We start from the raw sequence: 144,179 nt of genomic DNA, 5'->3' as shown, positions 1-144,179 counted from the left end.
GACAGAAATCAACCTGATCAAATACGATCAGGTTGATTGACATCCCCTGCTAGCGGCCAATTGGCTGCGAATCTGCAGGGGGCGGTATTGCACCAGCAGTTCACAAGAACTGCTGATGCAATGATAAATGCTGAGAGCATATGCTGTCAGCATTTATAAATGTGCAGCGGACGTGATCCGCAATATCCGATCATGTCCGCTCGCACCATCATAAATAGGCCCCTTAAATGTTTGTCCTATTTAATTTGTTTCTTGTTTTCATTAAAGGACTAATTGTTTATCTTTCTCAAACTAAAACAACAAATATGAGAAATTCATCTGAATGCAAATACATCTGTACAGCACTGTATATTTAACCCCCACAAAGGTGAAACAGACAGTAGAAATACTGCTCAGGACTTGCAGAGCATTGCTGATCCCGAGAGGAAAAAGTCACTGATCCAATCAGCATAGCTAGTTTTAAGAGTTTTATCGCTACTGATTGTATCAGTAGTGTTTTCTACAACCGTACCACTCAACTCTCATCATCACTCAGTTTTCCCACCAGTTCTCTGTACAGGATTCCCCCAGCTTTGCCTGGCATGCTCATGGGCCGACCTGCCCCACCCACAAACAGTCTAACACTGCTCTTCCTGTCATGAAGCACCGTGCAAAACACTGATATTCCTCTGGGAAGTGCCCCCAATAATTAAGTCCTGGAGATGGACATTATCATTAGATGAGGTAAGGGTTACTACTGTAAGGGTATGCCTATGAAATGCATAAGACTATCCTGAGAATTAATAAGGCAGACACTTCAGAAGATAATGGGGCAGATTAGAAGGATTATCTGGTTCTTATCTGCTATCAAAATCTATGTTTAAATGGAACAACCCATCTATTGTATTTAAAATTAAATGCTCCTTAAAGATGAACAAAAAAATTGTGTAAATGCTGTAAATAGGCCTAATTTCCATTGCTGCTGTAAACTGTGTAAACTGGTAGGAACATCAAACAACTCCATAGATTTGATAGAGATACTTGTTGTTACCACCAGTTTACACAGTATACAGCAGCAATGGAAAATAAGTTCTATAATGTTAAGAACATCAGAGTATTTATTAAATAATTTTATCGATAGTAAATTGTAATTTGTAATTCCATTTTGTTTCTTCATCACTTCACTTATCTTTTCCAGCATTTTGTTTGTGGGCGTTCTTGCCATTAATATCTATAGTTATATGAGGCATCCAACAAATGATATCTCACACCACATCAAATGAGAGAGCCACTTGCAACATGGAAACAGGCAAAGCAGTTTATGTAAATGTTTCTGATAGTAAAATATTTGCATATTGTAAAGCAGACTTGCTGGGTTGATTCTCGGACATCTGGAGTTGGCTTTGGATGTTCCTGAGGTTCTTGAGGATATCAAGCCTGCCGAAAAAGATCCCCCCATCACTCCGATTGCCTAGCCAGTAGTTTTCTTATCCCTGTGTCAGGTAAAATTTTAGGTAGGAAATGCCACAGCAAGGAATAACACAAAGACCCAGTTAAGGAGATTGCAAACTAACAAGGCCAAAGGAAAAGAAAGGCATACAGGTGATACAGAATATAGGGATAAGCCAAACTCACCAGCAGGTACAAGCAAGGGTCAGCAGCAGGAAGGCAGAATATCACAGTAGCAAGGGAATAAACAAAGCCTATGGCTGCACTAATAGGATAATTAGTCCATGGACTCTGTGAAAAATAGTCGGATTAGCATGGTCCCCACCTGCGTTAAAGTAAAAGGTCCTTTAATGCAGGCTCTGCATGCCCCATATGAGACCTCAATTCTCCACAAGGGGTACACTGTACTATTGTATACTCATTAGATTAAAAAAAAAAAAAAGTAATTATGTATTTTCTCATAAGTAGAGTGGCATAAACTTTATTGATCTGAAGAAAATTACTGGGGCAACATGAGAATACCCTGAGGGCCACATGTATCCCATTACTTCATTTATCAGCCCCTGTTTAGGTGTTTGCCTACTTTTAGAGCCCAGACAGGACAGGTGTATTTGTGTCCACACATTCAGCACCTTTGGTGCTTATGCCTGTTTTTTTTTTTTAAATTAAATTCTAGTTACTATACAGGATATCAACATTTTCAACATTGTAGTTGTATATATAGAGGCTGGTTTATTATATTATAAGTGCCATAAAACAGGTTGAGATCTGTGCAAATCCTAAAATGGATAATTAATTTAGAATAGTTTGCATAAAAAAATCTGTTTAAAAATTACTGGCAAGTACGGTATTTAAAAATAAGCAACAATCATTACATAGCTAAGCTGCCTGGAGCAGCTAACTCCACCCCTCTTATCAGTGTTTAGACACATACATTGTATTTCAGCTGAGTTCACATCTTCTAGGCATGCTCCAGCAGATAATCCCTATTCACTTTGCATTCTACCAAAAGAACAATAAACATAGATATAGCCATAAAAGGAATTGTGTGTGTGGAGGGGGGGTTAAAGCTTTACAATTCAGAAACTAAAAAGAAAGGGTTAATGGCGAGGCACTGCAGTATACATTTGCAGGTAAAGTAATTTAAGTACATATTATATAATTTTGTCTCTATCCCAACTTGTTCTATGTCCCTTTAAGCATATTTGCTTGAAGTATTAAATTTAAAATTCCCACCATTGCATACAAAGAGCTCACCAACACCGCTCCCCTCTACCTATCCTCTCTAATCAACAAGTATACTTCAGCCCGCCCACTAAGATCCAACGATGACCTTCTCCTTGCATCTGTGACTATCACCTCTTCTCATGCTAGACTGCAGGACTTCTGTCGTGCAGCACATACCCTCTGGATCACTCTCCCTCGTGCTGTCAGGCATTGCCTTAATCTTTCTTCCTTTAAATACTCCCTGAAGACTTTTCTGTTCAGAGAAGCCTACCACCCAACTCAATAATATTTATCTTACCTAACAACATTTCCCTCATCTAACTCTGCCTTAACATCTTTTTCAATTCTGCAGTCCTCACCTCCTATTTCTCAACCTCCTACCCTTCTAGATAGTAACACCTAAATTTAGAGTTTTGCGTTAGAAGGGGTGCGTTAGCTACGCGTGTTCCCCCTCCCCCGCACATTTTAAACAACGCTGGTATTTAGAGTTCTCTGAAGGGCTGCGTTAGGCTCCAAAAAGGGAGCGTAGAGCATAATTTACCGCCACTGCAACTCTAAATAACAGCGTTGCTTACGGACGTGGCCAGCTTCAAAAACATGCTCGTGCACGATATCCCCATAGGAAACAATGGGGCAGTTTGAGCTGAAAAAAAACCTAACACCTGCAAAAAAGCAGCGTTCAGCTCCTAACGCAGCCCCATTGTTTCCTATGGGGAAACACTTCCAAAGTCTGCACCTAACACCCTAACATGAACCCCGAGTCTAAACACCCCTAACGTTACACTTATTAACCCCTAATCTGCCGCCCCCCACTATCGCTGACCCCTGCATATTATTATTAACCCCTAATCTGCCGCTCCGTACACCGCCGCAACCTACATTATAGCTATGTACCCCTAATCTGCTGCCCCTGACATCGCCGACCCCTATATTATATTTATTAACCCCTAATCTGCCCCCCCCAACGTCGCCGCTACCTTACCTACACTTATTAACCCCTAATCTGCCGACCGGATCTCGCCGCTACTCTAATAAATGTATTAACCCCTAAAGCTAAGTCTAACCCTAACACAAACACCACCCTAAGTTAAATTTAATTTAAATCTAACAAAATAAAATAAATCTTATTAAATAAATTAATCCTATTTAAAGCTAAATACTTACCTGTAAAATAAACCTTAATATATCTACAATATAAATAATAATTATATTGTAGCTATTTTAGCATTAATATTTATTTTACAGGCAACTTTGTATTTATTTTAACTAGGTACAATAGCTATTAAATAGTTAATAACTATTTAATAGCTACCTAGTTAAAATAATTATAAAATTACTTGTAAAATAAATCCTAACCTAAGTTACAATTAAACCTAACACTACACTATCAATAAATTAATTAACTAAACTATCTACAATTATCTACAATTAAATCAACTAAACTAAATTACAAAAAAAAAAAAAACACTAAATTACAAAAAATAAAAAAAGATTACAAGAATTTTAAACTAATTACACCTACTCTAAGCCCCCTAAAAAAATAACAAAGCCCCCCAAAATAAAAAAATGCCCTACTCTATTCTAAAATAAAAAGTTAACAGCTCTTTTACCTTACCAGCCCTTAAAAGGGCCTTTTGCGAGGCATGCCCCAAAGAAAACAGCTCTTTTGCATTTAAAAAAAACATACAATACCCCCCCAACATTACAACCCACCACTTACATACCCCTAATCTAACCCAAACACCCCTTAAAAAACCTAACACTAAGCCCCTGAAGATCTTCCTACCTTATGTTCACCACGCCGGGTATCACCGATCCGTCCAGAAGAGGGTCCGAAGTCTTCATCCTATCCGGCAAGAAGAGGTCCAGAAGAGGGTCCAAAGTCTTCATCCTATCCGGCAAGAAGAGGACATCCAGACCGGTAGACATGTTCATCCAGGCGGCGTCTTCTATCTTCATCCATCCGGCGCGGAGCGGGACCATCTTGAAGCAGCCAACACGGATCCATCCTCTTCTTCCGGCGACTCCCGACGAATGAAGGTTCCTTTAAGTGACGTTATCCAAGATGGCGTACCTCGAATTCTGATTGGCTGATAGGATTCTATCAGCCAATCGGAATTAAGGTAGGAAAAATCTGATTGGCTGATTGAATCAGCCAATCAGATTCAAGTTCAATCCGATTGGCTGATCCAATCAGCCAATCAGATTGAGCTCGCATTCTACTGGCTGTTCCGATCAGCCAATAGAATGCGAGCTCAATCTGATTGGTTGATCCAATCACCCAATCGGATTGAACTTGAATCTGTTTGGCTGTTTCAATCAGCCAATCAGATTTTTCCTACCTTAATTCCGATTGGCTGATAGAATCCTATCAGCCAATCGGAATTTGAGGGACGCCATCTTGGATGACGTTACTTAAAGGAACCTTCATTCGTCAGGAGTCGCCGGAAGAAGAGGATGGATCCGCGTCGGCTGCTTCAAGATGGTCCCGCTCCGCGCCGGATGGATGAAGATAGAAGACGCCGCCTGGATGAACATGTCTACCGGTCCGGATGTCCTCTTCTTGCCTGATAGGATGAAGACTTTGGACCCTCTTCTGGACCTCTTCTTGCCGGATAGGATGAAGACTTCAGGCCCTCTTCTGGACCTCTTCTTTCCAGATAGGATGAAGACTTCGGACCCTCTTCTGGAAGGATCGGTGATACCCGGCATGGTGAAGATAAGGTAGGGAGATCTTCAGGGGCTTAGTGTTAGGTTTTTTTAAGGGGTGTTTGGGTTAGATTAGGGGTATGTGGGTGGTGGGTTGTAATGTTGGGGGGGGTATTGTATGTTTTTTTTAAATGCAAAAGAGCTGTTTTCTTTGGGGCATGCCCCGCAAAAGGCCCCTTTAAGGGCTGGTAAGGTAAAAGAGATGTTAACTTTTTATTTTAGAATAGGGTAGGGCATTTTTTTATTTTGGGGGGCTTTGTTATTTTTTAGGGGGCTTAGAGTAGGTGTAATTAGTTAAAATTCTTGTAATCTTTTTTTATTTTTTGTAATTTAGTGTTTGTTTTTTTTGTAATTTAGTTTAGTTGATTTAATTGTAAATAATTGTAGGTAGTTTAGTTAATTAATTTATTGATAGTGTAGTGTTAGGTTTAATTGTAACTTAGGTTAGGCTTTATTTTCCAGGTAATTTTGTACTTATTTTAACTAGGTAGCTATTAAATAGTTATTAACTATTTAATAGCTATTGTACCGAGTTAAAATAAATACAAAGTTGCCTGTAAAATAAAAATAAATCCTAAAATAGCTACAATATAATTATTCGTTATATTGTAGCTATATTAGGGTTTATTTTACAGGTAAGCATTTAGCTTTAAATAGAATTAATTTATTTAATAAGAGTTAATTTATTTTGTTAGATTTAAATTATATTTAACTTAGGGGGGTGTTAGTGTTAGGGTTAGACTTAGCTTTAGGGGTTAATACATTTATTAGAGTAGCGGCGAGGTCCGGTCGGCAGATTAGGGGTTAATAAGTGTAGGTAAGGTAGCAGCGACGTTGGGGGGGCAGATTATGGGTTAATAAATATTATGTAGGTGTCGGCGATGTTAGGGGCAGCAGATTAGGGGTACATAGGGATAATGTAGGTTGCGGCGGTGTGCGGTCGGCAGATTAGGGGTTAAAAAATTTTAGTAGAGTGGCGGCGATGTGGGGGGACCTCGGTTTAGGGGTACATAGGTAGTTTATGGGTGTTAGTGTACTTTAGAGCACAGTAGTTAAGAGCTTTATGAACCGGCGTTAGCCCAGAAAGCTCTTAACTCCTGACTTTTTTCTGCGGCTGGAGGCAACTTTGTATTTATTTTAACTAGGTACAATAGCTATTAAATAGTTAATAACTATTTAATAGCTACCTAGTTAAAATAATTACAAAATTACCTGTAAAATAAATCCTAACCTAAATTACAAATACACCTAACACTACACTATCAATAAATTAATTAAATAAATTACTTACAATTAGCTAAACTAAAATACAATTAAATAAACTAAATTATAATACAAAAACAAACAAACACTAAATTACAGAAAATAAAAAAATGTTACAAGAAGTTTAAACTAATTACAACTAATCTAAGTCCCCTAATAAAAAAGCCCCCCAAAATAATAAAATGCCCTACCCTATTCTAAATTACAAAGTAATCAGCTCTTTTACCAGCCCTTAAAAGGGCCTTTTGCGGTGCATTGCCCCAAAGTAATCAGCTCTTTTATCTGTAAAAAAAAATACAACCCCCCCAACATTAAACCCACCACCCACATACCCCAACTCTAACCCACCCAAACCCCCCTTAAATAAACCTAACACTAACCCCCTGAAGATCTCCTTACCTTAAATCGTCTTCACCCAGCCGAGCCGAATTCTTCATCCAAGCGGAGCAAGAAGAGGTCCTCCATCGGGTAGAAGTCTTCATCCAAGCGGGGCAAGAAGAGGTCCTCCATCCGGTAGAAGTCTTTATCCAAACGGGGTCTTCTATCTTCATCCATCTGGAGCGGAGCAGAGCCATCTTCCATACAGCCGACTCGGAGCCATCCTCTTCAACCGACGGACTAACGACGAATGACGGTTCCTTTAAGGGATGTCATCCAAGATGGCGTCCCTCGAATTCTGATTGGCTGATAGGATTCTATCAGCCAATCGGAATTAAGGTAAGGAAAATCTGATTGGCTGATTCAATCAGCCAATAAGATTGAAGTTCAATCCGATTGGCTGATCCAATCAGCCAATCGGATTGACCTCGCATTCTATTGGCTGATCGGAACAGCCAATAGAATGCGAGGTCAATCCGATTGGCTGATTGGATCAGCAAATCGTATTGAACTTCAATCTTATTGGCTGATTGAATCAGCCAATCAGATTTTTCTTACCTTAATTCCGATTGGCTGATAGAATCCTATCAGCCAATTGGAATTTGAGGGACGCCATCTTGGATGACGTCCCTTAAAGGAACCATCATTCGTCGTTAGTCCGTCGGTTGAAGAGGATGGCTCCGCGTCGGCTGTATGGAAGATGGCTCCGCTCCGCTCCAGATGGATGAAGATAGAAGACCCCGCTTGGATGAAGACTTCTACCGGATGGAGGACCTCTTCTTGCCCCACTTGAATGAAGACTTCTACCGGATGGAGGACCTCTTCTTGCCCCGCTTGGATGAAGACTTCTACCGGATGGAGGACCTCTTCTTGCCCCGCTTGGATGAAGACTTCTACCGGATGGAGGACCTCTTGTTGCTCCGCTTGGCTGAAGAATTTGGCTCGGCCGGGTGAAGACGACTCAAGGTAGGGAGATCTTCAGGGGGTTAGTGTTAGGTTTATTTAAGTGGGGTTTGGGTGGGTTAGAGTAGGGGTATGTGGGTGGTGGGTTTTAATGTTGGGGGGGTTGTATTTTTTTTTTACAGGTCAAAGAGCTGATTACTTTGGGGCAATGCCCCGCAAAAGGCCCTTTTAAGGGCTGGTAAAAGAGCTGATTACTTTGTAATTTAGAATAGGGTAGGGCATTTTATTATTTGGGGGGCCTTTTTATTTTATTAGGGGGCTTAGATTAGGTGTAATTAGTTTAAACTTCTTGTATAACATTTTTTTATTTTCTGTAATTTAGTGGTTTTTTTTTATATTATAGTTTAGTTTATTTAATTGTATTTTAGTTTAGCTAATTGTAGGTAATTTATTTAATTAATTAATTTATTGATAGTGTAGTGTTAGGTGTATTTGTAACTTAAGTTAGGAATTATTTTACAGGTAATTTTGTAATTATTTTAACTAGGTAGCTATTAAATAGTTATTAACTATTTAATAGCTATTGTACCTAGTTAAAATAAATACAAAGTTGCCTGTAAAATAAATATAAATCCTAAAATAGCTACAATGTAACTATTAGTTATATTTTAGCTATATTAGGGTTTATTTTATAGGTAAGTATTTAGTTTTAAATAGGAATAATTTATTTAATTATAGTAAATTTATTTAGATTAATTTAAATTATATTTAAGTTAGGGGGGTGTTAGGGTTAGGGTTAGACTTAGGTTTAGAGGTTAATAACTTTATTATAGTAGCGGCGACGTTGGGGGCAGCAGATTAGGGGTTAATATTTGTAGGTAGGTGGCGGCGATGTTAGGGAGGGCAGATTAGGGGTTAATACAATTTATTATAGTGTTTGCGAGGCGGGAGTGCGGCGGTTTAGGGGTTAATACATTTATTATATCGGAGGCGAGGTCCGGTTGACAGATTAGGGGTTAATAAGTGTAGGTAGGTGGCGGCGACGTTGGGGGGGGGCAGATTAGGGGGTAATAAATATAATGTAGGTGTCGGCGATGTTAGGGGCAGCAGATTAGGGGTTCATAGCTATAATGTAGGTTGCGGCGGTGTCCGGAATCGGCAGATTAGGAGTTAATAGTATAATGTAGGTGTCAGCGATAGCGGGGGCGGCAGATTAGGGATTAATAAGTGTAAGGTTAGGGGTGTTTAGACTCGGGGTTCATGTTAGGGTGTTAGGTGTAGACTTAGAGAGTGTTTCCCCATAGGAAACAATGGGGCTGCGTTAGGTGCTGAACGCTGCTTTTTTTTTTTTTTCAGCCAGCTCAGCCCCATTGTTTCCTATGGGGATATCGTGCACGAGCACGTTTTCCAGCTTACTGCTACCGTAGGCAACGCTGGTATTGAGGGTTGAAGTGGAGCTAAATTATGCTCAACGCTACCTTTTCTGAGGCTAACGCAGCCATTCAGACAACTCTAAATACCTGCGTTGTCTTAAGGGTGCGCTGGAAAAAAAAGCAGCGTTAGCACAGCGGGTCTTTACCGACAAAACTCTAAATCTAGGCGAAAGTTATTAAAGTCAGGATTCTAGTAAACCCTCCAAGGCTTCTTTTAGATATAGAGGTTAGTGTGTTAACCATGATTGGAATATTCTGTTTAAAAAGAGGGTTTTGAAGTTTTCCGAAATGTTGCTCTAGAATTATAAGTTTAATGTAAACTGCTTTATGGGTACTGATATTTTCTATTGATATTAAATAATTTCTGTTGTGCCAGTACAAGACCTGTTGAGAGTATTATAATTTCTAAGAAAATCTCTCTTCAAAGTAACCATCAGTGAATTGTCTGCAGCAGCACATATGCTGGATACAGTAGACCTTCAAGCTTCTGCTAACTGCTCAGTAATGCGAACATTGACTGGGAGTGTCACTAAACATCTTGTTATTTAAAAACATTTATGTTGTCTTGCTAAAGAATGTAGCCAAGTTTAAATATTTAAAAAAACAAAATAACTTGTTTGCTGCAATTGTTTTTTAATAGCCATACTTCACCCACCATATGATTTATTTGGAGGACCGAACCGGACTTGTCACTAAAGTAGACAAGACTAGCCACTGCCATCATTTTAGCAAAACATTTTTATTGTGTTGCAGTTTATTTGCTGAGGTGAATTAGGGACAGATATGTAGCAGGGTTAACCTTAACAAGTATGCATTGTGAATTTCCAGTTCTGAGAATTACAGAACTTACAATTTTTAGAGATACATTACATGACAAGGGGAAGAACAAGTGATGAAATTATATAGCAAAACTGTTTTACTACACATCAGTATTTTATTTTACAAGCTTTTATTGTCCCTTTCATAGTTTCCTCTTGTTTAACCCCTTAATAAACACTGTTCATTAACGGTCCCCATTCAAAGACCAGCGATGTGCAGGGTATTTTGCTGGTCATTAAGGGGTTAACTTTTTATTTTAAAGATGCAAATTTAATAAACAATTACACATGAAATTTAACTTTTTAATATATGTTCAAAGAAGCAGATCCTTTATCCACAAACATGATAATTATACTCCATGACACTTATATAGATCACATAAATGTGTTTCTGCTGTTCTCTGTCTTCAGTCCCTCAAACTATCCTACAATCACAGTATGTTTGTTCAGTACTATTTATTTAGGATACAACAATGTATCAGTTGTTGATGATACCCTATCCCATTGGTTGTTTTTATTTTCTCCAAAAAAACCTGCAAACACCAACCATTTATACATTTTTTTTAACAGATATCCACCTTATTGCTGATGTCTGTCCAACAACTTGCATTCACAGTGATTGGAATATGGTTATTAGTAATGTAAAAAATCTGCTGAGTAGGGTATTCCTAGACTGCAAATACAGAAAGATTGGAACATACTCCTGCAAAATATCTGTCTTTTGATAACTTACAGTACTTTCTGTTGTGTTTTAATCTTAGAACAGGACTATGTACAAAATGGATGAAGAAATAAAAATACGCCTCTGAGTGTAGCGATACACTGAACTATATTATATATATATATATATATATATATATATATATATATATATATATATATCACAGAAAAGAACAATAGTAAAATAGGGGTCTTTAAAAAATGTGTTTCTCTTTTAAATTAATATATACTGTATATGGATATGTATATTGATATATAAAAGCAATTTTATATACGGGCTTCAGAGAGGGTATGGAAAATTAAATATTATAATAGAATAAAAAATGGACCAACATGTTATACAGCATTTATATATTTTAACAATGATAATTGTTATAAAAATCAACTTTTTAATTAGGTGATGTGTTTCATGCTTGAATTCTTATTTTTTCATGATCATTTGTTATTAGACAAAAATCATGGATGTTATTGAACCTTGAATGTGCTCGCCCAGCTGGATTAATTAATACCTACTGGTCATTGACCTTTAAGTGTGAATATGGACAGCCGTGACTACAAGACTGATGATCCTTTCTGAAACATTATGCAGCATAGGTGATGTGCTGCAGTCCCCAGTGAGAAAAACACAGATAGAATAAGTAGAGAGTTTATGTGATCAAAAATGCTTTTTAAATACACACAAAACCTCCTTCCAATGCAACATAAACTTCAATTTATACTACAAAAGAGAGTTAAAGTCATATTGTCAGCACATATTTGTTTGTTGCCATCAAAGAGAACATTTCAGTTTACACTTTCTAGAGCATTCCATTATTTTGTCCCTTTAAACAAACACATTAATTAGACTTAAACCCCTTATTATGGATTGACATTCTGGGAGCTATATTTTTTAAATTTATTTTAAAATACTAGATGTGAGATTGTAATTATGGTACCTGGATTAAAGTTCGCAAAACAATTCACATCCCAGAAAAAAGTATTGTTTGTATGCAGTGGTAGGAGTTCTGAAGTCCCAAAACCTCAGTAGAGATGGAGATTTCCGGGACTCAAGGCACTTTTTATGTAAAATAACCCCCAAAAGCATAATAATATCATTTATTGTAAGAATGGTGACTTATAGGGAGCAAAATCACCCCCATGACCACTATTTCATAATTAATCAATTAATTAATGCATTAGCACAAAAAAAAAGAAAAAAAAGAAAGAAAGAAAGAAAGAAAAGAAAATGAAAGATGCCTTTAAGGATCAACTCAGTGTTAGGTTCCAATTAGTAAATTCCTTTATTGTTTCAGAAGTTGTAATTTGCAACTCCAGGAAAATAACTCTGGATATCTTTTAGTCTGGCCTGCTAAAATATAATGCATTGCCTGCTGGGAGAGCATGCGTCTCTACCTAGTCGCATCCATTAAAGACCATCTGTTTTTGTACTTGACCAGAGGATGTTAATAATGTCTCTCTAGTAGTGTCTAGCAGAATAGGGTTAATAACCACTGTCAATATGTATAATAACACACCAGATAATGTAAATATTTTAGCAGATTTCATTATTTTTCTTCGGAGTAGATAAACAACTGTGTTACGGTACCAATAGTGTACCAAGGGTTAATACCAGATGAACAATGTCCTGCATAGGGAATCAGCAATTCACAACCCAGCCAGTTTCAGGTTTAAAACAGAATGACATTTATTAAAAGGCTATGCCTAGTATTTATGCAGGTCTGACCCCCCCCCAGATGGGGGTTGAAAGGCTGTTGTACATTACATGGAGGGAACAAACCCTTTGACATGATACAATAGAATTATATTACTTAAACACTTCAACCACAAGACACTCTTGGCCCTTCTTATCACTTAGGCGTTTTCTCTCTGGAGGTGATCAAACAATAGAATGCTTAGCACTAATTAGCACTGGAGCCAGCAACTCTGTCTTTTAGAAATTAGTTTCTTAGCTAAACACAATTAACTCCTTCAGTCCTGACAGAAGGGTCTGTCACATATCTCCCCCCTTGTGGAACACTCCGGCAGACCCGGCTTGACCCTTTGGCGGGTCAACCTGGGGATGACCGGACTAGGAGGTGGTAGGCATGTCAGTTTGCCAGGACAATCCATCTGTATTCCCGTTATGAGAGAGAATTCCTGTCCATACAAAGAAGGGTTCAACTTCCTCAGTGCCCAGACTAGGGCTAAACAGTCCTTCAAAATCCCATCAGCTTCTTTACGAGTTTTCTGTACCTGCTCTTTATAGGTATCCACAATCCCTTCATACTGACATAGGGTGCCCTTGAGTTGCTGCACCTCACTATGAGCCAGCGTCAGCTTCTCCTCAAGTGTCGCTAAGTTTGTCTTTAATGTTTCATGTCCCACTCTCAAGCTGGTGTTTTCTGCAGTCTGTCGGTGCAGCTTGTCTAGCAGAGATTCACGTTCTAAACGTGCTTTTTCCTCTGCGCTCCTCTTCTCCTTCATCAGCGCATTGTAACGGGACTTCCACGTATCAATAGCGGATAGAGATTTACTGAGCTCAGCGTCCTGCGGCTTAGCAGCAGGGGGGTCAGTCTCTGCTGCACGGATCTGAGCACGGGTAGTCACAGGGTTAACATCAGCGGGACCCATGGGAGCATAGGCAGAAACAAGGGGAGCCAAGTCATTTCCAAGAAGAACATCAGCAGGTAAGTCCTTCTTGACCCCCACATTCACAGGTCTAGCGCCCACTCCCCAATCCAAATGTACCCTGGCAACAGGTAGGCTGAACACATCGCCCCCTGCTACCCTCACAGCCACAGTGTCTCCAGTGTACTGTTTCTCAGACACCAAGTTCTTTTGAAGCAAGGTCATGGTAGCACCAGTATCCCGTAGACCACTGACCATCTTCCCATTCACTTTAACCAGTTGCCAGTTATTCCGGTGGGCAGCTTGCACAAGGTCTGCCTCATGTAGGATGCTCCAGCATTCTTGCGCCTCTACGCAGCGGGCCGCAGGCTGAGGGTTACGTGTGATTCCGCCAGCAGGTCTTCTCCAGGACTGTGCTTGGTTCGCTGCATTTAGGGGACACTCTGGTCTTTTGTGCCCTAATTGCTTACATCCAAAGCATCGAATCGGTTGTGAGTAGCCCCGCGAATTGAACCGGGCTCTCTGAAGGTAGTTCGTGGCCAGATGCCGTGTGGTATAGCGGTGCGCCGGGGGTTGGTAACTGGCAGCTGCTGGGGTGACTGGGGGTCTATACTCCACTCTAGCAGGGGGCTTAGTGGTAGCAGTGTCCAGTTTGTGGGCATCCGTATACTCATCTGCCAAGCGAGCCGCTTCATGCAGGGTGGAGGGTTTACGGTCCCGAACCCACTCTCGAACTCCTGCGGGTAACTTGTCGAAGCAATGTTCCAACAGGAATAGCTGCAGCACCTCTTCCCCAGATACGGCTTGGCACCCCGCTATCCAGTGAGCTGCTGTGCGGTGCACCTTACAAGCCCACTCAAGGTAGGAATCACCAGCTAATTTAACAGTGTCTCTGAACCGCCTCCGGTATGCCTCCGGTGTAACCGCATACCTGGAGAGCAGAGCCTCTTTTACAGTATTATAATCCCCGACTTCCTCATCTGGAATGGCCCGAAAAGCCTCACTGGCCCGGCCGGATAATTTTCCGGATAATATCGTGACCCAGTCCTCTGCGGGTACCTTGTGTAGTGCACATTGCCTCTCAAAATCAGCAAGGTACCCATCAATCTCTCCTGTTTCCAGGAAGTTTTTAAAAGCTGCAAAATTTACTTTTCTCTTTTCCACTGGGTTTGCTGCAGCGCCGCTTTGGCGAAGTAGGTTGGCCTCCACAGCTGCTATGACCCGGTCGATAATTTCCGCAGATGGGTTGGGGCCATAATATGCCAGTCTTATTTTAACCGCCCGATCAAAGCTTGCTTCTTCAGGGGTTCTGTCTGCTATGCTGGGCCAATTGGTTCCTTCTGTTCCTGGTACTCTTTCCATCTTAGTCAGTATTGTAATAATCCCCCTCTTCCTGAGGTTACTGGCTTGTGTAGTTGCTCTTCTGGGCGATAAGGTTCATTCCGTCGCTTGCCACCAATGTTACGGTACCAACAGTGTACCAAGGGTTAATACCAGATGAACAATGTCCTGCATAGGGAATCACCAATTCACAACCCAGCCAGTTTCAGGTTTAAAACAGAATGACATTTATTAAAAGGCTATGCCTAGTATTTATGCAGGTCTGACCCCCCCCAGATGGGGGTTGAAAGGCTGTTGTACATTACATGGAGGGAACAAACCCTTTGACATGATACAATAGAATTATATTACTTAAACACTTCAACCACAAGACACTCTTGGCCCTTCTTATCACTTAGGCGTTTTCTCTCTGGAGGTGATCAAACAATAGAATGCTTAGCACTTATTAGCACTGGAGCCAGCAACTCTGTCTTTAGAAATTAGTTTCTTAGCTAAACACAATTAACTCCTTCAGTCCTGACAGAAGGGTCTGTCACAAACTGAAATCCAAAAAACATAATTTATGTAAGAACTTACCTGATAAATTCATTTCTTTCATATTGGCAAGAGTCCATGAGCTAGTGACGTACGGGATATACAATCCTACCAGGAAGGGCAAAGTTTCCCAAACCTCAAAATGCCTATAAATACACCCCTCACCACACCCACAATTCATTTTAATGAATAGCCAAGTAGTGGGGTGATAAAGAAAGGAGTAAAAAGCATCAACAAAGGAATTTGGAAATAATTGTGCTTTATACAAAAAATCATAACCACCATAAAAAGGGTGGGCCTCATGGACTCTTGCCAATATGAAAGAAATTAATTTATCAGGTAAGTTCTTACATAAATTATGTTTTATTTCATCTAATTGGCAAGAGTCCATGAGCTAGTGACATATGGGATATCAATACCCAAGATGTGGAACTCCACGCAAGAGCCACTAGAGAGGGAGGGATAAAATAAAAAACAGCCATTTTCCACTGAAAAAATAATCCATCACCCAAAATATAAGTTTATTCTTTTAATGACAAGAAAAAACTTAAAACATCAGCAGAAGAATCAAACTGAAACAGCTGCCTGAAGAACTTTTCTACCAAAAACTGCTTCTGAAGAAGCAAATACATCAAAATGGTAGAATTTAGTAAATGTATGCAAAGAGGACCAAGTTGCTGCTTTGCAAATCTGATCAACTGAAGCTTCATTCTTAAAAGCCCACAAAGTGGAGACTGATCTAGTAGAATGAGCTGTAATTCTCTGAGGCGGGGTCTTACCCGACTCCAAATAAGCTGAATGAATCAAAAGCTTTAACCAAGAAGCCAAGGAAATAGCAGAAGCCTTCTGACCTTTCCTAGGAACCGAAAATATAACAAATAGACTAGAAGTCTTCCTGAAATCTTTAGTAACTTCAACATAATATTTCAAAGCTCTTACTACATCCAAAGAATGTAAGGATCTTTCCAAAGAATTCTTAGGATTAGGACACAAGGAAGGGACAACAATTTCTCTACTAATGTTGTTAGAATTCACAACCTTAGGTAAAAATTGAAATGAAGTCCGCAAAACCGCCTTATCCTGATGAAAAATCAGAAAAGGAGATTCACAAGAAAGAGCAGAAAGCTCAGAAACTCTTCTAGCAGAAGAGATAGCCAAAAGGAACAACACTTTCCAAGAAAGTAGTTTAATGTCCAAAGAATGCATAGGCTCAAATGGAGGAGCCTGTAACGCCTTCAAAACCAAATTAAGACTCCAAGGAGGAGAAATTGATTTAATGACAGGCTTAATATGAACTAAAGCCTGTACAAAACAGTGAATATCAGGAAATTTAGCAATCTTTCTGTGAAATAAAACAGAAAGAGCAGAGATTTGTCCCTTCAAGGAACTTGCTGACAAATCTTTATCCAAACAATCCTGAAGAAACTGTAAAATTCTAGGAATTCTAAAAGAATGCCAAGAGAATTTATGAGAAGAACACCATGAATTGTAAGTCTTCAAAACTTGATAATAAATCTTTCTAGAGACAGATTTACGAGCTTGTAACATAGTATTAATCACCAAGTCAGAGAAACCTCTATGACTTAGCACTAAGCGTTCAATTTCCATACCTTCAAATTTGATGATTTGAGATTCTGATGGAAAAATGGACCTTGAGACAGTAGGTCCGGCCTTAACGGAAGTGGCCAAGGTTGGCAACTGGATATCCGAACAAGATCCACATACCAAAACCTGTGTGGCCATGTTGGAGCCACCAGCAACACAAACGATTGTTCCATGATGACTTTGGAGATCACTCTTGGAAGAAGAACTAGAGGAGGAAAAATGTAAGCAGGTTGATAACACCATGGAAGTGTCAGCGCATCCACTGCTTCTGCCTGAACATCCCTGGACCTGGACAGGTATCTGGGAAGTTTCTTGTTTAGATGAGAGGCCATCAAATCTATCTCTGGAAGACCCCACATCTGAACAATCTGATAAAACACATCTGGATGGAGAGACCACTCCCCTGGATGTAAAGTCTGACGGCTGAGATAATCCGCCTCCCAATTGTCTTCACCACCTGGGATATGCACCGCAGAGATTAGACAGGAGCCGGATTCTGCCCAAGCAAGTATCCAAGATACTTCTTTCATGGCTTGGGGACTGTGAGTCCCACCCTAATGATTGACATATGCCACAGTTGTGATATTGTCTGTCTGAAAGCAAATGAATGGTTCTCTCTTCAACAGAGGCCAAAACTAAAGAGCTCTGAGAATTGCACAAAGTTCTAAAATATTGATTGGTAATCTCGCCTCTTGAGATTTCCAAACCCCTTGTGCTGTCAGAGATCCCCAAACAGCTCCCCAACCTGAAAGACTTGCATCTATAGTTATCACAGTCCAGGTTGGACGAACAAAAGAAGTCCCTTGAACTAAACGCTGGTAATTTAACCACCACGTCAGAGAGTGTCGAACATTGGGATTTAAGGATATTAATTGTGATATCTTTGTATAATCCCTGCACCATTGATTCAGCATACAAGCTGGAGAGGACTCATGTGAAAACGAGCAAAAGGAATCGCGTCCGATGCTGCAGTCATGAGGCCTAAAACTTCCATGCACATAGCCACTAAAGGGAATGACTGAGACTGATGGTGCCGACAGGCTGCAACCAATTTCAAACGTCTCTTGTCTGTTAGAGACAGAGTCATGGACACTGAATCTATCTGGAAACCTAAAAAGGTGACCCTTGTCTGAGGAATCAAGAAACTTTTTGGTAAATTGATCCTCCAACCATGTTTTCAAAGAAACAACACGAGTTGATTTGTGTGAGATTCTGCAGAACGTAAAGACTGAGCTAGTACCAAGATATCAACCAAATAAGGAAACACCACAATACCCTGTTCTCTGATTACAGAGAGTAGGGCACCTAGAACCTTTGAAAAGATTCTTGGAGCTGTTGCTAGGCCAAATGGAAGAGCAACACATTGGTAATGCTTGTCTAGAAAAGAGATTCTCAGGAACTGATAATGTTCTGGATGAATCGGAATATGAAGGTATGCATCCTGCAAGTCTATTGTGGACATATAATGTTCTCGCTGAACAAAAGGCAGAATAGTCCTTATAGTCACCATCTTGAAAGTTGGTACTCTTACATAACAATTCAGAATTTTCAGATTCAAAACTGGTCTGAATGAATTTTCCTTCTTTGGGACAATGAATAGATTTGAATGAAACCCCATACCTTGTTCCTGAAAAGGAACTGGCATGATTACCCCTGAAAACTCCAGGTCTGAAACACACTTCAGGAAAGCCTGAGCTTTTACTGGATTTGCTGGGATGCTTGAGAGAAAAAATCTTCTCACAGGAGGTCTTACTCTGAATCCTATTTGATACTCTTGAGAGACAATGCTCTGAATCCATTGATTTTGGACAGAATTTATCCAAATATTTTTGAAAAACCTTAATCTGCCCCCTACCGGCTGAGCTGGAATGAGGGTCGCACCTTCATGCGGATTTAGGGGCTGACTTTTATTTTTGAAATGGCTTGGATTTATTCCAATTTGAGGAAGGCTTCCAATTGGAAACAGATTCCTTGGGGGAAGGATTAGATTTTTGTTCCTTATTTTGATGAAAGGAACGAAAACAGTTAGAAGCCTTAGATTTACCCTTAGGTTTTTTATCCTGAGGCAGAAAAACTCCCTTTCCCCCAGTAACAGTTGAAATAATAGAATCCAACTGAAAACCAAATAAATTATTACCTTGGAAAGAAAGAGATAGTAATCTAGACTTAGATGTCATATCAGCATTCCAAGATTTAAGCCACAAAGCTCTTCTAGCTAAAATAGCTAAAGACATGGATTCAACATCAATTTTGATAATATCAAAAATGGCATCACAAATAAAATGATTAGCATGTTGCAGTAAGCGAACAATGCTAGATGTGTCAGAATCCAATTCTTGTTGCGCTAAATTTTCCAACCAAAAAGTTGATGCAGCCACAACATCAGACAAAGAAATTGCAGGTCTGAGAAGATAAACTGAATATAAATAGGCTTTCCTTAGATAAGATTCAAGCTTCCTAGCTAAAGGATCCTTAAAGGAATTACTATCTTCCATAGGAATAGTGGTACATTTAGCAAGAGTAGAAATAGCCCCATCAACTTTGGGGACTTTTTCCCAAAACTCTATAGAAATTGCTCGTAAAGGATACAATTTTTTAAACCTTGAAGAAGGAATAAAAGAAGTACTTGGCTTATTCCATTCCTTAGAAATCATCAGGAATAGGAAAAACCTCTGGAGTAACCACAGGAGGTTTAAAAACAGCATTTAAATGTTTACTAGACTTAACATCAAGTGGACTGGTTTCCTCAGTATCCAAAGTAATTAACACTTCTTTTAATAAAGAACGAATATACTCCATTTTAAATAAATAAGTAGATTTGTCAGTGTCAATATCTGAGGAAGGATCTTCTGTATCAGATAGATCCTCATCAGAGAAGGATAAATGATTATGTTGTCATTTGAAATTTCATCAACTGCATGAGAAGTTTTTAAAGACCTTTTACGTATGTTAGAAGGTGGAAATGCAGACAACGCCTTCCGAATAGAATCAGTAACAAATTCTTTAAAATTCATAGGTATATCATGTACATTAGAAGTTGAAGGAACTGCAACTGGCAATGTATTATTACTGATGGACACATTATCTGCATGTAAAAGTTTATCATGACAACTATTACAAATGACATTCGGAGATATAATTTCCACAATTTTACAACAAATGCACTTAGCTTTGGTAGAACTGATGTCAGGCAGCAAAGTTCCAACAGATACTTCTGAGGCAGGATCAGATTGAGACATCTTGCAAAATGTAAAAGAAAAAACAACATATAAAGCAAAATTATCAATTTCCTTATATGACAGTTTCAGGAATGGGAAAAAATGCAAATAGCATAGCCCTCTGACATAGAAAAAGGCAAGAGGCAAACAGCAATGGGGTAATAAATTAATGAAAAATTTGACGCGTATGACGCACAACGTAACTGAAATTTTTTTGGCGCCAACAATATTCGGAAACGACACACTTGCGTCACTAACAACGCAACCGTGTGTAAGGCTTTGGCGTCAACTACGACGCCGGAAATGACGAACTTGCGTCAACGGACGTACTTTTCGCGCCAAAAAATTCTCATGCCAAAAATGACGCAATAAATTCTAGCATTTAGCGCACCCGCGGGCCTAGTACTGCCCGCAATTTTCAAGAAAAAATGAAGTCAATTTGAAAAAAGACTAAACCCCAGGTAAGAAAAAATATTTCTTAATATGTTTATTTTCCCTAAATATGAAACTGACAGTCTGCACAAGGAAATACATGAACCTGACTCATGGCAAATATAAGTACAATACATATATTTACAACTTTATATAAATGCATAAAGTGCCAAAACATAGCTGGGGTGTCTTAAGTAATAAAAAACATACTTACCGAAAGACACCCATCCACATATAGCAGATAGCCAAACCAGTCCTGAAACAGTTATCAGTAGAGGTAATGGTATATGAGAGTATATTGTCGATCTGAAAAGGGAGGTAGGAGATGAATCCTAACAGAGAACCTATGAAATAGATCTTCCGGCCGTAAGGAAAACCATTGCATTCAATAGGTGATACTCCCTTCACATCCCTCTGACATTCGCTGTACTCTGAGAGAAATCAGGCTTCAAAATGCTGAGAATCGCATGTCAACGTAGAAATCTTAGCACAAACTTTACTTCACCACCTCCATAGGAGGCAAAGTTTGTAAAACTGAATTGTGGGTGTGGTGAGGGGTATATTTATAGGCAAAAGAACTGAGAATTTGCATATCTAATTTGCATATCTTACCCACAATTCTCTTGTGCATTGGTAACATTGTATATTAAGAATTTCTGGGGGAAAGCAAGCGGGGATACTTGCCTAGATGTGCTAATTTCCTATGCAAATATTTAAATTGATTTAATTTTGAGACATGGAGCATTTTAATTTCAGTTTTTTATCTCCCCCCATAATTTTAATAAATATTTCTGCATATATCTGATGGTATTTTGGTACAATAAATATCTTTATCTTTATATATACATGATTATATTTAGGTATATATATATAACAACAATTAAAATTATGGGGAGGCGAAAAGTGAGTTTAAAATCCTCCACTAAATACAAAATATAGAGAAAATAACTCATTGTGTAAACCATTTACAAATCTAAAGAAGTCAGAAGACTTGCTTTAAACCCAGAAACTCTCTGACTACACTGTTTCCAATGCAGCAAAGGAATCTGGGTAAGATATGCAAATGAGGTTCACAATGACTCACCTTTTTACTTTTAGCCTGCTTTTTAAGACAGACTTCCCTTTATGCCATAGCACTGCTGCATTACACAGCTTTGATGCTTAGCTAGGGTTAGTACAGTGATTTTTGCATATCTTACCCAGATTCCTTTGCTGCATTGGAAACAGTGTAGTCAGAGAGTTTCTGGGTTTAAAGCAAGTCTTCTGACTTGTTTAGATGTGTAAATGTTTTACACAATGAGTTATTTTCTCTATATATTATATATCTATATATATTTATTTTTTTTACATATATATAAACTGTATATATATTTTTAAATATATATATATACACACACACACACACACATATATATATATATATATATATATATATATATATATATATATATATATGTGTGTGTGTGTGTGTGTGTGTGTGTGTGTGTAGAAAGAGAAAATCACAACTAGGGAGAAGGTGCACAGCAATATATGTATAAGCAGTATTGAGATTATACTCTGGAAGGTACAATAAAAATGCAATGTTCAAAAAATGATCGTTCAATTGTTTCTTTATAGAAGATTCCTGGTATGTGGTAAGTATATTGTGCTTACCGGAGGAAACCTCAATCCTATGAGGTAAGTGATCAGCGGAGAGGTAGAGATGATCCCTTGGCTCATTTATTGTAATGATGCCTTGGAGGTCTCCTGTAGTCCGTTTGTCTGTAAATGGAAATCCTGGACTCTCTCACATAAACAAGGATGATCCCTTGGCTCCCTCTGTGATGATGTCTGGATATTTTTCTTGAAGGATCTTTATAACAATGGCGATCCTGGACTCTCTAGGTGTATTTTCTTAAAAAAAGACAAGAACATAGTGTAATACTGTAAGATAGAAAGCAATTTATTGTAGACAATTAAAATGCGCTTACATTTATAACCCTCAATCTGTTATGAGGTAAGTAAGTAGCATGTATAAAATTCAGCCAAGCTCCACTCGTAGTTCAGTTGTATGCTTGTATTAGTAAGAGCAATGTGCATATAATGGTTGATAACTGAAATGTTCACAGATCCCTGAGATAGGTATTGGATGCTGTACATGGAACACTAACAGCGTGTTAGTATACAGTGAGCAGCAGAAAAACTGCCTTAAAATGTCTTGCGTTGAGAAAATAAAGCAGCAAGTAATAAAGTTCCGTTTGCAGTGACAAGCGTTTTTTTTAAAAAAAACAACACACGTTCTAAATGGAAATAAAATAAAATACAGTACCAATGGAAATATGAGTATAAAATTGCCGATTCTAACAGGGCCTGTCAGCCCACTTTGTTAAAAGTCCTTACGCGTTTCGAAGTACTAGCGTTACTTCTTCTTCAGAGGATTGTAATGCTGCTATAGGGGTGCTTATACAGGCTGAATACATTGGAAACATTCTCGATAAGTGGTTTATCAGGATGATCATAAATGGACTGGAATAGGCTTGAATTGGAGTGGAGGTCTAACAGTTGTGTGTGAGCAATATCAGGTTTATTGCGGGTGTTTACACACATCAGAAGTAGTGCACATATTACAAGTTGAATAATAATGCTAAGTAATAAAAAATATTCAAAAAAATATTGCAAGGAAAAGTTAAAAGAACTCAAAGATATGAGGTCTCAGGTGTTAAAAAAAGGTGCAAAGGGCTTTAACATAGAGATACATACATATACATGTCTTAATATGTATCTGTATGTGTATATATATATATATATATATATATATATATATATATATATTATATATATATTGTCACTGACCAGCGGCCCATACCAGCCAAGACGGTTGATCCGGTGGTCTAACTCTGGGCAGGCTGTGCTGCCGGTCCTTCCTTTCCCTCTCTGCTCTGCCATCAAGGGTCGGGATGATTATGGATACCAGGCTGCAAGGACAATCGATTTACCAGTTGGAATAAAATGTTTTCCACCCAGTCCCCTTGTTTCTCTCTTTGTTGCAGTGATTGAACTTTGCACTGAATTAACTCATCGTTACCACACATTACCCCCTTTCCGCCTGGCCAGGTCCCAGCCGGGATAGTATGGAACTATTCGCCGGCTGGGTTCCCCAGAGATACCTGCTGGACTTTACCCTAAGTTGCTCTGAAAGCCCTTTGCCCCAGAGCTCCGTTCTTTTGGGGACTTAACATACAGTTGATGGGCATGGGGTGGGGTGAAAAACTAAAAGGGAGCTCCCTCAGGAACCTGGGTTTTTTTACACCTCCCCACCTTGGACTGTTCCTGATCACCTTTACCAGACTGCCGCTCTGGCCCCCAGTAACAGATAATGGGGACCAGGAGCTCTCCAATGACACCCTGAAGCACTTGAGTATGGGATCCAGGTAAGCTGCTCTGACTCCCCTGTTTCCTGGGCTTCCCCCTCTGACTTTTCCCAGGAAACCTTAATTGACCATAAGTTGGGCCCATACCAAGCACAGACAGGGTCCGACTTTCTCTGTGTGTTGTATTAATTTGTTTTGTAATTTCCCTATGTTTCTTGCACCCAGACCTGTCTGGGGTTAACTGCCTGTGACTCTGGGGACAGCACAGATTCCTGTGAGTGCCATTGAGCACCCAGAGCTGAGCATGTTGCAGGGTCATGGGATGTGTACCCAGTTCAGTCTTAGAGTGTAGTCCCCTTCCGTGTTTTGTATATATACAGTATATATATATATATATATTCAGTGTGTATGTATATATATATATATATATATATATATATATATATATATATATATATACGTGTATGTGTGTGTCTATTTATGAATAAATAGAACATATTCTTTGATGTGAACAACATCGGAATATGAAATATTTAATGTCGGGTTAACACACTTGAGAAAATGTGATTGGGTTAGGGAGTCTATGCCTATGGGATGTCTATGGGGGAATACGTTAATTAGATACTGTAAGTTTGGCTTTTTGCACCTGTCAGGTAGGCGCAGAGCGGAATTAGCCCGCGAGCATGAGCGATGATTAGCCCTCAATAAGTTTTGAAAACCATTCAGGTGGATTTGAAAATATGTGTTGGCATCTTAAAGAGTTGGGTAATTACTGGTTTATGTATCTTATAAGCAGGGCTTGTGCTACCATAAGGTAAATCAGTCAGTTGCCAGCTCTCCAATGTCTCTAACCATTACAATGTTACCAATGTCTTTATTGTTTATTTAGGAATGAAGAAGTCTTTGAGTTTTAGTGAAAATATTCCATAGATTAACCTAGGAAAAGGGGTTTATTTGTGACACGGGCCACTGGAGAAGTTAGAGCTGTTGGAGAGGCTGATAATGAATCTACCCATCTGACCATAAGCAACATGAGGAGCAGCTGTGAGGAATGATGAGCAGTTATAACATTTTTGGCTGTTACAGACAGAGCTGAATTTGGTAGAGTAAGAGCTGGTTTGAGGTAAATTTAGTAAGACCTTTACCCCATATTCTTACATAGCACACTTATGGGTCATGTCAGAAAGGTGAACAGGCATTTTTTCTTAATTATGGCTCATGTATTATAGACAGTACAATAAGAATTAAAAGCCATTTATCATAAAAACCTCTGACAGAGTCATTTATCTCTTTTGAGGATTTAAGTCAGATGAACCTCTTTGTCAGTTCCTACACTGTCACATGATATGTAACAGAAGCAAAATATTGACCACATCCTACAAAGCACTCAATAGCCTCAAATCTAAATATGTTTCCACATAGCATCAAATACTCTATGAAAACTAAGCTAGTTATAGAGATTGTCATCTACCCCTTAAAGGATTATCATATCACTGAAAAAAATGTCCATCTGGATATCTCTGTGGACACTTCCTCACTGTGATTTTAGCACAGCACAATTATGCCACATGATGACATGGCAGACTAAACTGGCACTAAGAATGAGCAAGGGCCTTTAATCCCTTCTTTTTCACCAACACTCAGCTTTGCTAACTGATGTATTTGGGAGGCCAATGCTGGTACCACTTCATAGTACTTTTTTTAAGTTACAGTTATCTTTATTATAGGTGCTTGTGTTATGCATGTATTTTGGAGGATGTATTAAGATCTGTGTTAAATCTGTCATCTTTATTTGATCCCAAAATCTTAAACACTTACACAACGAACATATTTAAATCCTATGTAGCACCAACCACATTAAAATAACTTAGACCTATCAATGCAAGTAATTTTAGCAGAACTTGTTGCATTAAAAGGATAGTAATTACCTTGTAATTACATAATTTCCCAGCAGTCTTCCAATAAATTAACATATCATAAAAGTCTGAACACTATTAAAACAGATTAACACTTTGGGGCCTATCTATTAAGCTCTGAAAGGAGCTTGATGGCCCGTGGTTCTGGCGAGTCTTCAGACTCGCCAGAAACAGCAGTTATGAAGCAGTGCTCACAAAGACCGCTACTCCATAACCTGTCCGCCTGCTCTGAGCAGGCGGACAGACATCGCCGGAAATCAACTCGATCTTGTGAGCTGCAGGTGCAATGCTGAATACGGGGAGCGTATTGCTCGCCGTATTCAGCGAGGTCTGGCGGACCTGATCCGCACTGTCGGATCAGGTCCGCCAGACCTTTTTAAATAGAGGCCACTGTTTGCTGTAATTGTTTTTTTTTTCTCAATAGTCAAATGCCACCCACCACTTTCCTTATTTAGAGCCTGGGCTTTTGGATATGTAATTTTATTTATAAAATATCAATTTTTTGACCTTAGCAGAAATTATAAAAATAACAATCTGCATCTTAGGTAATGACATGGAAACCTAGCCTGTGCTTTTTCAGTTTTCAGGAATAGGATATTCACAATTTTCTTAAAGGGACATGAAACCCAATTTTTTTCTTATATGATTTAGAAAGAGCAGGCAATTTTAAACAACTTTCTAATTTACTTCTATTATCTCATTTGCTTTATTCTCTTGATATACTGTGCTGAAAAGCATATCTAGATATGCTCAGTAGCTGCTGATTGGTTGCTGTACATAGATGCCTCATATGATTGGCTCACCCATGTGCATTGCTATTTCTTCAACAAAGGATATCTAAATATTGAAGCAAACTAGATAATAGAAGTAAATTGGAATGTTGTTTAAAATTATATTCTCTACTTGAATCATGAAAGACAATTTTTGGGTTTAGTGTCCCTTTAAATTACAGGAAAATGTGACAAAATAAATAATGAAAGTATAATACAAAGTTCTTTTAATAGCCATAACTAAGAATTTTATATTAAATCTGAAAGTTTTTATTGCCCCTTTAAGCTCATAACCCTTTGACCCCAATGAAATCAACACCAGATGTATCTGCCCATAATGGGGGCTCCTGCTAACCTTTACCGATCCATTTTGCCCCCACTTTAAGGTCCTATATCCAAAGAACAATAACCCTTTGCACTACATCAATCCTCTGTGCTTTAAATGCTGTGGCACTAAAGTATGCTGTTTTAATTGTGATGTTTCTTGGTAGTCTGGTAAAAGTTAGCAGTTAAACATCACTGCATTAGGGTGGTTCATGGTGGGAGATTATTTTATGGGGCATATACACCTCCAGATGGGGTGTTCAGAGTATTAAGGGATCTCCTCATATATAGGCATAATGCTGCTACATATATCATATAGGCATCAGGGTTACCTCAAAATGATGGAAGTTGAAGGAACAAGAAACCTAACATGCTTCTCTTATAATTAAGGTGGAACTTAACATTTTAAACAACTTTTCAGTTTACTTCTATTATTTAATTTGCTTAATTATCTTGCTATCCTTTGTCGAAGGACTAGCAATGCACTATTGGGAGTTAGCTAAACACATCAGATGACCAAATGACAAGAGGGATATATATGTAGCCACCAATCAACAAATACCTCCCGGTAGTGCATTGCTTCCCCTGAGCCTACCTAGGTATGCGCTTCAACAATGAATACCAAGACAGCAAAGCAAATTAGACAATAGAAGTAACCTGTAAAATTGTGTCAAATTGTATGCTCTATCTGAATCATGAACATTTAATTTGAATTTATTGTCCATTTAATGCTAATGCTAAATAAGCAGCTGATTTGAAATTTGTATATAACTTTATATGGGGGGGAGGGGGGTGCTAATTACTTAAAGCTGTTGATATGGGTCTTGTGGTAATTAAGATAACTACAGGAATTTAATTGCACATGAGCTACTAATACTACAGGGTGACTTTTCAGTCAGAATTATTAACACCAGACCAGTAAATACAAGTAAACACATTCTGATTCATAAGTAATCAAACTCTCGAAGCACCAAAAATGAAGACACAAAAATATCTACAAGCACCACATACATGTAATACAATCAGCATTTTACTGAAAAATTCTAGGCTTCTAATATTCAGCAGTAGGTCAGGATACCACAGGCTATGGGAACGCTGTGTCCTTGTTCCAATAATAGCTGGCTAAGGGTTAGATTACGGACTGAGTGCAATCATTTGTGCGAGGACCGCAAACGTGATTGCAAGATTGCAGTATTTCTTGGGCTTAATTCTGTATTACAAGTGATGTAGTGTTTTAATTATCGTAAGTTCAACTTGCGGAGATTTACGCTCCCTATATTTTCTATGGGCTGCGTTGAGCGTCAATGTGCACTCTTATTACCTGCAAAGCAGCCAATAGGAATGCAAGAGTATCCCTATATTACAAGTTGCTATCGCTCAGATACAATCACATATTACACTCAAAGAGTTTAGGCTAAGAAAAAAGGTGCACTAAGCACCCTTAAATCGCCACATAGCCAACTGCAAATTATCCTGCTACACTATTAACCCATAAACTGCCACATACACCACAACAAATAAACCCTCTATACTAGTAAACCCTCAACCGCCACATAGCCCACTGAAAATTAACCCCCCTACACTAGTAACCCCATAACCTCCACATAGCCCACCGCTATAAACTCTCTACACTAGTAAACCCTAAACCACCACAACCCCCATTGTAAACTACCCCCTAATCTATTAATCCCCTAACTGCCACAACCCCATCACAAAATACCACCTAACCTATTAACCCCTAACCACCACAACCCCATCACCAAATACCCCAACCTATTAACCTCTTAACCACTACAAACCCCATTGCAATATACCTCCAAAATTATTAACCCACTATCTGCCTCAACCCCCATTGCAAAATACCCTTGTACCTCCTAACAGCTAACCCTCCAAGACCCCTAGCCTAAGACCTGTTACAAAAAAAATAGCACTACAATTATAAAAAATAAAAAACAGTAGAATGACACAAAGAAAAATTACCAAAAAAACTAATTAGATCTATCCGAAAACTAAAGTCCTCTTTAAAAAAAACAAAAAAAACACCCCCTATAAATATTGTTAATTAACACCAAAACCTACTATAAAATTGTCCTAAAAGGGGCATTTGTCAGGCAGTGTCCTAGTTGAAGTGAATATCTTTTGTATAAAGAAAAAACTATCCTAACCCGCCACCTTCCAAAAAAAACAAACAAAAAAAAACTATAAAGAGCATTTGTCAGGTAGTGCCCTAAAGTAATTATAGCTCTTTTGCATTACAAAAAAAATCCTATCTTAAAAAAATTCTACTTGTAATAACGAGCTCATATTATCACTCAACGCTACCCATACAAAATATGGAAAGAATAAATTAACACGATTTCAAGCAAACAAATTCACAGTAATTTTACAAGCTCGCCACTTGTAATATGGATTTGATCGTAAAGATCATCACTATCTTGTGATCACGTTTATGCTCCTCACACTAAAGAAAATGATCCACTTGTAATCTGGCCCTAAATGTTTTTCCTTGAAGTTAAAGGAACATGAAACCCAAAATGCTTCTTTCCTGATTCAGATACAGCATGCAATTTTTAACAACTTTCCAATCTACTTATTTTATCTAATTTGCTTCATTCTCTTGGTATCCTTTGTTGAAAAGCATATATAAATAGGATCAGGGGCTGGTAGCTAGCTGCTGATTGGTGGCTGCATATATCTGCTTCTTGTCATTGGCTTACCTATGCCTTCAGCAAGCTCGAAGTAGTGCATTGTTGCTCCTTCAATAAAGGAACCAAGGGAATGAAACGTAATTGATGATAGAAGTAAATTGGAGAGCTATTTAAAAATGTATGTCTGACTCTACATATATTGGGGGGTAGTTATCAACGTGTCTACTTTACCTGCCTTCGCCGGTCCAATACGCCCGCCTAAGCTCGCCTACCTTCGCCGCCGCGGACCTGAAAAAATTTGTCTAAGTTATCAATAAATCTGTCAAAAAGCCGCGCACCAAGTACAGGGCGATGAGCAGCGGACTGTGATAGTTATCACTCATCCGATCTTGCTGCTCTTCAGCTTTTTTACAGCTTTATTGCTAGCCTGTCACTAAGCACCCACACTAACTACACTGTTCTACCCCCTATACCGGCGCCCCTGGAGCCTCCCGCAACTAAATAAAGTTAGTAACCCCTAAACCGCCGCCCCTAGACCCCGCCGCAACTCTTAGAAATGTATTAACCCCTAAACCGCCGCTCCCGGACAACGCAGCAACTCTTATAAATATATTAACCCCTAAACCGCCGCTCCCGGACACCGCCGCAACCTACATTATACCTAGTAACCCCTATCCTGCCCCCCCCTATACCGCCGCCCTTTGTAATAAAGTTATTAACCCCTATCCTGCTGATCCCGCACCTTGCCGCAACTAAATAAATAGTTTAACACCTAAACCGCTGCTCCCGGACCCGCCGCAATCTATATTAAACTTATTAACCCCTAATCTGCCCCCTACACCGTCGCCACCTATAATACATTTATTAACCCCTATCCTGCCCCCCCTACACCGCCGCCACTGTAATACATTTATTAACCCCTAAACCTAAGTCTAACACTAACCCTAAAACCCCCCCTAACTTAAATATTAATTAAATAAATCTAAATAATATTTCTATTATTAACTAAATTAATCCTATTTAAAAATAAATACTTAACTTTAAAATAAACCCTAATATAGCTACAATATAAATAATAATTATATTGTACATATCTTAGGATTTATTTTTATTTTACAGGTAACTTTCAATTTATTTTAACTAGGTACAATAGCTATTAAATAGTTATTAACTATTTAATAGCTACCTAGCTAAAATAAAGAGATATTTACCTGTAAAATAAAAACTAACCTAAGTAACAATTACACCTAACACTACACTATACTTTAATAAATTATTCCTATTTAAAACTAAATACTTACCTATAAAATAAACCCTAAGATAGCTACAATGTAATTAATAATTACATTGTAGCTATTTTAGGATTTATATTTCTTTACAGGTAACTTTGTATTTATTTTAGCTAGTTAGAATAGTTATTACATAGTTATTAACTATTTAATAACTACATAGCTAAAAGAAATACAAAATTACCTGTAAAATAAATCCTAATCTAAGTTACAATTAAACCTAACACTACACTATCATTACATTAATTAAATAAATTAACTACAAATAACTACAATTAAATACAATTACATAAACTAACTAAAGTACAAAAAATAAAAAAAGCTAAGTTACAAAAAATAAAAAAATAAGTTACAAACATTTAAAAAATATTACAACAATTTTAAGATAATTACACCTAATCTAAGCCCCCTAATAAAATAACAAAGCCCCCCAAAATAAAAAAATCCCTACCATATTCTACATTAAAAAAGTTCAAAGCTCTTTTACCTTACCAGCCCTTAAAAGGGCCTTTTGTGGGGCATGCCCCAAAGAAAACTGCTCTTTTGCCTGTAAAAGAAAAATACAACCCCCCAACATTAAAACCCACCACCCACATACCCCTAATCTAACCCAAACCCCCCTTAAAAAAACCTAACACTACCCCCCTGAAGATCATCCTACCTTGAGTCGTCTTCACTCAGCCAAGCCACCGATGGAACCGAAGAGGAGATCCGGAGCGGCAGAAGTGATCCTCCAAGGGGCGCTGAAGAAGTCTTCCATCCGATGAAGTGATCCTCCAGGCGGCGCTGAAGAAGTCTTCCATCCGGGAGATATCATCTTCCAAGCGGCACTGAAGAAGTCTTCCATCCGGGCGATGTCATCTTCCAAGCGGGGTCTTCAATCTGCTTTCTTCAGGATCCATCTTCATCCCGCCGACACGGAACATCCTTCTTGCCCGATGGACTACCGACGAATGAAGGCTCCTTTAAGGGACGTCATCCAAGATGGCGTCCCTTCAATTCCGATTGGCTGATAGGATTCTATCAGCCAATCGGAATTAAGGTAGGAAAAATCTGATTGAGCTTGCATTCTATTGGCTGATAGGAACAGCCAATAGAATGCAAGCTCAATTTGATTGGCTGATTGGATCAGCCAATCGGATTGAACTTCAATCTGATTGGCTGATTCAATCAGCCAATCAGATTTTTAAGGGGGTTTGGGTTAGATTAGGGGTATGTGGGTGGTGGGTTTTAATGTTGGGGGGGGGTTGTATTTTTCTTTTACAGGCAAAAGAGCAGTTTTCTTTGGGGCATGCCCCCACAAAAGGCCCTTTTAAGAGCTGGTAAGGTAAAAGAGCTTTGAACTTTTTTAATGTAGAATAGGGTAGGGTATTTTTTTATTTTGGGGGGCTTTGTTATTTTATTAGGGGGCTTAGATTAGGTGTAATTATCTTAAAATTGTAATATTTTTAAAATGTTTGTAACTTTTTTTTTTTTTTTTGTAACTTAGCTTTTTTTATTTTTTGTACTTTAGTTAGTTTATGTAATTGTAGCTATCTTAGGTTTTATTTTACAGGTAAGTATTTAGTTTTAAATAGAAATAATTTATTAAAGTATAGTGTAGTGTTAGGTGTAATTGTAACTTAGGTTAGGATTTATTTTACAGGTAAATTTCAGTTTATTTTAGCTAGGTAAGCTATTAAATAGGTAATAACTATTTAATAGCTATTGTACCTAGTTAAAATAAATTGAAATTTGCCTGTAAAATAAAAATAAATCCTAAGATAGCTACAATTTAATTATTATTTATATTGTAGCTATCTTAGGTTTTATTTTAACGGTAAGTATTTAATTTTAAATAGGATTAATTTAGTTAATAATAGAAATATTATTTAGATTTATTTAAAGGGACATGAAACCCACATTTTTTCTTTCATGATTTAGAAAGAGAATGCAATTTTAAACATCTTTCTAATTTACTTCTATTATCTAATTTGTTATATTCTCTTGATATTCTTTGCTGAAAAGCATATCTAGATATGCTCAGTAGCTGCTGATTGGTTGCTGAACATAGAAGCCTCGTGTGATTGGCTCACCCATGTGCATTGCTTTTTCTACAACTAAGGATATTTAAAAAATGAAGCAAAATAAATAATAGAAGTAAATTGTAATGTTGTTTAAATTTGTATTCTGTATACTAATCATGAAAGAAAGATTTTGGGTTTAGTGGCCCTTTAATTAATATTTAAGTTGGGGGGTGTTAGGGTTAGACTTAGGTTTAGGGGTTAATAATTTTATTACAGTGGCGGCGGTGTAGGGGGGGCAGTATAGGGGTTAATAAATGTATTATAGGTGTAGGGGGAGCAGATTAGGGGTTAATAAGTTTAATATAGGTTGCGGCGGGGTCCGGGAGCGGCAGTTTAGGGGTTAAACTATTTATTTAGTTGCGGCGAGGTCTGGGATCGGCAGGATAGGGGTTAATAACTTTATTATAGAGGGCGGCTGTATAGGGGGGCAGTATGGGGTTACTAGGTATAATGTAGGTTGCAGCGGTGTCCGGGAGCGGCGGTTTAGGGGTTAATACATTTATTATAGTTGCGGCGGGGTCAGGGAGGGGCGGTTTAGGGGTTAATATGTATAGAGCAGCTTGCGGTGGGCTCCTGGAGCGGCGGTTTAGGGGATAATAACTTTATTTAGTTGCGGCAGTGTAGGGGGGGACAGCTTAGGGGTGTTTAGACTCTGGGTACATGTTAGGGTGTTAGGTGTAGACAGCTCCCATAGGAATCAATGGGATGTCTGGCAGCAGCGAACTTGTACTTTCGCTATGGTCAGACTCCCATTGATTCCTATGGGATCCGCCACCTCGGGGGCGGCGGATTGAAAACCAGGTACGCTGGGCCGGAAAAGTGCCGAGGATACCTGCTAGTTTTTTGATAACTAGCAAAAGTAGTCAGATTGTGCCGCACTTGTGTGCGGAACATCTGGAGTGACGTAAGAATCGATCTGTGTCAGTCTGAGTCCGGCGGATCGAAGCTTACGTCACAAAATTCTACTTTTGCCGGTCTCTAGCCTTTGATAACTAAGGCGAATCAGCCTCGCCACAAATACGCTTCGGAATTCCAGTGTATTTGAGGTTGACGGCTTGATAACTACCCCCCATTGGGTTTATGACCCTTTAAGAACATCTCAGTGAGTTCTGAAATATTAACCCTGTTCTGCTTCAGCTCTGAAATCCCACCCAGTATCAAGAACACATAATTTCTTCCAAGTGGTACTGTACTGTGTTTAAAGGGACATAATACTCATATGCTAAATCACTTGAAACTGATGCAGGATAATTGTAAAAAGCTGACAGGAAAATATCACCTGAACATCTCTATGTAAAAAGGAAGATATGTTACCTCACAATTTCCTCAGCTCACCAGAGTAAGTCCTGTGTAAAAAGTTATTCTTCAGCTGCTGTCCAGCTGCACGTAAAAAAAGAAAAAAATTAAGAAATGAACTGCAGCCAATCAGCATCAACAGTGCTGAGGTCATGAACTCTTTTACGGTGATCTCATCAGATTTCACTTAACTTTCATAAGACTTCATACTAAACTTCCTTAAAGGGACACTGAACCCAAATGTTTTCTTTCGTGATTCAGATAGAACAGGCAATTTTAAGCAACTTTCTAATTTACTTCTATTATCATTTTTAATTTGTTCTCCTGCTATCTTTATTTGAAAAAGAAGGCATATAAGCTAAGGAGCCAGCAAAATGTTGGTTCAGTACCATGGACAGCACTTGTTTATTGGTGATGTCCAATCAGCAAGGACAACCCAGGTTGTTCACCAAAAATGGGCCAGCATCTAAACTTACATTCTTGCTTTTCAAATAAACATACCAAAAGAATGAAGAAAATTTGCTAATTGGAGTAAATTAGAAAGTTGCTTAAAAATGCATGCTCTATCTGAATCACAAAAGAAAAAATGTGGGTTCAGTGTCCCTTTAAACTGAATAGGGAAATGACATGAGTGTGCACGAGGCTTCCTCCCTTTCCTGTCCAGGGACAGACATACTGATTTGCTGCTTAAAGTCCTTTACAATGGGGTCTCAATACTTAGGACATTTTGAGGTAAAATATCTTTCTTTTTTACATAGAGATGATCAGGTGATATTTTCTAGTCAGCTTTTTACAGCTATGCTGCATAACTTTAAAGTGTTTCAACATTTGAGTATCATGGCCCTTTAAGTGGATGGATTATAGATTTGAATTGAGCACTTCCTCTCTTCTGTTTAGTAACTTTTGGGACTGTTGCCATTTACTGGAAGAGGTTGATGATTATAATTTGAACCTTAATGAATAAAGAAGACATTGATGAAGTAAATTAAAGATAGTGGCCTCTATTTATCAAGCTGTCGACTTTCTTGCATTCAATGGCACCAATACGGTCACCTAAGATCGCCTAACAACGCTGCCGCGGACCTGAATACGTTCTCCAAAATTATAAAAAAAGCTGTCAAAAAGCTGCGCACCAAGTACGGGGTGATGAGCAGCAGACTGTTGTTAACTAACAGTTATCGATCTTGCTGCTCTTCAGCTTTTTTACAGCTTTCTTGGTACCCTGTCACTAAACACCCACACTATACTATACTATTTACCCCCTATACCGCCGCTCCTGGACCCCGCCGCAACTAAATAAATGTATTAACCCCTAAACCGCTGCTCCCGGAGCCCACCGCAACTCTAATAAATGTATTAACCCCTAAACCTCCACTCCCGGAGTCCACCGCAACTCTAATAAATGTATTAACCCCTAAACCGCCGCTCTCGGAGCCCGCCACCTACATTATACATATTAACCCTTAATCTTCCACCCCCTATACCAACGCCACCTACATAAAGTTATTAACCCCTATCCTGTCGCTCCCGGACCCCGCCACAACTAAATAAAGTGTTTAACCCCTAAACCGCCGCTCCCGGAGCCCACCACCACTTACATTATATTTATTTACCCCTAATCTGCCCCCCCTACACTGCCGCCACCTACATTATATTTATTAACACCTAATCTGCCCCCCTACACCGCCGCCACCTACATTATATTTATTAACCCCTAATCTGCCCCCCACACCGCCGCCACTATATTAAATGTATTAACCCCTAAACCTAAGTCTAACACTAACCCTAACTTAAATATAATTTAAATAAATCTAAATAAATTGATCCTATTTAAAACTAAATACTTACCTTTAAAATAAACCCTAACATAGCTACAATATAACTATCTTAGGATTTATTTTTATTTTACAGGCAAGTTTGTATTTATTTTAACTAGCTACAATAGTTATTAAATAGTTATTAACTATTTAATAACTACCTAGCTAAATACAAAAGTACCTGTAAAATAAAACCTAACCTAAGTTACAATTACACCTAACACTACACTATCATTAAATTAATTACCTACATTAACTACAATTAACTAAAATTAAATAAAATTATCTAAAGTACAAAAAAAACAATAAATTACAGAAAATAATAAAAGAATTACAAGTTTTTTTAAACTAATTACACCTAATCTAATCCCCCGAATAAAATAAAAAAGCCCCCCAAAATAATAAAAATCCGTACCCTATACTAAATTACGAATAGCCCTTAAAAGGGCCTTTTGCGGGGCATTGTCCCAAAGTAATCAGCTCTATTACCTGTAAAAAAAAGTACAATACCACACTACATTAAAACCCACCACCCACACACCCAACCTTACTCTAAAACCCACCCAATCCCCCATAAAAACCTATCTTTAACCCCTTGAAGATCACCCTACCTTGAGACGTCTTCACCCAGCCGGGCAGAAGTCCTCCACGAAGCCGGGCGAAGTGGTCCTCCAGATGGGCAGATGTCTTCATCCAGAATTCTATCAGTCAATCGGAATTCAAGGGATGCCATCTTGGATGACGTCACTTAAAGGTACCTTCATTCAGTCGTCGGATGTCGTTGGAAGAGGATGCTACGCGTCAGATGGCTTGAAGATGGACCCGCTCCGCACCGGATGGATGAAGATAGAAGATGCCGCCTGAATGAAGACTTCTGCCCGTCTAGAGGACCACTTCGCCCGGCTTCGTGGAGGACTTTGGCCCGGCTGGGTGAAGACGTCTCAAGGTAGGGTGATCTTCAAGGGGTTAGTGTTTGGTTTTTTTAAGAGGGGATTGGGTGGGTTTTAGAGTAGGGTTGGGTGTGTGGGTGGTGGGTTTTAAAGTTGGGGGGTATTCTACTTTTTTTTTACAGGTAATAGAGCTGATTACTTTGGGGCAATGCCCCGCAAAAGGCCCTTTTAAGGGCTATTCGTAACTTAGTATAGTGTAGGGCTTTTTATTATTTTGGGGGGCTTTTTTATTTTATTAGGGTGATTAGATTAGGTGTAATTAGTTTTAAAAAATTGTAATTATTTTATTATTTTCTGTAATTTTGTGGGGGTTTTTTGTACTTTAGATAATTGTTTTTAATTGTATTTAATTGTATTTAGTTTAGGGAATTAATTTAATTATAGTGTAGTGTGTAATTGTAACTTAGGTTAGGTTTTATTTTACAGGTATATTTGTATTTATTTTAACTAGGAAGTTATTAAATAGTTATTTAATAACTATTCTACCTAGTTAAAATAAATACAAAGTTGCCTGTAAAATAAAAATAAACCCCAAGCTAGCTACAATATAACTATTTGTTATATTGTAGCTAGCTTAGGGTTTATTTTATAGGTAAGTATTTAGTTTTAAATGGGAATAATTTATTTAATGATAGTTATTTTATTTATATTTATTTAAATTATACTTACGTTAGTGGGTGTTAGGGTTAAACTTAGGTTTAGGGGTTAATTCATTTAATATAGTGTCGACGACGTTGGGGGCGGCAGATTAGGGGTCAATAAATGTAGGTAGGTGTCGGCGGTGTAGGGAGGGCAGATTAGGGGTTAATAATATAATGTAGGTGGCGGCAGTGTAGGGGGCGGCAGATTAGGGGTTAATACATTTATTAGAGTTGTGGAGGTATGGGGGGACAGATTAGGGGTTAATAAGTATAATGTAGGTGACGGTGGGCTCCGGGAGCAGCGGTTTAGGGGTTAAACACTTTATTTAGTTGCGGCGGTGTAGGGGGGGCAGATTAGTGGTGTTTAGACTCGGGGTACATGTTAGGGTGTTAGGCGTAGACATTTCCCATAGAAATCAATGGGATATCGGGCAGCAGCAAACATGAGCTTTCGCTGCTTTCAGACTCCCATTGATTCCTATGGTATCCTCCGCCTCCAGAGCGGCGGATTGAAAACCAGGTACGCTGTGCCGGAAAAGTGCCGAGCGTACCTGGTAGGAATTTGATAACTTCCAAAAGTAGTCAGATAGTGCCAAACTTGCGTTCGGAACATCTGTAGTGACGTAAGCATCAATCTGTGTCGGACTGAGTCCGGCGGATCGTATGTTATGTCACAAAAGTCTACTTTTGCCGGTCTGTAGGGTCTGATAACTAAGGCGAATCAGGCTCGCCACAAATACGCTACGGAATTCCAGTGTATTTGCGGTTGACAGATTGATAAATAGAGGCCAGTGAGTTAGGTTGTTTTAGAGAGCTAGATTATGATTTTGTTTGGTATTATGCCTGGGCAGCATACCTTCCTGATATTGTATGTCTAATTTGGTAACAATCTTGTAAACAATATCTCACAGTCAGTATGCTGTAAGAGGTGGCAGTTCAAGGGTAGCCTAGAGCAGACCAGAATGACACAAAAAAGACTGCAGTTAGATTAAAAGATTATAGGCCTCTGTTTAAACATGGACCGGACAGACAGGAGGGAACATCTCTATCCCTGTGCACCCGGCTTCGAAGCGAAGTGACAACACCACCCCCTTCTCCGCTAGGCCAATTGCATGCAAACAGGGGCTGTCATTCACTTGTGCTGGAAAAGTCCAGGGGGGTTTAAGAATGACACTGGCAACCACTGCTTCCTAACTATGCAAGCCTGTAGCTGAAGATGCTCAGAAGCTGTTCTGGCAGCTTCTAAAATGGAGCCCATCTCTGGCATTCTGAGGTTGATGTCCTATATGATCACATTACTAAATATATACTATCTTTTTTGAAAGGGGCTCCATAAGGCATGAAAGGTTACATTTTAAAGGCATAAAGTACAGAATGTGATGGAGTTGAGTTGAAAAATCAAAGAATAATAGATCAGCCGCTATCAGGGGGTGACAATCAACCTGACCGCTACTTCTTAACTTATATAATACAATTTAAAAAAAATTCACTTCTGTAACAAATGTGCTTTGTTCTCATGTTATTCTTTGTTGAAGAGATATCTAGATAGGTAGCATGCACATGCCTGAAGCACTACATGACAGGAAATAATACATCCAACTTGTGCTCTTGCTAATGTATAACATTGTTGCTGCCAGATAGTGTTGAAGACATGTGCACACTCCCTGCTTTTCATAAATGGATAACAAGAAAACAAAAAAATTATGAGAATAGAAGTAAAATTGAAAGTGTTTTAACATTGTATGTTCTATCTGAATTATGAAAGAAACAGTGTGGGTTTTGTTATCAAGGAATAGTATTAAGGGGAATGGTAGTATGGTAGGAAAATGATAATAACAGATATAACAATATTGCCTTGTTTAACAGTGTTCATTTTGTTTTTGAAGTACTTTAAATTACAAAGTGAAGTGGAAGTAATTCAATGTTGCATTGTAATATTAGTACTTGATAGGAAACATGACAACAGGAAAGTATGTCCCTGCATTATTCATGTTTGGTGACGGCATAGTATATATTATTAGATAATGTGCAATACCAGCAGGTTCAATGTTGCAGCTTGATCTGATTTATTTAATCATTAAGGCAGTGCCTAATTAAATTAAAATTAAAAATCTAATTGCTTGTTTAAATGTGCACAAAAATATTTCCTTAAAATAGATCCTGCATAGTAGTATATAATATATGTCATGTAATTAGGGATGGATAATACAATCATGTTTTTTTATGAGGTTATCATATAAGCTCACTGAGTATGCAGAGTTTTATTCCTGAGTTTATTCAATTTTGTGCAAGTTTAACAAGGATTGAATTGCGTCTTAAAGGGAAACTCATTCACAAATAAATTATAGATCACTGTAATTGGCGCTAAATAATTTTAGTAGCTACATACTTGTTAACAGTAATATGTATTTGCTGTTTGTTACCCATCCACTATTTGCTTATTGCTGGAAAAAAGGATTTGAATGATATCAGCCTTTACTTTCACCTCTCGGACTTTACTCAGAAACAGCACACGTTAATTTGCATATGAAATCAGAAGACATATTTCTGATGTGAAAAGGAAGACTGTATCTAAAGCAAAGGAAATAGCTAGAATGTGGGAGTGGTTATTCGGCTGAGAAGAGAATCAGTAGCTAAGTGTTACATTTTTTTGAATAGAGGAACACCTGTTATTCAGCTAACTGAAAAATGGCTGTCGATACACAACCATAACTAAAATTTAAAAAATATTTTTCCAGCATTCTTACTTTTGAAAAATAGAATTTTTGAAGTGACTGTTTAATTTTAGTCAACCCAATTAATCCTTTAGTAAATGTGACACAGCCCTCTTTCACTTCCTGTTTCTATTCCCATCCCTACATCTATGTTCCTTTTTGTTACTCCTTGCTGGGGTGCCATTAGGCTCAGTCCACTTTCCCCTTCTGTTTTCAAACTACACATCATACCTAGATTCCTTATTAATACAGTTTAGTATCCCCTGTATGCTGATGACCACATACCTACCTCTCTGCAGCTCCTGCACTTTGCGCATTGTTAACTTATAGAGAAACTAAATAGAAAGCTATTAGTATATTCTCTAAAGCTTAACATCTAAATAAATAATCTAAATCTTAATATCTCTGAAACTGAGCTTAAAGGGACAGTGTACACAAATTTTCATATAACTGCATGTAATACACACTACTATAAAGAATAAGATGCACAGATACTGATATAAAAATCCAGTATAAAACTGTTTAAAAACTTACTTAGAAGCTTTCAGTTTAGCTCTGTTGAAAAGGTAGTTGGAAAGCCCACTGCAAGTGGGAAATATCAGACACTCCCCCCTCCCCCTTCTTTTGCATATGAAAAGACCCTTTACACAAACAGGAGCAAGCTGGAGAAGGTAGCTGACGGTATTCACATAAAACTTTGGGGCTTGGTTAGGAGTTTGAAAATCAGAGCAATGTTATTTAAAAATAAGCAAAACTATACATTAAAAAAAACTAAAAACTTGATGAGCTATGTAAATAGATCATCTACAAAACATTTATGCAAAGAAAAAATGAGTGTATAATGGCCCTTTAATCTCCACAACACAAACAGTTAATCCGTCATCATTACTCTAAAAATCTTAAGAACTGACGCAAACATTTTGATAACTTCAACCCCTTTTTGCAAATGCCTTGGGGTTACATTTGGATCACAATTTTGATTTACTTCCCACATCTAGTCCTTTGCCAGTTCCTGTTGCTTCCACTTGAAATATGTCCTATAATTTTGTACTTCCTCACACAAGACACAACTCTATACGTTCTGGTCTCCCATGCTATAGTCTGTTCCCTCTGCAATCAATCATGCATCTTCTAGTCCTTCCAAAGCTTTCTTTATCCTTAAAAAATAAATTAAAAATATTAACCCTTATATACCAGGGCCTAAATACCACCTAACTATCAGCTAGATTACAAATGTGGCGCTAACGTTAGCGTTCCCGATATTAAAATATTGCGCTCGCGTTAATTTGTGCACGTATTACAAATTGAAATTAAATGTGACTACACAAGTGCAAGCTTTATGTGCGCTCATCAGGTTAGACTGAAGACCTTGCGTAAAGGGTTAGGGCTAAGGGTTAGGGCTAACGTTTTCATTAAACACTACCGGCTAGATTTAGAGTTTGGCGGCCAAAGGGGTGCGTTAGCTACGTGTGCTTTTTTTCCCCCGCACCTTTTAAATACCGCTGGTATTTAGAGTTCACAGAATGGCTGGGTTTTCAGTGCGTTAGGCTCCAAAAAGGGAGCGTAGAGCATAATTTAACGCCACTGCAACTCTCGATACCAGCGGTGCTTACGGACGCGGCCAGCTTCAAAAACGTGCTCGTGCACGATTCCCCCATAGAAAACAATGGGGCTGTTTGAGCTGAAAAAAAACCTAACACCTGCAAAAAAGCAGCGTTCAGCTCCTAACGCAGCCTAATTGTTTCCTATGGGGAAACACTTCCTACATCTGCACCTAACACTCTAACATGTACCCCGAGTCTAAACACCCCTAACCTTACACTTATTAACCCCTAATCTGCCGCCCCCGCAATCGCTGACCCCTGCATATTATTTTTAACCCCTAATCTGCCGCTCCGTACACCCCCGCCACCTACATTATCCCTATGTACCCCTAATCTGCTGCCCTAACATCGCCGACCTCTATATTATATTTATTAACCCGTAATCTGCCCAACGTCGCCTCCACCTAACTACACTTATTAACCCCTAATCTGCCGACCGGACCTGAGCGCTACTATAAAAAATGTATTAACCCCTAATCCGCCTCACTCCCGCCTCAATAACCCTATAATAAATAGTATTAACCCCTAATCTGCCCTCCCTAACATTGCCGACACCTAACTTCAAGTATTAACCCCTAATCTGCCGATAGGAGCTCACCGCTACTCTAATAAATGTATTAACCCCTAAAGCTAAGTCTAACTTTAACCCTAACACCCCCCTAAATTAAATATAATTTAAATCTAACGAAATAAATTAACTCTTATTAAATAAATTATTCCTATTTAATACTTACCTGTAAAATAAACCCTAATATAGCTACAATATAAATTATAATTATATTGTAGCTATTTTAGGATTAATATTTATTTTACAGGCAACTTTTTATTTATTTTAACCAGGTACAATAGCTATTAAATAGTTAATAACTATTTAATAGTTACCTAGTTAAAATAATTAAAAAATTACCTGTAAAATAAATCCTAACCTAAGTTACAATTAAACCTAACACTACACTATCAATAAATAAATTAAATACATTTCCTACAAATAAATACAATTAAATAAACTAACTAAAGTACAAAAAATAAAAAAATATTTACAAACATTAGAAAAAAATTACAACAATTTTAAACTAATTTTTACCTTACCAGCCCTTAAAAGGGCCCTTTGCGGGGCATGCCCCAAAGAATTCAGCTCTTTTGCCTGTAAAAAAAAAAACATACAATACCCCCCCCAACATTACAACCCACATACCCCTAATCTAACCCAAACCCCCCTTAAATAAACCTAACACTAAGCCCCTGAAGATCTTCCTACCTTGTCTTCACCATGCCAGGATCGTTCCAGGCTCCGAAATCTTCATCCAAGCCCAAGCGGGGGCTAGACATCCATCATCCGGCTGAAGTCTTCTATCAAGCGACGGCTGAAGAGGTCCAGAAGAGGCTCCAAAGTCTTCATCCTATCCGGGCAGAAGAGTAGATCTGGACCGGCAACCATCTTCTTCCAAGCGGCATCTTCTATCTTCATCCGATGACGAACGGCTCCATCTTGAAGACCTCCAGCGCGGACCGATCCTCTTCTTCCGACGTCCAACTGAAGAATGAAGGTTCCTTTAAGGGACGTCATCCAAGATGGCGTCCCTCGAATTCCGATTGGCTGATAGGATTTTATCAGCCAATCGGAATTAAGGTAGGAAAATTCTGATTGGCTGATGGAATCAGAATTGTCCTACCTTAATTCTGATTGGTTGATAGAATCCTATCAGCCAATCGGAATTCAAGGGACGCCATCTTGGATGACGTCCCTTAAAGGAACCTTCATTCATCAGTTGGACGTCGGAAGAAGAGGATCGGTCCGCGCTGGAGGTCTTCAAGATGGAGCCGTTCCTCATCGGATGAAGATAGAAGATGCCGCTTGGATCAAGATGGTTGCCGGTCCGGATGTCCTCTTCTGCCCAGATAGGATGAAGATTACTTCCCGAAGATGGACTTCTTCATTTGCCGGTTGGATCCAGACTTCAGGCGGAGGATGGACGTCACTCTTCAGCCCCCGCTTGGGCTTGGAGGAAGATTTCGGAGGCTCTTCTGGACAGATCGGGACCCGGTGTGGTGAAGACAAGGTAGGGAGATCTTCAGGGGCTTAGTGTTAGGTTTATTTTAGGGGGGTTTGGGTTAGATTAGGGGTATGTGGGTGGTGGGTTGTAATGTTGGGGGGGGTATTGTATGTTTTTTTTTTACAGGCAAAAGAGCTGAATTATTTGGGGCATGCCCCGAAAAGGGCCCTTTTCAGGGCTGGTAAGGTAAAAGAGCTTTTCTATTTTTATTTTAGAATAGGGTAGGGCATTTTTTTATTTTGGGGGGCTTTGTTATTTTATTAGGGGGCTTAGAGTAGGTGTAATTAGTTTAAAATTGTTGTAATATTTTTCTAATGTTTGTAAATATTTTTTTATTTTTTGTAACTTAGTTTTTTTTTACATTTTGTGCTTTAGTTAGTTTATTTCATTGTATTTATTTGTAGGTATTTTATTTAATTTATTTATTCATAGTGTAGTGTTAGGTTTAATTGTAGGTAATTGTAGGTATTGTATTTAATTAATTTATTGATAGTGTAGTGTTAGGTTTAATTGTAGATAATTGTAAGTATTGTATTTAATTAATGTAATGATAGTGTAGTGTTAGGTTTAATTGTAACTTAGGTTAGGATTTATTTTACAGGTAATTTTGTAATTATTTTAACTATTTTAGCTATTAAATAGTTATTAACTATTTAATAGCTATTGTACCTGTTTAAAATAATTACAAAGTTGCCTGTAAAATAAATATTAATCCTAAAATAGGTACAATATAATTATAATTTATATTGTAGCTATATTAGGATTTATTTTACAGGTAAGTATTTAGCTTTAAATAGGAATCATTTATATAATAAGAGTTAATTTATTTCGTTAGATTTAAATTATATTTAACTTAGGGGGGTGTTAGTGTTAGGGTTAGACTTAGCTTTAGGGGTTAATCAATTTATTAGAGTAGCGGTGAGCTCCGGTCAGCAGATTAGGGGTTAATACTTGAAGTTAGCTGTCGGCGATGTTAGGGAGGGCAGATTAGGGGTTAATACTATTTATTATAGGGTTATTGAGGCGGGAGTGAGGCGGATTAGGGGTTAATACATTTATTATACTAGAGGTGAACTCCGGTCGGCAGATTAGGGGTTAATTATTGTAGGTAGCTGGCGGCGACGTTGTGGGGGGCAGATTAGAGGTTAATAAATATAATATAGGGGTCTGCGGTGTTATGGGCAGCAGATTAGGGGTACATAGGGATAACGTAAGTGGCGGCGGTGTACGGAGCGGCAGATTAGGGGTTAAAAAATGTAAATATAGTGGCGGCGATGTGGGGGGACCTCGGTTTAAGGGTGCATAGGTAGTTTATGGGTGTTAGTGTACTTTAGAGCACAGTAGTTAAGAGCTTTATAAACCGGCGTTAGCCCAGAAAGCTCTTAACTACTGACTTTTTTCTGCGGCTGGAGTTTTGTCGTTAGATTTCTAACGCTCACTTCAGCCACGACTCTAAATACCGGCGTTAGAAAGATCCCATTGAAAAGATAGGATACGCAATTGACGTAAGGGGATCTGCGGTATGGAAAAGTCGCGGCTGGAAAGTGAGCGTTAGACCCTTTAATGACTGGCTCCAAATACCAGAGGGCGGTAAAAACCAGCGTTAGGAGCCTCTAACGCTGGTTTTGACGGCTACCGCCCAACTCTAAATCTAGCCGTACATTAATACAAAAAATAAAACGTATTCACATAAATATTTTAACAAAGCTACAAGGGTTAAAAGGTATATAGTATGTGACAAGGTGAATGGATAGGGCTTTAATTTATATATGCATATACATGTCTAAATATGTGTATGAATATATACAAATGTATATATGTGTATACATGTGTATTTATGTTTATGATGTGGGGGATCTAGAATTATTTGCTATTAACTGCTATTTAGATGAGTGACAGCACCTTCTAGAAGGTTCTCCACCTCATATTTTTCTGAGAAAATTTTTTTTGAGAGTATAAAGCAAGTGAATGCAACAGATTATTTTTTCCACTGCGTTGAGAATGACTCTAACATCAATCTCTGAGGCATCAACTTCCATGATGAATGGTTGATACTCCTTGGGTTGGATCAGGAGTGGTGCTGTAGTGAAGAGATGCTTTAGTTGTTGGAAAACAATTTTAGCCTGTTTGGTTCAGGAGAAAGATACATTTTTCTTTGTAAGTTAGGCGATTCGAGAAACAACATGAGATAAGTTTCAAATTAATCTTTGACAAAGTGTTGAATTGTTTTTTGATTGAAGGGGTAGACCACTGATTGATTGGTTGTATTTTCCTAGGATTCATACTGATGTGGCCAGGTGATAAGACATTCCTCAGATAATCAACAGTCATAGGCTGAAACTGGCATTTTTCTAATTTAGCAAATACATTTTATTGTCTTCATCTTTGGAGAAACTTGCACACATGGTATTCATGCTTGGATAGGGATTACGATTAGAAGATATAGAGATATTCATAAGAATGTAGAAATAGAGCGCTATAAGTTTAGGGTGACAAAAGAGACCATAATAGATGATAATTGGTGTTTACTGCAAATATTTAATATAACATAAAAATCCTTAAAAAGCACCTTGAAAACATTTTAAAAAGACATAGATTGAATTGAATCAGCATAGAAACATAAGTGAAATTAAAACAGTGCAAATTCACAATGTAACACGTTACACAATATATATCTGCTTTCTAAGCAAAGACCTGACGTGACCGGTGTGGTGGTAATTATTACCAGAATATTAAAAAAACCAAAAGGGTTGTCCACTTTTAAAATTATTTTTTTGGAAGACAAATAATATAGGTATGAAAATTAACAATTACCTACAAGCTACAAAAGTATAAAACAAGTCTCAAGAAATACCAAAAGCTACAACATCCAGTCCAAATTATGCAGGGCAACTTTATCTTAAACAATGCCAGATTAAGCAATATTAACTAAACATAGTGAACCAGAGAATCTATCCCAAGGAAAAATGCACAAAATGCTAATATACTCAGCCAGTTCAGTCCTCCAGTGCTCTCTCTCTCTCTCTCTCTCTCTCTCTCTCTCTCTCTCTCTCTCTCTCTCTTTATCTCTCTTTTTCTCTCTCTTTCATCAATTGCTTCCAGGAGGTGAGGAAGATAAAAAAAGTGTGTATAGTAAATGTTGGCTCCCATTGTATACTTATTTTACTTAAGGTGTGTCCTACCATACACCAATCAAAGGCTACATGGGTGTGACCTTCTTAGACAAAGGCTAGTCTATATTTTAAAATATGTTTGTAAATTTATGAATTAACTTTACTTGAACACTCTAGGGATATATTCTCTGGTTTTATGACACCACATTCCCCCACTTAAATTTCTCCTATGTTGCCCCATTTTCTAGTTATACCCATTAATACAGAAGAACCCAGTGGGAGCAAAAACCTTATAGGAAAAATTCAACCCACCGTCCTTCCGGAATAAATCCCTTGGTGACTTGAGCTCTTCTGTACTTTCCTAGGACTGTCAACTGCTAACCTAAATGTTATACAATTAATAATAAAAAAAACTAACTATTATTCCCAACACAATCCAAACAAATTTATACAAGTCAGAAAAATAAATTATCAGAAGATATAGAGAAATGCGGGTGCATGATGGTGGGATTGGCAAAGCATACTTACCTGATGAGGGATGTGTATGTGATTGTAAGTGTGAATTCATGGATAAGCTTTATTAGAAGAGTATATAGGTGTGCCTGAACAACAAGAATAACACTTAAATAAAGTAATTTTGGTTCCTTGCTTTCAGCTTGCTCTTCTTTAATGTCACACAAAAATACAGTATCACAGCTGTTGTTATAACTTGGATAAACATAAACATTAACCCCTTAATGACCACAATGTACCCTGTATGTAACTAGTCGTTAAGGGTTTTTTCAGGACATAATAGCACAAGTCTAGCAAGAACACGCTATTAATTCCCTCCCTCCAGCAGGCTTTGTGGAATAGAGCAGTCTCAACGCTGGTGGCAAGACCGCGCTATAAAACAATCAAGTCCCAAAAAAAGGCCAGCGACATACAGGGTACGTCGCTGGTCCTTTAGGGGTTAAGGAAAGAGTTCTCATTATTGGGTGTGTTTCTACATCGGTGAGTACTCCCCACCATGGATGGATAACTTCTTCTTTAGTTTTTTCAAGTTCATTATTTTGTTGCTCTAGCAAATTGCTGATGGGGCATAGCTGCTGTTTAGTACATTGTACTAGTTCATGTAACTGCAAAGTGACCTTAGGAATAGGAGGAAAAAGCTTTAAAGTCCAATTCTCCCACACAGTGTCCTCAGTAAAAATTCATGCAGTCAGTAGTGAGGTTTCCTGATGGAAAGGTAGTATATGTTCCAACATGGAGGGGTGTTGTTACCCTAACACATGTCCCTTCTTCAACTGGGCATGTCTCATCTGATGTTTTGTATTCCTTATGGCCTATGAAACAGGCCATGTCTCCAATATGAATGACCTTGCAAACCATCTCAGCTTTTGTTAACTGCACCCATCCATTCTCGATGTCTCTAGTTTCCCAGGTGCAGGTACATAGCCATCGATGTTGAACTTTCTGTTGAACAGCCTACATCAATTACTACTTCTGTAATAGTTGCCAATCTTTTTGAAGAAAAATGTTGCTGGTAGGTGCCTTGGCTAAAAGTACCAATGCTATGCACAAAATTCAATGGTTCCACTTCTCCTTCCCAACATGGAATTGCTAGGATTAGTCATACTCTCCCAGTTTCAGATTCTTCCAGTAGCCATTGTCCTGGTCCCTCAATATATGCATGTTTTAAATTGTCCTCTGTAACTATCACACCTTTTTTCCTTAATGTTGCTATGATCTTAGTTACATTAAGTTTTTCTGTCCACTTGTTTCCTTTTATATCGTTTATAGTATCCTTCAGATCAGATAATAGTTTATTCCCGGTCATGGAGCAAAAGATGGCAGCTCCTATTTCTTCATCTTTAATGCTGTCCGAGATGTCGGCAATGTTCTCTTCCACTAGTTGTAAATTGTGGGCAATGTGTGTATGTCTTCTACATTGTCTCCCAACTTTTCTACAATAAGTGAGTCGGCTACTCCACCTGTTTTCATGGCATGGCCAAAACCATCTGTCAGTGAGTTAATTCTGCTATTAAGGCCTATGATATCAGCTGAGTTCCACACACCTAATCCGGTTCTGACTCCTCCCAAGATTGTTGCTATGGTGTCTCGCTTGTCCCTTCTCTTTTTCTGTTTCTGTCCACTTATCAATAATCTCCTGTGTCCTTCCTTTGAACCATTCGCGCTGCTGTCTTGAACATCTTAAAGGAAAAATGAAATAATTAAAATCTAACATTATAGGGTAATATGTCCATCTGTCATGAACCAAGCCTCCAGACTAAAAAGAAAAAGAAAAGGTCTGGGAGGCATTCTGCTAAGAAGGGCTGTATGGGGATTTGAACCTGTGGCTCTGCGGTTGCTATTTCTGTTTGCTTACATGTTGAGCCACAGCCAGTTCTAGCAATAGCATGGATCTTAAAAGATCTGATAAATAACTATTTGCCTTACTTGTTATTACACCTGTGCAACACACAGGTGTTCTCAATTCTGGAATTAATCAGAACCAACCCTGTTCAAAACCTCCCTATTTAAGGATGGCTTTTAGTCTGCATTAGTGTCTTCACATTGGATCTGTTTTGTCAAGTCAGAACCTGTTTCCTGTACTTCTTTGGAGAAAGATTTCACCTTTGCACCTGTTTACAAGGTATTACCAGGAGAAAGCCTTTACCTTTAAACCTGTTACCAATCTACAAGTTTGTTTCCTGCTTTATGCAATTCCTGCACTTGGCCATTGCCAGGAGAAAGATTTCCTTTGCACCTGTTTACAAGGTATTACCAGGACAAAGCCTTTACCTTTAAACCTGTTACCAGTTTGCAAGTTTGTTTCCTGCCTTCAGCAATTACAAGGAGAGAGACTTTACCTTAAAACCTGTTACCAGTTTGCAAGTTGTTTCCTGCCTTGTGCAATTCCTGGACTCAGCAATTACAAGGAGAGAGACTTTACCTTTAAACCTGATACCTGTTTACAAGTTGTTTTCTGCCTTGTGCAAATCTTACGTTTCAGTTATTACCAAGAGAAAGACTTTCCTTTTTGAATCTGCATCTCTGCTTACTAGTTTCCTTTATTTTCACTCCTGCTGTATGTGGTCTTAACATACCTGAGTAGCATATTTAAATATTCTGCAAGTATTTGCTTAAACAAAGTATTTTGTTGTTTAAATAAATTTGTTTTCATTTTCAATCAGTATGGCTTCTACTAATCTTCCTTTAAAGCAACTGTTCCAGACAATGAGGCTCTCACATGATATCCTGAGACAGAACATGACACCATCCCACACCTTACACTACAGTTTCATGTGTAGGGACTACAATAATTCCCCTTTTTGGCCATGGAATTCTTATCTGATCTTCACAGTGTTACCTTTTCTGTACTGAAAGTGTTACCTCATCTACTGTTAATACACACCCCTCTCCAGTGTTAAGATTGCATTTCAATTCTTTATTGGGATGTGCAGCTATAGGGGCAACCTCCGATTCACCACCCTAATTTATAGATGTGTTGCTTTCTATGATATTAATATGTTTATAGTATCCTTGGGAGGTTGAAGTCAATGTCACACAATCTATAAATATCCCAGTAGCTACCTGCCAATTTCTAACCACCCAGTTCCATTCTTGTCCCTTGGTCACATTTATTGGTGCCCTAAGAGCTAACCCCATACTATCATTTGGCAACATGATATTCAAATGTAAGTCACCCATTTCTTTTACTTTTATCTCCCTCAGCCAAATAAATCTATCTGCCTGTATATATCTGTCCTCTATTCCTTTTAAAATAAGTCCCTTATATGCTGTATCCTCTGGTCTAATTGGTGGTCTCCCTCTTCCCATTCCTATACAGTTTATACTCATCAGTTGTGCCAGAAAAAGACACCATCCTCCTTAGCTAGGTTTCATTTTTTCTGAACTCAATCTTCTGACGAGCCTGTGAATAAACTAATAATTTGTAATTAGTGAATGGGGGAATATATTTTTTTCATCCTCTTATTTCTTCTGTATTTCCCTGGGTGAAAGAGAGAGAAGATAAAAAAAAAAAAAAAACAGGACCAAGATATAGTTAGCATATAAACATACGGCATAGAAAACAGGAAATGTACAGATCCTTATAGGAACTTCATGGTATGACTATTAAAATAATTTTCATCACTCTTCATTTTTCTTTATTTTTTGCTATCCACATACTCAATTCCCTAAAATGAATTATCATTTGCTGCCTTTAACTTAGACCCATTTTATTTTCCTGACCTAACTATTATGATTTCCTAGGTCTTAGGGTGTGTGTATACTTACTAAGGCATGCTGTTTGCTGGGTCCCTAACCTTGTCTTTTTTAAATATTTTTAATTGACTTGCATGCAGCCAGACTTCTCCTTTTTCTGCAATTTCAAGCAGGTAGACTGCAGCCCCTAATCCATCTAAAACAAGCTATTATCAAGCTAAAACTGTATTGAATTGGGGATTAATACTTGTTGTAGGGGGAATGCAAAAACGGAGGAGTGTAAAACGGAACTCTATTTTTAAGGTTGAATGTAAAAATAAACTCTGCTTCAAAGATGAAAAAAGGTCTAATGACAATCAAACTCCTCCTTGTATCTTTTATATTTACAGCTAGGCGGTTGACACCATACCGCAAGTATAAGTAACACAGTACCTTGACGATACACCAAACTGAAGCAGGGTGTATCTAGTTGTTTTCCTAGTTTGGTATATAACTGAATACCTTCCTTTTCCACTGTTGTGTAGATCCACTGTTTAGGCTTTGGCTTTATGAGCTCAAACGGATCACCTGTTCCTCTCCACAAATGCAGGGTAAGTTGGTGAGAATGCCACTCTGTTGTTAGCAACAAAGCGCTCTGACTGATTGGTTGTTGGTTCCCACGTGATTTGTACGGCCAATCCGATGGCGCTGTCTTTCTACTCATGGAACCAGGAGTTTTTTCTGTATCCGTCCTATTCTGCAGCAGAGATTTACTAAATACTAGTTTCAGGATTAGTTCTTTATATAATTAACTGTTATACTTCAAGACCCATCAACGCGTTTTGCCGTATGCACATCTTTATCAAGATGGTTATGCTGAAATGTCATTTTCTACTTATACACTTCCCCTATAATTAGAAAACGACATTTCAGCAAAACCATCTTGATAAAGCTGTGCATACGACAAAATGCATTGATGGTACTTGAAGTTTAACAGTTAATTATATAAAAAAAATGAATCCTGAAACTAGTATCAGTAAATCTCTGAGCAGAGTAGGACGGATACAAAAAAAATCTGGGTTCCGTGGGTAGAAAGATAGTGCCATCGGAGCAGCACTCTCACCAACTTACCCAGCATTTGTGGAACAGGCGAACCGTTTGAGCTCATAGAGCCAAAGCCTAAACAGTGGATCGACACAACGGTGGAAAAAGGTGTTCAGTTATATACCGAACTATGACAACTAGAATACACCCTGCTTCAGATTGGTGTATTGGCAAGGTACTGTGTTACTTATACTTGCGGTATGGTGTCAATCGCCTAGCTGTAAATATAAAGGATACAAGGAGGACTTTGGATATAAGGAGGACTTTGATTGTCATTAGATCTGTTTTCATCTTTGAAACAGAGTTTCTTTTCACACTCTATCTTGAAAATAGAGTACCTTTTACACTCCCCCTACAAGTATTAACGCACAATTCAATACAGTTTTAGCCTGATAATAGTTTTTTTGTAGTGACCGGTCACGTCAGGTCTTTGCTTAGAAAGCAGATATATATTGTGTAACGTGCCATATTGTGAAATTGCACTGTTACTTAATTTCACTTATGTTTTTATGCTGATTCCATTCAATCTACAGTATGTGTTTTTAAAGTGTTTTCAAGATGCTTTTTAAGGATTTTTTTGTTATATTAAATATTTGCAGTAAACACCAATTATCATCTATTTTGTTCTCTTTTGTTACTCAGCTTATAGCGCCCTATTTCTACATTCTTATGAATATCTCTATATACCTTTTTATCCTGACAGTGCAAACGGTGTTATAATAGAGCTTTTAGGGATATTGTCTTAGCGCTACTCTTTTTTCTACCTGTCTAAATAAAGCTTAGAAGAGAATATCATCCAGATAAATCACAACATATGTTTCTAGTAGGTAACAAAATACCTTTTTGAGTAAATGTTGGAATGTAGGATGTGCATTGCACAACTAGGCAAAATGGCATGACCAAATGCTGTCCTCTACTAATCACCCTCTCTCACTCTGACAAGACTGTAAGCTCTGCGAAGGTCAATCTCTGTAAATATGCAGGCTCCGTTTACCCTTTCCAGGAGTTCTGATATTAATTGTAAGGGATAATGTTTTTCTAGAGTAATGGCATTGAGGGCCCAGTAGTGTTTAAGGCCTCCATTCATCTTGGCAACAAAGAATATTTCTGCTCCTGCAGGAGATGAAAAAGGGCCTGATGAAGCCTTTGGTTATTTTTTTTTTAAGATGTATTCCTTGAAGTGCTCTGGACCAGAAAAGGGATAATTCCTTCCAAAGGGTATTGCAGCACCTGAAAGGAGGCCAATGGGACAATCATATTCTCTCCTGGGTGGTAATTGATAAGACACTTTCTTTGTAAACACATCTGGAAATCTTCAAACTTCACAGGACAGTTGTATCAGATGAAAAGAGCAGGGATGTAGGGGACATCTGGGACATACATTTGGTAAAACAGATTTTGGAACAAAAACTAGATCTGCCAAAATCCAAAGCTATGACTGGATTATGGGATCTTAACCAGAGTAAACCAAAGATTGAAATAATGGGGAGGAGACTACATCAAATTGTACTACTTTAAAGTGTTTATTGGCCACCACCATTGTTAACTAAGTTTGTTTAATTTATAACTGGGACAGAATTCATAATTGCCCCATCTACCATGTGTACAAAAAAATGTTGGTTCTTTTATTGTCATGGAATCTTGAGACTCTCTTCCACTTTCTGGCCCATAAAACAAACAATTGACCAATAAGAATCTAGAGTACTTGAAGTTAGCTAAGAGATTATGTCCCAGTCAAGCCTGATGGGCCCTCTTCTTTAACCATTTTCCAATTCAAATAACCTACAGACCTGGATCATAAAATGTAAAGGTGGGAGCACTGTCACAAATGTTCGATGCCTCATTTGACTGTACCTCAATCTCTGACACATCTCTTCATCAAATCATTTCCTTGCTACTTAACAATCATTGATTGGCAACATCAGAGCACAAATGGCAACACCCTACCAGCGAAGCTTAATATCGCCCAAGGCCATGTTATCTTAAAGATGATAACCTTTTATGCCTCTTCCTAATCCATTAAAGGTATTACAATACTGCCATGACCATTTAACTTCAGGTGATGTGGGCATAGCCAAAATACTGGAGTCTGTTACTCGCAACTTCTGGTGGCCTTTAGTTTTTCAAGATGTAAAGATGTAAAGTGCACTACCAAATATTATATTAATTTGAGCAAACAACAATATATTCAAATGTTAATGTTAACAAGTTTATATCATTGTAAACTTGTTTATTGTGTATTTACAATAAGATCAAATGCAAAATGTTTATTATCTTCATCAAAAATTGTATCATACCTCATTCCAAATGAAAACAAAGATTGTTTATGGTTATGGCCAAGTGATGTGCCTGACTAGACAAGAGATTGAACTTTAGTAACAATGATAAAGCAAATGTGTAATGTTACTGGAATTAGGAAGACAGCCCACCAATGCTGGCATATTTTTTTAATTTCTTTAGTTTTTTTGTGTGTGGCACATTAGATAACTGAAGAGGAGGATAAAATCATTTGACATGTGAGAAATTACTATACTTTCCAAAACACCCAGCTAATAGGACTTTCCGCTATGCAGATGTTTTCATTGGAGCTGGCACTTACTAAGTACACTATTTTCTCATGTCCTGATATCAAAGGTCCTGATAATCAAAATCTTGCTGGCATGGAAAGAAGTCATGAAGAATCTTTAGTGGTCTTTTTTGGGGCATTATATTGTAATGTACAGTGTGTGTTTCTCCTTCACATCCAGAACTGTTCATAACTAGATAGCTCTAAAATAGCTGCCTTTCTAAAATTCTTTAAGAGACCTCACAGTACTGACGAGACTTCTTAGAAAATCTTGCCAGAGAACAGATCATCCGGCCCCAAAAGAGGAAGAAAAAAATGTGGTAAAATTAGGTTATTTATGGATCAATCAAAGATAGAATTTCTGTTCTTTTTTGTCCAGCACTAATGAAAATCCCTAATGTACAATGCAGTCAAATCATTTTTTTCTGAGCTAGGACTTTTATGATTTCACATTACTTTAATGGCAACCCTTCCATGTGACATATGTGCTTATTAAACAGTGATTGTGACATATGACCCATTGCTATCCACATTGCTTGTGTATAATTATACATAATTATTTCAGAGTGCAAGGGCCAATGTTTATTATAGTTTAGTGTATCAGTATCTTTGCTAGAGGTCTTGTCATCCTCATTTCAATGGCCTATAGCAGATGAATGAAAGATAAATAAGATGAAGATCACTGGGTATAAAATCATGGTCACATATAATGTGGATGATTATTTTAAACGAGTGGGAGAAGGTCACGATGAAACGGAGTCACAGAAGTCAGTAACTTTGTACAAATATATCATTTTAAACTTTGGGTGATAATTTTGTTTGTAAATGAAACTCTCTGCATCATGGACTTCCATGGTCACATGTTTAAAGTGCTGTTGTATTTAAAATGTTCAATCATGTGTAAAAGCGATCAGCATTTTTTTAAATGAACTAATACAGCAGTGTCAGTTCTATTCTTCCCTTTAGTGCCCACTGACTGTTAAATATCCTGCATCTCTATTAGTAGGGAGAGATATACGGTACCTTTGCAAGCTTCACAAGAAGAAATATTTTATTCAGGGCAGGAATATATATTCTTAAATTCACTTGTAATATATTTTGAAAAGTCCTTTTTTTATGAAAAAATACCATCTGCCTTTAATGAAATTAAAGGGATGTGAAACCCTTTCCTTTGGGATTCCTAAAGAGTATACGATTTATTAAAATAAGTTTCCAATTTACTTCTGTTATAAAATTTGCTTTGTTTCCATGGTATTCCTTGTTGAAAAGCTACTTAGATATGTATTTTATTCGGTGCATTGCCGGAAGAGTGCTGCCATTTAGTGCTCTTGCAAATGGATAACATTCTTGCAAATCTGCTGCCATATAGTGCTCCCGACAAGTGCACACCCCTGAGCTTAATGGGACATGAAACCCAATATTTTTCTTTCATGATTCAGATAGATTACACAATTTAAACACTTTTCCAATTTACTTAATTATCTATGCAATAAAAATTACCCTTGATGGGACAGAATACAGCCGCAGGATTTCGTGCAGGTAAAAAAGAGAGACTTTATTGTAAGATCATTAACAGGGTGTCAAACAAACTCAGGGGTACACTGAAACAATAGCAAACGTCCGACACGTTTCCTGCCCGGAGGCACTTCGTCAGGGACTTAACTAGTACATACAACAAACAACTTAAAAAGGCTTGCCTGCCTACGTCACAATAAGAGCACCTGTGTGTTTTAATTAAAGGGGCAGTTACTGCTGTTTATGGGAACAGATTATTACAGGGCTGAAGCAAAACCCTTTTTAAAAGGGTTAAGTATAGGTCAATATTGGGTTCAAAGTATTCAATGTATATAAATCTTGTATCAATATAAATTACTTTAAAGAATACAATATAAAAGACCGGGCACCGTAAAAGCATATTGTTAAATCTATCCGTTCCCTATTCATAAGGTGTTATACAAGGATTGCTCCGTTAGCAGACAAAAACAAAATACTGTAAAAATATATATATTAATAAGCTGAAGAAAATAAAAAATGAAGAATCTAAAGTTATTGTTATGACAATGTACTGTGGACTCTTAGAGGACATGTGAGATAATTTTAGTATCAAAATTTCAAATAAAATCTCACACATAGCTTGTAGAATATTAGTAATTTACATGTAAACTGACTTAGTGCCAAGGTTATTAATATATAGCAGACAATCAAATATCGGAGACACCTAAACAAGAAACTTTCTGTATGTTTTTGTGATATTGTTGTATCTTTTTCTCTGACAACTGTAATTATATTAAGTTACATAAAGAATTGAAACATAAGAGGCAATGGGTATAGCTTCGTGAAGAAGAAATAATAAATAAGTGAACAACTTAAGTGGACAAATAAAATGAACCCATAATTCTAGTGTAAATGTGCATAAACTTAAATATACAAATGCAAAGTGCTTCACTATGAGGCATTCTAAAATTGTGTGTACTGTGTCTTAGGTGTTAATTTTTAATGATTAATTTTTAATTTTTGATTTTTGCCATGATTAAATCATAAAGTTAATTTGAAAATCTGTTAATTTTCTATTGCTATGTTATTGTCCTTTATTTTTTATATACTTATTATTACAATTTGGGATTTACCCATACTGCATCTAAAGATAGTATTCCATTTCTGGATATCACATTAAAACTAGACAATCCATCTCATTCAGTCATTACTTCCACATTTAGAAAGCCTACATCTGGCAACACAATCTTACGAGCAGACTCACACCATCCAGCACATCTTAAGATGGCCATTCCAAAGGGACAAGATATGCGCCTTAGACGCAATTGTACTAACATTAATACATATATAGAACAAGCTTTATCCCTTACACAGCGCCTACAAATTAGGGGTTATGATGTGAGCATCTTGGAAAAAGTCAGTAAAGAAGTGGAACTCATGCATACTTTGCTACAAGATGTCCCAAAAAATAGATATTGAGATAAAAAAAAGTTTTAAATCACCTATAACTTTCTCAACTTGCTACAGTAGACAATTTAACTGTATAAATAATATCATTAGAAAATATCTACCCGTCTTAGACAGAGATGCCTTGCTATACGATTCGTTACAGAACCAGGGCATCAGGCTCGTTAGTAAAAAAGCCACAACTATTGGAAATTACTTGAGTAGAGATTTTTCAACTAAAGAAAACACTTCCTGGCTCTAGCCGGAAAAGGGAATCTTTAGATGTAGGAAGATCCCCTGTAAGAGTTGTGAGTTTGTGGTCCCTGGTAACGAGTTTAGATCTACGACCACAGGTAACTGTTTTGATATCAGGTTTAGATTGAATTGTAACTCCAGATTTGTAGTTTATTTAATTAGTTGTAACATCTGCTGCAAGCAATATGTAGGTAGGACGACTAGGCTCCTTAAGGATAGGGTCAGGGAGCATTTGCTCTCCATTAAACATGATCCGCCCTCTACTCCAGTAGCTAAACACTTTGTCGATCATTTTATATCTTTAGGTATTCCTATCAATGATACCAACCTAAGGACAATGTTTAGCTTCCAAGGCATTGATCATGCCCCTTATGACATTAGAGGGGGTGATAGGGTAGCCACATTAAATAGAAAAGAAGCCTTTTGGATCTTTAATTTATCAACCGGAGCACCAAATGGTATTAACAAAATCACTGATCTCAGATATTTTGTAGATTAATTTGTTTCCATTAATTTGTTGCAACATCACAGTCTGTTTTTCATAGAAAAACTACTCACTGCCCTAAATTTTGCTCCTTCATTTACCCTTAATTAATTGCAGCATCTTCAGTTTTGCTGGCTAGTGCCATTTTAATATTATATTAAATTACTACTCCAATAGGCATGAGGTATACATACAGTGCACTTGACATACATATTTCGCTTTCACAAATAATAGTTCTTTTATAACCCACAGAATTTCTTATTTCTCACATGTGCTCATTTGTACCTTCACTTTGATTTTTGCCAGTTTTTATCTAATATGTTACTAATGTCATCTCTATAAAAAATATAAAAAGTATATAAAAAATAAAGGACAATAACATAGCAATAGAAAATTAAGAAAAGATTTTCAAATTAACTTTATGATTTAATCATGGCAAAAATCAAAAATTAAAAATTAATAATTAAAAATTAACACCTAAGACACAGTACACACAATTTTAGAATGCCTCATAGTGAGGCACTTTGCATTTGTATTTGCATATTTAAGTTTATGCACATTTACACTAGAATTATGGGTTCATTTTATTTGTCCACTTAAGTTGTTCACCTATTTATTATTTCTTCTTCACGAAGCTATACCCATTGCCTCTTATGTTTCAATTCTTTATGTAACTTAATATAATTACAGTTGTTTGAGAAAAAGATACAACAATATCACAAAAACTTACAGAAAGTTTCTTGTTTAGGTGTCTCCGATATTTGATTGTCTGCTATATATTAATAACCTTGGCACTAAGTCAGTTTACATGTAAATTACTAACATTCTACAAGCTATGTGTGAGATTTTATTTGAAATTTTGATACTAAAATTATCTCACATGTCCTCTAAGAGTCCACAGTACATTGTCATAACAATAACTTTAGATTCTTCATTTTTTATTTTCTTCAGCTTATTAATATATATATTTTTACAGTACTTTGTTTTTGTCTGCTAACGGAGCAATCCTTGTATAACACCTTATGAATAGGGAACGGATAGATTTAACAATATGCTTTTACGGTGCCCGGTCTTTTATATTGTATTCTTTAAAGTAATTTATATTGATACAAGATTTATATACATTGAATACTTTGAACCCAATATTGACCTATACTTAACCCTTTTAAAAAGGGTTTTGCTTCAGCCCGGTAATAATCTGTTCCCATAAACAGCAGTAACTGCCCCTTTAATTAAAACACACAGGTGCTCTTATTGTGACGTAGGCAGGCAAGCCTTTTTAAGTTGTTTGTTGTATGTACTAGTTAAGTCCCTGACGAAGTGCCTCCGGGCAGGAAACGTGTCGGACGTTTGCTATTGTTTCAGTGTACCCCTGAGTTTGTTTGACACCCTGTTAATGATCTTACAATAAAGTCTCTCTTTTTTACCTGCACGAAATCCTGCGGCTGTATTCTGTCCCATCAAGGGTAATTTTTATTGCATATTTGAGCTTTTTTCTTTTGGATATCGGAGGAGTGTATACATATCTGTTCATGGGACGGCCTGAGGGAGAGATCTGTTAGCGGCAAGAGTGGTGAGAGTATACCTGTTTTACTTTAAACTTCAGTTTACATACTGAAATCTCTGCATATTTGAACTTTATTACCACCACACCCGATTGCTGCATGACCCTATCCTCAGTGTTTACAAGCTGATTACTTCCACTGACTATATGCTACATTTGGTACGTTACTTCTTTTTATACCCGTTACAAGCTACATGATATTTACTTATCGTATCAGCTAAATTATTTGTACCTAATCAGTGGTTTGATTTACAACGTGCAGCATCTGCATCTGTGTGTGTCAATTTTACTTAATTATCTAGTTTCCTTCAATCTCTTGTTATTCTTTGATGAAGGAGCAGCAGCTCAAAGCCAATGAAAAGATGAATATATGTGCAACCACCAATTATCAGCTTCTAAGCCTACCTAGGCATGCTTTTCAACCAATGATACAAAGAGAAATAAACAAATTAGTTTGAAACTTGTTATTTTTTGCTACAATTCTCTGCCATATGTCTTGGAAACTCCTGTTCTAATTGGTTTCATCTTTATATTTTGGCACAGTGGGCTTGTGGCGGTCACCTGTCACTCTTAGTGCCCCTCCACAGGTGGGAACAACAGTACAAAATAAAGATAATATTTGACCTCTTGGAATGGTGATTAGGTTATAGACCCAGATATAATCTAATAATTAGAGCTAGATTATTACATTTAAAACTGTAAATAGGATAAATAGGATTTTTTTTCTCTTATTAAATAATTATATTTATATATTTAATATATTTTATATATATATATATATATATAAATATATATAAAAACCCATCAGTTACACAGTGTTACCCTCCAATGGTCATCCGCCCGGGTGCCAACATGTAATCAATATTCCAAAAGTAATGGTCGCACTCTCAGGTCTTTTAGTGAAAAAACGTAGTTAATTTTAATGAAACGTTTTCGGGGTAATCTACCCCATCATCAGCATAAACATACAGTGCATCAAACAAACTTAAATAGAAGCATGTTGCTCATTAAACAAATCAAACATAAATCAAAAATACCTGTGTGTGTAAATTTCTCAGTGTGGTGGCGCCAAACAATGTGTGTGTGGACCGCATATTTTGCGTTCCACTGTGAGGACCGGAAGTGTAAAGTGTAGTATTATATCCGGTATCCTCGATTTTATAAAGGACTTATAATGTTATTATATACATACAAGGATACTGTGTTACTTATTTTAAGTTACTAAGTGTGTAATAATGTTTCAATCTCTGTGTCGTTATTGACAGTGTATCACACTCTTAGTGTATTGTTGCAATTGCGTACATTTATTTAGCCAGTGCCTTATGCACTGCTCCTAGGCTCATATATATATATGTACATTGCTTCCTGTTATCTAAATTACATCTCCCTTACTCGCGTGTTACTACTGCCTGTTGCGATGATCTGCGTGACAGGTTCGATAGAACTTGCTGTCATATTCTAGTTGTCATAGTAACCATTTGTTGTGCCAGTTCTACTTAGGCGGATTGATCTGTTGGTTTACCTATCTCCGATTGCACGTTATCCTATAGCCGGTACATATTGCCTTCATGTCTCACTATTAACCTGGTTTTCATACATCTACATATCTCTTATGCTTGTCCTAGAGTGTGTTAGTTAAAGGTATATATAGGGGCTAAACAGTATTCTCTGGCTCTTATTGTATATAGTATCTATATATTATCTCGAGTATGGTACATGTATTTCTAAAGCTGGCTTTGTGGATTATGTGGTAGGTCCCCACAATTGGACCTAGATAACAGTGAAGAAAAATAAAAGCATCAAACCATCTAACATGGATAGAAGATACAAAAATACAAAAATAACTAGTAAATAAATAAATAAATAGCAGCCTCTTTGTTGCTGCTACATTGCACACTTAGCTTTAGTAATGTATAGTTGGTTTTGATCTTGTTGTAAATTATATTATATCTATCTCTCTTGTGCCTGTATACACTTTACATCTAATACACACATCTTAGCTCTCTTAATGTGTAATAAAGAAAGCTATTGTTGCCTTGTAAGTCCATATAGTTGCTCCGTGTCATATTGCTTATATAGTGATGTCCATCCTTAATGCAACCTTTGGTTTCATCATAGTTAGACAATCCTAGTACAGTGTCCCTATTTCATGATGTAGGCACAACCTGACCCTAGGGTGTATGGGGTATCATCCTTAGTTGAATGGTTGATGTCATCTCTTGTCATGGTTATATGCCCATGGTTCCTCAGCCTGTGGCTTTTCTGATGTTCCTATCGGTTATTCTCCGCACCTTGAGATTGTCACCTTAGATTGGTGTTGATGGATGATCTCTATGTGATTGCCATGGATGTAAAGAACGCTCAGTGTCTTAAGACTGCATGAGAACTTGTTGGCTATAGGTATTAATATACCGAGTATTGTTGCATTGGAGGAATCATTACCATGGCTCCCCCAACACCAGATAGTGCACCCTGCACTGAGTGGTCTACCCCCCAAGAGGCCTGACCCTCAGTACATTGTCACAAATTACTCAAGGTGTATTTGCCATGGCCCAGTATGTATCTCAGCTTAAATGAGCGTTTTAAAATCTGGAGGTGAGTTTAACCCTCCTGGGGCTACCGTGCCCACTCTATAAATCCATTCAGCTTCTCTTCTAAGCAGGGCCTTGTTTCTGTCCCCACCCCTATCGAGGGGGGGGATATGGTCAATCAGGATATACCTGATGGTGGACACCTGGTGTCTCATGTTGGCACAATGTCTGGCCACTGGTTGATCCGATCCTCCTTGTTCTAATGCCAATCGTATTGCCCGTCTGTGGTTAGCCATCCTATCGCGGAGTCTTCCGCTCGTCTTGCCCACATAGAACCGGGCACATGGACAGAATAATAGGTAGACTACAAATGTTGTAGTACAGGATATTGAGTGCTTGATCTTAAATACTTTATTCGTATGAGGATGGTGAAAGGTTTTAGTTGTTATGAGTCCATTACATGTTGTGCACCCTAGGCATCTGTATGAGCCTTTGATGTTAGTATGGGTAGTATCCATGTAGCTTGATTTAGGGTCTGTGCGTACCAAGCTGTCCTTGAGGTTACTTCCCCTCCGGTATGCTACCATTGGTGTCAGGTTGTGCGTGAAGGTCAATTTAGGGTCAGACTGTACTATTGGCCAGTGTTCTCTTAATATGTTACCAGCTTGTGTGGTGTTTGGTGAAAACGTTGTTGCCATTATCAATTTATTCAGCTTCTCTGTCAGATTCCCCTTATATATCAGACTGTCCTGTGTGTGTGGAAGGACTTCTCTTAGGGTACTATCAAGTATCTGTTGCTTGTATCCCCGCTGTAAGAATTTGTCCCGCATGAGCTGCAGCTGTGAGACCCCTGTGGCTCTGTTTGAATTATTGCGCACTACTCTAGTCATCTGTGATTTGACTATCCCTTTTAATAGGGCTGGGGGGTGACAGCTTGTTGCACTTAAAATGGAATTTTTATCAGTAGGCTTACTGTAGAGTGTGGTGCCTAGGGAATTTCCATCTATGTAAATAGTGAGGTCTAGGAACTGTATCTCCTTATGGTGGTGCGTGATCTTGAATCTCACTGGTGTAGGGGTATTGTTCCATTTCATAAACCATTCTAGCAGCGCCTGTTGTCCGCCACGCCACACCATGAACACATCATCGATGTATCTTGCGTAGTAAACAACCTGCGATGTGTCAGTGCTCCATAGGAATTGATTCTCAAATTGAGACATATATATGTTGGCATACGATGGGGCCATATTAGACCCCATCGCAGTGCCTGTGAGTTGCAAATAAAAAGATGTCTCAAAGCGAAAGTAGTTCCTAGTGAGGCAGTATTCCATTAGTGTCAAAAAGTAGTCAATAGGGGGTCCCTCATATAGTGTACTGTCTATGAGGTGTTGTTTAGTAGCCAAGAGTCCTGTATCATGTGGGATGATAGTGTAGAGACTGTTGACATCCAGGGTGACCAGGATGTCCCCAGTCTCCACACGCACATCCCTCATCTTCCTAATAAGGTCATTGGTGTCTGAAATGAATGATCTGACAGTCTTGACAATGGGTTGAAGAAAAATGTCTATTACTTGTGCCACTGGCTGTGTGAGTGATTGTACCGCGGAGACTATGGGCCGCCCTGGTGGGTGGTGTAGGGTTTTGTGTATTTTTGGGGTGGTGTATAGTATTGGGATTCTTGGATGTGTTGTAGTGCAGTATTCAAAGAGTTGTTCCGTTAGGTATCCTTGTTCAAATCCTAATTTAAGGATACTATCCAGTTCTTTCTTGTATTTGACCGTAGGGTCACCTAGTAGCTTTCTATAGGTGTTGTTGTCAGTCAATTGCATAAGTATGTCCTCTTTATAATCCTCATAATTCATTAGGACTATTGCCCCGCCTTTGTCCGCAGGGCGGATGACCAGAGCATGGTCATTTTGTAAAGTTTTAATAGCTGCTCTTTCTGTGTCTGTGAGGTTGTGTCTCCATTTATTGGACTTGCTATGTGTTTCCATATCCTGTGCTACTAGCCTCATAAAGGTCTTGGTGCTAGCACTACTGTTTGTTGGCTCAAATGTACTGGGCTTTTTGCACTTATGGATAGGATCAGTAAGTTCTGGTCTAATTGGGGCGTTTTGAAAGTATTCTTTAATTTTCATTGTACGATTTAACTTATACAAGTCTAATTTAAGGTCCATTTCATTGGTCGTGTGACTAGGTATAAATGATAGACCTTTATTCAGCATGGAACTCTCTGCTGCTGTGAGAGCATGCCTACTAAGATTGATCACTATGTCCTCTGTCTGTTGCGGCGTGTGGGTCTGTGTCTGCCCCCTTGCCCTCCTGATGTGTGGTCTAGAATGCCTCCCCCTCCTCTGCGTGACCTCGTCGTAACCCCTAAAAAATGATGGTCTGGGGTGGATTGTCCCCTATGTGTGTATGGGGGATGGTATGGGGGTTGCGTCTGGTATGTATTTGGTGATGTGGGTGTATGTCTTGTAGTGCTAGTGTCTGTTTCAGATGAATCAGCACCGCTGGTGTCAACCGTTGTAAATTGTACTCTCCTAGGTCGGAAGGGTCTCCTGGCTCTACCTTCTGAGGAACTAGTTAACCACTTATAGACTCTACCATTACTATAGTCTGCTTTCACTGACTCAAGCTTTCTATTTTTAAATACTGCTAATTCAGTTTTATATTTATCAACTTGTTGCTGTAATTTGGTGAGCCAGTTCTCTTGCTGATCTGCTGCAAGTGTTTCATTATGTATTTGTTCAAATGCCACTATCTCATTTTTGACTTTATTGAGTATTGTAGTGACTTCCTCTATTACTAGTAAGATAAGATCTAGGGAGCACTTATTTAATATATGACACCATTTCCTTCTAAATTCAGGATTATCACGACCTATTGTAGGGATATTTTTTACCCTAAACCCCCTAGGGATATGATTCAACCTGTGATATTCTGAGAGATAGCTACCGTGTAGTGTTAGGTCTGTTTCTCGCTTTTTGAGTTTCAATAGGTTATGGTATATATTAACAGGGGTCTCACCAGTCGTTACTCTGCTGATAGGGGCAAACAAGATTCTTGCCGCATCATCTGGGGTGTATGTGACTGTGCCGATCTGGGCCCCACGGGCTTGTGCTCCTGCATCCGGGTCTTGTTCAATGGTAGTTGTCCCAATGGGAGGAAGGGTCAAAGAAGTAAGGGGAACCGGTTCCATATCTGCACTTGCTGTAAGTTATAGAAGTGTTCAGCGTGAATCCCAATATATTGTAGTGTATGCACTGACAGAGAGGTTCAATGCCAACTCCAAAACTATAGTTCACTGAGTGAAAAAATCAGGCTGAGGGGGTACACTTGTATAGAAATATCAAAACCCATCAGTTACACAGTGTTACCCTCCAATGGTCATCCGCCCGGGTGCCAACATGTAATCAATATTCCAAAAGTAATGGTCGCACTCTCAGGTCTTTTAGTGAAAAAACGTAGTTAATTTTAATGAAACGTTTTCGGGGTAATCTACCCCATCATCAGCATAAACATACAGTGCATCAAACAAACTTAAATAGAAGCATGTTGCTCATTAAACAAATCAAACATAAATCAAAAATACCTGTGTGTGTAAATTTCTCAGTGTGGTGGCGCCAAACAATGTGTGTGTGGACCGCATATTTTGCGTTCCACTGTGAGGACCGGAAGTGTAAAGTGTAGTATTATATCCGGTATCCTCGATTTTATAAAGGACTTATAATGTTATTATATACATACAAGGATACTGTGTTACTTATTTTAAGTTACTAAGTGTGTAATAATGTTTCAATCTCTGTGTCGTTATTGACAGTGTATCACACTCTTAGTGTATTGTTGCAATTGCGTACATTTATTTAGCCAGTGCCTTATGCACTGCTCCTAGGCTCATATATATATATGTACATTGCTTCCTGTTATCTAAATTACATCTCCCTTACTCGCGTGTTACTACTGCCTGTTGCGATGATCTGCGTGACAGGTTCGATAGAACTTGCTGTCATATTCTAGTTGTCATAGTAACCATTTGTTGTGCCAGTTCTACTTAGGCGGATTGATCTGTTGGTTTACCTATCTCAGATTGCACGTTATCCTATAGCCGGTACATATTGCCTTCATGTCTCACTATTAACCTGGTTTTCATACATCTACATATCTCTTATGCTTGTCCTAGAGTGTGTTAGTTAAAGGCATATATAGGGGCTAAACAGTATTCTCTGGCTCTTATTGTATATAGTATCTATATATTATCTCGAGTATGGTACATGTATTTCTAAAGCTGGCTTTGTGGATTATGTGGTAGGTCCCCACAATTGGACCTAGATAACAGTGAAGAAAAATAAAAGCATCAAACCATCTAACATGGATAGAAGATACAAAAATACAAAAATAACTAGTAAATAAATAAATAAATAGCAGCCTCTTTGTTGCTGCTACATTGCACACTTAGCTTTAGTAATGTATAGTTGGTTTTGATCTTGTTGTAAATTATATTATATCTATCTCTCTTGTGCCTGTATACACTTTACATCTAATACACACATCTTAGCTCTCTTAATGTGTAATAAAGAAAGCTATTGTTGCCTTGTAAGTCCATATAGTTGCTCCGTGTCATATTGCTTATATAGTGATGTCCATCCTTAATGCAACCTTTGGTTTCATCATAGTTAGACAATCCTAGTACAGTGTCCCTATTTCATGATGTAGGCACAACCTGACCCTAGGGTGTATGGGGTATCATCCTTAGTTGAATGGTTGATGTCATCTCTTGTCATGGTTATATGCCCATGGTTCCTCAGCCTGTGGCTTTTCTGATGTTCCTATCGGTTATTCTCCGCACCTTGAGATTGTCACCTTAGATTGGTGTTGATGGATGATCTCTATGTGATTGCCATGGATGTAAAGAACGCTCAGTGTCTTAAGACTGCATGAGAACTTGTTGGCTATAGGTATTAATATACCGAGTATTGTTGCATTGGAGGAATCATTACCATGGCTCCCCCAACACCAGATAGTGCACCCTGCACTGAGTGGTCTACCCCCCAAGAGGCCTGACCCTCAGTACATTGTCACAAATTACTCAAGGTGTATTTGCCATGGCCCAGTATGTATCTCAGCTTAAATGAGCGTTTTAAAATCTGGAGGTGAGTTTAACCCTCCTGGGGCTACCGTGCCCAATCTATAAATCCATTCAGCTTCTCTTCTAAGCAGGGCCTTGTTTCTGTCCCCACCCCTATCGAGGGGGGGGATATGGTCAATCAGGATATACCTGATGGTGGACACCTGGTGTCTCATGTTGGCACAATGTCTGGCCACTGGTTGATCCGATCCTCCTTGTTCTAATGCCAATCGTATTGCCCGTCTGTGGTTAGCCATCCTATCGCGGAGTGTTCCGCTCGTCTTGCCCACATAGAACCGGGCACATGGACAGAATAATAGGTAGACTACAAATGTTGTAGTACAGGATATTGAGTGCTTGATCTTAAATACTTTATTCGTATGAGGATGGTGAAAGGTTTTAGTTGTTATGAGTCCATTACATGTTGTGCACCCTAGGCATCTGTATGAGCCTTTGATGTTAGTATGGGTAGTATCCATGTAGCTTGATTTAGGGTCTGTGCGTACCAAGCTGTCCTTGAGGTTACTTCCCCTCCGGTATGCTACCATTGGTGTCAGGTTGTGCGTGAAGGTCAATTTAGGGTCAGACTGTACTATTGGCCAGTGTTCTCTTAATATGTTACCAGCTTGTGTGGTGTTTGGTGAAAACGTTGTTGCCATTATCAATTTATTCAGCTTCTCTGTCAGATTCCCCTTATATATCAGACTGTCCTGTGTGTGTGGAAGGACTTCTCTTAGGGTACTATCAAGTATCTGTTGCTTGTATCCCCGCTGTAAGAATTTGTCCCGCATGAGCTGCAGCTGTGAGACCCCTGTGGCTCTGTTTGAATTATTGCGCACTACTCTAGTCATCTGTGATTTGACTATCCCTTTTAATAGGGCTGGGGGGGTGACAGCTTGTTGCACTTAAAATGGAATTTTTATCAGTAGGCTTACTGTAGAGTGTGGTGCCTAGGGAATTTCCATCTATGTAAATAGTGAGGTCTAGGAACTGTATCTCCTTATGGTGGTGCGTGATCTTGAATCTCACTGGTGTAGGGGTATTGTTCCATTTCATAAACCATTCTAGCAGCGCCTGTTGTCCGCCACGCCACACCATGAACACATCATCGATGTATCTTGCGTAGTAAACAACCTGCGATGTGTCAGTGCTCCATAGGAATTGATTCTCAAATTGAGACATATATATGTTGGCATACGATGGGGCCATATTAGACACACAGGTATTTTTGATTTATGTTTGATTTGTTTAATGAGCAACATGCTTCTATTTAAGTTTGTTTGATGCACTGTATGTTTATGCTGATGATGGGGTAGATTACCCCGAAAACGTTTCATTAAAATTAACTACGTTTTTTCACTAAAAGACCTGAGAGTGCGACCATTACTTTTGGAATATATATATATATATATATATATATATATATATATATATATATATATATATATATATATATATATATATATACAGGGAGTGCAGAATTATTAGGCAAATTAGTATTTTGACCACATCATCCTCTTTATGCATGTTGTCTTACTCCAAGCTGTATAGGCTCGAAAGCCTACTACCAATTAAGCATATTAGGTGATGTGCATCTCTGTAATGAGAAGGGGTGTGGTCTAATGACATCAACACCCTATATCAGGTGTGCATAATTATTAGGCAACTTCCTTTCCTTTGGCAAAATGGGTCAAAAGAAGGACTTGACAGGCTCAGAAAAGTAAAAAATAGTGAGATATCTTGCAGAGGGATGCAGCACTCTTAAAATTGCAAAGCTTCTGAAGCGTGATCATCGAACAATCAAGTGTTTCATTCAAAATAGTCAACAGGGTCGCAAGAAGCGTGTGGAAAAACCAAGGCGCAAAATAACTGCCCATGAACTGAGAAAAATCAAGCGTGCAGCTGCCAAGATGCCACTTGCCACCAGTTTGGCCATATTTCAGAGCTGCAACATCACTGGAGTGCCCAAAAGCACAAGATGTGCAATACTCAGAGACATGGCCAAGGTAAGAAAGGCTGAAAGACGACCACCACTGAACAAGACACACAAGCTGAAACGTCAAGACTGGGCCAAGAAATATCTCAAGACTGATTTTTCTAAGGTTTTATGGACTGATGAAATGAGAGTGAGTCTTGATGGGCCAGATGGATGGGCCCGTGGCTGGATTGGTAAAGGGCAGAAAGCTCCAGTCCGACTCAGACGCCAGCAAGGTGGAGGTGGAGTACTGGTTTGGGCTGGTATCATCAAAGATGAGCTTGTGGGGCCTTTTCGGGTTGAGGATGGAGTCAAGCTCAACTCCCAGTCCTACTGCCAGTTTCTGGAAGACACCTTCTTCAAGCAGTGGTACAGGAAGAAGTCTGCATCCTTCAAGAAAAACATGATTTTCATGCAGGACAATGCTCCATCATATGCGTCCAAGTACTCCACAGCGTGGCTGGCAAGAAAGGGTATAAAAGAAGAAAATCTAATGACATGGCCTCCTTGTTCACCTGATCTGAACCCCATTGAGAACCTGTGGTCCATCATCAAATGTGAGATTTACAAGGAGGGAAAACAGTACACCTCTCTGAACAGTGTCTGGGAGGCTGTGGTTGCTGCTGCACGCAATGTTGATGGTGAACAGATCAAAACACTGACAGAATCCATGGATGGCAGGCTTTTGAGTGTCCTTGCAAAGAAAGGTGGCTATATTGGTCACTGATTTTTTTTTGTTTTGTTTTTGAATGTCAGAAATGTATATTTGTGAATGTTGAGATGTTATATTGGTTTCACTGGTAAAAATAAATAATTGAAATGGGTATATATTTGTTTTTTGTTAAGTTGCCCAATAATTATGCACAGTAATAGTCACCTGCACACACAGATATCCCCCAAAAATAGCTATAACTAAAAACAAATTAAAAACTACTTCCAAAACTATTCAGCTTTGATATTAATGAGTTTTTTGGGTTCATTGAGAACATGGTTGTTGTTCAAAAATAAAATTAATCCTCAAAAATACAGCTTGCCTAATAATTCTGCACTCCCTGTATATATATATATATATATATATATATATATATATATAATATATATTTTTATATTTTATATATATATTTATATATTTAATATATATTTAATAATAATTGTATTTTTTTTATTGTGTTGCTGTTAAATATTTAGGATTAGATTACAAGTGGAGAGCAATTTGATAGCCAAGAGAGCGTTAGTTTGCTCTCGGTATAGTGCTAAGAATAATGCTCAATCTTGTACTACAAATGGAAGGTTAAAGATGTTTATTTAAAACCTCAAAGTCACCCTACTTGACAGACAAGTTTAATCTCCACAAAAGTAAGAAAATAAATGATGGGTCAAAACATTGGGCTCCATTTACCAAGCAGCAATAGTTGCTTCAGAACCACAGGCTTACTCAGAGCAGGGGGCGGCATTGCTTAATCAGCGCAATGTTAACTGCAGGCAGCTTACTGCTGCCTGCTTGCTGCGCGACTGGATGGACAAGGTTCAAGACAGTGAACCTCTTCCGCCCGGCCTTTGATAAATAAAGCCCATTGTATTATTTGAATAAAAATAAATGAAGTATTGTCCCAAGGATAAGTGACTCTAAAAAATATAACACTTTATTGTATTCATTAAAACAGCATACAAAAATATAAAAAGAGTGAAAAGACTGGTCTAGCGCGTTTCGGCTAGCATGTTGCCGTATTCATAGACCCTATCTAATAACAGTTTACTACGCTTAATATAGGTCTCTAATTACAAGTTAATTGATTGTATCTGTTTCATTTTTCTTTTAACTCATTAACTTATGGAAATGGAGGTTTCTTATTTGGCAAGCTGACTATTCAGCATATACCCTAACCTTTTTACTGAATGATGTACGATAATTAAACAAAAATTAAACAAGGGCTTAATGATATACATATATATATATAGAAAGAGAGAGAGGAGTTTAACAATACTAGGTAGACATTTGGCAAGCATGTTTCAATTATAAATGGACACTATGTTATGTCGTAAACTTAAATGTTGCTAGGAACTATATCTAATCTATGGCTAGACATGAATTTATTCACTGCATACTTAAATTAAACAGTATATAGTAAACCCCAACCAAAGACTTGGCAATCCTAATTCCAAACATATGTATATATTTAAATATAACCCATACAATACATCATTTCTAGGAGTTAATAATGCTCTATACATGCCTTTGAAAGAATGAGATAAAACATACAGCCATTCCATGTTTTGCATAACATATATATAATAATTTCTATCCATAGATTGATATTCTTTCACCATATAATTATTTAGATGGTGTGTGTTACATACAACCATCTATATATATCCACTTGATTAATATATGTTATTATATTATTTTATGAATCTGCTTATTCCCAGAAATATTCTATATCAGATTCAGAATTGTACCCAAAAGGGACTTGAGTTTTAAGCCTGAATATCCAATAGACTTCTTGTCTGCCTAGGATTTGGGATTTATCTCCTCCCCTAATGGGAGTTTTTATCGCTTCTATTATATTCCACTTAAAGGAGTCAACTACTTGGTTATGTTCATAAATAAAATGTCTACTAAGAGCTGAACATGGGACATTATTTTTAATGTCTCCTAAATGTTCTCTTATACGTGTTCTTGCCTCAAGAGTAGTGAGGCCCACGTATTGACCCTTACACAAATTACATTCAACCAAATATATGACAAAACATGAACTACAGTTCATGCATCCCTGTACATAAAATATTTCCCCTGTTGTATGAGATCTAAAGGTATTGGTATTGTATTATTTGAATAGCCATGCGGGAATCTATTTATCAATTCTTATCATTTCCAGACCTGGTTCGCTGAAAGAACACACATCAAATATATATTTCTCCAGGTGTTCATGGCATTGATGTTAAACAGATCATAGCAAATATTTGCACATCATTATAAAATGGTGTTTTTACTCATTTAGTTAAATCTTGCTATATAAATAGATGTTCTCTGTAATGTATATATGAAGGAAGTATGGCAAAAAGAATGAACAAATTCATGTGATAAACTTACAGTTATTGACAGAGTCTCCTAGCGATGCAGCTTCTAAATGTGGAGCAGTTTGTAAGAATTTTAATATCATATTTTGGGTTATTACTATAAGCTACTAATTAGGTAATAAATTACAGTGTTAATATTCACTCTCAACAAATAAGCATTTGTGTAGAAAATTGTTCCTTATTATTGCAGCACAGGGACCTATCCGCCAAGAAAGTCAAGACCTTATTCATAAACCAGTACTCTTCTGTTTTCTAACTTTACTTGTGAAATGAATATTGTTATCTGAGGGGTTTGTTAAATGTAGATTAGAAGATACTTCTACTATAAGTCAATATTTTCAAAGCTGAGAACTTGTGAAATTAAATCATGAATGAAGAGCTAGTCCGCAGGGTAAAATACAATTGAGAATATCAATCATATTTTCTAACACTGGAAAAGGAACCCACTGGTACATAAAAATGAGGGAGGATTATTAAAAAAACAAACAACCACTCATATATACTCACTTGATAGGTTAAGGTTTTTAAGGATGCAACAACCATATACAATTTTATTTCTTTAACATTTCCATGTAACTTCATTATAATGTATATATTGGAGGTTAGTGTATTTTTACATTTTTCCAATAAAGGGCTACATTATGAGTGGAGCGCTTACAGCTACACGCTATTGAAAGGGGGTTATTGCGGGTGTTTGCGTGCATTGGGTTTTTCACCCATATTACAAGTAAACGCTATTGCAATTGAAGATAACACGTCGGGATCAGATCTCTGGTTAATTTTATAAATGTGCCCCCAAATACCCCCAAAATACAGTGGTGTGTATTTGATTAAAAAATAAAAATTTTAGCTTTTTTATTTTTTAATAATATAACTGAACCAGGCAGTTTTGGGGGGCTGAAATTGGCGGGTGTGGGGCACTGAAAAGCACCATTTACATTGCGGTCTATAGGAACTGTGTGTCCCCGTAAATATATATGTATATGCTTAAATACATATATTTCTTTCATGTAATTAACAAGAGTCCATGAGCTAGTGACGTATGGGATATACATTCCTACCAGGAGGGGCAAAGTTTCCCAAACCTCAAAATGCCTATAAATACACCCCTCACCACACCCACAAATCAGTTTTACAAACTTTGCCTCCAAGGGAGGTGGTGAAGTAAGTTTGTGCTAGATTCTACGTTGATATGCGCTCCGCAGCAAGTTGGAGCCCGGTTTTCCTCTCAGCGTGCAGTGAATGTCAGAGGGATGTGAGGAGAGTATTGCCTATTGAATGCAGTGATCTCCTTCTACGGGGTCTATTTCATAAGGTTCTCTGTTATCGGTCGTAGAGATTCATCTCTTACCTCCCTTTTCAGATCGACGATATACTCTTATATTTACCATTTCCTCTACTGATTCTCGTTTCAGTACTGGTTTGGCTTTCTACAAACATGTAGATGAGTGTCCTGGGGTAAGTAAGTCTTATTTTCTGTGACACTCTAAGCTATGGTTGGGCACTTTATTTATAAAGTTCTAAATATATGTATTCAAACATTTATTTGCCTTGACTCAGAATGTTCAACTTTCCTTATTTCCAGACAGTCAGTTTCATATTTGGGATTATGCTTTAATTATCATATTTTTTCTTACCTCAAAAATTTGACTTTTTTCCCTGTGGGCTGTTAGGCTCGCGGGGGCTGAAAATGCTTCATTTTATTGCGTCATTCTTGGCGCTGACTTTTTTGGCGCAAAAATTCATTTCCGTTTCCGGCGTCATACGTGTCGCCGGAAGTTGCGTCATTTTTGACGTTATTTTGCGCCAAAAATGTCGGCGTTCCGGATGTTGCGTCATTTTTGGCGCAAAAAGCATTTAGGCGCCAAATAATGTGGGCGTCTTTTTTGGCGCCAAATAATATGGGCGTCGCTTTTGTCTCCACATTATTTCAGTCTCATTTTTCATTTGCTTCTGGTTGCTAGAAGCTTGATGTTTGGCATTTTTTTCCCATTCCTGAAACTGTCTTATAAGGAATTTGATCTATTTTGCTTTATATGTTGTTTTTTCTCTTACATATTGCAAGATGTCTCACGTTGCATCTGAGCCAGAAGATACTACAGGAAAACCTCTGCCTGCTGGATCTACCAAAGCTAAGTGTATCTGCTGTAAACTTTTGGTAGCTATTCCTCCAGCTGTTGTTTGTTTTAAATGTCATGACAAACTTGTTAATGCAGATAATATTTCCTTTAGTGATGTACCATTGCCTGTTGCAGTTCCCTCAACATCTAAGGTGCAGAATGTTCCTGATAACATAAGAGATTTTGTTTCTGAATCCATAAAGAAGGCTTTGTCTGTTATTTCTCCTTCTAGTAAACGTAAAAAGTCTTTTAAAACTTCTCTCTCTACAGATGAATTTTTAAATGAACACCATCATTCTGATTCTTTGGACTCTTCTGGTTCAGAGGATTCTGTCTCAGAGATTGATGCTGATAAATCTTCATATTTATTTAAGATGGAATTTATTCGCTCTTTACTTAAAGAAGTACTAATTGCTTTAGAAATAGAGGATTCTAGTCCTCTTGATACTAATTCTATACGTTTAGATAAGGTTTTTAAAGCTCCTGCGGTTATTCCAGAAGTCTTTCCTGTTCCTAATGCTATTTCTGCAGTAATTGCTAAGGAATGGGATAAATTGGGTAATTCATTTACTCCTTCTAAACGTTTTAAGCAATTATATCCTGTTCCGCCTGACAGGTTAGAATTTTGGGACAAAATCCCTAAAGTTGATGGGGCTATTTCTACCCTTGCTAAACGTACTACCATTCCTACGTCAGATGGTACCTCGTTTAAGGATCCTTTAGATAGAAAAATTGAATCTTTTCTAAGAAAAGCTTATCTATGTTCAGGTAATCTTCTTAGACCTGCTATATCATTGGCTGATGTTGCTGCAGCTTCAACTTTTTGGTTGGAAACTCTAGCGCAACAAGTAACAAATCGTGATTCTCATGATATTATTATTCTTCTCCAGCATGCTAATAATTTCATTTGTGATGCCATTTTTGATATTATTAGAGTTGATGTTAGATTTATGTCTCTGGCTATCTTAGCCAGAAGAGCTTTATGGCTTAAGACTTGGAATGCTGATATGGCTTCTAAATCAACTCTACTTTCCATTTCTTTCCAGGGAAACAAATTATTTGGTTCTCAGTTGGATTCTATTATTTCAACTGTTACTGGTGGGAAAGGAACTTTTTTACCACAGGATAAAAAGTCTAAAGGTAAAAACAGGGCTAACAATCGTTTTCGTTCCTTTCGTTTCAACAAAGAACAAAAGCCTGATCCTTCGTCCTCAGGAGCAGTTTCAGTTTGGAAACCATCTCCAGTCTGGAATAAATCCAAGCCTGCTAGAAAGGCAAAGCCTGCTTCTAAGTTCACATGAAGGTACGGCCCTCATTCCAGTTCAGCTGGTAGGGGGCAGGTTACGTTTTTTCAAAGAAATTTGGATCAAATCTGTTCACAATCTTTGGATTCAGAACATTGTTTCAGAAGGGTACAGAATTGGTTTCAAGATGAGACCTCCTGCAAAGAGATTTTTTCTTTCCCATGTCCCAGTAAATCCAGTGAAAGCTCAAGCATTTCTGAATTGTGTTTCAGATCTAGAGTTGGCTGGAGTAATTATGTCAGTTCCAGTTCCGGAACAGGGGATGGGGTTTTATTCAAATCTCTTCATTGTACCAAAGAAGGAGAATTCCTTCAGACCAGTTCTGGATCTAAAATTATTGAATCGTTATGTAAGGATACCAACGTTCAAGATGGTAACTGTAAGGACTATATTGCCTTTTGTTCAGCAAGGGAATTATATGTCCACAATAGATTTACAGGATGCATATCTGCATATTCCGATTCATCCAGATCATTATCAGTTCCTGAGATTCTCTTTTCTAGACAAGCATTACCAATTTGTGGCTCTACCGTTTGGCCTTGCTACAGCTCCAAGAATTTTCACAAAGATTCTCGGTGCCCTTCTGTCTGTAATCAGAGAACAGGGTATTGTGGTATTTCCTTATTTGGACGATATCTTGGTACTTGCTCCGTCTTTACATTTAGCAGAGTCTCATACGAATCGACTTGTGTTGTTTCTTCAAGATCATGGTTGGAGGATCAATTTACCAAAAAGTTCTTTGATTCCTCAAACAAGGGTAACCTTTCTGGGTTTCCAGATAGATTCAGTGTCCATGACTCTGTCTTTAACAGACAAGAGACGTCTAAAATTGATATCAGCTTGTCGAAACCTTCAGTCACAATCATTCCCTTCGGTAGCCTTATGCATGGAAATTCTAGGTCTTATGACTGCTGCATCGGACGCGATCCCCTTTGCTCGTTTTCACATGCGACCTCTTCAGCTCTGTATGCTGAACCAATGGTGCAGGGATTACACGAAGATATCTCAATTAATATCTTTAAAACCGATTGTTCGACACTCTCTAACGTGGTGGACAAATCACCATCGTTTAATTCAGGGGGCTTCTTTTGTTCTTCCGACCTGGACTGTAATTTCAACAGATGCAAGTCTCACAGGTTGGGGAGCTGTGTGGGGATCTCTGACGGCACAAGGAGTTTGGGAATCTCAGGAGGTGAGATTACCGATCAATATTTTGGAACTCCGTGCAATTTTCAGAGCTCTTCAGTTTTGGCCTCTTCTGAAGAGAGAATCGTTCATTTGTTTTCAGACAGACAATGTCACAACTGTGGCATACATCAATCATCAAGGAGGGACTCACAGTCCTCTGGCTATGAAAGAAGTATCTCGAATTTTGGTTTGGGCGGAATCCAGCTCCTGTCTAATCTCTGCGGTTCATATCCCAGGTGTAGACAATTGGGAAGCGGATTATCTCAGTCGCCAAACGTTGCATCCGGGCGAATGGTCTCTTCACCCAGAGGTATTTCTTCAGATTGTTCAATTGTGGGGGCTCCCAGAGATAGATCTGATGGCCTCTCATCTAAACAAGAAACTTCCCAGGTATCTGTCCAGATCCCGGGATCCTCAGGCGGAGGCAGTGGATGCATTATCACTTCCTTGGAAGTATCATCCTGCCTATATCTTTCCGCCTCTAGTTCTTCTTCCAAGAGTAATCTCCAAGATTCTGAGGGAATGCTCGTTTGTTCTGCTAATAGCTCCGGCATGGCCTCACAGGTTTTGGTATGCGGATCTTGTCCGGATGGCATCTTGCCAGCCATGGACTCTTCCGTTAAGACCAGACCTTCTGTCACAAGGTCCTTTTTTCCATCCGGATCTGAAATCCTTAAATTTAAAGGTATGGAGATTGAACGCTTGATTCTTGGTCATAGAGGTTTCTCTGACTCCGTGATTAATACTATGTTACAGGCTCGTAAATCTGTATCTCGAGAGATATATTATAGAGTCTGGAAGACTTATATTTCATGGTGTCTTTCTCATCATTTTTCTTGGCATTCTTTTAGAATACCGAGAATTTTACAATTTCTTCAGGATGGTTTGGATAAGGGTTTGTCCGCAAGTTCTTTGAAAGGACAAATCTCTGCTCTTTCTGTTCTTTTTCACAGAAAGATTGCTATTCTTCCTGATATTCATTGTTTTGTACAAGCTTTGGTTCGTATAAAACCTGTCATTAAGTCAATTTCTCCTCCTTGGAGTTTGAATTTGGTTCTGGGAGCTCTTCAAGCTCCTCCGTTTGAACCTATGCATTTATTGGACATTAAATTACTTTCTTGGAAAGTTTTGTTCCTTTTGGCCATCTCTTCTGCTAGAAGAGTTTCTGAATTATCTGCTCTTTCGTGTGAGTCTCCTTTTCTGATTTTTCATCAGGATAAGGCGGTGTTGCGAACTTCTTTTGAATTTTTACCTAAAGTTGTGAATTCCAACAACATTAGTAGAGAAATTGTGGTTCCTTCATTATGTCCTAATCCTAAGAATTCTAAGGAGAAATCATTGCATTCTTTGGATGTTGTTAGAGCTTTGAAATATTATGTTGAAGCTACGAAATCTTTCCGTAAGACTTCTAGTCTATTTGTTATCTTTTCCGGTTCTAGGAAAGGCCAGAAAGCTTCTGCAATTTCTTTGGCATCTTGGTTGAAATCTTTAATTCATCTTGCCTATGTTGAGTCGGGTAAAACTCCGCCTCAAAGAATTACAGCTCATTCTACTAGGTCAGTATCTACTTCCTGGGCGTTTAGGAATGAAGCTTCGGTTGACCAGATCTGCAAAGCAGCAACTTGGTCTTCTTTGCATACTTTTACTAAATTCTACCATTTTGATGTATTTTCTTCTTCTGAAGCAGTTTTTGGTAGAAAAGTTCTTCAGGCAGCGGTTTCAGTTTGAATCTTCTGCTTATGTTTTTTGTTAAACTTTATTTTGGGTGTGGATTATTTTCAGCAGGAATTGGCTGTCTTTATTTTATCCCTCCCTCTCTAGTGACTCTTGTGTGGAAAGATCCACATCTTGGGTAGTCATTATCCCATACGTCACTAGCTCATGGACTCTTGTTAATTACATGAAAGAAAACATAATTTATGTAAGAACTTACCTGATAAATTCATTTCTTTCATATTAACAAGAGTCCATGAGGCCCACCCTTTTTTGTGGTGGTTATGATTTTTTTGTATAAAGCACAATTATTCCAATTCCTTATTTTATATGCTTCGCACTTTTTCTTATCACCCCACTTCTTGGCTATTCGTTAAACTGATTTGTGGGTGTGGTGAGGGGTGTATTTATAGGCATTTTGAGGTTTGGGAAACTTTGCCCCTCCTGGTAGGAATGTATATCCCATACGTCACTAGCTCATGGACTCTTGTTAATATGAAAGAAATGAATTTATCAGGTAAGTTCTTACATAAATTATGTTATTATGTGTTAATATGTGTATATACATATATATACACATAAAAATATATGTATATAAGCATATACATATATATTTACAATTTGCTGCCATCTCTGTGCATCTTACCCCCTTTGCTGCGCTAGTTCTCATAGTGCATAGCTTCCTAGCAATGCGAACAAAACCTCTTCACTTCAGATACCAGCACACAATTGTGTGCGTTGGTATTATGAGTGGAGCGCAAATAAGGCACTCATAATCGGGCCCAATGTAAGTTTGGCTTTTTACGCCCATCTGGTTAGTGCATGAGCGAAAACAGTTTACTGTCAATTTGAAATACCAGCGCAACCCAACGTGCCAAAAAAAATGACTTCTAGTGAATTTAACGTTTGAGTGGGAATGTTAAATACCGCTCTACTTGTAATCTTGCCCAAAATGTATTAGTACCTATACTTTTTATTTTTAAAAGGCCATTAAGTACAACAGAATTACTTTGGGCTAAATTACAAGTGGGGAGCAAATTTGCCCTTTGCCATTAAGTAAATGAAAACATGATAAAACATATTTATGCAATATTCATATTTAATAAAGATTTTACATATGTATTTACTGTAATTATTTGACATTTGCTAATGCGAATATGCTATGGGTGTTTTTTTTCCTCCATTGACTTCTATGGGGAATGCAAAAATGCGATGGTGTTTGCATGGTCTTGGGTGTTAGGTTTATTTCGACTTTTTTTTCTTTATTGATTTCTATGAGGGAATACATGCAGAAGCACGTAAAAACGTAAGTTTTATAGCACTATTCGGGTTACCGCTTGCGCAAAATAATTTTTTTTGTAACTTCTAATACAAACGCAACCTGTCCCTTGGCTGCGAGCAGGAGAGTCGAGCCATGTGTAGATTGTCACTCCGGAGCGGAGCCCCGACCCTCCGGAGTGTTTCTCTGAGGTGCTTGCTTGGTTCTGGTAGCGGGTCAGTCTGCCGACAGCACTTTTTTATTGGTGGATGAATTTATCCACCAATCAGCAAGGACAACCCAGGTTGTTCACCAAAAATGGGCCGGCATCTAAATTTACATTCTTGCATTTCAAATAAAGATACCAAGAGAATGAAGATAATTTGATAATAGGAGTAAATTAGAAAGTTGCTTAAAATTTCATGCTCAATCTAAATCACGAAAGAAAATTTTTGGGTATAGTGTCCCTTTAAGAAGCAGCGGTCTTAACGATCGGCATGATTGACACCCCCTGCTATCGGCCAATTGGCCACCGGAGAGCAGGGGGCAGCATTGCACAAACGTTTCACTAGAAATGCTTGTGCAATGATAAATGTCAACAGCGTATGATGTTGGCATTTAGCGAGGTCGAGCGGACATGATTGGCTACAGCAAATCATGTCTGCTTGACCCTTAATAAATCTACCTCAATGAATTTATAGCGCTATAATACCCCTACACCTTGCATGGTGAAAAATTCAACAGCAATATAAAAATGTATGGAAATTGAGCAGCTTCTTTGTGTGATCTTTGCACTTTTCACTTTTTTGGCTCCATTTATGAAGCTGCAATAGCAGCTTTGGAGCCCTGTCGGCTGCTTCTTAAACCAATATGTCAATTGTTATGTGGCGGATCTTAATCCCCCAGAGATTTGACAGCCCCTGCTCGCATGCAATTAGCTGGGCATGAACAGGGGTTGGTGTTGCACACTTCCTGTAATGTGCAATGATAAATGCGGGCATTGTATAGCTGCCTGATGAATGAGATGCCGGATGGATGAAAATGTCTACCCTTGTCCGCCCACTTGTTGTGAAATCTATAGCTTAATTAATTGTTTTAAAATGCTAATTACAAAATTACTAAATTCATGTCATGAACCAATACTAATCAATATTAAAGGGGCATATTAACACCAATAAATAGTAGACCTAATTATGTATTACAAGCAAAAATTGTGATAAGAATAATATAGACATGTGTTCTCTAAAATTATATTAAAGGGAGACTTCCAGTAGGCGGTGCTCCAAGATGACCACTGCTCATTTTGCTCCATATTAGTTTCCAGCTTTTAGGATAATTTGTGGCCATAATACTCACCATCTATACCTCCCTTGGCAATAACTGTGGCGGGAAACTTACAGGATTAAAATCTACAATCTCTTGGCGGCCGAGGAGTCATTTAACTTTCTGAAGCCATCAAGCATTATAGTAGAACTTTGAACTCAGCCAAGTACATTTACCAGCCAGTTTGTTTAAAGGGACAGTCTAGTCCAAAAAAATCTTTCATGATTCAGATTGGGCATGTAATTTTAAACAATTTTCCAATTTACTTTTATCACCAATTTTTCTTTGTTCTCTTGGTATTCTTAGTTGAAAGCTTAACCTAGGAGGTTCATATGCTAATTTCTTAGACCTTGAAGGCCGCCTCTTAAGAATGCATTTTAACAGGTTTTTCACCACTAGAGGGTGTTAGTTCATGTTTTTCATATAGATAACACTGTGCTCATGCACGTGAAGTTACCTGGGAGCCATCACTGATTGGCTAAACTGCAAGTCTGTCAAAAGAACTGAAATAAAGGGGCAGTTTGAAGAGGCTTAGATACAAGATAATCACAGAGGTAAAAAATATATAAATATAACTGTGTTGGTTATGCAAAACTGGGGAATGGGTAAAAGGGATTATCTTTCTTTTTAAACAATAACAATTCTGGTGTAGACTGTCCCTTTAACTACCGTTGGACTCTTTGCAATCTGCAATTAAAGAAGAAACTTTGCTGGACTTTTGACTAAGTAATAAAACAAAATTTATAGGAAAGGCTTCTACTGGCTTCCCTAACTACCCAACAGATGGAAGGATGGATGAGACACAGTTTGGCCATAGCAACTCTTTTTATCTCTATTTTGACACTCATGTGACTGTTCCTTTTGGTGGCCACCCTGTCGATAAACTCCAGATGTCCAGAATACAAGATGGATTAGCATCGTACTCTTCCTTAAAAACCCTCTCAGGAAAGAACATGCCTTACCTTCTGCATTCTTAGTGCTTCAAGGATTGGATAGTGCTGCAAGAAGATTCTCTGTCAGCTTCTATCTCAATGAGTCCATGTATCCCTTTGTCTGACACTCTGGACTTTCCCTGCTACCGTACATATCAAATGGTTTGGCAGGGGTCAATTGGAAGAGACCTTTGCAGGCTCATGTAGCTACAAGCATTGAATGAGCTGCACTCGTGTTTAACTATGTTATCAGCTGTTTCATATCCTGCTGGCTCCTATACTTTTTGGGGGCTAAGTATTGTTTTAAATGTTATTCACTAATTGTTTATTAGTTAGTTAATTAGTTTGGTTTGTATTTTCTTTACATATATTTTTCTATTGTGAAGGTATTACTTTATGCTTGTCAATAATAATTTGATGCTTTTGCTAATATTGTTAAATTTTCTACAGCACATTTATTTTTCTGTTATTTCATTCCTAAGGCATGATATTAATATATTTACTGCCTTTGCAGCAAAATGCTCTCTAATCTGGGGAGTGTGGGGCTAAGTCTATACCGCCTGTCACCTAATCTTCTTTGCCACATTTGTGTCATAGTCCTGTGGAACATAATAGATGTTTGTATGGATCAATCACAGTTCCATTACTGAAGGTTAATTTTATTATGATCTTTACACTCCCATGTTACAATATTGTTATTTTAATATGCTGTTAATGTTATGTTCCCCTATAGGATGTCTAAGTTTTAATTTTACTTTTTGTTTTTGGCAAAATTTGCCTCTTATGATTTAGATACATGCAGCTTCAATCTTAACTCAATTTGCCTTCAGTATTTCTTGCCATCAGTTCTTTGTGATCCACTCATAGTTGATTTTGCATATTTTCTCACTCTTAGATTTTATATAGACAGACTGAGAGTGTGTTGAGTGTCTAACAACTGTAATATGCTTGTCACCTTCTTGCCAGCACTAATCTTTTAGGCATTAGACGATGTACTTGAAAAGAGGTTACACTCCTCAGTAGGCTCATTGCCTGTGTGATACAGTTAATGTTTTATTACTTTTTTAATTGTTTATTTGAATGTTTACTTTGTTCTAGCTTAAATTGATCATCTATAGGTCATCTCTTTAGTTATTGACAAAAGAATCATTCCATTTCATGTAACAGCTTTATATTATACTTTTTTGCTATGTAAATGGTACTTGTTTGCTTTTCTATTAAAAATAATGTTAAAAAAAATATATTAAATGGACAATAAAAGTCAAAATTTAACTTGCATGATTCAGATAGAGCATGCAATTTTAAGAGACTTTCCAATTTAATTATAACATCAAATTTGGTTTGTTTTCTTGGTACCCTGTGTTGACAAGTCTGGGAGCTAACAGAACTCATCTGCTGAGCACTGACAGTCATATGTCCATAACAACCAATCACCAGCTAGTTCCCATTAGAGCATACCTTTCATACTCTTTCAGATTCAAATACAGATGAGATTGTTAATCGAAATGATATTTAATCTCCCTTTTCCACTACTGCATTCAGAACTCCTAATAATGGATGCTGGTCACTGAAATAACAATGGCTTTACGGTGGTTAATGTAGTCTGTGTATATGCTTTCAAATGGTATATGATAGCTTTGTGAAAAGTGTTAAACAATATGAGTGACATTTGTATATGGGTATCATGGTTATACTGGGATATCTAATCAATTATATTTTTTTACACTTTTAAAACACCTTTAAAAGTGATTCATTATGAAATCTTAGTTTTCTGCTTTGTCAAGATTTTCATCTAAAATTAAGAAGAACACTGCAGGATATTAATTATCAGAAGACAAAAGTGACTGCAAATGATCTCATTTTCTATAATGGGATTTCACAATTCTCACAATGTAAATCGTGAAACTGCTAATTAACAAGGTTTTAAAGATAGTCCAGAGTTGCAGAACTCACTGTATTAACCATGTTTTAAAAAACCTACTGTACAGACCATGATTTCCAAACCTGACTCACACTGTACAGAATTAGGTTTCTGTTTGCTGCAGTTCTATAACTGTAAGAAGATTGCAGTTTTAAGCAAACAAGACTGAATGGCAAATACTTATATTCCAATCATGAAGACACAATCGAGAAGAGAAACCCACTGTACTTTACAATTCCAAAATTGAAAGTATCTCATTAGCGATATGAGATATCTTTTATCTGTAATATATACATATATATATATATATATATATATATATATAGATATATATAGATATAGATATATATATATATATATATATATATATAAAAATATGTAAATGTCTGTCCCACCACTACTGAGTGACTATATAGTAGTGCAACATATAGGTTTAATTAATCCAGATCATGAGGCCGATTTATCAATGTCTGTCCGACATGATACGCTGTAGCTGATTTATCAATGTCTGTCCGACATGATACGCTGTAGCTGGTGAACTGCTTGTGCAATGCCTCCCCCTGCAGATTTGCTGGCAATCAGCTGCTAGCAGGGGGTGTCAATCAACACGATCGTATAGGATTGAGTGGATTGCAGACCGCAGCCTCAGAGCCAGTGGACCAGTTAAAGATACAGCGGTCTTAAAACCGCTGCTTCATAACTGCTTTTTCCGGCGAGCCTGAAGGCTCACGTAGAAACAGGGCCATCAGGGGCCATTCGGCCCTTGATAAATCGACCCCCATATATCTATATATATATCTAAAATGGTATATGTGGCTATTCAGAGTGTATCGCAAATTGTGCAAGAAAATAGAATTATTCTTGGAACCATGTCAAACATTTCAAAAAGTCCAGTTTGGCACTTTATTAAAACCCTTTGTATGTGGAATTCAATGTGTCCATTTTGTTGCTGAAATAAAGTGCAAAACTCTGGTTGAGGAGGATGGGTGATTTTCTTGCTATCTGCTTAGAACTTGAAAAACAAAGGATTGGGAACTGAAAAAAGAAGATTAACCAGGTTGGAATTGACCCCTAAATTTGATAATGCTGTATCTGAACCATGAAAGTTAATGTAATGTTTAAACATTGGAGAAATAAGTGTAAAGTAAGGGTATTTGCCATGCTGTAATCTATGATTTCAAAGGTTTAAAAGCTTGTTGTCTCACTCTGAGGGATTCTGATGGATTTGAAATGGGCCATTCTGTGTAGATTAATTATTCATACTAAAAACCTATTTCAAATGGATACTGGTCACCACAATATTCTGTCATTCGCATGAAAAAAATGTGGAGTCAAATTTTTTAAATTATTTTTAACTAATATACCAGTATCAATTGTGCTACTAATGCTTATTAATTGATATATACTTCCTACTAATGCTTAATGCGTGTTTGCAGTAAGTACCTATAAACCAATCAGCACCAACAGGAAGTACCTATAAACCAATCAGCACCAACAGGAAGTACCTATCAGCAAAAGCCTATTAACAGGAAGTGAATATCATAAACTAGGATTAATAAGAAATATACAACTGATTCTACAATATAGGTTGCAATGTAAATTTAAAAATATTTACATTTACACTTATATTAAAATAAATAATAATAATAATAATAATAATAATAAAATTAAAAAAGTTTAGATGCTGCTCTTTTATATGGATTGCAAAAATCTTTCTTTGTTATTACTAATATTTTTACACTTCATTGTTTCAAATATATCTTTTGCAGCCCTTCTCCCTTTTTGTCTTCAAGAATGCAGTTTATCTTTTAATGTTTCTATAATTATGGGTGAAAATACAAAAATGAATAAACATTCACATATGTATAATAAAACCCATAATAATCTAATTTCAGCCTTTAACATTGCCAAGATTCAACATTGCCCTAACATACATGAGGAAATTGTAAGTGAACTCAAACACTTTCCTAAAATAACTTATTCAAATGGTTTATAGTTGATGTTCAAGTATAATTATCAATAATTAATGAATAAGCCTATTTGTGACAATTAAGTGTGTGCCAATTGTGAACGCAGCATTAAAATGACACAAGATAATGAGTTTGTTAAGTAGGCACCATATGCTTTCATATCCTTCTACAAACCTTCGGATGTCAGCTTTGATAAGTGCAAACTCTTAATTGCATTTGACCTGAATTGTAATAAAAAAATAGACTTGTATTCAAATAAAAGATTCTTTTTTTTTTTTTTTTTTACATAACACAGCCTTGTAAATCCAAGAAGTAAAATCATTGACTTCAACAAAGTAGCCACAAGAAATGCCCTTAGAGATACAAAATCTAAGAAAAATAATACTGGCACCTAATTACACCAATGTAGTTTGCTGGTGTTATCTGTAATTGGACTGTATAGTCTTTCATTCTAATTTACTTTACATCTAGAGTGTGATAATCAAGACAAGCAGAACAGAATGGCCTGTAACTGGCTATACCACTGACACTGTTAATGCCTAATTATAACAACTAAATTAAAGATGTGACTGTAAAGAGTGTGAGCATCTGCTTGAAGCATTTAATTCTATGGAAAGAAGTAGAGCTTTTAAATTGTAAGTAAGAAAATCAATATTATTGCTCATTATATTGGTATCACTAAAGTGATTAATGAAATTAAGTATTTTATTTAAAAAAGTTTTATCTTGATACAAGGGTTGTTCCTCATCAAAGAGTGCTGCAGAGATGGAAGCTAATGCGCTTAGGCAGTTTAACTCTTGGCTTTCAAGTGTGTTATTTATCAAGAATTTATATATATATATATATATATATATATATATATATACGTGTGTGTAAAATACTTGTATTATACCAACATTTATAAAATATGAATAAATCAAATCAATGCCATATTACATTAGAACCGTATTTCAGATTATTAAAGGGACAGTAATCACCTTGTAATTACAAGACATTTCTGTTGCGTTGCTCTAGAAAAACATATCAGTCAAGTCTTATGTATTTAAAACAAATTAACATCCTTTTTACTGCAATTATTTGTATTAGGCAAACTCCACCCACCATGTGCCTTATTTGGAGGAGCCAATCTGGGCTTTAGTCTGCTGACAACAAGGCTAGTCACAGCCATAGAGTTAGTATAAAGTGAATTGTTTCGCAGTTGTTATCTGATAAAGCCAGTTAGAGACAAATATATAGTAGATTTAGTCTTGTGAAGTCAGCAGGGGGCATTCCAAGTTAGAAATTGCTCAAGTTTCAGAGCTAAATGTAATAAAAAGGGGGCAAAATAAAAAATGAAAATTTATGGCAAAGTTGTTTCATTATAGACAACTAAACATTGTTTATACAAATTTCAATCTGTTTACTGTCCCTTTAACTGTCTAGCCAGTCCTTAAAGGGACATTCTGGACAATCAAGGGGGCATAGGGCAATAAAGTCTTTTATCCAAAAGCAAAAGTTATTTAATTTTCTTTATGATATACAAGATTCCTGTGATTATGAGTAGAGTGTAGGGGTACAATTAGGGTCACGTTTAAGATGAGGGTTAGAGATTTAAACATTATAATAAAGTAAAATTAATATCAGTACATTTTGATTTTGTCTGGAATCATTTTTACAATACACAGCAAAAATGCATTGACAGCTTGTGCCTATTCACATTTCAACTTTGCTCAATTTAAAGCATTCCAGTGTCACTGAAATGTAAACTATTATTTATTTTTTAAATCGTTTAGCTTCAAACACTTATGGTATTAACATTCCAGAACATTTTGCAAATTTCTGCAGGATGGAAAAGATCACAGAATCTATCACATGTAGTCAAGACCCATTTTGCTGCAACTTCACATTTAAAAGGAATCCATACCTACACAAGAGACCAGCAATGTAACCGCACAGAGTGGGGACATAGTAGCATCTCTTTAATGCTACTGACCAAAGGAGAACTGATTTTGACTTTTATCTTTAATGATGGAAATATTTAATGAACATTTTTCATTTATACTGTATATTGATCCACTAAAAGCTATCTGCACCATAGTAATATTAAAGACATATGCATTCTGTATAAATCTCTACAATTACAATAATTTCTTCTATGAATAAAGTAGCACATTTAATTACCAGATATTATAAAAGTGCATATGTAGTTGAAGCACTTAATGATCCTTTATAACCTAATTCAGCACATAGCATTCATTTTTTACATAATGAAATCACAAATTAGCAGTTGTCAGGTTTAGTATAACAGTCTGATTACTGATTGTGGGATTATATTGGATGTGAGCAGAGCCAGAAAATCTAGCCACCGATTGTCATTTATAGGAAAACCTTGAGATTAAAGGCATGCACACTTAAAATGCAGGTTTTTCTAGAGTGCAGCAAAGCCGCTTTACATGAACCCACAATGGTTGCTTCACTGAACAGCTACATGTCTAGGGAAAGGAAGAAAAGCATAATGGCTATTCTAAGAAATGTAATATTTAAAGGGGCAGTAAAATCAAAATGAAATTCAGATAGAGCTTGCAGTTTTACATAACTTTCCATTGCATTTCCATACTTACCAATGAGGTTTCTCTTGAAGTGGGCAGATGAGCAAGATACAGATTTCTAAATATATTTTATAAACAGGGTTTCTATGTGCATATAGGTCAACAAGGCATCCAGGAACATGACCTGTGACAAAGCTGCTACTATGCATGACTAATGTCCCAAACATTATTTTCCTGCAAGCGAAGTATGATTCCTATTATTGTGAATATAAAGTTATTCACATATGTTCAAAATCGAATTTTTGAGAAGTAATCCAACAAAATAGGCTTATGCTACTTTTATATGGTATTCATTGTGCTATAAAAATATAACGATAATGGAAAAAATGAGTTTAAAAGCTTTAAAGGGACACTGAACCCAAATTTTTTCTTTCGTGATTCAGATAGAGCATGACATTTTAAGTAACTTTCTAATTCACTCCTATTATCAATTTTTCTTCATTCTCTTGGTATCTTTATTTGAAATGCAAGAATTTAAGTTTAGATGCCGGCCCATATATTGGTGAACAACCTGAGTTGTTCTTGCTGATTGGTGGATAAATTCATCAACCAATAAAAAAAATTGCTGTCCAGAGTTCTGAATAATAAAAAAAAAGCTTAGATGCCTTCTTTTTCAAATAAAGATAGCAAGAGAAGGAAGAAACAATAAATTTAGAAAGTTGCATGCTCTATCTGAATCACAAAAGAAAAAAATTGGGTTCAGTGTCCCTTTAATTATAAAAAATAAACAAAACAAATCAGTTCATATACATTAACACCTTAGACTTCATACATCAATTGTATTTAAAATATTACTTTACATTCATCTTTTTAACGGTCACATTGCAAATTGCAGATCACAGGCATTTTATCTGCAGTTATTGCTGAGCTTTTGTTTTGTGCATTAATTCCACAACTGGCCTCCATTTGGGATTTTTATGTTTTCCCACTTACCTTGGACCATGTATTGAGTTTGTGCACTAGTTGTGAGCATGATGTCTACTGACTTCTGCACATGCCCTTCTTTTGCCTCTTGATTCATCTATGTAACACAACTATGCTTATAACTGAATATCATGTATGACTTTCCTTGCTCCAGTCTGTTTATTGGTAACTGATTTACCCTTACATACTGCCTGAATTCCTGTATATCACATAGATAACATAGAATTTGATGGTAGATAAGAACAAAAAGGCCCATCAAGTCTACACATATTACTTCAAGTCTACACATATTACTTCAACTCTACACATATTACGTCAACTCTACACATATTACTTCAACTCTACACATATTACTTCAAGTCTACACATATTACTTCAAGTCTACACATATTACTTGTGCAGTATAAACAAACTTATTTCTTAGGATAGCCTTATGTGTGTTCCAGGCATTTTTTAATTCGTGTACAGTATTTACCACTTCTATTGGAAGTTTATTCCATGAATCCATCACCATTTCTGTAAAAAAAAACTAAAAAAAACACCATGTTTATATAGAACGGCTACAGTTTAACTTCCCACTGCCTGAATTTCTGTATATGACCTCTATGCATTATCAGACTGTCCGGCTATAATATCTGTGTATTAACATGGCTTGCTTGATGAGTTGTGCTCTTAGAAATCTGCAACAGGGTGCTCCAGCCCCGCAGGGCCTCTTTTTCTAGATACTTTGTGTAATAAGACTGCTCCAGATTTGCAGTGTCTCTTGTTTCAGCTATATTATTTGCCTTTTACTGGACTGAGTTTAATTTACTAAATTGTTTCATTCTAGCAAAGTTTCTTGTACTAGTTACCTGGTTGCCATTTTCTGTACTGAACTTATATATTTTATTGCTGTGTGTACTGCAGCATTATATTTTGTTTTAAAGTATCTATTTATCCAGGTGATATGTGTTTTACTAGTTATTGTATCCAATGCTACAGGTATTGTTGACATTTATGTGTCCAGCTTCTTCAGTACTTTTCCAATATTAAAGTTTCCCAAGTGCATTGTTGAACTCTGCTATATTATTACCTTGGAACCTAACAAAGGAATGTCCCTTCTTTGGACCATTCACTGCTAAGACTTTTTCTCAGATGATTCCTCAGGTCCTCATTGTTGCTTTGAACAATGCAGACACTTCATAATTCTTACCGAATTTTCTTCTTTACCTAAGAAAACTGTGTTAAATAATAAACATTAAAGGGACATAAAACCCAGTAGTGCATTACTGCTCATTCAACAAAGGATACCAAGAGAATTAAGCAAATAAGATAACAGAAGTAAATTGTAAATTTTAAATTGCATTCCAATAAGAGTTATTTCTTTTAGCTTTCCCATTATGCTACAAGTTTACCAAATGCATCCGAATACTGAAAATATTAAAACATTAAGGGCCAGATTACGACTGGACTGTAATCGTTTGTGTGCAGGTTTTCGCAATTGTTTGCGCTCATGTTAAATTGCGCTTGTATTACGAGTTGAGCGTAAACACGAACGTGTGAGCACAATCTCAATTTACACTAGAATGATTACTGCGGCTTCAGAGCTGTGTTAACTGTTTTGCAAAACATAAAAGTCTTACAAAACAAATCAAAATTGCATTACAAAGTATAGTTACACTCATAATAACACTAATAAAAAAATATTCAAAATAATATTGCACACAAAAGTTATAAGGGCTCAAAAATAGAAGGTCTCAAGTGTCAGAAAATAAAAAAAGGCAGGCAAAGGGCTTCAACATAGACATACTACATATACATCTCTAAATATGTATATGTATGTATATGTATATATATATATATATATATATATATATATATATATATATATAGATAGATATAGATATAGATATATATACACAGTATATATACCGGTAAATATGTCTCTATATATGTGTACATATGTATTTAAATGTATATATATGTATTTATATCAGTTATGAGTATGGCGCTTAGTCGAAACACGTAAACTGGTTCTTCCTTATGTCCTGAGTTTTGAGCTGTGAACCCTACCTATTTGTACAAATAAAAGTCAAGTTTTACTCTACCTGCTGTTCCCAGTTTCACTTTTCATTTGGATATACAGTGAAGGAAAAATTGTTTGATCCCCTGCTGATTTTGTACCTTTGCCCACTGACAAAGAAATGATTAGTCTATTATTTTAATGGTAGGTTTATTTGAGAGACAGAATAACAAAACAAAAAAAACGCATTTCAAAAAAGTTATAAATTGATTTGCATTTTAATGAGTGAAATAAGTATTTGATCCCCTATCAATCATCAAGATTTCTGTATCTCAGGTGTCTTTTATACAGGTAATGAGCTAAGATTAGGAGCTATCTCTAAAAGGGAGTGCTCCTAATCTCAGCTTGTTACCTGTATAAAAGACACCTGTACACAGAAGCAATCAATCAATCAATCAGATTCCAAACTCTCTCCACCATGGTCAAGACCAAAGAGCTGTCCAAGGATATCATGGACAAGATTGTAGACCTACACAAGCCTGGAATGGGCTACAAGACCATCACCAAGTTGGTGCGATTATTTGGAAATGGAAGAAATACAAGATAACTGTTAATCTCCCTCGGTCGGTGGCTCCATGCAAGATCTCACCTCGTGGAGTTTAAATGATCATGAGAATGGTAAGGAATCAGCCCAGAACTACACAGGACAATATTGTCAATGATCTTAAGGCAGCTGGGAGCATATTCACCAAGAAAACAATTGTTAACACACTACGCCATGAAAATCCTGCAGGGCCCGCATGGTCCCCCTGCTCAAGAATGCACATGTACAGGCCTGCCTGAAGTTTACCAGTGAACATCTGAATGATTCAGAGGAGAACTGAGTGAAAGTGCTGTGGTCCCATGAGACCAAAATCTAGCTCTTTGGAATCAACTCAACTCGCCATGTTTGGAGGAGGAGGAATATTGCCTATGACCAAGAACACCATGACCACCATCAAAATATGGAGGTGGAAACATTATGCTTTAGAGTGTGGTTATAATTAATTTAAAATATCTTTACTTTCTACTAAATATAATTCTAAATCTCTATGGTGAAACCACTAAAACCAACACAAATAAATTGTGAAATAAACTCTATGAGAGGGTCTCCATTTTTCCCCAAACAGTTTATTTAGGAATCAAAATATGTTAATAATAAGATAAATATTTACAGGTATATATATATATATATATATATATATATATATATATATATATATATATATATATATATATATTTTACAGCAACACAGTCCACATTTAAGATACAGGGCAACTTTACTACAAAAATCCCAATTTGTCTAATAATGCTAAAATAATTATAGGAATATACTTAGCCACATTTCCCAAAGTGTTCACCATCAGTCATCTTTCCAGGATAAGTAAGATAAGAAAAAAGAGACAGAGGTTCTGGTGTTACAGTATTTTATACCCCAATTCAAAAGGGAGTGGCCTTTCAAATGCCACTCACAGGCCATTGGGAGTGTCCCACCTAGACAGACACTAGACAAAAGAACTACTTGAATAAACCAGCTATGTGAATTGCAAGTTATAAAATCTGTGAGCTATATTCCTATATTCCTGTAATAAAATGTCACCACATAGAGGTGTATTTCTGCTAAGGGGACAGGACAACATCACTGCATTAAAGAGACGATGAATGGGGCCATGTAACATCAAATCTTGGGTGAGAACCTACTTACATCAGCCAGGGCATTGAAAATGGGTCATGGATGGGTATTCCAGCATGACAATGACCCAAAACACACGGCCAAGGCAACAAAGTAGTGGCTCAAAAGAAGCACATTAAGGTCCTGGAGTGGCCTAGCCAGTTTCCAGACCTTAATCCCATAGAAAATTAAATGCAAATCAATTTATAACTTTTTTGAAATGCGTTTTTCTTGATTTTTTTGTCGTTATCCTGTCTCTCACTATTCAAATAAACCTACCATTATATAATTATAGACTGATCATTTCTTTGTCAGTGGGCAAACGTACAAAATCAGAAGGGGATCAAATAATTTTTTGCCTCACTGTATGTATTTACAGACATATATACACCTTTAAACACATAAATACTTATGTACAGTGGAGCCCTTTGCAGTTAAGTAGATGAAAACATGTAAAATCATATTTATACAATATTCATATTTAATAAAGTGTTATAATGTGCATTCACTGTAAATATTATACATTCCAATGTTCTGCACATAGCAGAATATGTTCTAAGTATTTTAAAATAGAAATTCCTATATACAGTGGGGCAAAAAAATATTTTGTCAGCCACCAATTGTGCAAGTTCTCTCACTTAAGAAGATGAGAGAGGCCTGTAATTTTCATCATAGGTATACCTCAACTATGAGAGACAACATGTGGAAACAAATCCAGACAATCACATTGTCTGATTTGGAAAGAATTTATTTGCAAATTATGGTGGAAAATAAGTATTTGGTCAATATCAAAAGTTCATCTCAATACTTTGTTATATATCCTTTGTTGGCAATTACAGAGGTCAAACGTTTTCTGTAAGTCATCACAAGGTTGCCACACACTGTTGCTGGTATGTTGGCCCATTCCTGCATGCAGATCTCCTCTATAGCAGGTTTTCTATGGGGTTGAGATCTGGAGACTGGCTACGCCACTCCAGGACCTTGAAATGCTTCTTACGAAGCCACTCCTTCGTTACCCGGGCGGTGTGTTTGGGATCATTGTCATGCTGAAAGACCCAGCCACGTTTCATCTTCAATGCCCTTGCTGATGGAAGGAGGTTTGCACTCAAAATCTCACGATACATGGCCCCATTCATTCTTTCATGTACACGGATCAGTCGTCCTGTTCCCTTTGCAGAGAAACAGCCCCAAAGCATGATGTTGACACCCCCATGCTTCACAGTAGTTATGGTGTTCTTTGGTTGCAACTCAGCATTCTCTCTCCTCCAAACACGACGAGTTGAATTTCTACCAAACAGTTCTACTTTGGTTTCATCTGACCATATGACATTCTCCCAATCCGCTTCTGGATCATCCAAATGCTCTCTAGCATACTTCAGACGGGCCCGGACATGTACTGGCTTAAGCAGGGGGACACGTCTGGCACTGCAGGATCTGAGTCCCTGGTGGTGTAGTGTGTTACTGATGGTAGCCTTTGTTACGTTGGTCCCAGCTCTCTGCAGGCCATTCACTAGGTCCCTCCATGTGGTTCTGGGATGTTCTTGTGATCCTTTTGACCCCATGGGGTGAGATCTTGCGTGGAGCCCCAGATTGAGGGAGATTATCAGTGGTCTTGTATGTCTTCCATTTTCTAATTATTGCTCCCACAGTTGATTTCTTTACACCAAGCTGCTTGCCTATTGCAGATTCAGTCTTCCCAGCCTGGTGCAGGTCTACAATTTTGTTTCTGGTGTCCTTTGACAGCTCTTTGGTCTTCACCATAGCGGAGTTTGGAGTGTGACTGTTTGAGGTTGTGGACAGGTGTCTTTTATACTGATAACAAGTTCAAACAGTTGCCATTAATACAGGTAATGAGTGGAGGACAGAGGAGCCTCATAAAGAAGAAGATACAGGTCTGTGAGAGCCAAAAATCTTGCTTGTTTGTAGGTGACCAAATACTTATTTTCCACCATAATATGCAAATAAATTCTTTCCAAATCAGACAATGTGATTGTCTGGATTTCTTTCCACATTTTGTCTCTCATAGATGAGGTATACCTTTGATGAAAATTACAGGCCTCTCTCATCTTCTTAAGTGGGAGAACTTGAACAATTGGTGGCTGACTAAATACTTTTTTGCCCCACTGTATATCTGTATATATCTATACCTATACATATTCATGTATATATATATATATAGGTATAGATGTCTATTGTACCAAAATACCTTCAGATATATGTAGAAATGGGTATTTATGAATGAATAGAACATATTGTTCTATGTGAAGAACATTGGAATGTGAAATATTAATATTTTCTTGTTGGGTTTGCGCATATGTGAATATGCAATTGGGATTTCACATATGTGAATATGCCATTGGGTTTGCTCATATGTGATTATGAAATTGTGTTTGAACATATGAGAATATGAGTTTGGATTAGCGCATATATAAATAGTGGGGTGTTTGTTTTCTTCCATTGACTTCTATGGGGGAATAGGTTATTGCACGCTTATAGAAACTTTAATAAAAGCAACAAACATCACCTAATTTCCATCCAATGCATCCCGTACGCACACACTCCTTTCAATTGTGCACTATGGAACTCTTGTTCTGTCTGAAACAAACTTACAACCATCCATGACCTGTTTATATCAAATTCTTTTACCCTTTTAGCAATTACTGAAACCTGGCTATCCTCTTCTGACACGGTTTCCATTGCTGCTCTCACACATGGTGCTCTCCACTTTAGCCATATCCCGTGGGCAGGTGAGAAACATTGCGGCGGTTTTGGGATCCTGCTCTCCCTCTCCTGAACTTATCAGTACCTACCTCCAATCCCATCTCTCTCCCTCTCTTCCTTTGAAGTCCACTGTATTCGCCTGTTCTCCCCCCCTTTCCCTCAGAGTGGCAGTCATCTATCGCCCTCCTGGACCGACCTCCCAATTCCTTGACAACTTTGCCGCCTGGCTTCCTCACTTTCTCTCTACAAATATACCAACTATAATCCTTAGGGACTTCAACATTCCCATTGACAACCCATCTGCCCCTGCTGCCTCTAAACTTCTTTCACTAACATCCTCTTTCGGTCTATCACACTCCACCCTCTTCCCTACTCACATGGTATTTTCCTATCTCTGCTCTATATCTGACCTAACCTGTCACGCTTTTCCCATTTCAGACCTTCACCTGGTCACCTATAATATTAATTCAACAACTAAACCAACTTCTCCATTCTGCCCCCGAACCTGTAGAAATCTACACACAGTGGATCCACTCCAATTTTGAAAAATCATTCAAGATCTCCTCCCTCACACTTCCATTATAACCTGCCCTGATCTTTCTACAGTCCACTATAACAAAACTCTCTCCTCGGCACTAGACACACTTGCCACTCCCCAACTGCGCAAAACATCCCGCCATCAGTTACAGCCCTGGCACTCTCAGCAAACATGCTATATGCAAAATGCTCCCATACTGCTGAGTGTGCCTGTAGAAAAACTCATTCTGAACCTGATTTCATACACTACAAGTTTATTCTTCATTCATACACTTCTGCCATTCATTTAGCCAAGCAAACCTACTTCTCTTCTCTCATATCTACTCTTTCCTCAAACCTTAAACTACTCTTCTCCACCATGAACTCTCTCCTCTACCCACCTGCTCCACCACCCTGTCTGTATTTAGTGCTCAAGACCTGGCAGACTAATTTTTAATCAAAACATATACTACCCGAAACAACATCCAAACACCAGCCTGCAAACTTCTAACAACAGGCACAGTTACTCCCTCTTCCACCCTCTGCATTTCCCAGAAAGCCACTGAGAATTAAGTCTCTTCACTACTATCTTCCTCATGCCTCAATACCTGCCCGCTCAACCCTATCCCTTCCCATCTAATACCCCCACTGTCTTCCACCCTCATTCCTGCTCTCACTCACATCTTCAACCTATCTCTCTGTACTGGTTCATTCCCATCTTCTTTCAAACATGCAAAGGTCACTCCCATACTCAAAAAACCCTCCCTTGACCCTAACTCTCCTGAAAGCTACCGCCCCATATCACTGCTTCCACTAAAATCAAAACTCCTTGAAAAACTAGTTTACAATCGCCTAACCTACTTCCTGTCCACTAACTCCTTGCTTGACCCCCTGCAATCTGGATTCCGCCCCAAACACTCAACTGAGACTGCCCTTACCAAGGTTGCTAACGATCTTCTTTCTGCTAAAAGTAATGGCCACTATTCCATACTCATCTTACTTGACCTCTCAGCTGCCTTCGACACAGTTAACCACCTCCTCCTCCTACAGTCCCTTAGCTCTTTTTTCCTCTGTGACACTGCTCTATCTTGGATTAACTCTTATTTTTCTCACAGGTCTTTTTCTGTGTCATTTGCTGGTGACTCCTCTTCTCTAATGCCTCTGTCTGTTGAAGTACCTCAAAGATCTGTTCTGGGTCATCTACTCTTCTCCATTTATACTTCTTCACTGTGTAAACTTATCAACAATTATGGCTTCAAACACCACCTCTATGCTGATGACACCCAGATCTACCTCTTCACCCCCGCTCTTTCTCCCTCTGTCATTTCAAATGTCAGAGACTGCTTATTTGGTATTTCTTGCTGGATGGCCTCTCACCACCTAAAGACATGTCAAAGACTGAGCTCCTTCTAATCCCCCTTCAAGCTCTACGCCAACCTCTGACTTTTCTATCTCGGTTGACGGCATCACCTATTCCCCATCATCCCAAGTCCAATGTGTCAGAGTTACACTTAACTCAAATCTATCCTTCGTTCCCCACATCCAATCGCTTTCTTCATCCTGCCGCAACCACCTATGCAATATTTCCAAGATTCACCATTTTCTGAGCGCTAACACCACAAAGCAAATAATCCACTCCCTTGTTATTTCCCGACTTGACTACTGCAATAACCTACTTGCTGGCCTTCCTCTTTCCCACTTCTCCCCCCTACAATCCATGCTAAATTCCTCTGCCAGGCTAATCCACCTTTCCCGTCGCTCTGTATCTGCTGCACTTCTCTGGGATCCCCTTCATTGGCAACCCATTCGCAGCAGAATTAAATTCAAAATTCTCACCCTTTCATACAAAGCTCTCACCAACACCACTCCCCACTATCTATCCTCTCTAATAAACAAGTATACTCCAGCCCACCCACTAAGATCGAACAATGACCTGCTCCTTGCATCTTCAAATATCACCTCTTCCCATGCTAGACTGCAGGACTTCTGTCGTGCAGCACCTACCCTCTGGAACATTCGTCCTGTCAGGGTTTCCCCTAATCTTTCTTCTTTTAAATGCTCCCTGAAGACTTTTTTGTTCAGTAAAGCCTACCACCCATCTCAATAATAAATTAATTTCACTTACCTAACATTTCCCTCATCTATGTCTGCATTAACATCTTTCTCAATCTTGCAGTCCTCACCTCCTGCTTTTCAACCACCTACCCTTCTATATTGTAAGTTCCCATGGGAATAGGGTCCTTAATTCCTCCTGTATGTGTTTGTAAAATGTTGTCTTGTCTCTTACAAGTTTTATAACATTGTTTTATCTAAATGAATTATACCCATGGACAGCGCTGCGGAATATGTTGGCGTGTTATAAATAAAGTATAATAATAATAATTGTGCTAGAAGTAAGCTGTTTGCGCTTGTCGGGTTAGCGCAAGAGCACCAACTTTTTACTTTCAACTCACAGAACAAGCACAACACTACACGTACAAAAAGTTTACTTCTAGCACAATTAGTGCTCTAGAATAAGATCTACATAGCACTTCACTCGTAATCTGGTCCTGAAACCCATCTTGAATTAATTTTTTTAAAAAATCTTCTAAATTCATTTATGTTTATTTTGCTGATAATTACCCTTTAACTGTAAATCCTATGTAATCGCTGAGCTTTAATAATTGTATCAATTTACAAGGCAACACACTCTTAAATTAACACTTTAAAAAACAAAACAAAAAATAAAACAAGGCGTTTAGACTATGAATATTCCATACCTAATAAATAGTATCAGCCAATAGGATTGAGCTCTCATCCTATTCGCTGATTGGAACAGCCAATAGAATGAGAGCTGCTCAAATCCTATTGGCTGATTGAAATCTTTCAGCCAATATGAATGCAAGGGACGCCATCTTGGATGACGTCACTTGCATTGAAGTTCCAGTTTACGGCGGCGACTGTATGAATAGGATGCTTGCGCCAGATGTCTTCAGGATGGACCCGCTCCGTGCCGGATGGATAAAGATAGAAGATGCCGTCTGGATGAAGACTTCTTGCCGCCTGGATGAGGACTTCGCCGGCTGGATGAAGATCGAAGAGGCTGTCCGGATGAGGACTTCTTGCCGGCTGGATGGATCCTTCAAGCGGGACCTCAAAAACTGTAAGTGGATCATCAGGGGTTAGTGTTTGGTTTATTTAAGTTTTTTTTGGGTGGGTTATATTTTTAGATTAGGGTCTGGGCGGGTTGTAGGTTTAGGGGTTAATAGCTTTAGTTAGTGGTAGTGATGTGGGAGGCCAGAGGTTTAGGGGTTAATACTTTTATTTAGGTTGCGGCGGGGTTGGGTAGCAGCGGAATAGGGGTTAATACATTTATTTAGGTTGCAGCAGGGTCGGGGAGCGGCGGGATAGGGGTTAATACATTTATTTAGGTTGCGGCAGGGTCGGGGCAGCAGATTAGGGGTGTTTAGACTTGGGGCTTATGTTAGGGTGTTATTTGTAATTGTTACATGTTTTCTACCATATAAATCAATGGGATATCTGGCAGCATTGAACATAAGCTTTCGGTGCTTTCAGACTCCCACTGATTCCTATGGCATTCATGGCCTCCAAGGGGGCGGATTGAAAACCAGGTATGCTGGGCCAGAATAGCCGCAAGCGTACCTGTTAGAAATTTGATAACTTTGAAAAAGTGTCAGATAGAGCCGAATGTGTATTCGGAACATTTGTAATGATGTAATCATCGATCTGCATCGGATTGAGACCGGCGGATCATATGTTACGTCACAAATTTCAACATTTTCCGGTCTGTAGGCTTTGATAATTAGGTTGGATCAAGCTCGCAACCATTACGCTGCGGAATTCCGGTGTACAGGGAGTGCAGAATTATTAGGCAAGTTGTATTTTTGAGGATTAATTTTATTATTGAACATCAACCATGTTCTCAATGAACCCAAAAAACTCATTAATATCAAAGCTGAATAGTTTTGGAAGTAGTTTTTAGTTTGTTTTTAGTTATAGCTATTTTAGGGGGATATCTGTGTGTGCAGGTGACTATTACTGTGCATAATTATTAGGCAACTTAACAAAAAACAAATATATACCCATTTCAATTATTTATTTTTACCAGTGAAACCAATATAACATCTCAACATTCACAAATATACATTTCTGACATTCAAAAACAAAACAAAAACAAATCAGTGACCAATATAGCCACCTTTCTTTGCAAGGACACTCAAAAGCCTGCCATCCATGGATTCTGTCAGTGTTTTGATCTGTTCACCATCAACATTGCGTGCAGCAGCAACCACAGCCTCCCAGACACTGTTCAGAGAGGTGTACTGTTTTCCCTCCTTGTAAATCTCACATTTGATGATGGACCACAGGTTCTCAATGGGGTTCAGATCAGGTGAACAAGGAGGCCATGTCATTAGATTTTCTTCTTTTATACCCTTTCTTGCCAGCCACGCTGTGGAGTACTTGGACGCGTGTGATGGAGCATTGTCCTGCATGAAAATCATGTTTTTCTTGAAGGATGCAGACTTCTTCCTGTACCACTGCTTGAAGAAGGTGTCTTCCAGAAACTGGCAGTAGGACTGGGAGTTGAGCTTGACTCCATCCTCAACCCGAAAAGGCCCCACAAGCTCATCTTTGATGATACCAGCCCAAACCAGTACTCCACCTCCACCTTGCTGGCGTCTGAGTCGGACTGGAGCTCTCTGCCCTTTACCAATCCAGCCATGGGCCCATCCATCTGGCCCATCAAGACTCACTCTCATTTCATCAGTACATAAAACCTTAGAAAAATCAGTCTTGAGATATTTCTTGGCCCAGTCTTGACGTTTCAGCTTGTGTGTCTTGTTCAGTGGTGGTCGTCTTTCAGCCTTTCTTACCTTGGCCATGTCTCTGAGTTGTGCTTTTGGGCACTCCAGTGATGTTGCAGCTCTGAAATATGGCCAAACTGGTGGCAAGTGGCATCTTGGCAGCTGCACGCTTGACTTTTCTCAGTTCATTGGCAGTTATTTTGCGCCTTGGTTTTTCCACACGCTTCTTGCGACCCTTTTGACTATTTTGAATGAAACGCTTGATTGTTCGATGATCACGCTTCAGAAGCTTTGCAATTTTAAGAGTGCTGCATCCCTCTGCAAGATATCTCACTATTTTTGACTTTTCTGAGTCTGTCAAGTCCTTCTTTTGACCCATTTTGCCAAAGGAAAGGAAGTTGCCTAATAATTATGCACACCTGATATAGGGTGTTGATGTCATTAGACCACATCCCTTCTCATTACAGAGATGCACATCACCTAATATGCTTAATTGGTAGTAGGCTTTCGAGCCTATACAGCTTGGAGTAAGACAACATGCATAAAGAGGATGATGTGGTCAAAATACTCATTTGCCTAATAATTCTGCACTCCCTGTATTTGCGGTTGACGACTTGATACATATCCCCCATAATCTATAAATTCCATTGAATTGGTCAGTATTGCTTCAGACTTGAAAAAGGAAGGAATACGTCTGAAAGCTTGTCAACTTATAAATGTATAATTAGTTCAATAAAAAAGTATCATTGCTCAATGCAATACTCTTGTTATTTTGCTATATAGTCCCAAACAAAATCAGGCACTCACCAGATTTTTCCAACACATTATTCTACTCCAAAAGTGCCATTTAGGGGTATTACCCCCGTCCTCAGACTTATAACATGGTATAAGTCTGAGGACGGAGTTAAAACCCCCAAACGTCACTTTTGGAGAAAAATAATTTGATGGACAAATCAGGTGAGTGCCTGCTTTTGTTTGGCACTGTTAGTATACTGCTGAGCACTCTGGTCAGAGGTGGAATATTGTGAGTGCTAAACCTTTTGACTTTCTATATACAGTATCTCACAAAAGTGAGTACACCCCTCACATTTTTGTAAATATTTTATTATATCTTTTCATGTGACAACACTGAAGAAAGTACACTTTGCTACAATGTAAAGTAGTGAGTGTAGAGCCTGTACAACAGTGTAAATTTGCTGTCGCCTCAAAATAACTCAACACACAGCTATTACTGCCTAAACTGTTGGCAACAAAAGTGAGTACACCCCTAAGTTGAAATGTCCAAATTGGGCCCAATTAGCCATTTTCCCTCCCCAGTATCATGTGACTCATTAGTGTTACAAGGTCTCAGGTGTGAATGGGGAGCAGGTGTGTTAAATTTGATGTTATAGCTCTCACACTCTCTCATACTAGTCACTGGAAGTTCAACATGGCACCTCATGGCAAAGAACTCTCTGAGGATCTGAAAAAAAGAATTGTTGCTCTACATAAAGATGTATAGGCTGTAAGAAGATTGCCACAACCCTGAAACTGAGCTGCAGCAGTGGTTTCACAGGACAGGTTCTACTCAGAACAGGCTTCACCATGGTTGACCAAAGAAGTTGAGTGCACATGCTCAGCGTCATATCCAGAGGTTGTCTTTGGGAAATAGATGTATGAGTGCTGCCAGCATTGCTGCAGAGGCTGAAGGGGTGGGGGGTCAGGTTGAAGGGGTGGGGGGTCAGCCTGTCAGTGCTCAGACCATACACTGCACACTGCATACAGTTTGCTGAAGACAAGCAGGCAAAGGACATGGATTACTGGAACCATGTCCTGTGGTCTGATGAGACCAAGATAAACTTATTTGGTTCAGATGATGTCAAGCGTGTGTGGTGACAAAAAGGTGAGGAGTTCAAAGACAAGTGTGTCTTTTCTACAGTCAAGCATGGTGGTGGGAGTGTCATGGTCTGGGTCTGCATGAGTGCTGCTGGCACTGGGGGGCTACAGTTCATTGAGCAAACCATGAATGCCAACATGTACTGTGACATAATGAAGCAGAGCATGATCCCTCCCTTCGGAGATTGGGCTGCAGGGCAGTATTCCAACATGTTAACGACCCCAAACAAACCTCCAAGATGACCGCTGCCTTGTTAAAGAAGCTGAGGGTAAAGGTGAGGGACTGGCCAAGCATGTCTCCAGACTTAAACCCTATAGAGCATCTGTGGGGCATCTTGGAGGTTTGTTTGGGGTCGTTAACATGTTGGAATACTGCCCTGCAGCCCAATCTCCGAAGGGAGATTGGGCTGCAGGGCAGTATTCCAACATGTTAACGACCCCAAACAAACCTCCAAGATGACCGCTGCCTTGTTAAAGAAGCTGAGGGTAAAGGTGAGGGACTGGCCAAGCATGTCTCCAGACCTAAACCCTATAGAGCATCTGTGGGGCATCTTCAAATGGAAGGTGGGCAAGCACAAGGTCTCTAACATCCACCAGCTCCGTGATGTTGCATGGAGGAGTGGAAGAGGACTCCAGTGGCAACCTGTAAAACTCTGGTGAACTCCATGCCCAAGAGGGTTAAGGCAGTGCTGGAAAATAATGGTGCCACACAAAATATTGACACTTTGGGCCCAATTTGGACATTTCTACTTAGGGGTGTACTCATTTTTCTTGCCAACAATTTAGACATTAATGGCTGTGTTTTTGGTTATTTTGAGGGGATAGCAAATTTACACTGTTATACAGGCTTTACACTCACTACTTTACATTGTTGCAAAGTGTAATGTCTTCAGTGTTGTCACTTGAAAAGATATAATAAAATATTTACAAAAATGTGAGGGGTATACTCACTTTTTTGGGATATTTGTAATTATGTGTTTATATGTCTGTAAATACATATATACACATACAGATAGATAAAAAATATATGCATAAATATATATCTATCTATCTATCTATCTATCTATCTATCTATATATATATATATATACAGTATATATATATATATATATATATATATATACAGTATATATAAGTGTATATATATATATATATATATATATATATATATATATATATATATATATATATATACACTTTTACCGGCCACTTTATTAGGTACACCTTTCTAGTACCGGGTTGGACCCCCTTTTGCCTTCAGAACTGCCTTAATTCTTCGTGGCATAGATTCAAGGTGTTGGAAACATTCCTCAGACATTTTGGTCCATATTGACATTATAGTATGATGTAGTTGCTGCAGATGTGTCAGCTGCACATCCATGATGTGAATCTTCTGTTCCACCACATCCCAAAGGTGTTCTATGGGATTGAGATCTGGTGACTGTGGAGGCCATTGGAGTATATTGAACTCATTGTTATGTTCAAGAAACCAGTTTGAGATGATTTGAGCTTTGTGATAGGGTGCATAATCCTGCTGGAAGTAGCCATCAGAAGATTGGTACACTGTAGTCATAAAAGAATGGACTTGGTCAGCAACAATACTCAGGTAGGCAGTGGGGTTTAAATGATGCTCAATTGGTATTAAGGGGCCCAAAAGTGTGCCAAGAAAGTATCCCCCACACCAATATACCACCACCAGCCTGAACTGTTGATACAAGGCAGGATAGATCCATGTTCTTATGTTGTTCTGACTCTACCATCTGAATGTTGTAGCTGAAACTCATCAAACCAGTCAACATTTTTCCAATTTTCAATTGTCCAGTTTTTTTGATCCTGTGAGAATTGTAGCCTTAGTTTCCTGTTCTTAGCTGACAGGAGTGGCACCCGGTGTGGTCTTCTGCTGCTGTAGCCCATCTGCTTCAAGGTTCGATGTGTTGTGCATTCAGAGATGGTATTCTGCATAACTTGGTTGTAATGATTGGTTATTTGAGTTACTGTTGCTTTTTCTATCATTTCAAACCTGTCTGCCCAATGTCCCCTGATCTCTGACATCAACAAGGCATTTTCATCCACACAACTGCCGCTCACTGGATATTTTCTCTTTTTGGGACCATTCTCTATAAACCCTAGAGTTGGTTGTGCATGAAAATCCCAGTAGATCATCAGTTTTTTAAATACTCAGACCAGCCCGTCTGGCACCAACAACCATGAAACGTTCAAAGTCACTTAAATGCCCTTTCTTCACCACGTCAAATTCCTAAATGCATTGAGTTGCTGCCTTGTGATTGGCTGATTGGCAACTTGTGTTACTTAACAATTGAACAGGTGCACCTGATAAAGTGACCAGTGAGTGTAAATACATATTTAGACATGTATATGTATGTATCTCTATGATAGCCCTTTGCCGGCATTTTTTTCTAACACCTGACATATCTTTGAGCCCTTATAACATTTTAATGTTTTTTTAATTAAATAATTTTTATTATATAGTGTTATTATGAGTGAAACTATATTTTTAATATAATTTTGATGTTTTTGTGCAACTTATTTGTCTTGCGTAACAGTTAGCCAGAGCTCTGAAGCTATCTTGACGCACATAAAAATAAACTGCGCTCAGCATTTACTTTCAACCTTTAATATGTGCCCTACTTACGCCGCCTGCAAAGAGCTGTGATAAAACGCTTTTCGCTTGTGCGCAACAGTTAGAATACCACTTGTAATCTAACTGTTGCTCTTCTACTGCAGCTGTGTATTCTTCCTTTGTTTTGGAATGTTCTGTTCTCATTACCAACAGACAGATGTGGCCCAGCCTTTTAATCTAATTTACCATATCATTGATACCTGTGGAACACTTATTCCCAGATGAGGCATTTTAATTATATACCCACATTTACATCAATCTGAATAACTAATGTAAACTAATTAGGCCAATAACAAAATAAGCTTTTGGAGGTTATGACAGACAAATGGTGTCATGTATTTACCTGATAATTAATTAATTTATTTAATCAACTTAATGCTTAATCATTAATATTATTTACTTTACATACATTAAAAAATACTAAGTTATTGGATACAAACCAATGGATATTTTATTTACCTATTTACAGTCAGACATGTTATCATTTAAAAATTTAAATTGCATGTTCTCCCTCTCCCATATGCATACCAATGCATTGTGAATGTTAACTAATATGATTTAATTTATTTTCATAATAAAATGAGTGCCATATTGATGGCTAGGAAGTCAGTTATAGACATCACTCAAATAATTGACTAATTCTGTGTTAGATGCTTTAGTTCAGGTTAAACAACATATAGATAGGTATCAGCTTTTATATGATATTTAAAAAATAAAAATCTGAGCATAGACACAGTGGGCTAGATTACAAGTGATGAGCTAACATTAACGCACTCGCTATATTCAAATTTTGTACCTGCCTTAAAGAGATATGAAACCCAATTTTTTTTCTTTCACGATTCAGATAGACCTTGCACTTTTACTCCTATTTTACTCCTATTATAACTTTTTCTTCATTCTCTTGGTATCTTTATTTGAAAATCAGGAATGTAAGCTTAGGAGCCCGCACATTTTTGGTTTAGCACCTGGGTAGTGCTGGCTGATTGGTGGCTAATTTTAATTCAATTGTAATATTTAATAATGTGTTTTACTGTGTATGTACTATAAATATTTTACATTCCAATGTACTTTACATAGAGGGAAATGTTATAAAATATGACATACATAAAGTCCAGTACTCACTTACAAGCTCTCAGCTAGGATTAAAAAGCAAAACCGGAAGAGTTAGTTACCACATTTGGCCAAATGGGACAAGCCCAGGTACCACGTCAAGGTCTCTTCCACATACCTGGGTCCCTAATACAGCCACACAACTGCAGCCATGCACACAAATGCAAGCTAATAATCAAACAAACTGGGAGCAAGTCAGGGTTCACAGACTTATGTAATCACCCTGGGCATAAGCAAAGTCAGAAAAAGGACAGCACATCCAGACTGGACCGGGTACACATCCCATGACCCATGAGCAGGCTCAGCTTTGGTTGCTATCGCACTTACATAAAGCTCCTCTATTTAGAGAGTCACAGGCAGTTAACCCCGGGCCTGCCAGGGTGCACGTCCTTAGGGAGAATTACAAAATCAGACAATACAACACACATAAAGTCCAGTACTCACAAGCTCTCAGCTAGGATTAAAAAGCAAAACCGGAAGAGTTAGTTACCGCATTTGGCTAAATGGGACAAGCCCAGGTACCACGTCAAGGTCTCTTCCACATACCTGGGTCCCTAATACAGCCACACAACTGCAGCCATGCACACAAATGCAAGCTAATAATCAAACAAATTGGGAACAAGTCAGGGTTCACAGACGACTTATGTAATCACCTTGGGCATAAGCAAAATCAGGAAAAATGACCGCACATCCAGACTGGACTGGGTACAGATCCCATGACCCATAAACAGGCTCAGCTTTGGTTGCTATCGCACTTACATAAAGCTCCTCTATTTACAGAGTCACAGGCAGTTAACCCCAGGCCTGCCAGGGTGCAAGTCCTTAGGGAGAATTACAAAATCAGACAATACAACACGCATAAAGCCCAGTACTCACAAGCTCTAAGCTAGGATTAAAAAGCAAAACCGGAAGAGTTAGTTACTGCATTTATATATATATATATATATATATATATATATATATATATATATATATATATATATATACCTAGTCAGGGTTGCCCCTCTTACTCAGTTTTAAATCTCAGTTACTTGACTCTTACATGTAGTTACTAATGAAGTAGGCAATGCACCAATAATTTCTATATTTATTGATATTTATTAAACATTGGGCTAAAATGTCAATTCATTGTGTTAGGATAAACAATATACACACTATGTTCTTGTGTTGTACCACAATGGATGTTGTTTTTAATATTGGGTGTATTGAATGCTATTGTTTACAAAAAGCCTGTGACTGTGACTATAACAACATGTTTAGGCGCACTTTGCAAGGGGCTCTCTCTGTGGCTCTCTCTGCATCGGACGTCCATGGCGACGATCGTTGGTGGGTGAGAGCCATTGCAGGGAGGTGGGTGGGCGGCCATCGATGGGGGGTGCGTGCCAGAGGGGGACGGGATCATGTTCAGGGACGCCGGGAGCATGCATGGGGGCATGCGTGCACGAGGGGCGGGAGCGTGCACGGGGGCAGGAGCGGGTGGGAACACTACATTATGGCACAATTGTTGTAAAATAAAGTGGGAGAGATTGAGGGAATTTTCATCTAAGAGATCTGGGAGGGGACGGGGGGTTGGTTATTGAGGGAGGGCAGCTACACTACAGAAAAATTTGCAAAACAAACAACAACATTTCATGGCAAACTGGGTACTGGCAGACAGCTGCCAGTACCCAAGATGGCGCACAATAAGGTAGAGGGGGAGGGTTAGAGAGCTGTTTGCGGGAGGGAGGATCAGGGAGGATCCTACACAGCAGCATATGGTTTTTAAAAAAAATAATAATAAAAAAAAAGAAAAAAATTTATTTTAGTACTGGCAAACTTTCTGCCAGTACTTAATGTGGCGGGGACAATTGTGAGTTGGGGGAGGAAAGAGCTGTTTGGGAGGGATCAGGGGGTGTGATGTGTCAGGTGGGAAGCTGATCTCTACACTTAAGATAAAATTAACCCTGCAAGCTCCCTACAAGCTACCTAATTAACCCCTTCACTGCTGGGCTTAATACAAGTGTGGTGCCCAGCGGCATTTAGTGGCCCTCTAATTGCCAAAAAGCAACGCCAAAGCAATAAATGTCTGCTATTTCTGAACTAAGGGGATCCCAGAGAAGCATTTACAACCATTTGTGCCATAATTGCACAAGCTGTTTGTAAATAATTTTAGTGAGAAACCTACGCCTAGATTACGAGTTTTGTTGGTTAAGACCCGCGGTGCTAACAAGCTTTTTTTTCCCAGCGCACCCTTAAGACAACGCTGGTATTACGAGTTGTCTGAATGGCTGCGTTAGCCTCAGAAAAGGGAGCGTTGAGCCAAATTTAGCTCCACTTCAACTTTCAATACCAGTGTTGCTTACGGTAGCGGTAAGCTGGAGCTGGCTGAAAAAAAAACTAACACCTGCAAAAAAGCAGCGTTCAGCTCCTAACGCAGCCCCATTGTTTCCTATGGGGAAACACTTTATAAGTCTATACCTAACACCCTAACATGAACCCCGAGTCTAAACACCCCTAACCTTACACTTATTAACCCAAATCTGCCACCCCCGCTATCGCTGACACCTGCATTATACTATTAACCCCTAATCTGCCGCTCCGGACACCGCCGCAACCTACATTATAGCTATGAACCCCTAATCTGCTGTCCCTAACATTGCCGACACCTATATTTATTACCCCCTAATCTGCCCCCCCCAATGTCGCCGCCATCTACCTACACTTATTGACCCCTAATCTGCCGACCGGACATCGCCGCCACTATAATAAATGTATTAACCCCTAAACCACCGCACTCCCGCCTCGCAAACACTATAATAAATTGTATTAACCCCTAATCTGCCCTCCCTAACATCGCCGCCACCTACCTACAATTATTAACCCCTAATCTGCCGCCCCCAATGTTGCCGCTACTATAATAAAGTTATTAACCCTTAAACCTAAGTCTAACCCTAACACCCCCCTAACTAAATTTACTATAATTAAATTATTTCTATTTAAAACTAAATACTTACCTATAAAATAAACCCTAATATAGCTACAATATAACTAATAGTTACATTGTAGCTATTTTAGGATTTATATTTATTTTACAGGCAACTTTGTATTTATTTTAACTAGGTACAATAGCTATTAAATAGTTAATAACTATTTAATAGCTACCTAGTTAAAATAATTACAAAATTACCTGTAAAATAAATCCTAACCTAAGTTACAAATACACCTAACACTACACTATTAATAAATTAATTAAATAAATTAGCTACAATTATCTAAACTAAAATACAATTAAATAAACTAAACTATAATACAAAAAAACAAACACTAAATTACAGAAAATTAAAAACAATTATAAGAAGTTCAAACTAATTACACCTAATCTAATCCCCCTAATAAAATAAAAAAGCCCCCCAAAATAATAAAATGCCCTACCCTATCCTAAATTACAAAGTAATCAGCTCTTTTACCAGCCCTTAAAAGGGCTTTTTGCGGGGCATTGCCCCAAAGTAATCAGCTCTTTTACCTGTAAATAAAAATACAATACCCCCCCAACATTAAAACCCACCACCCACATACCCCTACTCTAAAACCCACCCAAACCCCCCTTAAAAAAACCTAACACTAACCCCCTGATGATCTCCCTACCTTGAGTCGTCATCACCCAGCCGAGCCGAATTCTTCATTCAAGCAGGGCAGAAGAGGTCCTCCATCCGGTTGAAGTCTTCATCCAAGCGGGGCAGAAGAGGTCTTCCATCCGATTAAAGTCTTCATCCAAGCGGATGAAGACCTCAGACGCGGAACATCCATCCTGGCCGACGACTTCCCGACGAATGATGGTTGGGTGGGTTTTAGAGTAGGGGTATGTGGGTGGTGGGTTGTAATGTTGGGGGGGGGTATTGTATTTTTATTTACAGGTAAAAGAACTGATTACTTTGTGGCAATGCCCCGCAAAAAGCCCTTTTAAGGGCTGGTAAAAGAGCTGATTACTTTGTAATTTAGGATAGGGTAGGGCATTTTATTATTTTCTGGGGCTTTTTTATTTTATTAGGGGGCTTAGATTAGGTGTAATTAGTTTAAACTTCTTGTAATTGTTTTTAATTTTCTGTAATTTAGTGTTTGTTTTTTATTATAGTATAGTTTATTTAATTGTATTTTAGTTTAGATAATTGTAGCTAATTTATTTAATTAATTTATTGATAGTGTAGTGTTAGGTGTATTTTTAACTTAGGTTAGGATTTATTTTACAGGTAATTTTGTAATTATTTTAACTAGGCATCTATTAAATAGTTATTAACTATTTAATAGCTATTGTACCTAGTTAAAATAAATACAAAGCTGCCTGTAAAATAAATATAAATCCTAAAATAGCTACAATGTAACTATTAGTTATATTGTAGCTATATTAGGGTTTATTTTATAGGTAAGTATTTTTTTTTTTAAATAGGAATAATTTATATAATTATAGTAAATTTAGTTTGTTTTATTTAAATTATATTTAACTTAGGGGGGTGTTAAGGTTAGGGTTAGACTTAGGTTTAGGGGTTAATAACTTTATTATAGTAGCAGCGACGTTGGGGGCGGCAAATTAGGGGTTAATAATTGTAGGTAGGTGGTGGTGATGTTAGGGAGGGCAGATTAGGGGTTAATAAAATTTATCATAGTGTTTGGGAGGTGGGAGTGCGGCGGTTTAGGGGTTAATACATTTATTATAGTGGCGGCGATGTCCGGTCGGCAGATTAGGGGTTAATAAGTGTAGGTAGGTGGCGGCGAGGTTGGGGGCGGCAGATTAGGGGGTAATAAGTATAATATAGATGTCGGAGATGTTAGGGGCAGCAGATTAGGGGTTCATAGGGATAATGTAGGTGGCGGCGATGTCCGGTCGGAAGATTAGGGGTTAAAAAAATTATTATAGGGTTTGCAATGTGGGGGGGGGCTCGGTTTAGGGGTTAATAGGTAGTTTATGGGTGTTAGTGTACTTTGTAGCACTGTAGTTAAGAGCTTTATGTTCCGGCATTAGCCCGTAAAGCTCTTAACTACTGACTTTCTTGTGCGGTTGGAGTCTTGGCGGTAGAGGCTCTACCGCTCACTTCTTCCAAGACTCGTAATACCAGCGTTAGGCAAATCCCATAGAAAAGATAGGATACGCAGTTGACGTAAGGGGATTTGCGGTAGCCTCGAGTCGTGGAAAAAAGTGAGCAGTAGACCCTTTCCTGCCCGACTCGTAATACCAGCGTTAGATAAAAAGCAGCGTTAGGACCCCTTAACGCTGCTTTTTAAGGCAAACGCAGAACTCGTAATCTAGGCGCTAGTTTGTGAAAAAGTTTGTGAAAAAGTGAACAATTTTTATTTATTTGATTGCATTTGGCGGTGAAATGGTGACATGAAATATACCAAAATGGGCCTAGATCAATACTTTGGGTTGTCTTCTTAAAAAATATATATACATGTCAAGGGATATTCAGGGATTCCTGACAGATATCAGTGTTCCAATGTAATTATTGCTAATTTTGAAAAAAAGTGAGCCTAGATTACGAGTTTTGCGTTATGAGCTGTGCGGTGCTACCGTGCAGTTTTTTCTCACCCCTCACTTGTCTGCAGCGCTGGTATCAAAGGTTTTTACAAACCCGGCGTTAACAGGCAAGAAGTGAGCGTAGAGCAAAATTGAGCTCTATACCGCACTCCAATACCAGCGCTGCTTAAGTGAGCGGTGAGCTGGTTGTACGTGCTCGTGATAGACATCAATGGGGAGAGCCGGCTGAGAAAAAGTCTAACACCTGCAAAAAAGCAGCGTAAAACTCAGTAACGCAGCCTCATTGATTCCTATGGGGAAACACATTTTATGTTTACACCTAACACCCTAACATGAACCCCGAGTCTAAACACCTCTAATCTTACACTTATTAACCGCTAATCTGCAGCCCCTACATCGCCAACACCTTCATTATACTTATTAACCCCTAATCTGCCGCTCCGGACATCGCCGCCACCTACATTATACTTATGAACCCCTAATCTGCTGCCCCCAACATCGCCAACACCTACATTATATTTATTAACCCCTAATCTGCCACCCCAAACGTCGCCGCCTCTATATTAAATGTATTAACCCCTAAATCTAAGTCTAACCCTAACCCTAACACCCCCTAACTTAAATATAATTTAAATTAATCTAAATAAAATTACTATCATTAACTAAATAATTAACGGCTAGATTTAGAGTTCTGCGGCCAAAGGGGTGCGTTAGCTACGCGTGTATTTTTCCCCCCGCACCTTTTAAATACCGCTGGTATTTAGAGTTCTCTGAAGGGCTGCGTTAGGCTCCAAAAAGGGAGTGTATAGCATAATTTACCACCACTTCAACTTTAAATACCAGCGGTGCTTACGGACGTGGCCAGCTTCAAAAACGTGCTCGTGCACGATTCCCCCATAGGAAACAATGGGGCAGTTTGAGCTGAAAAAAAACCTAACACCTGCAAAAAAGCAGCGTTCAGCTCCTAACGCAGCCCCATTGTTTCCTATGGGGAAACACTTCCTAAGTCTGCACCTAACACCCTAACATGTACCCCGAGTCTAAACACCCCTAACCTTACACTTATTAACCCCTAATATGCCGACCCCGCTATCGCTGACCCCTGCATATTATTTTTAACCCCTAATCTGCCGCTCCGTACACCGCCGCAACCTATGTTATCCCTATGTACCCCTAATCTGCTGCCCCTAACACCGCCGACCACTATATTATATTTATTAACCCCTAATCTGCCGCCCCCAACGTTGCCGCCACCTACCTACAATTATTAACCCCTAAACTGCCGACCGGACCTCACCGCTACTATAATAAAGTTATTAACCCCTAATCCGCCTCACTCCCGCCTCAAAAACCCTATAATAAATAGTATGAACCCCTAAACTGCCCTCCCTAACATCTTCGACACCTAACTTCAAGTATTAACCCCTAATCTGCCAACCGGACCTTGCCGCTATTCTAATAAATGTATTAACCCCTAAAGCTTAGTCTAACCCTAACTCTAACACCCCCCTAAATTAAATATAATTTAAATCTAACAAAATAAAATAAATCTTATTAAATAAATTATTCCTATTTAAAGCTAAATACTTACCTGTAAAATAAATCCTAATATAGCTACAATATAAATAATAATTATATTGTAGCTATTTTAGGATTAATATTTATTTTACAGGCAACTTTGTATTTATTTTAACCAGGTACAATAGCTATTAAATAGTTAACTATTTAGGGGCGCGATCCGATATACCCGCGTCGCCCGCAGTTTCAGCTCGCAACTCGAGCTATCCAATATACGGCGCCGTCAGATGCTAACGTGCCGTAAGTCGGATAAACCAGTGATGTCCAGAAATCTGCGCAAGTACAAATTTCTGGCGTCGCCAGTGACTTGCGCCACATTCGAAACTGCCGGCGCCTACAAAACCTGACTAAAGTATGAAATCACCCGCACTGTCTAACACGCCTCCTAAACATAGCCCGACACATCTAACCCTCTATCCGCTACCCCCCCTCACTATCCTAACAATAAAAAATGTATTAACCCCTAAACTGCCACTCCCAAACCCTGCCACAACCTAATAAAGTTATTAACCCCTAGACCGCGGCCAGCTATATTAAATCTATAACCCCCTAAAGTGAGCCCCTAACACCGCCGCCATCTACCTTACCTACCCCCTAAAGTGAGCCCCTACCCCGCCGCCATCTATTTTAAAATTATTAACCCCTAATCTAATCCCCCTACCCCGCCGCCATCTATATTAAATTATGTAACCCCTAAAATACTAAACTATCCCTACCACTAAACCTAAGTCTAACCCTACAAATAGCCCTGAAAAGGGCTTTTTGCGTGGCATTACCCCAAAGTAAACTGCTCTTTTGCCAGCCCTTAAAAAAGCTTTTGGCGGGGCTTTGTCACAAAGTAATCAGCTCTTTTGCCTACAATCTAAATCCCCCTACACCGCTGCCACCTATAATAAATGTATTAACCCCTAATCTAATCCCCTACACCACCGCCAGCTATATTAAACACATTAACCCCTAATCTAATCCCCCTACACCACCGCCAGCTATATTAACTATATTAACCCTAATTATATTAGGGTTAATATAGTTAATATAATTATTATATTATATATATTAACTATATTAACCCTAATTATATTAGGGTTAATATAGTTAATATCGTTATTATATTATATATATATATTAAGTATAATAACCCTATCTAACTCTAACATCCCTAACTAAACTCTTATTAAAATAAATCTAATATTAATATTATAAACTAAAATATTCCTATTTAAATCTAAATACTTACCTATAAAATAAACCCTAAGATAGCTACAATATAATTAATAATTACATTGTAGCTATGTTAGGGTTTATATTTATTTTACAGGTAAATTGTTAATTATTTTAACTAGGTATAATAGCTATTAAATAGTTAATAACTATTTAATAGCTACCTAGTTAAAATAATTACCCAATTACCTGTAAAATAAATCCTAACCTAAGTTACAAATACACCTACACTATCAATAAATTAAATAAACTACAAATATCTATCTAAAAATACAATTAAATAAACTAAACTAAATTACAAAAAAAACCACACTAAATTACAAAAAATAAAAAAAAGATTACAAGATTTTTAAGCTAATTACACCTATTCTAAGCCCCCTAATAAAATAATAAACCCCCAAAATAAAAAAATGCCCTACCCTATTCTAAATTAAACAAGTTCAAAGCTCTTTTACCTTACCAGCCCTTAAAAGGGCTTTTTGCGGGGTATTTACCCCAAGTTAACAGCTCTTTTGCCTGTAAAAAAAAGAACACAACACCCCCCCAACATTACAACCCACCACCCACATACCCCTATTCTAAATCCACCCAAACCCCCCTTAAAAAAACCTAACACTACCCCCCTGAAGATCTCCCTACCTTGTCTTCACCGAACCAGGCCGAACTCCTCATCCGATCCGGGCGATGTCTTTATCCAATTGGCAAAGAAGAAGTCTTCATCCCGGTGATGTCTTTATCCAAGCGGCAAAGAAGTCTTCATCCCGGCGATGTCTTTATCCAAGCGGCAGCAAAGTCTTCTTCCATCCGGCAGCATCTTCCATCAAGCGGCATCTTCAATCTTCTTACTTCGCTCCTCCGACGCGGAGCATCCAGACAACTGAACGACGAATGAGGTACCTTTAAATGACGTCATCCAAGATGGCGTCCGTCGAATTCCGATTGGCTGATAGGATTCTATCAGCCAATCGGAATTAAGGTAGAAAAATCTGATTGGCTGATTGAATCAGCCAATCAGATTCAAGTTCAATCCGATTGGCTATTAGATTAGGGGTTAATAATATTAATATAGCTGGCGGCGGTATAGGGGGATTAGATTAGGGGTTAATAACTTTATTAGGGATTGCGGCGGGGGATCGCGGTTGACAGCTAGATAGACATTGCGCATGCGTTAGGTGTTAGGTTTATTTAGCAGGTAGTTTAGGGAGTTACGGGGCTCCAATAGTCAGCGTAAGGCTTCTTACGGCTGCTTTTTGTGGCGAGGTGAAAATGGAGTAAGATTTCTCCATTTTCGCCACGTAAGTCCTTACGCTGTATATTGGATACCAAACTGCGCTGGTTTGGTATACCTGCCTATGGCCCAAAAAACTACGGACGACGGCAGAAATATACGCACATAACTTCTAAGTTACGCTGTATATAGGATACCAAACCAGCGCAAATATTGGCGTCGCCAGCTTTTGCGGGCGACGATTTTTATCGGATCGGGCCCTTAATAGTTACCTAGTTAAAATAATTACAAAATTACCTGTAAAATAAATCCTAACCTAAGTTACAATTAAACCTAACACTACACTATCAATAAATAAATTTAATAAACTATCTACAATTATCTACAATTAAATAAACTAAACTAAATTACAAAAAAAACAAACACTAAATTACAAAAAAAAAAAAACACTAAATTACAAAAAATAAAAAAAGATTACAAGAATTTTAAACTAATTACACCTACTCTAAGCCCCCTAAAAAAATAACAAAGCCCCCCAAAATAAAAAAATGCCCTACCCTATTCTAAAATAAAAATTGTAAAGCTCTTTTACCTTACCAGCCCCTAAAAGGGCCTTTTGCGGGGCATGCCCCAAAGTAAACAGCTCTTTTTCCTGTAAAAAAATCATGCAATACCCCCCCAACATTACAACCCACCACCCACATACCCCTAATCTAACGCAAACTCCCTTTAAATAAACCTAACACTAAGCCCCTGAAGATCTTCCTACCTTGTCTTCACCACGCCGGGTATCACCGATCCGTCCAGAAGAGGGTCCGAAGTCTTCATCCTATCCGGCAAGAAGAGCTCCTCCAGAGGGTCCAAAGTCTTCATCCTATCCGGGCAGAAGAGGACATCCGGACCGGCAGACATCTTCATCCAGGCGGCATCTTCTATCTTCTTCCATCCGGCGCGGAGCGGGACCATCTTCAAGCAGCCGACGCAGAGCCATCCTTCTTCACCGACGGACTAACGACGAATGAAGGTTCCATTAAGGGACGTCATCCAAGATGGCGTCCCTCAAATTCCGATTGGCTGATAGGATTCTATCAGCCAATCGGAATTAAGGTAGGAAAAATCCGATTGGCTGATTGAATCAGCCAATCAGATTCAAGTTCAATCCGATTGGCTGATCCAATCAGCCAATCAGATTGAGCTCGCATTCTATTGGCTGTTCCGATCAGCCAATAGAATGCGAGCTCAATCTGGAGCTCGCATAATGGTATCTTTAGAAAGTATGTTTAATGGTGAGAAAAACTATATACTGTATAATATGTGTGGGTACAGTAAATGAGTAAGAGGAAAATTACAGCTAAACACAAACTCCGCAGAAATGTAAAAATTGCCTTGGTCCCAAACGGTCAGAAAATGGAAATGTGCTGTGGTCCTTAAGGGGTTAAAGCTGCAAGGAATGTTTGTCTTCAATGCAGCGAGTGTGGTCTGTATATTCTTTCTATATATACATATAAATATGTATATATTTTACAAAAAAAAACATTTTACAGAGTTAAAACAGCAACGCAGCCATTACAAGTCTTGTCAGTATAGCTGTACCGCAAGCCTTTTAGCCTGTAACGCAACATCAGTCCCGCACTGGAAAAAATGATGTTTTTTCATGAGACTTCAATAGCGCTGCCATTACGAGTTTTGCGGTGAGGCTCAAAAGTTTGCGGTACACCCTATAACGACAAGATCCGTACCGCCATCTGATAGCAGTAGTTATGAGTTTTACGCAACAAAACTGTTGCATAAAACTCATAACTAAAGTGTTACAAAGTACACTAAACACCCATAAACTACCTATTAACCCCTAAACCGAGGCCCTCCCGCATCACAAACAATATATTAAACTTATTAACCCCTAAACTGCCGCTCCCGACATCGTCACCACTAATAAAATTTATTAACTCCTATTCTGCCTCTCCCGACATCGTCGCCAATATACTAAAGTTATTAACTCCTATTACCCTGCACCCCAACATCGCCCACACTATAATTAATATATTAACCCCTATTCTGCCGCTCCCCGACATCGCAGCCACTAAATAAAGCTATTAACCCCTAAACCGCCCGCCCCCCACATCGCCAAAAATTAAAAATAAAAAATAAAATTAAACTATTAACCGCTAAACCTAACCCTAACACCCCCTGACTTTAACATAATTAAAATAGAGCTAAATTAAAGTTACAATTATTAACTAAATTATACCTATTTAAAACTACATACTTACCTGTGAAATAAAACCTAAGCTAGCTACAATATAACTAATAGTTATATTGTAACTAGCTTAGGTTTTATTTTTAGTTCACAGGTAAGTTCGTATTTATTTTAACTAGGGATACTAGTTAGTAAATAGTTATTAACTATTTACTAACTACCTAGTTAAAATAAATACAAACTTACCTGTGAAATAAAAGTAAAACCTAAGATGCCTTACACAAAAACTTAACATTACAAAAAAAATAACTAACATTACAAAAATAAAAAAAACACCATTACAAAAAATAAAAAACACTAAAATTACACAAAATACAAAAAACTACCATTACAAAAAATAACAAACGAAATTATCTGAAACAATAAATTTTTTTCCTATTCTAATACCCTGTTTAAAAAAAAAAAAAACACCCCAAAATTAAAAACCCTAATCTATATTAAACTACCAAGGGTACTTAAAAGGGCCTTTTGTATGCCCTTAAAAGGGTCTTTTGTAGGGCATTGCCCTAAAGAAATCAGCTCTTTTCCTACAAAAGAAAAACAAACACCCCCTAACAGTATACAAACCCCCACCCCCCAAACCCACAAAATAAAAATAAAGTAAAACCTAATCTACCCATTGCCCTGAAAAGGGCATTTAACTCTTTTGCTGCCCATTAAAAATAAAAGAAGGCTATTCTAAAAATAGGATTTAAGCAGCTCTCATTTCTATTGGCTGATTCGAATCAGCCAATAGGAATGAGAGCTGCTTAAATCCTGTTTTTTAGCCAATAGGAATGCAATGGTACCCCCAGTTTAAAAGGGGTACCTTGCATTTCAATCCTCAGTGTGCGGTGGACGATTGCATAAAGAGGACCTCCACATTGGATCGATGGACCTCCACCTGGACCTTCGCCTTGAATCCCGCCTGGACCTTTGCCTGGACCTCTGCCTTGGACCTTCGCCTGGACCTCCACCTCCGCGCATCGACCGCTATGCCTCCGCAGGGATGAATGAAGATGGAGCCGTCTGGATGAAGATGGAGCCACTGGGATGAAGATTGTTCAAGCGGGACTTCAGCAACTGTGAGTACCTATAAGAGGGGTTAGTGTTAGTTTTTTTTTTGTTAGGTTTAGGGGTTAATATAGTTTAATTTAGGTTATTGCGATGTGGGGGGCTGGCGGTTTAGGGGTTAATAGGTTTGTTTAGTGGTGGTGATGTTAGGGTAGCTGAGGAATAGGGGTTAATATCTTTATTATAGTGTGAGGGAATAGGGGTTAATAACTTTAGTTTAGTGGCAGCGATATCGGGAGCGGCAGATTAGGGGTTAATAGATTTATTTCGGTGGCAGTGATATCGGGAGCAGCAGATTAGTGGTTAATAACTTTATTTAGGTGACGGCGATGTCGGGGGCAGCAGATTAGGGGTGTTTAGACTTGGGGTTTATGTTAGGGTGTTAGATTTAAACGTAACATTTTTTTCCCCATAGACATCACAGAGCTTTTCATTCTGTGATCGCAGGTGTTAGTTTTTTTTCTGCCACTCTCTCCCCATTGATGTCTATGGGGAAAGCGTGCACAAGCACGTCAAAGCAGCGCTTGTATTTTGTGCGTAATGGAGCTCAATGTGACCATATCGCATGCATAAGGCGGCTTTTTAAAAACTTGTAATGGCAGCGCTATGAAGGGCGAAATAACGCAACTTTTTTTCCGTTTGTTAAATACCCTTTATAGCACAAAACTTGTAATCTAGGTGATACATATTTAATAATTATTCACATAAGTATTAAAATTAAAAAAAATATGTTTTAAAGTTATATGGTATATAAATAGAAAGAGCTATAATGTATATATACAGACAAATACAAGCCTAAGAGTCCAGCTGTTTGTAGATCACCTTCTAAAGAGCTGACTACAACAGTGCAACTCTTGGCAGGGCCCTCTACCCATTTAATCCCTATGATTGTTTTGTTGTACTCCGCATTTGTTTATAGCACTGTGGAATTTGTTGCCGCTCTACAAATAACCAATAATAATAATAATAATAATAATAATGTCTATATATATATATATATATTTATTTTGTAATTTTTCCTATGGGCCTTGCACCCAGACTTTTCTAGGGTTAACTGCCTCTGACTCTGGGGACAGCACAGCTTCCTGAGAGTGCTACTGAGCACCCAGGGCTGAGCATGTTGCAGTGTCATAGGATGTGTGCCCAGTCCAGTCTGAGAGTGCAGTCCCCTTTCGTTTTTTGTATATGTCTAGGGTGATTACATAAGTCTGCGAACCCTTGACTTGTTCCCAGTTTGTTTGATTGAGAGCTTGCATTTGTATGGTTGTATTAGGGCCCCAGGTTTTGGGAGAGACCTTGACGTGGTACCTGGGCTTGTCCCATTTGGCCAGATGCGATAACTAAGTCTTCCAGTTTTGCTTTTAATCTTAGCTGAGAGCTTGCAAGTGAGTTCTGGACTTTGTCTGTGTGTTGTATTCATTTATTTTGTCATTTTCCCTATGGGCTTTTGACCCAGACTTTTCTGGGGTTAACTGCCTCTGACTCTGGGGACAGCACAGCCTCGTGAGAGTGCTATTGAGCACCCAGGGCTGAGCATGTTGCAGGGTCATAGGATGTGTACCCAGTCCAGCCTGAGAGTGCAGTCCCCTTTCGTTTTTTGTATAAGTCTAGGGTGATTACATAAGTCTGTGAACCCTTGACTTGTTCGCAGTTTGTTTGATTGAGAGCTTGCATTTGTATGGCTGTATTAGGGACCCAGATTTTGGGAGAGACCTTGACGTGGTAACTGGGCTTGTCCCATTTGGCCAGATGCGGTAACTAACTCTTTTAGTTTAGTTTTTAATCTTAGCTGAGAGCTTGCAAGAGAGTGCTGCACTTTCTCTGTGTGTTGTATTAATTTATTTTGTAATTTTCCCTATGGGCCTTGCACCCAACTGATTGGGACTCTGGGGACAGCACAGCTGAGCACCCACCCAGGGTTGAGCATGTTGCAGGGTCATGGGATCTGTACCCAGTCCAGTCTGAGAGTGCAGTCCCCTTCTGTGTTTTTAAAATATATGTACATACATATATATATATATATATATATATATATATATAGAAATACAGGACAAGCGCACCCCAAGGGACTTATCAAAAATCGCTTTAATCAGTGTTAACGTTTTCGGACATAATATAGTCCGTCTTCAGACAAAAAAGTGTTTACACAGTACTTACCCGACACCCATTAAATACACCAAACAAACTGTGAACCGGCTGAGCATCCACGCTCTCCCAGGTAGCTCCGCCCCCTAAGAGTGACGTCATCCTTAGGGGGCGGAGCTACCGGGAGAGCGTGGATGCTCAGCCGGTTCACAGTTTATTTGGTGTATTTAATGGGTGTCGGGTAAGTACTGTGTAAACACTTTTTTGTCTGAAGACGGACTATATTATGTCCGAAAACGTTAACACTGATTAAAGTGATTTTTGATAAGTCCCTTGGAGTGCGCTTGTCCTGTATTTCTATTCATTTGTTTGCTGCACCCAGGGCATAGGACTGTTGTAATTGGGAGTGCAATTTGCAAATTTGCAGCTTTTCTATATATATATATATATATATATATATATACACTGTAATATTTATATATATTATAAATGTTAGAACACCTACATTTTTCCAGTTTTTATTGAAATTTACACAGTTTATTGTCTCAATGTACTCTGAAAACGAAGCATAGAACAAATAAACAATTGGACATAAAAAATAAATAATGGAATCATTTTCTTTAGCAAAATGTACTTTCACTCATCAAAGTAGCCACCTTTTGCAGATATAACAGCCAAACACACTTGTAGCATTCTTTCTACAATCAAATATTGTTTGGAAAGTTCTTCCCAACCCTGTTGCAGAAGTTCCCACAAATGTGTTGCACTTGTAGGTTGCTTTGCTTTCACCCTTCTGTGTACTTCATCTAAAATCAGCTCAATGGGGTTTAAGTCTGGAGAATGTTCTGGCCAGTTCAATAGAGAGTTTCTGTCAGTCTCTTTTCTAAAGAGGGTAGTCTGTAGTCTGCCCTCTTTGACATAGATTCTCAAATCCAAAAATTACACCGAAATGTTATCGTGGGCCATTTTGAATTGTAATGAAGGGATCATCATATTTAATGCTTCAAACCAATTATGAAGATCTTCTTCAGTTCCCCCCACACGAGGAACAAATCATCAATATATCTCTTAAAGTATTGTATATGATGATGTTGAAAAAGAGTAGTTCCACGTTCTTCAAACTCTGCCATATACAAGTTGGCGTATGATGGGGCCACATAGACCCCATCGCCGTTCCCATCAACTGCAGGTAGAAACATTTTTCAAATTTAAAGTAATTAATTGTCAGGCATATGTGTAGTAGTTCCATAATTAATCCCACTGGGGTTCTCAAATAGGGATATCTGTTGAGCTGATTCCGAATAGCCATCATTCCCAATTTGTGAGGTATCACTCTGTAAAGGCTCACTACAATGAGGGTAACCAAGGTTAAAGGCCCCTCGATCATCGGGAAAGTCTTCATCTCTTTGATCAAACTAATTGAGTCAAGCAAAAAAGACAGCATATTCCATACTAAAGGTTGAAGAATACTGTCCAGAAATGAGGCCATAGGCTGTAAAAGTGAGCCAATAGATGATACAATAGGCCTCCCCGGGGGACAGATTGGGTCCTTATGTACCTTTGGCAAGGAGTAAAATGCCGGTATCCAGGGATACTGTACTTTCAAGAAGTTTATCTCATTTTTGTCTAACCAAGCTGCCTGGAGGGCTTCATCCAAAATCATATCGATTTGAGTCTTAAAGCTCTTGGTGGGGTCACCAGAAAGTGGTTTATAAGTGGTGGCATCCTGCAATTGGTGTAGAGCCTCCTGTTGGCAGTAGGTATAGTCCATAATCACCAATGCGCCACCCTTATCCGCCTCCCTGAAGATCAACTGCATGTTCTTACTCAATGAATCCAGTGTACTCCATTCTTTCTTAGTTAGATTATTCCGACAGTATAGTTTTAGTTGTGCACAGCTCACTGTTGTCTGTTCAGTAATTAACCGACCCACAATAATATTTCAGTGAATTTTTTGGATTTGAGAATCTATGTCAAAGAGGGCAGACTACCCTCTTTAGAAAAGAGACTGACAGAAACTCTTTATTGAATGCCACCAGTTGCCATCCTCCATCTTTAAAAAATGCGTTACCAATATCGCAATTTAAAAGGGTGGTATGAAACAACAGTGAAAGCACTCAAGCATTACTTCAACTGTCGCAGATGAAGAACAGATTTCTTGAACGAGGGTATAAGAAGAAACATATTGCAAAACATTTCAATACCTTCAAAGGGATGGATCAAGATTTGGCTTTGACTTAAACTAAACAGCAGACCATTGATGAAAGAATGATGCTTACCATGACCTATACTATGGATAAAAGAGCTTTGCCTGAGATAGTAAAACATGAATGGAATATCATACAGTCAGATGGGAACCTGCCTTTTGGGAAGATACAACCTCCAAAAAGTGGCTTCCAGAGGGCTAGATTGATTAGGGACATGTTGGTTAAGGTTGACCCAGTATAGAGCTATAAGACTACCACTTGGCTCCAACAAGTGAAACCTAGTTGCTATAAGTGTGCGGGTTGTACTACCTGCAATGGTCTCCACAATACCAAATTTTTCACCCATCCTTCTACTAACAAAAGGTTTGAGATCCGACATAGAGTAACCTGCACGACAACACATATTGTGTATTTGCTTCATTGTCCATGTGGGTTATTCTATGTCGGGAAAACAATTGATGACCTCTGGACTCGCATGGCCTACCATCGCACCTCAATACGTATGGCCATAAAAAATGTCACGTCGGAACAACCAGTTGCCCGACATTTTGTGCTGTTTGGCCATGCAGTCTCAGATTTGAGGTATGTGATCATTGATCACATCCCCCCTCTTGTAAGAGGGGGTGATAGAGGAAAGTTATTGTTGCAGCGTGAGTCTAGGTGGATTTTCAACCTGGGTACTTTGGTGCCCAGGGGGTTGAATACCCACCTGGATTGGCACTGTTTCCTATGAGTTACCTACTACTGTTATCTAGTTATGAGGGCAAGCCTAGCCAATCTAGACTAGTATGTACCAAAAGAATAGTGGAAAAAGATCCACTGAAAGAATGCACCTAAGCACTCTATGCCCAGACTTATGGTGGTAATGTCAGAATATTTAAAACATAACTTTTATTAGGTGAATAATAAAAAGACTAACAAAAAAGGTTAAAATATTTACACTCTGGTGTGCCCTGAATATTGATCTACCTTAGAGGTGACTATATCAGTCGTATATATGGCCTGATTGTAGGTAATTGCCACCCCATAAGCTTATCAATGTGTGTAGCAAGTGCTATGAGCACATTGAGATCATCATATTCTTGTATATTGTTGTGGGAATATAATTCCAATTCTGAGTACTATGTGCACTATAGTACTAGAATATACACTATATAGCTATACAATGGAATATATAATACTGGTCTCCGTTGCACCTCTGAAAGAAAATAAAAGAGGTGTCAAGGTGACATAGGTAATAGCGCTGGTTATGTGGGACTACAGTGCTTTGTAATCATATTCTGAAATAATGTCTGTTTTTCGTTGTGCCTGTGGGGCAAACGATTACTTGTGACTCAGATAGATTAGTTATTCATTTGGAACACTGTTAGGTTCACTAACATTGCGGATTGTGGTTGTGCAATATCTATCTATAATACGGATGTCAATTTGTATAGTATATTGACAGGAATTATATTTGATCTGCATTACCCACAATAATGATCAGTTGGGGCAAATATACTGAGATGTGGTGCCTAGTGACAATAGTTTGAGTAATATTTTTCTTTTTTAGCGTGTCATTATGTGTACTGACACGTCTGAATCACTAGAATACATACGGGTAGCTTAAGTTTCTTATGTCAGGTAAATTGTGCGGTTATGCTGAACTATATAAGCCCCCTATTCAATGTAGTAGTATTGACTTGCTAAATTTAAATATATGAAGCACAATGCTGTTAGTGCTAGAGTTAATGTATAGTCACTATATCAACTGGTTCATAAAAGTAATCAATGAATGAGCCTATCCGTAATTCTATTTTCACCATAAATATTATTAATATATTAACTGTGTATTGTTCATATGCATAATTAAGATTTGTCTGGTATAAACAAACCGCCTTTCTCTCTAGCTGCAATTGGATAGGTATTACTATATATACTGAAGCTCAGCTCACGTAGCTGTGGCTGTGATTATGAGCCCTAGGTATTTCACCACTATTGCGTCTATTATAAAAGTCCCTTAATACTATGGTATAGAGCAGTCTATAAAGAAAGTCAATTTAATTTCTGTTCATTATTCAAAACAGCACATTAACAATCTTCCGTTATTGCAATCTGCTTGTACTACGTCCCATTACTATCAATACACAGTAGCTGCGTTAAATAATATTGTTTCCGAAAACGTATATGTTGTTATATAGAGAATAACACAGACCGCATTAATCCCTTATCCCCTGTAAGCCGCAACACAGTGTTAGAGGATCGCTGTTCGGTTATACCATATTATTAGTTCTTACTTTATTTAGTACTAGCAGCGTTAGTTTAAATACCCTCCAGGCGGCTACATATACAAATAGTCTCAATTGTTATTAGAACTACTGCTATTAGTTTATCAGCATTCTGACCATGTCAGTGTAACTCCAATGACCATTGGATTCATACCCCATGTTAATAATTATGTTTGTATCAAATTTAAAGTATTCTCGTGCTACTTGCTTAACGGAGTCAAGCCAGAGTGTAATTAATTTAAAAGGCATCTAGTGGATCTTTTTCCACTATTCTTTTGGTATATTTAATTAATGCACAGCACCAACCCACTAAAATAATAACACTAGATAATATATAGCGCAGTTACGTACATGACACTATAGAAAGTTAACTATTATTTGTGGGGTCAGCCACCTCGTTAGTGCCATTGTTAATTTTCTTTTGTGTACTAGACTAGTATGTGACTTAATGAACCCTCTGTCCTTGTACTCAGTTGCCAGGTAGAGATTTATAATTCCTCAGATAGTAGCCATATAATCTCCTATAATCTCCTTTAGCTATATTTACCCATAGTTCTTCCACCATGCACACTAGTATATAATTTTGGCTACTTTAAATTTACTGAGGCAGACAGCCTTATCTGTAACAATATGTATCCGTAGAATGTTTATATATATACAGTTTGTATTCAGTATGTTCTGTTAAGACTTAGTGTTGGCCTGTATAGATTAATCTTATGGTAGTAATAGGGAATTATTATCTTATGTCTAATGTGAGATTATTAAATGCATGTACAATCTGTCACTATTTTATTCCAGACACGCCGCTTCCGGTAAACATGGTAACGGCTGGTCCTGCGTAGTGGAGCGGTTCTGACATCATGGGATTTCTGGTTTGCGGCACGGGTGTACAGTGTTGGGGTATAAAGCACAGGTATGTTTTGATGTATGTTGTACGGTCTGAGGACGGGGCTAACACCCCCGAAACGTTATTGTTATTAAAATTCTAAGGCCTAGATTTGGAGTTTGGCGGTAGCCATGAAAACCAGCGTTAGAGGCTCCTAACGCTGGTTTTAGGCTACCGCCGGTATTTGGAGTCAGACATTAAAGGGTCAAACGCTCACTTTCCAGCCGCAACTTTTCCATACCGCAGATCCCCTTACGTAAATTGCGTATCCTATCTTTTCAATGGGATCTTTCTAACTCCGGTATTTAGAGTCGTGGCTGAAGTGAGCGTTAGAAATCTAACGACAAAACTCCAGCCGCAGAAAAAAAGTCAGTAGTTAAGAGCTTTCTGGGCTAACGCCGGTTCATAAAGCTCTTAACTACTGTGCCCTAAAGTACACTAACACCCATAAACTACCTATGTACCCCTAAACCGAGGTCCCCCCACATCGCCGACACTCGATTACATTTTTTTAACCCCTAATCTGCCAACCGCCACCTACGTTATACTTATGTACCCCTAATCTGCTGCCCCTAACACCGCCGACCCCTATATTATATTTATTAACCCCTAACCTGCCCCCCTCAACGTCGCCGCCAGCTACCTACACTTATTAACCCCTAATCTGCCGAGCGGATCTCACCGCTACTATAATAAAGTTATTAACCCCTAATCCGCCTCACTAACCCTATAATAAATAGTATTAACCCCTAATCTGCCCTCCCTAACATCGCCGACACCTAACTTCAATTATTAACCCCTAATCTGCCGACTGGAGCTCACCGCTATTCTAATAAATGGATTAACCCCTAAAGCTAAATCTAACCCTAACACTAACACCCCCCTAAATTAAATATAATTTTAATCTAACGAAATTAATTAACTCTTCTTAAATAAATTATTCCTATTTAAAGCTAAATACTTACCTGTAAAATAAATCCTTATATAGCTACAATATAAATTATAATTATATTATAGCTATTTTAGGATTAATATTTATTTTACAGGTAACTTTGTATTTATTTTAACCAGGTACAATAGCTATTAAATAGTTAATAACTATTTAATAGCTAAAATAGTTAAAATAATTACAAATTTACCTGTAAAATAAATCCTAACCTAACACTATACTATAAATAAATAAATGAAATAAAATACCTATAATTATCTACAATTAAACCTAACACTACACTATCAATAAATAAATTAAATACAATTCCTACAAATAAATACAATGAAATAAACTAACTAAAGTACAAAAAATAAAAAAGAACTAAGTTACAAAAAATAAAAAAATATTTACAAACATTAGAAAAATATTACAACAATTTTAAACTAATTACACCTACTCTAAGCCCCCTAATAAAATAACAAAGCCCCCCAAAATAAAAAAATGCCCTACCCTATTCTAAATTACTAAAGTTCAAAGCTCTTTTACCTTACCAGCCCTGAACAGGGCCCTTTGCGGGGCATGCCCCAAGAAATTCAGCTCTTTTGCCTGTAAAAAAAAAACATAAGATACCCCCCCCCCAACATTACAACCCACCACCCACATACCCCTAATCTAACCCAAACCCCCCTTAAATAAACCTAACACTAAGCCCCTGAAGATCTTCCTACCTTATCTTCACCATACCAGGTTCACCGATCGATCCAGAAGAGCTCCTCCAATGTCCTGATCCAAGCCCAAGCAGGGGGCTGAAGAGGTCCATGATCCGGCTGAAGTCATCATCCAAGCGGGAGCTGAAGAGGTCCATGATCCGGCTGAAGTCATCATCCAAGCGGGAGCTGAAGAGGTCCATGATCCGGCTGAAGTCATCATCCAAGCGGGAGCTGAAGAGGTCCATGATCCGGCTGAAGTCTTCTATCAATGGCATCTTCAATCTTCTTTCTTCCGGATCCATCTTGAAGACCTCCACCGCGGACCCATCTTCTTCCGACGAGGACTTCCCGACGAATGACGGTTCCTTTAAGGGACGTCATCCAAGATGGCGTCCCTCGAATTCCGATTGGCTGATAGGATTCTATCAGCCAATCAGAATTAAGGTAGGAAAATTCTGATTGGCTGATGGAATCAGCCAATCAGAATCAAGTTCAATCCGATTGGCTGATTCAATCAGCCAATCAGATTGAGCTCGCATTCTATTGGCTGTTCCGATCAGCCAATAGAATGCAAGCTCAATCTGATTGGCTGATCGGATCAGCCAATCGGATTGAACTTGATTCTGATTGGCTGATTCCATCAGCCAATCAGAATTTTTCTACCTTAATTCCGATTGGCTGATAGAATCCTATTAGCCAATCGGAATTCGAGGGACGCCATCTTGGATGACGTCTCTTAAAGGAACCATCATTTGTCGGGAAGTCGTCGTCGGAAGAAGATGGGTCCGCGGTGGAGGTCTTCAAGATGGATCCGGAAGAAAGAAGATTGAAGATGCCGTTGATAGAAGACTTCAGCCGTATCATGGACCTCTTCAGCTCCCACTTGGATGATGACTTCAGCCGGATCATGGACCTCTTCAGCTCTCGCTTGGATGATGACTTCAGCCGGGATCATGGACCTCTTCAGCCCCCTGCTTGGGCTTGGATCAGGACATCGGAGGAGCTCTTCTGGATCGATCGGTGAACCTGGTATGGTGAAGATAAGGTAGGAAGATCTTCAGGGGCTTAGTGTTAGGTTTATTTAAGGGGGGTTGGGTTAGATTAGGAGTATGTGGGTGGTGGGTTGTAATGTTGGGGGGGGTATTTTATGTTTTTTTTTACAGGCAAAAGATCTGAATTTCTTGGGGCATGCCCCGCAAAGGGCCCTGTTCAGGGCTGGTAAGGTAAAAGAGCTTTGAACTTTAGTAATTTAGAATAGGGTAGGGCATTTTTTTATTTTGGGAGGCTTTGTTATTTTATTAGGAGGCTTAGAGTAGGTGTAATTAGTTTAAAATTGTTGTAATATTTTTCTAATGTTTGTAAAAAAAAAAAAAAATTTTGTAACTTAGTTCTTTTTTATTTTTTGTACTTTAGTTAGTTTATTTAATTGTATTTATTTGTAGGAATTGTATTTAATTTATTTATTGATAGTGTAGTGTTAGGTTTAATTGTAGATAATTATAGGTATTTTATTTAATGTATTTATTGATAGTGTAGTGTTAGGTTTAATTGTAACTTAGGTTAGGATTTATTTTACAGGTAAATTTGTAATTATTTTAACAATTTTAGCTATTAAATAGTTCTTAACTATTTAATAGCTATTGTACCTGGTTAAAATAAATACAAAGTTACCTGTAAAATAAATATAAATCCTAAAATAGCTATAATATAATTATAATTTATATTGTAGCTATATTAGGATTTATTTTACAGGTAAGTATTTAGCTTTAAATAGGAATAATTTATTTAATAAGAGATAATTAATTTCGTTAGATTAAAATTATATTTAATTTAGGGGGTTGTTAGTGTTAGGGTTAGACTTAGCTTTAGGGGTTAATACATTTATTAGAATAGCGGTGAGCTCCAGTCGGCAGATTAGGGGTTAATAATTTAAGTTAGGTGTCGGCGATGTTAGGGAGGGCAGATTAGGGGTTAATACTATTTATTATAGGGTTAGTGAGGCGGATTAGGGGTTAATAACTTTATTATAATAGCGGTAAGATCCGCTCGGCAGATTAGGGGTTAATTAGTGTAGGCAGGTGGAGGCGACGTTGTGGGGGGCAGATTAGGGGTTAATAAATAAAATATAGGGGTCGGCGATGTTAGGGCAGCAGATTAGGGGTACATAGGGATAATGTAAGTAGCGGCGGTTTACGGAGCAGCAGATTAGGGGTTAAAAATAATATGCAGGGGTCAGCGATAGCAGGGGCGTCAGATTAGGGGTTAATAAGTGTAAGGTTAGGGGTGTTTAGACTCGGGGTACATGTTAGGGTGTTAGGTGCAGACGTAGGAAGTGTTTCCCCATAGACAACAATGGGGCTGCGTTAGGAGCTGAACACGGCTTTTTTGCAGGTGTTAGGTTTTTTTTTCAGCTCAAACAGCCCCATTGTTTCCTATGGGAGAATCATGCACAAGCACGTTTTTGAGGCTGGCCGCATCCGTAAGCAACTCTGGTATCGAGAGTTGAAGTTGCGTTAAATATGCTGTACGCTCCTTTTTTGGAGCCTAACGCAGCCATTCTGTGGACTCTCAATACCAGAGTTATTTTAAAGGTGCGGCCAGAAAAAAGCCAGCGTTAGCTACGCGGGTCGTTACCGACAAAACTCTAAATCTAGCCGTAAGTATTATAAGACCCGGCGAGTGCTTACTATTGAATTTGACTATATATATATATATATATATATATATATATACATTTAGCAAAGATTTGCACTCTCACTTATTTGCAGCAACCAGGGTGCTAGTGAAATTAGATACAATATCAGAAACAGACCTTGCACTCACTGGATTTTTTAACAAACTTTTTTACTTGGCAAAATTAGTGACGTTTCGGGGACAGTGTATCCCCTTCCTCAGACAGTGAATGCTTCAAACATTGGTGAATTTATACAAACTAACAAATAACCCCTCCCCGCAATTAGCAAAAAAAACGCCAAAAGTGTTGCTATGGTGACATTATGTCACAAAGTGAACATCGTATATAAGTTGTAATATAAGCAATCAATGCTATGACAGTGAAGATGATCAAATTAAAAGACCTATAGCAGTATGAACATGGTAAACAACTTAACATTCCACAGTACTGGTAATCTTAACATACCCCTAATATCCGTTATTATCCGGGGAGCCAACCAATATTGAAAGCCTTATATGTTGTTACCTAGGTGGTCAGGCATAAATTACACACTCAAAACCTACCATGATTGTAAAACAAACAAAAATCTAATGTAGATCGCCGTGTACCACGCCACCGCAACTGCACCCGCACTAGGTAGAGCAGACAAACCCGGAAGTGCATCGGCCGATCACGTGTGTGGCCATGCACCAATCACTCGGGTTGCGGTTGGGGTTGTCATGGCAATGGGTCACAACGATCCAAATAGCAACAAAGAAACAAGTCAAACAAATTTTCTACTAAGCATAACATTGTAATAGTACACATCAATCGATACTTGTAATGCGTGCTGCTACAGTGGCTATACCACTGCTATAAATATAACCAATCAATAATATATATAGCATAGCAATCCTGCCGTACTATAATGGGGGTATATTAATATCATACATTAACCCTAAAGCGCATATCAATCGTAGTGGACGCTGCTACAGGGACTATACCACTATTGTACATTTACTATCCAATATACACAGTGTACCATGATGAAGGGTATGTACAAATTTTATTCACGGTAATACCACCCATTTAAAGAAGGTGATCTGAGATGGCATAACCCATGAACCTTCCCAAGAGAGAGTACCAAACACCCCGAAAAAAAGAATAAACCAAAGTAAATGCAAACACCAACTATACATCGTTATACAAGGTAAACCAAACCAACAATAAAAAATGGGAAAAAATGGGGAAAAAAATGGGAAAAAAATGGGGAAAAAAAGTTGGGAAAAAAAGGGGAAAAAAACAGAAAAAATAAATGAAAATAAAATTAAAAATAAGAATAGACACCAAAGGCAAACAAAGACAATAGAATAACAATAGGAGAAACAAGAGGGGAAAAAGAAAGAAGGAAAAAAAGAAAGAAAAGAAGAAAAGAAAGAAGAGAAAAACAAAAGAAGAAAAACACAAAAAAAGAACAGAATAGTATCAACAAGCCACGAGTGAGGCAGAATAGAAGGTAAACAGCGAGAGGAGAATAAGAGGTAAACCAATAACCAACAAAACATCGAATAGAGTGTGGACTCTCAAGTAGAAAAAATCAGGATAACATGGACTCCCATGGTAAATAAGGCAGGTCTCCATAAGGGCTGGATCTAATTTACAAAAAACAATGCCAATCAAACATAGTATTAAGTCCATGTGGTTGCAGGGTATTAAAAAATCCAGTGAGTGCAAGGTCTGTTTCTGATATTGTATATATATATATATATATATATATATATATATATATATATATATATATATATATATATATATATATATATATATATAGTTAAAGATAAATATTTTACAAAAAAATGCATCAGATATATATAGAAATATATATTTAAAAAATATTAAAGAGAATATTTTCTTCTATGTGAAGAACATTGGAATGTAAAAAATTCCTAACTACCTTTAGGTTAGCACTGTAGGTTTAACTCCTGTTGGGTTAGCATGTAAGCGATAAGTGTTTTTTTTTTTTTTTAGCTTGTGTGCTCCATTGAAGAATACAGGAGGAGAAGTTAGCGGGGTTACAATATCCTGTCCTGAAGTAAGTGCACATCAGCTTTTGTTTGCACAAGCATTTTAATTTCAACTTGTTAGACGTGTGCGTGTTAAATCTTTAATTCTATGGTGCTTGCACATGAGTAAAATCGATAAATCGAGGACCACTTGTAATCTAGCCCATTGTTTTTTCATTTTATTATAGCACCTATATGTCTACTCATCTCCTCATTTATTATTCGAACACAAGACGTGGATTTCTTTATGTATTTCTCACTTTAAAACATAAAATTTGATATATAATTTAAAAAAAAAAAATCATTCAAAATGCATTATTTAATTATTTTAAAACAATAGTATGATGTTTGAAGTGGTAGACCTAGTTACATCATTTTACTTACAATTGTTAAGTAGCCCTATATAGATAACCTTATTTCAGATGTTTCATTAAAAAAAAAAAAGCAAAAAGAGAAGTCACAAACTATGAAAACAATCCCTCTATTGGCATATCATGAGAATCCAAGCAAACACATAGCTTTTGACTGCTGCTTCTTACATTGCGGGAAGCAGGCTTGCATATGTGAACCTGCCTCGCAAGGGCTGCTTAGTATATGGAGCCCTATGCTGGCTAGTGGCCACTCCGAGTCATTTACATATTCTGCTCTGTGTATAACTTTTTAACAGACAATATCCAGTAAAGGTTGTTTCTCACCTTAAATTACTTACAAACAAGTAACAGATATCATGTAGAAACATGCTCCTGTAGAAAAAAATATGTAGAGCAGTATTTGTATCAGACTAAAAAAATATTATGTAATTCTATGTACATGCATCATACTAATTGGTCAAATAGTGAGATATTTATATAAATATTATACAGACAGAGATAGATAGATAGATAGATAGATGATAGATGGATAGATAGATATATTACATTTTATGTACATTCTAGTATTAAAATGATTACTGTTTGAATTTCTCAAAGGTGCTTGGAGCAATTTTTAGACACAATATTTCACTAGGAATATGATTTTTCTTTTGAATAAATTACCTCTGCTAATCATAGCACAGAACAAATTAAGGCCTAGATTTAGAGTTCGGCGGTAGCCATCAAAACCAGCGTTAGAGGCTCCTAACGCTGGTTTTGGGCGCCCGCTGGTATTTGGAGTCAGTGATTAAAGGGTCTAACGCTCACTTTACAGCCGCGACTTTTCCATACCGCAGATCCCCCTACGCCATTTGCGTAGCCTATCTTTTCAATGGGATCTTCCTAACGCCGGTATTTAGAGTCGTTTCTGCAGTGAGCGTTAGAGCTCTAACGACAAGATTCCAGCCGCCTGAAAATAGCAGGAGTTAAGAGCTTTCTGGCTAACGCCGGTTTATAAAGCTCTTAACTACTGTACCCTAAAGTACACTAACACCCATAAACTACCTATGTACCCCTAAACCGAGGTCCCCCCACATCGCCGCCACTCGATTAAAATTTTTAACCCCTAATCTGCCGACCGCCACCTACGTTATACTTATGTACCCCTAATCTGCTGCCCCTAACACCGCCGACCCCTGTATTATATCTATTAACCCCTAACTTGCCCCCCACAACGTCGCCGCAAGCTACTTAAAATAATTAACCCCTAATCTTCCGACCGCAAATCGCCGCCACCTACGTTATCCCTATGTACCCCTAATCTGCTACCCCTAACATCGCCGACCCCTATGTTATATTTATTAACCCCTAATCTGCCCCCCACAACGTCGCCGACACCTACCTACACTTATTAACCCCTAATCTGCCGAGCGGACCTGAGCGCTACTATAATAAAGTTATTAACCCCTAATCCGCCTCACTAACCCTATCATAAATAGTATTAACCCCTAATCTGCCCTCCCTAACATCGCCGACACCTAACTTCAATTATTAACCCCTAATCTGCCGACCGGAGCTCACCGCTATTCTAATAAATGTATTAACCCCTAAAGCTAAGTCTAACCCTAACACTAACACCCCCCTAAGTTAAATATAATTTTTATCTAACGAAATAAATTAACTCTTATTAAATAAATAATTCCTATTTAAAGCTAAATACTTACCTGTAAAATACATCCTAATATAGCTACAATATAAATTATAATTATATTATAGCTATTTTAGGATTAATATTTATTTTACAGGCAACTTTGTAATTATTTTAACCAGGTACAATAGCTATTAAATAGTTAAGAACTATTTAATAGTTACCTAGTTAAAATAATTACAAATTTACCTGTAAAATAAATCCTAACCTAAGATATAATTAAACCTAACACTACCCTATCAATAAAATAATTAAATAAACTACCTACAATTACCTACAATTAACCTAACACTACACTATCAATAAATTAATTAAACACAATTGCTACAAATAAATAAAATTAAATAAACTATCTAAAGTACAAAAAATAAAAAAGAACTAAGTTACAGAAAATAATAAAATATTTACAAACATAAGAAAAATATTACAACAATTTTAAACTAATTACACCTACTCTAAGCCCCCTAATAAAATAACAAAGCCCCCCAAAATAAAAAATTCCCTACCCTATTCTAAAATACAAATATTACAAGCTCTTTTACCTTACCAGCCCTGAACAGGGCCCTTTGCGGGGCATGCCCCAAGAATTTCAGCTCTTTTGCCTGTAAAAAAAAACATACAATACCCCCCCCCCAACATTACAACCCACCACCCACATACCCCTAATCTAACCCAAACCCCCCTTAAATAAACCTAACACTACCCCCCTGATGATCTTCCTACCTTGTCTTCACCATGCCAGGTTCACCGATCCGTCCTGGCTCCAAGATCTTCATCCAACCCAAGCGGGGGCTAGACATCCACTGAAGAAGTCCAGAAGAGGGTCCAAAGTCTTCCTCCTATCCGGCAAGAAGAGGACATCCGGACCGGCAAACATCTTCTCCAAGCGGCATCTTCTATCTTCTTCCATCCGATGACGACCGGCTCCATCTTGAAGACCTCCAGCGCGGATCCATCCTCTTCTTCCGACGACTAGACGACGAATGACGGTTCCTTTAAGGGACGTCATCCAAGATGGCGTCCCTCGAATTCCGATTGGCTGATAGGATTCTATCAGCCAATCGGAATTAAGGTAGGAATTTTCTGATTGGCTGATGGAATCAGCCAATCAGAATATAGTTCAATCCGATTGGCTGATCCAATCAGCCAATCAGATTGAGCTCGCATTCTATTGGCTGTTCCGATCAGCCAATAGAATGCGAGCTCAATCTGATTGGCTGATTGGATCAGCCAATCGGATTGAACTATATTCTGATTGGCTGATTCCATCAGCCAATCAGAAAATTCCTACCTTAATTCCGATTGGCTGATAGAATCCTATCAGCCAATCGGAATTCGAGGGACGCCATCTTGGATGACGTCCCTTAAAGGAACCGTCATTCGTCGTCTAGTCGTCGGAAGAAGAGGATGGATCCGCGCTGGAGGTCTTCAAGATGGAGCCGGTCGTCATCGGATGGAAGAAGATAGAAGATGCCGCTTGGAGAAGATGTTTGCCGGTCCGGATGTCCTCTTCTTGCCGGATAGGAGGAAGACTTTGGACCCTCTTCTGGACTTCTTCAGTGGATGTCTAGCCCCCGCTTGGGTTGGATGAAGATCTTGGAGCCAGGACGGATCGGTGAACCTGGCATGGTGAAGACAAGGTAGGAAGATCATCAGGGGGGTAGTGTTAGGTTTATTTAAGGGGGGTTTGGGTTAGATTAGGGGTATGTGGGTGGTGGGTTGTAATGTTGGGGGGGGGGTATTGTATGTTTTTTTTTACAGGCAAAAGAGCTGAAATTCTTGGGGCATGCCCCGCAAAGGGCCCTGTTCAGGGCTGGTAAGGTAAAAGAGCTTGTAATATTTGTATTTTAGAATAGGGTAGGGAATTTTTTATTTTGGGGGGCTTTGTTATTTTATTAGGGGGCTTAGAGTAGGTGTAATTAGTTTAAAATTGTTGTAATATTTTTCTTATGTTTGTAAATATTTTATTATTTTCTGTAACTTAGTTCTTTTTTATTTTTTGTACTTTAGATAGTTTATTTAATTTTATTTATTTGTAGCAATTGTGTTTAATTAATTTATTGATAGTGTAGTGTTAGGTTAATTGTAGGTAATTGTAGGTAGTTTATTTAATTATTTTATTGATAGGGTAGTGTTAGGTTTAATTATATCTTAGGTTAGGATTTATTTTACAGGTAAATTTGTTATTATTTTAACTAGGTAACTATTAAATAGTTCTTAACTATTTAATAGCTATTGTACCTGGTTAAAATAATTACAAAGTTGCCTGTAAAATAAATATTAATCCTAAAATAGCTATAATATAATTATAATTTATATTGTAGCTATATTAGGATTTATTTTACAGGTAAGTATTTAGCTTTAAATAGGAATCATTTATTTAATAAGAGTTAATTTATTTCGTTAGATAAAAATTATATTTAACTTAGGGGGGTGTTAGTGTTAGGGTTAGACTTAGCTTTAGGGGTTAATACATTTATTAGAATAGCGGTGAGCTCCGGTCGGCAGATTAGGGGTTAATAATTGAAGGTAGGTGTCGGCGATGTTAGGGAGGGCAGATTAGGGGTTAATACTATTTATGATAGGGTTAGTGAGGCGGATTAGGGGTTAATAACTTTATTATAGTAGCGCTCAGGTCCGCTCGGCAGATTAGGGGTTAATAAGTGTAGGCAGGTGTCGGCGACGTTGTGGGGGGCAGATTAGGGATTAATAAATATAACATAGGGGTCGGCGATGTTAGGGCAGCAGATTAGGGGTACATAGGGATAACGTAGGTGGCGGCGGTTTACGGAGCGGCAGATTAGGGGTTAAAAGTGTAATGCAGGGGTCAGCGATAGCGGGGGCGGCAGATTAGGAGTTAATAAGTGTAAGGTTAGGGGTGTTTAGACTCGGGGTACATGTTAGGGTGTTAGGTGCAGACTTAGGAGGTGTTTCCCCATAGGAAACAATGGGGCTGCGTTAGGAGCTGAACGCTGCTTTTTTGCAGGTGTTAGGTTTTTTTTCAGCTCAAACAGCCCCATTGTTTCCTATGGGAGAATCGTGCACGAGCACGTTTTTGATGCCGGCCGCGTCCGTAAGCAACTCTGGTATCGAGAGTTGCATTTGCGGTAAAAATGCTCTACGCTCCTTTTTTGGAGCCTAACGCAGCATTTGTTTGAACTCTCGATACCAGAGTTAAATTTATGGTGCGGCCAGAAAAAAACCCGCGGAGCGTTAACAGCCCTTTTACCGCCGAACTCTAAATCTAGGCCTATGGCTCTATAGTATTTCATAGTGCTAATATAAACACTCCATAAATCAGCCCTATAGAGCTGAATTTACAAGGTGTACACATTTTTAAAATTTGCAGAAAAACTAACAAATGGTTTTTTTTTTGGTTCCAAATGACATGTGCTATCTCATGAATTAATTTAGTCACCAACACTTTTTGCATAAAACTTTCAATACAAAGTGTTAGTGTAATTCAGATCTGCTGGTAACAACCTCTAAAAGGCATTTCTTTATGCACATGTGTTTGAGTGTGTGAGTCTGTGTGGCATATACATATAAAATAAAATAATCTTTGTAGTATAATATGATTTGAAATTCTGCACACATATTAGTTAATTATTTTCCCTAGTATTGTTTTGCCCCATTCATTCTACCTTTTCTGGTCCAGATTACGACTGGGGCAATAACAGTCACACGCAATCGGTTTTATCGCGGGTTTGCATCGGATATAGCATGCGTATTAAAAGTTGAAAGTAAATGCAAACGCTTGAGCAAAATTTAATTCAACACTCATCAGGACATCGCAACCTCAGAGCTCTGGTTAACTTTTAAGCTCAAATGAAAAAAAGTCACAAAACACATCAAAAATACATTTAAAAGTACAGTTAGGGGCCAATTTATCAACGTCCGTCCGACATGATACGCTGTAGCGTATCATGTCCGACAGACATCGATGAATGCCGACAGCATATGCTGTCGGCATTCAACATTGCAAAAGCAGTTCTGGTGAACTGCTTGTGCAATGCCGCCCCCTGCAGATTTGAGGCCAATCGGATCTGCAGGGGGTGGCATTGCACAAGCAGTTCACAAGAACTGCTTGTTCAATGATAAATGCCGACTGCGTATGCTGTCAGCATTTATCGATGTGCAGCGGACATGATATGTTACATTGTATCATGTCCGTCCGCACTTTAATAAATCGGCCCCATGGTGATAAAACAAAAAGAACCATTTAAGTGAATAGATAAAAAAAATATTAAATTTACCAAACTTTGACACCTCATATGACTTGCTTTCATCTCCTGTGACATTTAAAATAATTGTGATGATGAAAATTAGACAAAGGTAACCAAGTAAACTGTCTACTGAATTCTTGAAAATTACCTTATCACATGCGTTAACAAGATCTGATAAACCCATTTTAAATTACTAGCCATTGCAAGCCTTACATGAGCCCTTCATCTAACCTTTATGTTTGGCCTCCAACTGTGTACAGAACCAGACACTTATGGCTACATTTAAAAAGAAATGTAGAATATTTTTCAAGTAAGTTTGCTTTACTCCACATTATTTTTACACCTATTCAAAAATATTTAGAAAAAAAAAATGCAGGAAAAATATGCAACCTGGGGCCCCATCCGATATGCAGCGTCGCCCGCAAAAGACGGCGACGCCGTTTTTTTTGCGTTTTTGGTGTCCTATATACAGCGCCGCATCTAAATGCGGCACGTATATTCCACCCGTCGCCCGCAATTTTTACTACCATAAGCTAACATGGGACCGCGTCGTAAATCGGTATCCAATATCCAGTGCAAGGCCTTACGTGGCGAAAATTGAGAAATTGTACTCCATTTTCACCTTGCCATAAAATGCAGCCGTAGCAGGCCTTGCACTGAGTATGGGAGCACCGTAACTCCCTAAAATGCCTGCAAAAAAAAAACCTAACACCTAACGCATGCGCAATGTCTATCTACCTGTCAACCGCAATCTCCCACCGCAATAACTAATAAAGTGTATTAACCCCTAAACCACCATAGCCCACACCGCAATAAACCTATTCTATTATTAAACCCTAAACCGCCATAGCCCACATTGCCTATTAAATCTATTAACCCCTAATCTGCCGCCACTATAATAAAGTGATTAACCCCTAAACCTAACCCTAACACCCCCCTAACTTAATTATTATTTAAATAAATCGAAATAATATTACTTTTATTAACTAAAGTATTCCTATTTAAAACTAAATACTTACCTATAAAATAAACCCTAAGAAAGCTACTATATAATTAATAATTACATTGTAGCTATTTTAGGATTTATTTTTATTTTACAGGCAACTTTGTATTTATTTTAACTAGGTACAATAGCTATTAAAAAGTTAATAACTATTTAATAGCTACCTAGTTAAAATAATTCCAAAATTACATGTAAAGTAAATTAATACATTAATTAATTAAATAAATTAACTACAATTAGCTAAAATTAAATACAATTAACTAAAATAAAATAAAGTACCAAAAAAAAAACACTAAATTGCAGGAAAAAAAATTACAAGAAGTTTAAACTAATTACACCTAATCTAAGCCCCCTAATAAAATAAAAAAGCCCCCCAAAATAATAAAATGCCCTACCCTATATTAAATTACAAATAGCCCTTAAAAGGACCTTTTGCGGGGCATTGCCCCAAAGTAATCAGCTCTTTTACCTGAAAAAAAATTACAATACCCCCCCAACATTACAAACCACCACCCACACACCCCTACTCTAAAACCCACCCAATCCCCCCTTAAAAAAAACTAACACTACCCCATTGAAGATCACCCTACCTTAGCCGTCTTCACCCAGCTGGGCACAAGTGGTCATCCGATCTGGCCAGAAGTCTTCATCCAATGGGGCAGAAGAGGACATCCAGACCGGCAGAAGTCTTCATCCTTTCCGGGCAGAAGAGGACATCCGGACCGGCAGACATCTTCATCCAAGCGGCATCTTCTATCTTCATCCCTCCAACGAGGAGCGGCTCCATCTTGAAGACATCCGGCGCGGAGCATCCTTCCAGCACGACGGACTAACGACGAATGACGGTTCCTTTAAATTACGTCATCCAAGATGGCGTCCCTCGAATTCCGATTGGCTGATAGGATTCTAGCAGCCAATCGGAATTAAGGTAGGAACAATCCGATTGGCTGATTGGATCAGCCAATAGAATTGACCTTGCATTCTATTGGCTGATCCAATCATCCAATCGGATTGAACTTCAATCTTGTGAACTGCTGGTGCAATGCCGCCCCCTGCAGATTTGCTAGCAGGGGGTGTCAATCAACCTGATCGTATAGGATCGGGCGAATGGATGCCCGCAATCTCAGAGGCAGTGGACCAGTTAAGGAGCAGCGGTCTCAAGACCGCTGCTTCATAACTGGTGTTTCCGGCGAGCCTGAAGGCTCGCCCGGAATCAGGAGCATCAGGGGCCATTCGGCCCTTTATAAATCGGCCCCTTAGACTGCATAAAAAAAGTTATAAGGGTTTAAAGATATGGGCTCAGTTGTTATAAAAAAAGGACTACCAAGGACTTTAAAGGGACAGTTTACTCAAAAATGTTTCCCCTTTAATTTGTTCCCAATTATCCACTTTACATGCTGGAGTGTATTACATTGTTTTCAAGTATTTCCATTACCCTTATATTGGCATTTGAAATAGTTGATTTAGCCTGTGGTATCCCCAACCATCCTGAAAGTTTTTGGCCTTAGGGCCATGCTGTGTACACAGCCAGGAGAATAAATTACGCTCCCAGTGAGGTATAGAAGAGATAAGGTAATTACATGTTAATTTTATATTGTTTGCTCCAAGTACTGGTCTTTAGTTTATGGACAAATTTAAGATAAAGAAGCAGGTATATGTATACAATGTGTAAAGTAATGAGATATGATTATATCTACAAGCTCAACCCATTTTATTAGGTTTTAGCCTCAAAACACAAAATCAGCTATTTAATGAACACAAATAAAACTTAAAAAGCAAATCTCATACATTTTATACTCTGCAGCTGGTAAAAAAAGTAATTGGAAACTTGTTAAGGAAAAAACTATTTTATAGTATACTGTCCCTTTAACATAGTGAAACAAACATATTCATGTATAACTATGTATATGTATGTATATATTTGTATGTTTCTATGTGTGTACATATGTGTTTAAGTATCTATGTGTGTCTATATGTATTTACAGATATATACACCTATAAACATAGGTTTATTATGTAAAAGCATATACTGTATGTGCAATATTCATATATAAGTGTTATACTGTGTATTTACTGTAAATATTTCACATGTTATGTTATGCACATAGCAGAATATGTTCTATGTATTTTAAAATAGATATTCCTATAAATATCTAAATATATCTATACCTATATATATAATATATGCCTATAAATAGCAATAGAAATATGCATTTAACAATAAATAGAACATATTCTGCTATTTGAAGAACATTTGAATGTGAAATATTAATATTTTCATGTTGGGTTAGTGCGCGCGGGTAGGGTGTTAGTTTTTTTCTATTTTTCGCGCTCCATTGAAGTCTATGGGGGGATACATTAACGTGGTCACAATATTCTAACTTCAGCTTTTTGTGAACGAAAACTTTTTACTTTCAGCGGGACCGATAAATAGCGTGCCACTCATAATCTGGCCCTGTGCTAATTGAGTCCCTTAAGGGTGGGTTGGTAGGTGGTAATACTTAGCAAACTACTCCCATATATTGAGTAAATATCAGACTGTAGAAAAGAATGTATATGTTGATCTTAGTATAAACGTATATTGGCACTCAGTCAGCATGTACTATGTACATGCTTAGTTATAAATTCACAGTTACATAT

The sequence above is a fragment of the Bombina bombina genome, chromosome 1 (genome assembly GCF_027579735.1).
Source record: "Bombina bombina isolate aBomBom1 chromosome 1, aBomBom1.pri, whole genome shotgun sequence".
In the NCBI taxonomy this organism is placed as follows: Eukaryota; Metazoa; Chordata; class Amphibia; order Anura; family Bombinatoridae; genus Bombina; species Bombina bombina.
This window is presented reverse-complemented; position numbering follows the sequence as displayed.